Genomic DNA, 106,901 nt, shown 5'->3' on the forward strand with positions numbered 1-106,901 from the left:
ATGTGCAGGTGGTTGAGAGCCAACCTGGACTACATGAGACCCTGTTTCAAAAGATCAAAGGGGAGGAAAGATGAACAAGAGCAAAGATAGACAAGTGACAGGAAAGACTTTGGGGCCACTGTGCTTTCACAGAAGTTTGCACTGAAGGCAAATGACGAGGCTCAGATTAGGACTTCTGACTCCATTAATGTCACTATGGCTGCACCTCTCCTCCTGTGTTCCGTAGTTGCCTCCATCTGGCTCAGGTCCTGATTCACACAGCGCTAGCCTATATAGATGACACACAGCTCTGATCGAGAGCCCTTTCCCACAGTATTTGCTCATATAGGAATTCACCAGGACAGAGGGGCACTCAAAAAAGCATTCTGGCCAGGAGGTTGGTGAACAGGGGCCAAGTGTATGACTTAGGCCTTCTGAACCTGGGGCAGAAATCATTACACCTGCCTAAGTGGGAAACAATGCTCAGGGCAAGGCTGCACACTTAGTCAAAATCACACTTTATTTAGTAATTTGAAAATCTTTCAGCCTTAAATCTTTGCCAAGTGAGTGGATAGTTGGACATATGTCCTCTGAGAGTATGTGGACATGCCTTGTGTTAGCATTATTACAGCCCTGCCTTTATTAATGCTCAAACCTTGTGTAACATGTTGCAGTGTGACACCCTTCCCCTTAAAGCTGCTTCGTAGATTCCAACAAGGACAGGTCTCCGAGACTAAGTATTCACACTGCCTGGGAATGTGGAGTGGGTGTGACTTGTATCTTTGATCCTCTTAGAGAAGCTTCTCTGGGGTTAGGTATGGTGGCAGTTTCTCTTCAGAGTTCTTCATTTTCGCTTGTAAATACCTGGGAGGTAGACATGGCTACATTACATGCTGACCTACTCAGGAGGGGTAAAAACTCTATTTCTCTCTCTTGAATTACATTTCATGTAGTGCCAATGGCCTCTGCAGAGGGTGGCACTATAGTGCTGGCTGCTGGGATTCCCCCAGAGAGAGCTGCGGGCTCAGTGCACAGCATCACTGCCTCTGTGGGATGCACAGAGGAACCTGCCCACCACATTGGCAGCAGCTATTCTCCTAAGGAGTGGACACCATCTACTTGGAGAGCTGCTTGGGTGCTTCTTGGGAGTTAAACAACTTATGGCTCCATTTCATGCCACCATCCTGACTCACTTTCTGAGTTACTGTGCTACGCTGTATCTGTGAGCAAGTGTAAGTATGTTTTTGTATACCACTTTTAAAGCAATAAAGTATAAGCAGGCTGGGCAGAAACGCAGGTATCGTGGGCTGCTTGTAATCCCAGCACTCAAACTAGCTATAGAGTTGGCCAAGGGTAACCTTCAACTTCTGCTCCTTCTGCCTCCCTCTCCCAAGGACTGAGATTACATGTGTGTGCCACCATGCCCAGTGCATGTGGCATCGAGAGTGAAGCCAGGGCTTCATGTGTGCTGGGCAAGCACTCCACTGACTGAGCTACATCCCCGGATCTCTGTACCTCTTCTGGAGGCTCGGACGCCGTGGTGGTGTTTCCTCCTGGATCCGAACAGAGGTGAAGCTCAGGGCCTTGGTCCTACAAAGGTAACAGTTCTGTCAGTAAGAGATGGTTCAGCTTCCCCAGTCTCTCATGGAAGGTCTTCTGTGCCTTATACTTTCCAAGAGTCATACACAATACAAAGGGCAAACATCTGATACCATTTCCCTGAGCCTGAAGCATGAGGTTGGGTTTTCTTCTGTGTTCTTTTACAGATTAAACAAAATAAATAAAGATTTGAAGGGTGTCACAATTTGCTGTCCAGAAAGTCAGATCTTTGGATCTAGATTTTGTTTCCATGATAGACACACTCTGTGACTGATCTGTGTGGCTGCTCCTGCATGAGGGAGCCTTCCCGCTACCACTGGTCACTTTGAGACTGTCCTCAGTTCTACACTGTGGCTCTCACTTGTAAGTGATCCTAAACTACAAGTGGTCAGAGATCAGGAGAGGCAGGAGGCTTAACGGTTTCCTTTGTGTGTCTGTGTAGCACAATGTGTGTGTGTATGTGTGTGTGTGTATGTGTAAGCACCCACATGTGCATGCACATACATGTGGAGGCCAGAGGCTGATGCTGGGTGTCTCCCTTCATCACTCTCTAACTTTTTTTTTCTTATTTTTCAAAATTACACTTTAGTGTATTTCTTGTTCATGTGTGTACTTGCCATGGCATGTGGAGATCAGAGGACAACATTTGGGACTGGGTTCTCTCCATCCTCCATGTGATCCTAGATATCTAGGTCATTAGCCTCAGTGGCAGGCTATCTTGCTGACCCCTGTCATATTCCTTGAGGCAGGGTCTCTGAACTTGGAGCTCACTAATTTGGCTAGATTGGGTGGCCATCAAGCACCAGGGCTTTTCCTGTCCCCATTTTCCATATGTCACCAGCTCCAGCTTCATGCGGGTGCTCGGTTCCCAACTCCTTGAGCTTGTATGGCAAGCACCAACCACTGAGCAATCTTTCCAGATCCCATAATGGTTTCTTTTGGGGAAGTTAGGAAGCCACACCATAGACAGCACTGTCAAAGAACCATGTCAGGAAGACCATAGCATTTTAATATTAAAGCTGCTTTTTCCTCTGAATGGGGACATGTACTTACCTAACATGAGTAATTTCTGAGTTTGATTCCATCCACTGAGTAATACACATACTATAAAACCCTTGTTTGAGGCCTGGAGAGATGACTCAGTGGTTAAGAGCCAGGTTACTCTTCCAGAGCTCCTGAGTTCAATCCCCAGCAATCACATGGTGGCTCACAACCATCTATAATGAGATCTGGTGCCCTCTTCTGGCATGCAGGCATACATGCAGGCAGAACAAAATGCATAAAAGAGCCCCCAAAAACCCTCTTTTGGAAAACAGACGAAGTCACCAGCCACACGGTAGGTAGCTCACAATCTTCTGTAACTAGTTCCAGAAGACCTGATAGCCTCTGGCCTCCATGGACACCAGGCCTATATGTAGTGCACAGATACACATGTAGGCAAAACACCCATTCACATAAAATAACATTAAAAATTGTTTAAAAGGCTAGCCTGGACTACATGAGACACTATCTCAACAATAACACCAATTATAACAGTTTTGGATCTTCTTTTCATGTGGGGGATCAAGCCCAGAACCACCATATGCTTAGGTAGTTTTCTACTACTGAGCTGTATACACTCTCATCTGAGTGCTATTTTTCAATGTAGGAAAGTGAGACATGGCCATATTTCATCTGCTCTGATCCTTGTTCTAACCCTGCTATTTAAAGCTGCTGCTGTCGTGCACCTTCATTACCCGGCATACTGCCATGGGACAGCTTTCTATCTTGCCCTGTTGGGGCCTTCAGTGCTTCCTATGGTTCAGGCTGGAGGCACGATCATGCTAAGGCTTTATGTTCTCTTCCTTGTCCTCACTTCACCAAGTTCTAAAAAACCTGCAGGTCAAAGTAAATGATGCAGGAAATAGTCCCACAACTGCCCCTCCCCCATGGCAGAGCCCCGCAACTGCCTACCCTGAATGACAGCCCCATCTTTCTCTCTCTGGGTGTGTTCTCCTGTGTAGAGCCAGAAGATTTCAGGTTCCCTTCTCTATCAACTCACTGTCTCAGAAAGCCTCTCCTGTTGTGGAACAATCATTTTTTACACTGTGAAGAATTGTTGCTCTTGTTGGTTTAGTAAAGAGCTAAATGGTCAATAGCAGGAAGAAGTTAGGTGGGGCTTGCAGATGGGAGAGCTCTCTGGGATGAAGAGGACAGTCATTAGGAGATGCAAGATGAACATGCCATGTTGAAAAAAGGTAACAGGTAGAGAATAAATAAAAATATATATATATATATGGGTCAATTTAAGTTTTAAGAACTAGTTAGTAACAAGCCTAAGCTATCGACTGAGTATTTATAATTAAGAATAAGTTTCTGCGTGGTTATTGGAGCTGGCAGGTGGGACAGAATATTCTGCCTACACTCTTTCTAGACCCAAGACTCACTGTTTTTAGGTTTGGCTAGAAGTTCTAGGGATCGTCCCATCATGCCTCATCTCTCCCTGCCCTGGAGCTGGGTCACAGGCCACATCTGATGAGAGAGTTGAACTCCAGTCCTCATGATTACACAGCAAGTGCTTTTAATTACTGAGTTGTTTCTCCAGCCCCTGATTTGTTGAGACAGGGTCTCACGTAGTCCAGAGAAGCTCCAAACCCACCTTATAGCTGAGGATGACTTTGAACTTCTCATCCTGATGCCTTTGTCTCTGTAGTGCTGGGATTATAGGCCTGTGTCACCATGCCTGGTTAATGGAGTGCTGGGTATCAAATCTTGGGTCTATGTATGCCAGGCAAGCATTTAATTAGCTAGACACCAAACAAACCACTGTTCACTGTCTTAACCTATCCTCCAGAAAGTACCTGGAACATAGTATAGGCTTGCTTGGTGAGAGAATTCTAGTGTTGTTTGGTCAGTCATGTCACATGACCCTCTCTACAATGCACAGACCATCTACACTGCTCAACATCAAGGAAGAAAAATTAATTTTTCAAGGCAACCCATCCTATGCTGTTTTCCTGACATGCATAAAGCATACACCTCCCTTTCTCCAACATTTTTCTTAATTCTTTTTCTCATCCTCATTGCTTCCTTGCTTAGACTTTTTGAACTCTGAATCAATTTGCCTCAGTCTTTCAGGAACTGTCACTGGGATCCAGGCATGTGCCAGCAGGTCCAGTTCCGTGTCATGTCAGGATGACTTTAGGAAGTCAATTTTCTCCTTCCACAGGAATTAAACTCAAGCTTTCACAGCAAGCACTTCTACCTGACAGTTCATCTTATTATCATAACTTTCCCATATGATTTGAATATGGGCTTGGAGAGATGGCTCAGTAGTTAAGAGCACTGGTTTTTCTTCCAGGAGACCTAGGTTTGACTCTCAGCAAATACATGACAGCTCACAACCGTCTGTTACTCCAGTTCCGGGGGATCCAATGCATCTCTGGTACCAGGCACACACACAAGCAGACAGACTTATATGCAAGCAAAAAACACACACAAACACAAAGACAAACTCTCTCTTTATATATAAACATAAAATATTGTATATATAGTATGTAAAATAAAAATTTTAAATAAGTAGAAAAAAACCCTAATAACTTTACTATAACTTGATTTCCATAAGCCTAACAGGACTCTTTGTTTTTCTGTGATCAGCATCTCACCTTTTCTTACCTGTCCCCTCACTTTTCACTATACCCTATAGGTATAGTAGCACACGCCTGTAGTGACAGGACTTGCTTGGAAGGCAGAGGCAGGGAGAGTGCTGAAAATTCAGGGGTAGCCAGGTCTCTACAGTGAGTTTCAGGACAATCAGAACTACATAGTGACACTCTGTTTCCACAGCTGTTCTTTAGGAGTTCTATACATTCCTGCTTTTAGGTCCTTGTCATCAAAGAAGATACTTCCTGAAATTCTTCTGCCCTTTGCTTATTTACCATAGGCAAGGATTATTATAAACTGCAGCCTGTCTCCTGCCCCTATTGAAAAATAGTGGGATGGTAGCACATCTTTTAATCCCAATACTGGCAAGATCAGGCAGGAGGATGAAGCTCAAGGTCACCCTGAGCCACATAGCAAGTTTGAGGCTAGGTTATGTGAGACCCAATGTCAAAGCAGGGGGGGAGGCTACAAGATAACTGACTGAGTAGAGGCATTTGCTGGCAACCCTGATGGTCTAGGTTCAATCCCCAGAAGCCACAGAAAAGAAGGATTCTACAGATTCCTGAGAGTGATCCCTCTGGTCTCCACATCCAAGCCATGATGCCTGTGTGCCAACACATATTCACGTGCACACACGTCCAAGCCATGACGAATTTTCATGCACAATGAAGAAATAAATGAATCTTTTTTTTTTTTTTTTTTTTTTTTTTAAGGAGAGGAGGCCAGGCAGGTGGTGTGGTACACGCCTTTAGTCCTAGCACTTTGGAAGCAGAGGCAGGAGGATCTCTGTGAGTTCGAGGCCAGCTTGATCTACAGAGCTAGTTCTAGGACAGACAGAGCTATACAAAGACAAAAAACAAAACAAAGTTTGTTTTGTCTTGAAAAACAAAAACAAACAAACAAAAAAATCAAAAATAACAATAAAAATTTAAAAAGTGAGGAGAGAGAACTGGGCATGGTGGTTTGCACTTTAACCCCAGGACTCAGGAGGAGATGCCCATAAATTTCCTATGAGTTTGAAGTTAGTCTGGTCTACATAGTGAGTTCTAGACCAAGCAAGACCCTGCCTCAAACAAAACAAAACAGACAGAAAAAATTTTTAAAAATTTCAGATTTTAAGAAAAAGTGCCCAAGGGTGTTGTTGGGTGGTTTCTGTTGTGTGTATGGACTGAGCATCCATCCAACACCTGTGCACACCAGACAAGCACTTGGATGCTCTACAGACTGACCTGTATCCCCAGCCTGTCTAGGAGAAACATGGAGACCCCGAAATCCCGACTTTTCTTGGCTGTGGAGCATTCTGACTAGAGCAAAGGGACAAAGTCCCAACAGAAACCAGGTGTGGTGGTGGACACGGTGGTGGACACTATACAGTAGTGCTCGGGAAGCAGAGGCAGGGACCTTGGCCATTTGCAGCCTGCCTGTTCTACATAGTGAGCTCCAGTGTTCTAGCTCCAGAGTGCCAGGGCTATGTAGTGAGTCTCTGTCTTAAGAAAACAAAACACATAGGGCTGGAATCAGCAGTCAAGAGCACTGGTTGCTCTTCCAGAGGACCAGGTTCTATTCCTAGCAACCATATGGCAGCTTACAAGAGCCTGTGATTCCAAGATCTGACACCTTCACACAGACATATATGCAGACAAAACACATATATGCACATAAAATAAAAGTAAATAAAAAATTATAAAAAAACAAAACATAAAACAAACAAAAGCAGCCTCTGTGTTTTGGGGCATTCTTAACTGTCTGCTGAGTGTCTCTCTTTCTTTACTCCCATAATTAGTCAATACTAAAATATTTTTATTAAAGCTGGGCTCAGTGGTGCAAGTGTTCAATCCCAGTACTCTGGAGGGGAGGCAGGCAGATCTCTGAGTTCAAGGCCATCCTGGTCTAAAGAGCAAGTTCCAGGACATCAGAACTACAGAGAGATCCTGTTTCCAAAAAATAAAATAAAAATTAAGAAACCAAACCAAATAAAACAGAAAAAGGCCCAACCAGAGGCTCACTTGCCTGGATGGTACTCACAGTGGAGGAGATGCATGGCTCTTCTGGGCCTGGGCTGCCAGCGCTTTCCTTTTCTGAGGCCTCAGGGGCTCTCAGTGGCTTCTTGGGTGCTTCTAGGTTGGAAGAGGCTTCTAAGGAGGCCCTGGGGCTGCGGGGTGAACCCTCTCCAGAGGTTGGAGGGCCAGAGGGCCCACTGCCTGAGGCAAGCCTGGGGCTTGGAGGGGCTTTGGGTGGTGGAGGCCGACTAGGGGGTGCGGATGCCCTCTGGATAGAGGCTTCCTTTTTGGTCTGCTTGCTTCCTTCACTCGAGGTGCGCGTGCGGAGGACTACTTCCGATGGGGAAGGATGCTCTGTTGGCGACTGACCTCTGCCCAGGAATGGAGCTGGGGAGCACAGGGCAGCTTCCTCCTGGGATGCAGGAGAGGGTGGGGCCTGGATGGGGCCATTGCAGGCTAGTAGAGGCTCTTCTTCCTCTGAAGAACTTGCTTCAGAGTGGTCTTCCTCAACTTCCTCATCTCTTAAGGACTCCTTGCTGTCACTGCTATCCTCTCCATCTGCGGTGTCAGAGGTCAGCTTTTCTCTGGTCGCTGAGACAGACTCACTCTCACTGGTCACAGAGAGAGCTGTGGGGCTGGTAGGTGAGGTCACAGGGCTGGAGGCTGTTGAGGTTCGAACTGGGGGAGAGATGACTATGGAGCGCCTGTTGCTGCTGTGGAAGGAAGGACATTCAGACTCAGAAGGGTCACAGGACAGCTGCCACCTAAATGACCACAGTATTTATCACCCACACAGAAGGATGCCGTTTAAGGCAGTGTTAGAAAGTTGGCACAAGTGTCAGTGAAGCTCATGAAAAATGAAGTAAAAGGTACCACAGAATTTCATCTGTACCACCATCTCAGTTTTATACAAGTATGAAAAGAAAAAGTGACTTGATCAAGACACCCCAAAAACATGTAGTTTGGCCTGCTCCACCTTTCTGTATCCAGGGCTTGAGGGTGGGAGGAGGAGAGACACTTGGTTCCTGTCCTGTCCTGATGGGAGATGCTCTGAGTGACCTAAGACTTTTTTTTCTCATGTCAGTAAGTTTAGAAGGCTCAAAACAAGAGCTGTTATCTCTTCAGCATCCTGGGATGTTGAATTGACAACAAAGTTGGGGAGAATGGACAGAAAACTCTGGCTTTCAGTGCTAGAGAAAAGAAAAATGGAGATTTTGTAACAAAGGGAAAGATGTCTACAAAGGAGTCTACATTGACCCATTATTAATTGTTTTTTAAGTCTATACTCCTCACTAAATATAAGCCCCACTCTTCCTCTGGTCACAAGGCCATCCTTACTACCACCTTGAAGCCTTTTGCCAAGATCTGCATGCAGGCCATTACTTTGCTGAATTCCTAGTGGCTCATTACCCAGTCAGCAGTACCTACAGAGACCGGCTTCTGTACAACCACCATCCTGTAAAACACACCAGGGAAGGCCAGGACTCCTAAGCCATTGGATCCCAAACACCCAACAGTAAACATACCAGGGAAGGCCAGTATTAAACCTTGTCACAGAAGGAGCTGAATGCAACTTAAAGCCTTCAGTGGGAGCGATCATGTGCTGAGGGACACTTACCAGTATGAAGAACCCATGAAGAGAAAAGACATAGCATACAACAGTGGCAGAGGGAGTCAAAACAGGCAGAAAGATATTTACAATGTGTGTAATTACAGGGTTGGAATCCAGAGTATACCAACACAAAACTGAGGAAAGTCACTTTTTCAGAGAGGCTTAAATAGCTGAAAAGCAGGAAAGGATCAGCAAGGGTGTCACAGAGCAGGAACCCTGAGCTCTCCTGCAGCACTAAAAACCATTCAGGAGAGCTAGCAATCTGGAACCACAAAGAATATGTCAAAGAACACCAGGGACACAAAAGAAGTTGCACTGCAGTAGTAACTAAAAGGCCCAGTGAAGAGGAAAGACTACCCTGAGCAACTAGTGAGACTCCCATTTCAAAAATCTGCAGACAATATAGACAGAGTAAGTCAACTAATATAAAGTTTTAAAATGAGGGCTAGCAAGATGACTCTGAGGATAAAGGTTCCTACTGTCAAGCCTGATGACCTGAGCTTAATCCCTAGTCTCACAGGGTAGAAAGAGAACCAACTTCTAAAAGTTGTCCTCTGACTTCTACATGTACCTCTGTGGTATTTATTTGTTCTCTCTCTCTCTCTCTCTCTCTCTCTCTCTCTCTCTCTCTCTCTCTCTCTCTCTCACACACACACACACACACATACACCATATAAATGAATGCAATGAAAATTGAAAATATGCAAATATCTCATATGTGAATATATATATGAAGACCTGCACACCGAAACAGCATTTAAGACAGTGGTCACCTTGGGTGGAGGTGGGAAGCGAGTGAGTGAGGAAAGGGCACTGGATGACTCAGTTATGTTTACAGTAGTCCTCCTCTTTCTACCCCCTATTCCCTATAACAAGGTCTCACTTTGTAGCACAGACTAGCCTGAAACTATCACTAGGTGGCCTGGATGGTCTCAAATTTATGACAATCTTGTCTTTGGCTCCCAAGAGCCAGGAGTGTGCCACTGTGCCTGGTTACAACAGCTGGTTGCCTAAGTTTGGTGGTAGGTATATGATTAATTTTTTTTTCATTTTTAGTTATACCTGAAATATCTGATGAAAAGAAAAACCATTTCCATGGAGGCACAGAGTAAACAGCAATGACCAGGAGCAAAAAAGGCAGGGCCTGTCGTGTGGTAGGGATGAAGCTGTGAAGGCTGCCCCACAGGGCACAAGGCAAGCAGTGTCTCATCAGCTCACCTTGATAGTCCCTTCACCACAAAGACTTTGTTGGAATGCTGCTTCTCCAGTTTGCTCATCACTTCGTAGAGATTGTGGTTCAGCTAGAGCCAGGAAGAAAGCAGAGATGCTGACAAATGGGAGTCCATGGCCATTCCCTCCCCAGTCAATTTTCCCAATCAAAACCTCCTGGTCCTTGTACCTCCACCCTCGTCTCTCCAGCTCTGCCAGGATCTGGCCTCACCCTACTCCCTTCCTTCTTGGTCCATTGTGCCCCAAGGGCAGCAAAGGCAGCTTTCTCAAGGCAGGGTCTTTCTCAAGGTGGGGGTGGGGGGATGGGGCCTGAGGGGGTGGAGGGGGTAGGGGATGTTTTGACTTGAGGTTGTCATTTATCTCAGGTGATGTAAGGAATAAAACAAGTCCTAAGTTAGCAGTGAACTGTGGGAAGGATCCTGTGGCTATCTGTGAATATAATGTGAAACAGTAGAGAATCCTGTAATTTCACAGCAGAAAAGATCTCACAAGGTCATGTTCATGGCTGCCTGTCATGGACACTGGTCCTCCTCTAGAGCATCCACCTGAAAGAATGGCCTGTGCTTGAACACCACTCCTCCCCCTCTTAGCAGCACCTCAGGCTTCACTGCTCTGCTCTCGGGTCAATTCTCTTACATGGGTCTAACCTTTCCTTACTCATGCTGGAGCTCAGGTTCAGCCAGTTAAGGGAGATGGAGCAGACACTCTGATAGTGTGCACAGATGTGCATTTTCATAGCATTCAGCAAATCACTTTATGGGGTGATAAAAGCCAACTCTGTGCTCCCAGCATGACTGTCTAAAGACAGTGTGTAAACAAGACCCAACATGGATCCCACTGAGAATCCCACTGAGGTGTCTCTCACCTTGCTCATCTCTCTGTAGAACACATCTCTCAAGTTAGAAATGTTTTGGAAGACAGTCACATAACAGCCGATACGACTACAGGGAAACAAATAAGCATGGGTCAGAGTGGCAAGGGGCCCAGCTAGCCAACAACAAGGCTCTCCAGAGACAGGCATCTGTCATCCTGGATACAGATGATCTGGAATGTGACTCATGGCAGATGGGCCAGGAGTATGGAAAAGTGAGGGGAGACAATATTAGCACAGGCTGGCATAGAAATTACCTGGCTGGATGTGGTGGGACATGCCAGCGCTTGGGAGGCAGCAGCAGGTGGATATTTCTGAGTTCAAGATCAGCCTGATCTACAGAGTGAGTTCCATGACAGCCAGGGCTACAGAGTGAGACCCTGTTTTGCTTTTTGTTTTTTGTTTTTTTTTTAAATGCTACCTGTTTTGGGCCTCTGAATTGTTAATATATTGCAGAATTTTTAAGAGCTGAAAAAATATAAGGCTGTATAATTATAATAAGGAACCATTATTTTTCTTTCAGCAAAACATGAATTCTATGTGTGTATATCGCAACAGAATTCCCCTATAAATGAACCTGTTTTTTGGCTGAGGCCATTTCAGGTTTAACTAGAATCCTATCACCTTGATGGAGAATCCCATGGAAAATTACCCAACTCTAGTCTGGGACCCAAGGTCACGATGTCCTAGCTAACTTACTTTAGCCTGTTTGTGTGGAAACTCCTCCAGCTAACTGTTTCTATTAAACTATAGCTTCTGTGAACCTCCAGCCCTGGCACCTGCTGAGCAAGACGCCAGAACACAGTTTCTACCTTTATATTCTGGACACTCAGGGCCACACTTTGGTCCCCAAATACCTGGTGTGGCCCCAGCTGGCTGGAAAAAAGGCTTTCAACTGGCTAAACTGAGTGGTCCTCTCTGGTGGGCTCCCCATAACACTAATAAGGGAACTATTTGTTTCTGCTCTGTTTAGATTCGGAGTCATGTGAGGTATGATGGCACATACCTTTACTCCCAGCACTTGGGAGGCAGAGACAAGAGGATCTCTGTGAGTTTGAGGCCAGCCTGCTCTAAAAAGTGAGTTCTAGGACAGCCAGGGCTGTTATATAGAGAAACCCTGTCTTGAAGTCACATAAATGCAGTAAATAAAAAAAAACTGTATGCTAACATCTTAGCATAGTGGCCACGCCTATAATCCTGGCCCTTGGAAAGTCCAGAAGGGAGGATTAAAAGTCTAAGGCCAGCCTGGGCTACATATCTAGACCTTGACTTAAGAAAGGCTATAGACAAACTAAGCAATACAATAGTCCTGCTGCAATCTTACGAACATGTACTTAGTGTAATGACAATAAGATACAAGTGAAGCTTCAGCCCATTTCTTTCCCACAATGGAAGTTTTAAATCTAAAATACCTGTGTACCATGAAGCATTGGCACTTTTATTAGTGCGGATCACCTTCCCAGGGTCTATATGAATCTGAATGCCTGTGAACCATGGTGGTTTAAAACAACACACAATTGTGCAATGAAATTTGGATGACAAAGCACTTTACTAGACAAGATCTCTCCTACCCAACAAATTACCTTGTTCTCAAACCCAGAAAAGCTGGTGCAGCAAGGATGGTTATCTGTGTCACAGGTCTAGAGAGATAAGGATGCTTGCCTAATCACACAGCCAATTAGTGGCAGGGCTGAAGCTACATCCATGTCCCACCCTCGCACAGGGCTCTTCCCATGAGGTGCCAAACTTGGATTGCAGGTGGCTTTGTGCTCCACTGGCCTAAGCAGCAGCCCGTCCTGAAACCAGTCATTACCTGTTAAAGAGAACAGGCAGCTCCTCCAGCAGTTCCTGGTTCAGATCTTCAAACACACCCTGGGCTTTGCTGAACTCTTCTTCTGCCTGATTGACAGAACAAGGGGGAGAGGCTGCCTTTGTCACCCTCACCACCTCTCCTCTCCCAGCCCAGACCCGAGTCTTCCTCAGCCTTAGCACTCTGACTGCCCTCATGGTAACACGGCAAACGGAAACAAATGTTTCAGGACACAGGGATCTGTCACCACTGCACCCATCCTACATCCCCCAGGGTGGCAGGAGTTTTGTCTGTTTTTACCTTGGCAGTCTTAGCTTCATCTTTCTTCTTAGCATTCTGCACGGCCTCCAGGTGGTGTCGGGCACTATCATAGTCTACCAGTTTCCGGCCCCGCTTCGCAATTCTCTCCTAGCCCAGGGTGATGAGAAAGGGTATGGATGCAACTCACTTTCCAGTGGCCAGGATGTGTAATAGAGTACCAAGCAAATAACCTAGATTCTTGGACTTTACCACTGAACTGTGTAACCGGGGTCCCTCGTGATGTCAGGAAAACGGGGATTCTCAGGTAGAGAAATATGTATTAAGATTTTCTTGTTTTGTTTTGTTTTTAATTTTAAATGAATTTTGTTTTGTTTGTTTTTTGAAACAGGATTTCTCTGTGTAGCTTTGGAGCCTGTCCTGGAAGTCACTCTGTAGACCAGGCTGGCCTCAAACTCACAGAGATCCAACTGTCTCTGCCTTCTGAGTGCTGGGACTAAAGGCATGTGCCACCACTGCCTGGCTAAGAAATCTGTATTAAGATGTAAAATTTTCTACAAGCCTGTTATAAACTGGTCTAGCTTTCAGAAGAAACAATCGTGAGAATCCCACTAACTAAAAGTCAGGATTCTGGGTTTTAGTTCTCTATGTACCACTTACTAGCCTTGTGGCCTAGGGTAGGGGACATCTCTTTTTGAACCTTGGTAGCCTCATCAACCCTACACAAACATTTCTTTAAAGACTAGATGTTGAACATAAAGCACTCTAAGAGGTCTAAGCACACAGAAATCATAAATTGTTATAAATAGTGTTATAAATAATTTATGCAATCTCATTGAAACGGAAAGCTGTGTTGGGGGAGCAGCCCAGCTCATTTGTCAGAATTTGAAGAGATCTGTGATGTTCTATAGCTTCCTCGCCTGTTTCAATATGGGGTTGCATGATGTGCCTCTGCGATGTCCAAGGTGAGAAGTAACTCAAGGGTCTAGAGAGATGGCTCAGCTGCTAAGAGCACTCCCTGGCTGCACTTGCAGAGGACCTGTGTTCAGTTCCTAGCCCCCACATCAGATGGCTTATAACCACCTCTAGCTCCAGTTCTAGGACATTTGACAACTTTTTCTAGTGTTTAGGCACCTGCACTCATGTCACAAAATAAAATAAGTAAATGAATCTTTAGAAAAGAAGGAGGAAGCTAGGTGTGGTATTGCGTAACTTTAATTCCAGCACGTGGGAAGCAGAAGCAAGTAGATCTCTGTGAGTTCAATGCTAGTCTGGGCTACTCTGCTGGCTACTTTTAGGTCAACTTGACCCTAGCTAGCATCATCTGAAATGAGGAGCCTTAACTGAGAAAATGCCTCCATAAGATCTGGCTGTAGGGCATTTTCTCAATTAATGATTCATGGAGTGGAGAAGGACCCAGTCTATTGTGGGTCCTAAATTCTACAAGAAAGCAGGCTGAGCAAGCCATGAGGAGCAATTCAGTAAGCAGCTCCCTCTATAGCCTGTGCATCAACTCCTGCCCTTCTTGAGTTCCTGTCCTGAATTCTTTGGATGATGAACTGTGATGTGAAAGTGTAATCCTTTCCTTCCCAAGTTGCTTTTAGTCATGATGCTCATCATAGTTAGAGTAATCCTAAGACAGCTACACAGTAAGACTCTGTCTCAAACAAACAAACAAACAAACAAACAAACAAACAAGAAAACCACTGATATAATTCAACTTCTTGTACACAGAACTGAAAACTATCTCAGAGTGTATTTCATCTTTTTTAAAAAGCTTAAGCTTAAAAGTTAAGCTTAATCATTAACATCAATTTGGAAGCTTATGCCAGCTTCCTCTTAATCTACAAGCAGCACAGTGCCAGCAGAGTGGATGATTAATAAGCTTAGTGCAATAAATAAAAAAATACTACTTCTGAAGCCAGGGAGATATGTCACTACCTACAGGTGCTGGCCTCCAACCCTGACAGCCTGAGTCACATCTCTAAGACAATGTGGTAGATGAGAGAGCTGACTCTCAAAGCTGTCCTCTGACCTACCCTGTTGTGCTGTTGTACACACACACACACACACACACACACACACACACACACACACAGAGCAAATAAATGAATGTAGTAAATTTTTTAGAGCAGCTGAAGAGATGGCTCAGAAGTTAAGAGCAAAAACTGGTCCCCAGAACTGGCCTGGAACTCACAGAGATCTGCCTGCCTCTGCCTCCCAAGTACTAGGATTAAAGGCATGCACAACCATTGCCCAGCATATATTTTTAAGTAATTAATTTTTTAATTTTAATTCTGCTTTATAGAACACTTTGGAATGGACTGAGTTCTTTGCACCTGACAGATTTTCAAGTATTTGAAGATAATATTAAGATGCCTCTAATTTTCTTCTATACTACAGACATCTTTAGCTTCATTAGCTGTTTCTTACACCTAAAAGGTATGCCTAGCTGGCATAGTGACACACACCTATAATCTGAGACCTCAGAAGGCTGAGGCAGGAGGATGGCAAGGTATAGGCTATCCTGGACTACATAGCAATACACCATTTAAAGAAAATAAAAGAAATAGATGATTTGGGGCTAGAGAGATGGTTCAGCAGTTAGAAGGGAATTCTCTTCCAGAGGACCAAGTTCAGTTCCCAGCACCCACATCAGGTACTCACAACCACCCACCTGTACCTCTGGCTCCAGAGATCCAGTATCTTTGACCTCCAGGGCACTGTACCCATGTGCACACGCCCCACTCAGACACTCACACACATAACTGAATGTAATAACAATAAATCTCAAGGTTAAAAAAAGAGATGGATGCCTTGACCTAGTTGGATCTGGTTCACTTTTCAGTTGAGTCCTAAGTGTAATTCACTGACATCCAAGTGTAAACACAACCTTACAGCATCTCTGTCATCCTAACCCTCTCCCAGCCCATGTCTCACCACAGGCTCAAGTGCTTCTTATAATGTAAACCCGATGTGTTTTCTAACTAGTGAGGACTGTCTCTAACCTGCCCCACTCAACAGACTGAGTTACCTTCACCTCGCTGAACTGGGCCACATAGTTTTCCATGGTCCTCAAAGCCTGGTCAGCCAGTTTCTCTTCATAGTCTTCCCAAAGGAGATCATTGTTCTGTGGGATTCAGGCAGAGGGTGGTGAGTGTCCTATTTCTACAACTGTCCACCAGAGAAGCACCCAGACTCTCCCTGCACAGAACTCTTATGTAGCACCATCATTAGAATATCACAGCAGATTCTCAAGAAGAGAGATGCGCTCCACCTAAGCAACTGCATTTGGGAGTGGCGGGGGGGGGGTAAAGAACAGGAACACAGGGCCCCTGGCACCAAGCTTAGTGTGCATGGGGGCGAGTGAACAGTTAACTTCATGCAGTTGTTTTTCATAAACAACCTGTCTTCAAGGAGGGGACATTTCTGTGACCTTCACAGAGGGGATATTTCTGTGACCTGTGGGAGGGAACAAGCTGTCATCCTGTTGCTTAGAGATGGAGGCTCTGTAACAGAGTGAACCAGCCCGTTTCCCTGTTTTCCAGGATACAGAAGCTTAGCTGAGGGGAGATGGGAATGCATCCCAAGGCAGTGTCATGCTTGAGCTGCCTTACCCCCACGATGGCCTTCAGCTCCTCATGTCCATCCCAGTCACTGCTGTAGACCTCCTGCAGGGTCTCTGACACTCTCTTTGAACTTTCATGCATCACTGAAAGGAGAGAACTCAGTCCTACCACAAAGTGTCTCAAAAAGCAGATGATGTCATCACACAGTGACAAGTCAGAAAGATGGATTCACAGTACGAGAAGCTCTGTGGGGCTGGGACAGGAAGTCACTCGCGGACCTAAGGAGTCTAAGTGGTCCAGGCCAGCTGAGCACTGAGGACCCTGGGTCAGGCTGTTCTGCCTACCTCAGCGTGCCCAGCCCCTGCATCCTCCCAAGCTGGGTACTCACCTTTGACTGCACTAAGAAAGTTCTTCAGGTCCTTGTATAGCTTGTGGCCTTCTGCCTGGAAGCAAAGAGCAACTTTGGTGACTAACAAGATCTTTTTGGAAGGCGCTCCAGAGGTCGGCCTTGGAAAGTACAGTAAAGACAGAACTCATGTCTGGAATTCTGCAGGAATTTCCAGTCACCAGAGCTGCTGTCACTCTGCCAACAAGCTGCAGTTGTCTCTTTGGGGTCAATGTGTGAGTTGGGATAGTGGAAGCCCCCACTGCGTATCTCTGCCATCTGCTTTTTCTCTCTTCCAGTGCACCAGAGCCCATACCCAAGTCCTGGAATGAGGGCCCCTTATGGAGCTGTCTGTGCGATCCTCCCTGCCATCGGCACAACAGGCCCTTTTCCTCTCTGAACTTTCACACAGAAATTTCCTGCCTCCCAGGTAGTCTTCCTTCACTTGCTTCACTCCGCCCTCCCCCTAGTCACCTGCTCCTACTCCAAGGAGCACATCTGCTACTTCTATTACGTTCATCCTGGCTTCTACCTTTGCTCTTATGTCTGAATTCTCTCTCTCTCTCTCTCTCTCTCTCTCTCTCTCTCTCTCTCTCTCTCTCTCTCTCTCTCATCTCTGTCTCTTTCTTAAAAAGAAAGAAAGGGAGCCAGAATTAGATCTCAGCCTGACAAATAGCCTGCAGTTCTGACATCTGTTTCTAGCCTTTGCCTTGTCACTGTTTAATGACAAAATTGTTCCTTAGTCCAGGCTGCCTTGAACTTATGACTATGTTCCTGCCTCAGCTTCCTAAATGGTAGATATTCTCCTCTTCCTCTTCTTCTCCTCCTCCTCGAATCATTTTTAGTCTTTTTTAGCAGTCTGTCTGTCACTCTATGCAGACTTGATTGCAAGGTCAGAGAGAGGAGAGGTGTCAGGTCTGCCTGGGGCTAGAGCTACAGGAAATTGTGAGCCACCAGGTGTGGATGCTGAGAACTGAATTCAGGTCTTCTAAAAGAGCGGTAGATGTTCTTAACCACTGAGCCATCTCTCTAGGCTTAGTCTCTGCTTCTTAAGTACCTCCAGAAAACAGAAACTCAAGCCCCTGACCTAGATAGTGCTTCTTCATACTAAATACTCTTGAATAGATGCCGCCTTTCTGTATCTGTACAGGAAACCTTTAAAATGTTTCATATTCATATTAGTGTCCTGATTGCCGATGTGTAGGTATACTGCCTATGTCCAGAAGATGGAGTTGGAGTCCTTGGTACTGGTGTTTTAAACAGTTATGAGTGGCCATGTGGGTGTTGAGATTCAAACCTAGTCCTCTGCAAGAATAGCAAGTGTTCCTAACTGCTGAGCCATTTCTCCAGGCTCAGGAAAAATTTAAAATTTATTTATTGTTATGTATGTGTCTATGTGAAGTGTATGTGAGTGTGGGCACACATGCCACATGTATGGAGATCAGAGAATAACTTTGGGGATTAGTTCTCACCTTCCATTTTGTTGAGGCGAGGCCTCTTTTACTGTTTCTGCTCCACTACACTCAGGCTAGCATTTGGCTGATTCTCCCATCTCCACCTCTCACTTCACCTTAAGAGTGTTGGGATTAGATGGGCGGTGGTGGCACAGGTCTTTAACCCCAGCACTTGGGAGGCAGAGGCAGGAGGGGCCTCTGAGTTTGAGGTCAACCTGGTCTACAGAGGGAGTTCTAGGATAGCCAGGGCTACACAGAGAAACCAAACCAAAACAAAAAAAGTGCTGAGATTATAGATGTGTGGTACTACGTCCAGAGTTTTTTAAAAATGTGGTTCTGGATATTGCCCTCCCCTCACTCTCTTCTCTCCTGTATGGGTAAACTCCAGTTTCTAGGGTTGGGGTGGAGGGGAGGTGAAAGGCAGAATGGTTGACATTTGAAGCCTGACTTCAGGAGTGTGGGAGAGAACTGAGGTGTGGCCCACTTCAAAGGTGTGCTGCAGGCCAACTTGTGGATCAGAACGAATCAGCTCAGGGAACAGAGCATTTGAAATCTAAAAGATTTTATGCAGAACACAGGAAGTACTTGCTGTGAACTTGTTCATTACTAGAAAGGCTAGTGAACTTTTAATTAAAAAATAAAGGGAAAAAAAAAAGAAAATTCTACCTAATAACTTATAGAGGTCAGAGGACAATGGCAGAGGTTGGTTCTCTCTGCCATGTGGGTTTTGGTGACTGAATTTACATAATCAAAATTGTCAGCAAGTGCCTTTTCCCCTCAGAGCTATCCTGCCAGCTTAATAACCAAGATTTTAAGGGCTTGGGATGAGTTTTTGAAGTTACAAAAATTAATAAAAGGGCTTGAGATAGCTCAACATTTAAGATCAGTTGCTGCTTTTGCAGAGGGCCAGAGTTCAATTCCCAGTACCCATCTGTAACTCCGCCTCCAGGGATCCAACACCTTCCCCTGGACACCTGAACATGCATATGCATGCTCACAGACACACATTCATACACATAAATAAAATAAAAATCTCAGCTGGGCATTGGTGGCACACACCTTTAGTCCCAGCTCTAGGGAGGCAGAGGCAGGCAGGTCTCTGTGAGTTCAAGGCCAGCCTGGTCTACAGAGCAAGTTCCAGGACAGGCTCCAAAGCAATACAGAGAAACCCTGTCTCGAAAAACAATGAGAGAGAGACAGAAACAGAGACAGAGACAGAGAGCAAGCACCAGGACAAAAGTGAGCTGGACAGGCACTGGGTGACTCTGTGCCTCGAGGACAAAAATCAACTAAACATGGGCAAAAAGAAATCCTAAGAAGCCGAGAGGCAAAATGTCCTCATATGCATTCTTTGTGCAGACTTGCTGGGAGGAACACAAGAAGAAGCACCCAGATGCTTCTGTCAACTTCTCAGAGTTCTTCGAAAAATGCTCAGAAAGGTGGAAGACCATGTCTGCTAAAGAAAAGGGGAAATTTGAAGACATGGCAAAGGCGGACAAGGCTCGTTATGAAAGAGAAATGAAAACCTACATCTCCCACAAAGGGGAGACAAAAATGAAGTTCAAGGACCCCAATGCACCCAAGAGGCCTCCTTCAGACTTCTTCTTGTTCTGTTCTGAGTATCACCCAAACATCAAAGGAGCACACCCAGGCTTGTCCATTGGTGATGTTGCAAAGACACTGGGAGAGCTGTGGAACACACTGCCGCAGATGACAAGCAGCCCTACGAAAAGAAGGCTGCCAAGCTGAAGAAGTACGGAAAGGATATTGCTGCTTACAGAGCTAAAGGGAAACCCGATGCAGAGAAAAAGAAGGAAGAGGAAGATGAGGAGGAGGATGAAGAGGATGAGGAAGAGGGGGAGATGAAGATGGAAAAGATGGTGATGATGAGTAAGTTGGTTCTAGTGCAGTTTTTGTTTTGTTTGTTTAAAAGCACTTAACCCCCTGTATACAACTCACTTCTTTTAAAGAAAAAAAAATTGAAATGTAAGGCTGTGTAAGATTTGTTTTTAAACTGTACAGTGTCTTTTTTTGTATAGTAAAGACACACTACCGAATGTGTCTTTAGATAGCCCTGTCCTGGTGGTATTTTCAATAGCCACTAACTTTGCCTGGTACAGTCTGGGGGTTGTAAATGGCATGGAAATTTAAAGCAGGTTCTTGTTGGTGCACAGCACAAATTAGTTATATATGGGGATGGTAGTTATTTCATTTTGTTTTTTTTTTGTTTGTTTGTTTTGTTTTTTATCATCTTCAGTTGTCTTTGATGCAGCTTATATGAAGATAATTGTTGTTAACTGAATATCATTCTAATTGAAAAAAACTGCAGCTGTTTTGTTGACATTCTGAATACTTCTAAGTAAATACAATTTTTTATGAAAAAAACAAAAATAATAATAATAAAATTAAAATCTGCCAGGCAGTGGTGGTACATGCCTTTAACTCTAGCACTTGGGAGGCAGGGATAGGTGCTCTCTGTGAGTTTGAGATAGCCTGATCTACAGAGTGAGTTCCAGGATAGCCATGGCTACAGAGAAACCTTGCCTCAAAAAACAAACAAACAAAAAACTTTTAATGAAGAGTTAACATTCTGTTTGAAAGAAAACAATACGGACTTCTTTTCACTTCATCATGAAAACTTAATTTCAGAACAATGGCAATGATAAGAAATGTCCATCTGGGCTGACCAGATGGCTCAGTGGTTAGGTAAACAGCCTGCATTGTTCTTCCAGAGGACCCGCATTCTGTTCACAGCTCCCAGTGCAGGCAGCTCAGTTTCCTTTTACCCCAGCTCCAGGGCTCCAGCACCCTTTCTGTCCTCCCCAGGAACTCACCAGCCGGTCTTGTCAGGGCTGTTGTGAGCTGCCTGGCATGAGTTTTGGGAATGGAAGCTGGGTGCTCTACAAGGGCAGCACATACTCTTAACCACTGAGCCATCTCTCCAGCCCTACCTACCATTCTTTCTTTACCCCTTCGTTCTTTCTTTTGGAGAGCTAACGTATGGGAGCAGACAGGCAGTGGTAATGGTGGTGGATGAGGGCTTGTCCATCCTCCCCTGAAATGTCCAGGCTGGTTAACCCAGCACCTGTTTTCCTGAAGCCTGGCTCTTGCTTGGCAGGTTGTCTGGTGTGCTGGCTCTGTTCTCAACTAACAGGTTACTCCGCTCCCCCGGCTCCACTTCCCTGTCTGTAAGTGCAGGGTTAAGCCACTTCTATCTCCAGATCTGCTGATCTCATCACTTTTGCCCTCTGAAACTTTGCCAATTTCTTGGCATTGCTGTATCGATCCTGAGTTAGGCCTTTCCACCCCATATACAAACAGCCCCCACTCTCAGAAAACAAACTGCTCACTGTCTGTGGAAGCTTGGCCAAAGCAGTCAGCTATGCAGAAATGGGTCCCAACAGATGGGGGACTGAGGAAGAAAGGAAGGTCCTGGTTGGGGGCTCCCAGCCACTCAGCAGAACACCAAAAGAAACGGTACAACCAAATCTTGAGCAAGTGCTGAGGGTACCACAAGCAAAAGACTGCTGTGGTGCTTCCTGAGGAAAACACCTCTTCCTGTGTTGTGAAGAGAGGTCAGGAGGAGGCAAGGAGAGCCTCACAGAAACAATACTTATACAGGGCATGTGATGGAGTGTGCATGCCTCGTGAGCACACAGCCCAGGGTTTCACCCCAGCAGCAGGTTAACAGACTGTGGTGGTTCACACATATAATCCCAGAAGCTGGGAGGTGGAAGCATGAGGATCACAAGTTCAAGACTATCCTCAGCTGTACCCTGAGTTCAAGGCCAGCATGGGCTTCTCGAGGTACTGTCTCAAAACAAAACAATGGATATCACTCCATAACCCAGGCAAGTGTTGAGATGTTAGAGGAGCTGGGTGGATGGAAGTGACAGCTGACATGGAGTGCAGTTGGATGGGGGAATGAGATAATCAAAATACAGTATATGCATGAGTGTGACTGTCAGAGAATAAGTTCAAGTGTTGAAAATAAAGAGCTGATTCCTTTGCCAGCTATGATTCATAGCTATTCATATCCCATGTAGAAGGATACAAGAAGGCATGATGTGACTCCTGATGGTAGAATCTAATGATGCCTATGAATATTACTGCCACCAAACAAAAATTAAAACCTAAGTCTAATCAAGCTTCTACATGTATCTATACATCTACAGAAAACACAGACCACAGAACACATTCAACATGTGGCCATGCCTTTAATCCCAGCACTCAGGAGGCAGAGGAGGCCAGCCTGATCTACAAAGTGAGTTCTAGGACAGCCTAGGCTATGGGAGAGAGACCCTGTCTCAAAAAACAAAATGAAACAAAACACCAACAAAACAGCTGACTGTGGACAAGCTGTGCTCTCAACAAACAAGCTTCAGAAGTCGGGGCTGGAGGGATGCTCAGGGGGAAGAGCACTGGATGCTCTTCCAGAGGAATGGGTTCCATTTCCAGCATCCAGCCTGGGATACACAATCATTTCCAGGCCAACCAGAGTCAAATAATTGAGAAAATTTTGTTATAATCCAACCCCAGGAAGAAACAACTCTGAAATAATCATTTTAGAAACTTCACACTTAATTATAATAGATATATTTAAGTTGTATATACTAGATATCACAACAATTGTAGTATATGAAACAAGAATGGATATAACCTACAGAATTGTAATTGTTTTAAAAAACATTTTCTGTTTTTCTTTTTATTTTATGTGTGTGCGCGTGTGCGCGTGTGCGCGTGCGTGCGCGTGTGCGTGTGTGCGCGTGTGTGCGCGTGTGCGTGTGCGCGTGTGTGCGCGTGTGCGTGTGCGCGTGTGTGCGCGTGTGCGTGTGCGCGTGTGCGTGCGTGCGTGTGTGTGTGCGTGTGCGTGTGTGTGTGTGTGTGTGTGTGTGTGTGTGTGTACATGTGGGCAGGCTAGAGCCAAGGAATACATGGAGATCAAAGGACAGTTTGTAGGAATCAGTTCCCTGCCTCCACCTTGTGGGATCCAGGGATTAATCTCTCCAACTTTACTTTTGTTTTTTGTTTTGGGCTTTTTTGTTTGTTGTTTGTTTTGTTTTGTATCTGAGGTTGGTCTTGAACTGTGACCTTCCTGCTTCAGTCTTCCCAGTGCTGAGATTATAAGCATAAGTGACCATTCCTGTTCCCTTTTCTTTTTTCTGAATATACTTTCTGATCTGTAGTCATGAATATATGTTTTACAGGGAAATAAATGGGACAGGGGGCTGCAAATGGTTGCTGGTGTCTGGTGTGGGCCCAGCAGTCTCCTGCCTATGACATTTGACTTGATACTCAATAGTGTCAGAACTGCACTGCCATGAGATGTTCGCGCCAACAACCCTTGTGAACTAAGCAGGGCAACAGCAACAGGAAGGGCAAGTTCCATGGCTTCTCAGAGAAAAGGATAAGCAGCAGTTGATAAGATGCCTGCCTGGTGGAATCTTTAGGCCCATAAGTCCCTTCTCCACCCTCCAGGTTACCTGTTGTTGGTAGAAGTTGCTGGCATTTTGTTCAAATCGTTCATCTTTGGTTTCTACCGTTTTCCCCAATTTCTGAAGAACCTGGGATAAAAGACAGAAAGGCCCGTATGGTTATAGTCAAGTCTCTTATCTATTGGCCTTGGGTATAATTGAAGGTCCAGTCCCTTCTCAGCTCAATAGAATCAGGAATGTCATACACTGCTAAGAAAAACAAGGCTTTGTGGCTCTTCTCAAACTGAAACACCCTGGGGCATGTCGTGTGGGGGAGGATCTACCTATTCATTCTCATTTATAATCTCCTCTTACTCTCTCCATATATAAAATGAATTGTTTGCTTGTTTGTTTTTTGACACAGGGTTTCTCTGTATAGTCCTGACTGGCCTGAAACTCTGTATACCAAGCTGGCCTCAAACTCAGAGATCCACTTGTCTGTCTCCCGAGTGCTGGGATCAAGGCCTGTGCTGCCACACCCAGCTCTTAAACCGATTTTAAAAAGGGGAATAGAAGAGGACATTGCACCAAAACAAGATCACTCAGAAAATACACCTGGCTTTTAAAGATAAAGCATGAGCCATGTAGAATTTTTTTTTTAAATAAGAGTCCCTCTTTTAGCCATTGTCATTGATTGCTCTTTGTGGATGACGCTAGAGAGATGAGCACGGGCCTCTTCTCATGAAGGCCCTGTGGAAAACCTTAAGAAACTCTGACACAATATATTTCAAGCCCAGCTGGAAATGAATGGTACCCATGTCTATCTTTCTTCAACTAAGAAATGAAAGCAACAGCCATCGCTCCAGTCTCAGAGCTCATGGGAAACAGGACCTTGGTTTCAGAGGGCCACTCACCTATAGAGAAGTAAGAAAGGACTGAGGGGTTGGCCGGTGCAGCAGTGCTCAGTGGGTAAAGAACCTGCCATCAAGCTTGAGGGTGACATGACACACCCCCTCCCCAAATAGATATGAAAGCCCGTCTTGGCAGGAGAACCATCAATCCCCTAGACCCAAGGTAGGATCTTAAGTGTTGCTTTCAACTTCCTCCTCACCAACCCCCACCATGCCACCTCCAGAAAACATCCTAATCTTTCTGGTTTCATTAGCACAGCCTGAGGCTGGGCATTAACCATTTGTTTGGTTTTATTTTCCTAGCTTGCTGCAAGAAGTCTTGATGATGTTGCTTCAATTCATCTGATAGAGTTCTTCATTCATCGGCTCCCCTTTTATTTGACACTCATCATGCGTCTACTGGGCACCACTGGTAGCTCTAGTGTGGAGATAGTCCCTACTACTCTGACCCTTCTGCAAGCTTCAGCTCCGTGTCCTCTCAGCAGTTTTCCTACGCAACCATTTTATTGTTTTTTGTTTGTTCGTCTTAAGGTTCCTGAACAAGCCTCACTATTAATTGTTATAGACTTCATTCCCTTTCTGGAATATACTAATGACTTCTCTATTTTGTCTGCTGTGCAAGCATAAAACAAACAAACATAGATAAATAAATACCTTTCTCATACTAATCTTTACCTGCTTTATCCTGTTAATCAAGTTCATCACTAGCTCTAAATCCTTAACACTTTGGTACTCCATCATTTTCCATTATTATTATTTTGCATCCATCATCTCCATTTCCTTCTAAATTGCCATCCCTTGGATACTTATTCTGCCTTTTTCTATAGCTCAGAATCCAGCAAGAGGCCGTGTAGTCACTTTAGTAGGAAGGAGGTGAACCTGATGCAGTGATAGGGCACAGCTGGGTCTGGATGTGGGTTTTGCTGGACTGATAAAGTATAAACACAGAGTGGAAAGGGTTCCTGACCAACAACTGAATGAGCAAATCTGTGTGTGCAACTTCATGCAGCCTTCTGGGAGGGTGTGGCTCATTTGGGTGTGGCAGGGAATGAAATTAGATAGGTTGATTGGGATCTCATTTTGAAGGAATTTGAATCACTAAGCCATGTGCCTAGTGCAGAAGGCTCTGTATAGACACTGACCCAAGTCTGCAGTCTTGTGGAAAGAAGAGTCGGCCAATGCCTCCCACATCACATGCTCTCTCTGAGATGACTAAGATCAAGACTTCTGCAGCCACATGGTAACTCATACCTTGACCTTTCTATTGACTGGCTTTTTTTTTTTTTTTTTAATTTTTTGAGACAAGGTGTCACTATGTAGCCCTGGCTGGCCTAGAACTTTCTATGTAGATTAAGCTGGCCCCAGACTCAGAGAGCTGAACTCACAGAGATCTGCCTGCTTCCTTCCAGCATGTGCCACCATGTCTAGTTTAGCTGGGTCTAGTTTTGTTTCCTTGCCTATAAATGGCAGGTGTTTCCTTTTCCTACAGCCACATCTGTCTTTGTTGGTCTCTTAACTCCACCTTACTCATGACCCCTCCCTAGATGTGCAGTCCCCGTCCTCCCTAGCTCCACCCTTTCCCCTCCCCAACAACAAACACCATGGTTCTTCCCCAGAAAGTTGCAAAACCACCTTGTTGATGGTAAGCACAGTTCTTACTTCCTTTTTGCTACTCCTCCCTTCCTTCACCCACTTTCTTAGGTGGGGGTGGAAAACAAGAAAACTCAATTTATAGTCAATGCAGAAGACAACTAAAGGCTCAAGGCTATATCTTTTTTTTTTTTTTTTAAACTACAACACACACTTTTAATCCCAGCATTTAGGAGAAAGTCAGGTGGGGCTCTCTGAATTTGAAGCCAGTCTGGTTTATACAGAGTTCCAGGACAGCCAGAGTTACACAGAGAAACTCTGTCTCAAAAACCAAACCAAACCAAACCAAAAAAGGTTACAGCACCTGGCATTCAGGTGGTCTCCCATCCAAGTATTAACCAAGACTGACTCTGCTTAGCTTACTAGTTCAGATGGGATTGGGCATGTTCAGGGTGTTGTGGCCATAGACCCACCATTAACTCTTAAATGGAAAGGTGAAAGAGGTAACCTGGAAATATTTATCATCTCTCTGGGCCTGAAGTCACTTGTTTTCATAGCAACAGGTGTCTGTGTTGGGTCACATACCGCACTGGAGATGTTCTTAGACACTTGAAGGAACAAGATATATATGCGACATATGCCTGCTGAAAGAATACATTTATTTGTATGTGTGTCTGTTTGTGTGTTTGAGACAGTCTTACTTTGTAGCCCAGGCTAGCCTCAAACAAACAGTGACCCTCCAGTCTCATCTTGTTGAGAACTGGGAGTACAGGTATATGCCACTACAGCTGGCTAAATTCTACTTTATGATCAATTCCTAATGAAAGCTCTCTAAAGTCCTGCCCTGAGAATTCTGCCATAGTTAGCCTAGCCAGGCAGCTGACGAGTTAGAATTCAGATACTCAGAGAGAAGTAAGGGCTAGCAAGTGAATGTGACAAGAGGAAGACGCTTCGTGACTGTGGGTAGAATATGTTCCGGGTTACTTGACCTATTCTTCTAACTTTTCTATAGAGTAGAATGGCAGGGAGGGATACACCTCTAGGAATCCACAGCCTACTTGATGACATGGTCCCTTCACCAGGAACCCTGGTCCCCTTAGTTAGTGCTGTCAGTTGGGGTAATATGAGACACTAAATGATAATGTGTAGTGCTATCAGATCCGTGTCTTGGGTGTCATGCTTCTAATGTAGATATGAGGAAAGTTTGCAGACACACACTCTAAGAGCCCTTGTGCATTCTTCTAGGCCTTTCTCCCACCACCCTCTGCTCCAGCTGCTTTTCTCACTACTCTGCCTAAAGTGATTAGCAGGCTCGGATCAGGCCCATGCTAGTCTTCCCCAGATGGAAGGCACTCTGACACTTATCATCGGAGGAACTACTGATCACCCACAGTTCCCATTTTAAACTCAACCACAACAAGAAAACCTTCCACCCAATCTTTTTGCCTTCCAAGTTCCCACAGTTGTGCATATCTTAGGCAAACAAGTAGACTCTAAGCTTCCGGCAGACAAGAGCTCCTCTAACTTTCCTCTTAATTCCCTCTAGATGGAGCTCAGCCCCCTGAACAAAAGAATCTATTGCAAATATTTGACAAAGTAAACTATTGGGGATATAAGTTGAATAAATGTTAACAGAGAAAAGAACAACACAGGAGTGTTTTTTTTTTGTTTGTTTTTTTGTTTTTTTTTTTTTTAAATGTCCTTGCTCAGGGGAGAATGGAGCAGTCTGCTAGAGAGAAATCACAGACAGAGAAGCAGCTGATTCAATGTGAGGATGTATCATAATGTAAAAATACGGCTAATGCTGCGCTCAGTGGGAAACGGAAAATAGAACCAGAAGGATGTCTGATTCTATCGTGTGTAACATTCAGCAGGTCTTCCCACCCCCTCTTCCCAGGAGCATGAGCCCATGTAAAAGTGTGTCCCCTTCAACCAGTCCCCTCAGAGAAAAGCTCTGCAGTGCCTGGGGCTGCACAGGTGGCAAGGAGCCATCAGGCTTGGCAGCAAGAGCCCTTAGTGGCTGAGCCACCTGGCCGGCCACTGGAGCATTCTCTCTCTGTCTTGCTTTCAAGGACTTCCCAGGACTCGAGGGCTCCAGCTCTCCCATCCAGGCCATCTCTCCCTTGAGTGCAGTGTCTGCCTGGGCCAGCCCCGAACTCAGGTGCAGTCTATCTTGCGAGTTCCTCAGGGCACACTTTGTACCTCTGTCCCTATCTTCTCAGGGTCCTGGACAGGAAGAACAGTGTGCTACCTGAACAACTGGCTCTACTTAGGAAATTCCTGATTCTCAAGTTTAGAATCACCTCCCATTTTCAACTTGGTCTTAGTATATAGCGTTTCATGGAGAACACCAATCTTCTCATTTTATAGATGAGAGACTTGAAGCCAAGAACAGAACATTATTTATGGGAGGTTTTGGGGTCTAGGCTTAAAGGGGCCCAAAGGTATCATGTTGACAACAAGCCAGAGGAAGCCAGGCAAACGCAAATGATGCATCTGGTGGACATTAATTTAAAATTCTTTCTCTTTTATGGTACCCAGGATTCTGCTCAGTAGGTAAGAGCTTCTAACACTGAGCCATATTTCCCAACTATTAATACATCAGGTTGTTTTGGTTTTGTTTTTTGCTTTGCATAATGTAGCTTTCCCCAGGTAAGCTCCCTGTCCCCCTATTTATAACTAGACCCTCCCACAAGCGCTGTACTCAGATCTATGAGATGTCTAGTTAGACAGCCTCCAGAGAGGCAAAGTTATGGCAAATGAAGTAATGAAGACTGGCCACACAAAAACTTTATTTTCCTCTTGTCTTTCACACGGCCTCGAAAGATGGACAAATACAGAGCCCTCCTTTGCCTTGTAGCCGTTTAACACCAAGAACTATATCTACAACTACAAATCTTTCCATTGTTAAGTGAACTCTTTTCTTTCAGCTTATACCTCTCTGCCACACCGCCTTTTCTACTATGGTGTTGGTAGGTGGTGGCTAAGTAAAGGCACTCTGGATGGTACAATCAAAATACCTTTAAAATGTGTAGGGAAAGGCCTGGGATGGAGCCGTAGAGTGTTTGGTCTGCTCACAAGGATCTCTGGTTCAACCCCAGCATTCAGAAGCTAAAGGGAGGCAGGAATGCTGGAAGCTCAAAGTCACTGTGAGTTTGGGGGTACAAGAAACTATCTCAAAAAAGAAGAAAAAATACTGGACTGCTGAGAATGGTGGCTCACACCTATGACCCCCAACTTTTTTTGCTTTTGGGGGTTTATTCATTTATTTTGCTTTGAACTCACTCTGGAGACCAGGCTAACCCTGAACTCACACAGAGACCCGCCTGCCTCTGCCTCTGGAGTGCTGGGTTTAAAGGTCTGTGCCATCACGCCCAGCTATCCCCATAATCTGAAATGGATAAGCGAGTTATAGGTGGCAGTTTATTATCAGGTGGCAGTGTAAGGAGGGACACACATGCTCTTCAATCACATCAAGGCAGAAGCGGGCGTAAGGAGCGGGACTGGCCACCGTGCACAGCTCCTCTTCACCTCAACATACATTCCTTTATAGCTCAGGCTGGTCTTGAACTCGGTATATAGCCTAGGATGCCATGCATTTTCTACCCCCTGCCTACTGGCTCCATTTATACCAGTCTAAATGACACTCAGGTATGAAGACAACTGTGTAGATTATCTCAGTGAATTCTCAAATCAAAAGAAGCGGGGGACTCCCTGGCACCCACGGCCGCTGTCACTAGCTTCGGGGTCAAGAAGCTCTCAGTTAGTTCATCTGTGAAACACCCTCCTTGCGTTATTGCTAGGACGAAACCTGTGAGATAGGTGGCCATCGCCATCTGTTCCTTCCTGTCGGCTTTTCTGGGTCAGGCAGTGGGCCACATAAGGCTCCTGAGGAACAGCTGCCTCCTCCTCAGCTGCTCGCCTGTCTCGCACATCGGCCACTTTTCATGGACACCCACTCCCCGCCCAGTTTCTGGGCAACAGGACCCTTCCTCCTCAGCCCAAGCCCGGGACCCCCAGTGACCGGGCTGCCTACCTTCTCCTGGGCCCTGCTGAACTTCTTCTGTACCTGCTTGGCGAAGAGGCCAGCAGCTCCGCCTGCCTTGCCCTCAGCCATCCTGCCGGCTGCAGGGGCGCTGCCTGGTCCTGTGGTTTCTACAGGGCCCTGAGAGGAAGTGCGGCCTCCCAGCATGCCTCTCGGCAGGCCAGAGGGCGGGCCTTCACACCCTGCCTGGGGCCTGCTGGCCCTGGACCATCCCAAGGCCAGCCTGTGAGGACCACTGGGGCAGCCACTGTCCAGTTCCCTGGGAGGACCACTGGGCCCCCTCCATCCACTTCCCCGGGAAGACCACTGTCCAGCTCAAGTGCTTCCCCAGGTCCAGGTAACAGGCTGGCGTCCACCTGAGCATTTGGAGCTGAGAGGGAAGCTGGGCTGTTCTGAGGAAGTTGACCAAGAAGGGATTGTTCACGGTGGACTTTGGTGGGTACACAAGACCCGCTTGGAAATGCTAGCCCTGCAGTGAGGGAAAGAATGGCCCCATTGAATGAATGTGGACCATTGGTTCCCAAAAGCTGAACAGCACTTGAGAAGAACTCAAAGGAGGTACAAAAAAAAAAAAAAAAAAAAAAAAAAAGATTAAGTTCTACTCAGTGAGGACGTCTAGCGGACCAGAAACCACCTATGGGCTGTGCGGGTATTGTTGCTGGGAGGCTATGACTCAGCCTGGGTTGCAGTTTAGCTGGCTCTAAGCCTGAACATTATAGGGACAGAGTGCAGAAGCCAGGTGTGCAGAAGCCAGATCTGGATTTGAAAGGAAGACAGGAAAGAGAGACTGAGTCATCAGGAAAGCGGAAGCCATTAATGACTGAGGAGGAGCCAGGCAGTGGTGGCACACACCTTTAGTCCCAGTGCTTCAGAGGGAGAGGCAGGTCGATCTCTGTGAGTTTGAGGCCAGCCTGATCTACAAAGCAAGTTCCAGGACAGCCAGGGCTACACAGAGGGACCCTGCCTCAATAGATGGATAGATAGATGAATAAATATGTGCTGAGCAGGACAGTATGGGAGAAGCCTAAACTGGGCAGTGGTGATCAAGCCTTTATAGTCAAAGCACAGCACACTAGGCAGACACAGAATGAGAATTAAAAACAGATTATGCAAATTGGGGCAGCATTATAGAGGTTACAACTATGGGTTCTCTAGGGAATAGGTCTTCTAGTGAAGCTCCATCTGATAACTCAGAAGGGATAGCTGGAAGGTATGGATGGATACAAGGTTTGGGGGAACCATTTATCCCAGAATCTCAGAGAGCTAGTAAAATTACCTCAAGGAAAGGAAGACGTCATAATCGACTTCCTGTAGAATGCAGGGGGAAGCAGGGGGAAGCTGGAGGCCTGCCAAAAGTTGCCTGCCAGTGTTTCCCATTTCTTTCAGCCAAACACTGCACTCAAGGTCACCAGTGTACCTGGCATTGAAGGACATTGGGAAGCCAGGCATGAAAAGCCATCCGGTCTCAAGGTGCAGAAGTAGTTGGCAATCATGATTATCCAGTAATGTGCTTGACTCATTTATAGAGATGGATACAGTTTTCAAGCAATAGGTGGTTAGGCAATGGATGTTAGTTTTGGTGATGGCCTGAAAAAGGCAGATTAAGAAAATGGAAGAACTTCATATAGAAGAGGAAAGAGCAGAGAAATACAGATTATTGGTACTGCTGAGATGCTGGGAGAAGATGGAAATGGCAGCCAGGGTGTCCTTCCCAGGATGTCACAGAACTTCAGCAGAGTGTCCTGACTGTTATCTTCTAGTAAACTCTTTTCTTTCTTAGTGTTTGTTTGAGACAGAGCCTGTAGTTCCTGCTGCCTAGAACTCAGACAATCCTGCTTCGACCTTCCAAGTGCTGGGATTACAGGTGTGCACTACTTTGCCTGACTGAGAAGCTCTCTGATGCCATTGACTAAGTTGGTGCTAAAGGGTAGAATAAGATCAAGCTTGGGATTGCCTAAGGGTTCAAGCATGTCACAAAATGGCATGGGATGATTTAAGGGATATGGACTCTTGTTGGGTTAACTACCTTTGACAGAAAACGACAACAACAAAAAATTGTTTCTAATAACAGGAAAGACTGATAATTTTCCTAGATTACACCATCTCTCTGTGGTGGAATTAGGACGGGAACTCAGACATCCTGACTCCAGTCCAGCCTCTTATAGTATACATAGTGCTGTAGAGGTTATAGTATGTACAGTGCTGTAGAGGTTATAGTGTACACAGTGCTGTAGAGGTTATAGTATGTACAGTGCTGTAGAGGTTATAGTGTACACAGTGCTGTAGAGGTTATAGTGTACACAGTGCTGTAGAGGTTATAGTGTACACAGTGCTGTAGAGGTTATAGTGTACACAGTGATGTAGAGGTTATAGTGTACACAGTGATGTAGGGGTTATAGTGTACACAGTGCTGTAGAGGTTATAGTGTACACAGTGATGTAGGGGTTATAGTGTACACAGTGATGTAGGGGTTATAGTGTACACAGTGATGTAGAGGTTATAGTGTACACAGTGCTGTAGAGGTTATAGTGTACACAGTGATGTAGAGGTTATAGTGTACACAGTGATGTAGGGGTTATAGTGTACACAGTGATGTAGGGGTTATAGTGTACACAGTGCTGTAGAGGTTATAGTGTACACAGTGATGTAGGGGTTATAGTGTACACAGTGATGTAGAGGTTATAGTGTACACAGTGATGTAGAGGTTATAGTGTACACAGTGATGTAGAGGTTATAGTGTACACAGTGATGTAGAGGTTATAGTGTACACAGTGCTGTAGAGGTTATAGTGTACACAGTGATGTAGGGGTTATAGTGTACACAGTGATGTAGGGGTTATAGTGTACACAGTGCTGTAGAGGTTATAGTATACACAGTGATGTAGAGGTTATAGTATGTACAGTGCTGTAGAGGTTATAGTGTACACAGTGATGTAGAGGTTATAGTGTACACAGTGATGTAGAGGTTATAGTGTACACAGTGCTGTAGAGGTTATAGTGTACACAGTGATGTAGGGGTTATAGTGTACACAGTGATGTAGGGGTTATAGTGTACACAGTGCTGTAGAGGTTATAGTGTACACAGTGATGTAGATGTTATAGTGTACACAGTGCTGTAGAGGTTATAGTGTACACAGTGATGTAGAGGTTATAGTGTACACAGTGATGTAGGGGTTATAGTGTACACAGTGCTGTAGAGGTTATAGTGTACACAGTGATGTAGAGGTTATAGTGTACACAGTGATGTAGAGGTTATAGTGTACACAGTGATGTAGAGGTTATAGTATGTACAGTGCTGTAGAGGTTATAGTGTACACAGTGATGTAGAGGTTATAGTGTACACAGTGATGTAGAGGTTATAGTGTACACAGTGATGTAGGGGTTATAGTGTACACAGTGCTGTAGAGGTTATAGTGTACACAGTGATGTAGAGGTTATAGTGTACACAGTGATGTAGAGGTTATAGTATGTACAGTGCTGTAGAGGTTATAGTGTACACAGTGATGTAGAGGTTATAGTGTACACAGTGATGTAGAGGTTATAGTGTACACAGTGATGTAGGGGTTATAGTGTACACAGTGCTGTAGGGGTTATAGTGTACACAGTGCTGTAGAGGTTATAGTGTACACAGTGCTGTAGAGGTTATAGTGTACACAGTGATGTAGAGGTTATAGTGTACACAGTGATGTAGAGGTTATAGTATACACAGAGATGTAGAGGTTATAGTGTACACAGTGATGTAGGGGTTATAGTGTACACAGTGCTGTAGAGGTTATAGTGTACACAGTGATGTAGGGGTTATAGTGTACACAGTGATGTAGACACTCTGCTAATACAGTAGTGAAGTGGAAAAGAAAAAGAAAGTGAAGGAGACACAGAGGGAAAGAAGCCCCTCACTTCAGAATCTGATTGGAAGTCATAAACTTTAACATGGCTTACAAAATCAGAATGGTCAGGACTGGAGAGGCGGCTCATTGGTTAAAAGCATACTGCTCTTGCAGAGGACCAGAGTTCAGTTCCCAGTACCCAGGTAGGCTCAGAGCTCACTGAACCCCCAGTCCAGAGTGGTTTGATGCCTCTGACCTCCAAGAGCACCTCCACTTATGTGCATAGACACCCCCCTAACATTCACAGATTTAAAGACAAATAAATCTAAACAATGGTGGCAGCAAAGTATGGGCCAGGCATTATAACAGCACTGAGTAGGCAGAGGCAGGTAGATTTCTGTGAGTTTGAGTCTAGCTTGGTCCTCCTAATGAGTTTTAGGCTAAGACCCTATGTTGAGACAGACAGACAGAGAGAGAGAGAGAGAGAGAGAGAGAGAGAGAGAGAGCGCACACAACTAACAACAAGCTATGCTTATTTAGGACCAGATTGTGGCCCTGAGTTTAACTGGTTCTCATCCCTCAACCTTAGAAATGCACTCTTGAAACTACCTTACAACTTCATTTACAAAATGAAATTCTTTCACATAAGAAAAACAAGTAAATCCATTCCTATATTTTTAGCTTACATTTTAATTTTTAAGCGCTGTGTTTACTTCTTTAATGATTTGTTTTATTTTTATACGAATGTCTGTTTCAGTGCAGTGCCCAAGAGGCCAGAAGAGAGTGTTGGATCCTGTGGTACTGGAGTTACAGGGGGTTGTGAGCTGCTGTGTGGGTGCTGGGAACTGAATCTGGGTCCTCTGGGAGAGCAGCAGGTGCTCTTAACTGCTGAGCCATCTCTCCAACCTGACTTTGTTTAATCTTTGAGCTTTGTTGTAAATTATATCTTTTAAACAATGTATCTTAGGAAGTCATAAAGCATCGGTGGCTCAGGCCTTTAATCCCAGTACTGGGGAGGCAGAGGCAGGTGGGATCTCTGTGAGTTTGAGGCCATCCTGGTCTACAGAGTGAGTTCCAGGACAACATCCAAAGCAATACAGAGAATCCGTCTCAAAAGAACAAAAAAAAAAGCAAAACAAGAAAGCCATACAATTGCTATATATTATATAAATATGTGGTTGGCCATTATAAGGACACATAGGTGTGTCTTGATAGGCCCACCACACTTGGATGGGTATTGTCTTCTTCCTACATGTGTGTCTTGTCTCTAAATCTAAGGTCTAAAACATGTGACCCCTCATCTCTATTTAATAAACAGTCTGTTTCCCTGTAATGCATCCTGAAACTTTCCTTGCATAGGAAGGATCCTGCTGTAGGATGGGGACTGTGGTCTGCCAGTGACAGTGCTGGCTGGCAGGAGGATGTGCCTCGGTCGGTCGGGTCCCTGTCGTTCCCCGTTCCCCACAGTGCTGTCTACACCCACAGTCCTCCTGTCTGCTCTTTAGTGATTGCTGTGAAGAGAGCTGCTTCTCATCCGCCAAACTTCTCCTTTCAGTTCTGCCTTTGTTTCTCCTAGACTGCTCTTCACACCCTGTGCCCTGACCAGGGCAAAGCAGAGCTATCAGCTCCCTGGCTGTGTGTGGTTTACAGAGCCCAGGATCCGGTTGCCTATTTTAGTCCCAGCCTTAAAGTGCTGATTCATGCTTAACTCCAGCCCTGAATGGTTGCCTCTTCCTTTCTGGTTTCACCCTTCCTCTCGCCCTTTCCTTTCTTTACTTAGTATCTTTTCTCCTCCTTCCCCTTCCCACTTTGCTGCTGCTCCTTGGTCCACTGGCATCCGACATCCTAATCTCACATCTCTAGGGCATCCTGAAGCCCCTGTCATGCAGGAGTTTGGATTAGCACTAGTTCCAAATACAGGGCAAAGGCAAGACCCAGGCCACAGATGTGGTGCAGTTCAATTCATCTTAGGTCCTACAACTGGATTTCCTGTAGGGTGCTTAATTATAAATGCAAACACACAATATGATAATACATTCAGTTTTATTTGCCTCTCTTTATCTGGTTCAATAGTCTCAGAATTGTTTCTCATTACCCCCCCCCCCCTTTGCCGCAGTGCTAGAGACCCAGACCAGGGCTTCTTGAATGCTAGACAAGCTCTGTAAGGCTGAGCTAGACCACCAGCATTCCGTTGCAGTATTGTGGATGAACCCAGGGCCTGGCACATGTTAAACAAGTGCTCTACCACTGAGTAATGACCCCAACCCTATCTCCTTCTTGTTGACTTCAAGCCTTATTGCAGAGCTAAGAACCATCTTGGGAAGGCCAATGGACTCAGGGAAATGTTCAATTGGAGGCTATGACCTGAAGGGAAAGATAGTTATGCTCTCAGTCAGTAACCTCTGCATACTTTTTTATTTCCTCGGGGCGACTACTTGACTTTGGCAGTGCATTGGGGTTATGGGGTGATCCCAGAGAGTAGGTTCCATATGTGATGAGACACCTCAGTGTAGCCATATACCCAAGACAGGGCAAGGACAGATCGTAAAATGGCTGAGAGCCAAGATTCATGGAGCAAGGCTCCAGAATGTGTTTGATGGCTGGAAGGCAGAGTGACAGGCTCTAGAGATGACTAGAACAGTTAGGCAGTGTCATCTGGTAAGAATTCTTCCACAAGGGAAACTTAGGAAGAGCATAAGGGAGAGGTGGGCACCTGAAGCCCCTCCCTCGGCTTTTATTCAGATTAACAATATATGTGCTTGATTCAGATTATAATAAACTATAATCAGCATGGTGAGGTGTGTGAAGGGGCGTGTGAGGGGGACTCTGCCTGGCTGAGGATCCCCTGTGGAGGGGGGAAGGGAGTTAGGGAGACAACAGCTTCCCCAGCCTGGGTTTTCCTGCCTAATCCAGAGTGCCTGGATGGCCAGGCAATTTCAACCCATCATTTTCAGGAACTCACGTTATTCATCCAGGAGATGTAAGCAGAGACTCGTGTGAAAACTGTGGGTTTCTTGGAGACATTACAGCCCAGACTGGATACAAAGCTGGTCACTCCATGGACAGCATACTGGCCATTCACCAAGCAATGGAGAGGACCTCCAGAATCACCCTGTCAGAGGAGCAACAGAATTCTAAAACCACAGCTCTCCTCCTTGTCTCTTGTGCACACACGCATGCACGCACACACACACACACACTTAAAAACAATAATTAGAATTTAAAGTTCTGTCTATGCACCATAGTGGAGAGAAAAGATAGCAATAAGACATGGACCCCAAAAGTGAGAGGTTGAAAAGAACTCTGAAACAGAACCGAGGCAGACATGAAGGAGTGCTGCAGGGGTGGGGTGACGGCTGAGGGGGCGAAGGATGAGTGTTTGGAAAGGAAGCAGAGACTTCAATAGTGGATGCAAAGGAAGTGGAGCTTGGATTCGGAGGTGGGAATAAGGGCGGGCTGCAGTCTTAGATCTCTGCCGCTCTTGCAGCAGAGGACTTGGTTCTCTCCTTCCACGGGAGTTCTGAGGACTGAACTCAGGTTTCACTTGCTGAGTTAGCTTGCAGGCAGGCTAGACATGGACCCTATGGCTCCACACAGGCTAAGCCCACCCTTTCATCACCTCCCCCTTTCTTCAGAGAGGGCTTTGAAGGGGAGGGAGAGATGACTCAGTTAAGGACATTTGCTGCTCTTGAAGGGAGTCCCAGTTCTGTTCCCCATTCCCAGCAACCACATGGTGGCTTTCAACTGTCTATAACTCTGGTTCCAGGGAATCTGCCCTTCTCTGGCCTCTTTAGTGCCAAACACTCCCACAGTGTCCACCCATACATTTATTTTAAATTCATGTTTTGGGGCATGAACCACCATGCCTGGCTGAATTTACTTTTCATTTTTGAGTGTGGACATGTACATGCTGGTGCCTGTGGAGGACTAGAGTCTGACCCCTGGATTTGGAGCGATAAGTGAGTGCAGCTTGTGAGCGCCTCGTAGAAGTGCTGGGAATTGAACTCTGAGTCTGTGGAGGAGCAGGAAATACTCTTGTAGGCTGGGCCATTTCTCTAGCCCCAAAGTGTGGTGTGTGTGTGTGTGTGTGTGTGTGTGTGTGTGTGTGTGTATAAATGTATACTAATATATTTAAGCTATGGAGGCAGACTTTGAAAGATTAGCTGAGCTGGACCCAGTGGCACACACCATAATCCTAGAATTTAGGAATCTGTGAGTTCCAGACAAGTTTGAGCTACATAGAGAAAAATAAAATAAAATGATTAGCTAAAAATGGTGCCCTCTGGGGGAAGGGAATGATATTAATACAATGAGTGTCTGTTCTATTATTTTCTACTATTCATTATTAAACCTCATAGTCTCATTGGCCAATACAAGCAATACATTTAGTATCAACAAAAATTAAACTTAAAAAGAAAAGGAGGTGGGTAAATAGCTGTGTGTGAGGTGGTTAAAGCCTGAATTTGATCCTCAGAATCCAGAATTTAAAAAATATCTCCTTGTAGTCTCCATGCTGGGGAGGTGGAGGCAGGCAGATCCTGGACCCTAGCTCACTTTGTGAGTTACAGGGTAGTGCAAGACCTTGCATCAAAAATAAAGGTAGACGGTGCCTGAAGAATGACACTACAGGTAGGTTGTCCTCTGCCCCAACCCCTGACACACACTTGCACATGCAGATAAATACACACAAAGAGGAACTAGGGAAAGTGACCAAAAAGTTCAAATTGGATCTAATTCTTCAAAGAGCTCAGTGTAAGTCCAACTTCTTAGGAAAATATGTTTTCAGATGATTTTACACACACACACACACACAAACAAGTCCCTCCTACAAGTCCCTAACAAATTAAGGGGAGGAAAGTAAGAATTGTGTCTGTGCACCAGGTGCATGCCTGGTGTCCACAGAGGTCAGAAGAGGGAGTCAGATCCTTTGGAGCCGAAGTTAGGGGAGGTTGAGCTGCCATGAGAGTCATCTCTCCACCCCACCCCCAACAACGTTTTAAGAATATTTCAGAACTAATGGAATGGCAGAGAATTGAGTGTGTATAATACTGCTGCTTTATGCTAACCGAGTGAGCTGGTCAAGATGGAGGGTGTGGCTGGAGACTAAGAAGTTCTGAGATGCTTTGAAGGGACATGGTGTGCATGTATGGACTGCAGCCAGAGACAGCCATGAATCCTCGGAGGAGAAAGGGACTTGCTTAAGACTCTGAAAACCTCCTTGCTGGGATCCCCAGTAAGAAAGGACCCAGAGACACATTTGTTAGGAAAACTTATCAGTCTAGGAAAATAAAATACTCTGCTTCTTCAGGACTCAAGCCCTTTTGAGAGACCAGAGGTTTATGACTTAGTTCAGGAAGGCTGGGCTTGGGGAGTGAGAAGAGATCTAGAAGAGGTTGTACTGTGCTTTATTAGTCTGTCTGTCTACCTCTTTTCATGTATTACTACTACTACTATTGTTGTTATATTATTTGTTTTTATTTTGAGACAGGGTCTTACTATGTACCCCTGGCTGACCTTGAACCCCGATGTCCATCTGCCTCTGCCTCCCTAGTGCTGGGATTAAAGGCGTGCACCACTGTGCCCGACATGGCAGTGTTTAAGTGTTAACCGTGAAAATTGGGAAAACAACGGCTACTTCCCTTCCTGTAGTTCTTTGGGTCCACAAAACCCTTTGACCCTTCTGTCTTGTTGTAACTAGCATGCCAGCCTCCTGCGAACTTCTCTCCTCCTTCCATGAAGCTGGGACAGTGCAATCAAACCGCATTCCTGTACTGTTGCCAAGGGCAGCTAGAAAACCCAGCCTGGAATGAATCCACCCCCTCTAACTAGGTCTGAGAAAGAGTAAGGGAAGCCGACACCAACCTCACCTCCTTGAAAGACAATCCTTCCCCCTTTCACTGTAACTCTCCTAGGCATGTGCAACCTTTGCACCCTCCTTTTCTATAGTCAAGTTGACTCCTAGTTCATGAGTAACCAGAAGCAGTAAAACAGAGCACCTGCCTGCAAACCTGTTCACGTTCAGGGACACCCGCCACCTCTGCTCCCCCATGTCCCCCCCTCCACTATCCCCAACCCCAGTTAAAGCCAGCTCCACCTGGGCTCTGGCTTCCATCCCTCCCTTCTTTACTGGGATCATGGGCTGTCCACTATCCTTCTCTCTCTCCAGGACACTTCCCCCCTCTGCCCATTTCACCTTCAACGTCTCCCCCATTGGAAGAGCCATCTTTCTGTGACTCTGTCTCTAATGCTACCAGACTGTGTCTGTCCCTCCCGTATCCAAGTTTCCTGAGGAGTGACCAACATTCCCTGAAGAATGTCTTGTTATCCTTTTTATCCTTACCTGTAAGTGCCCTCACCACCTACAGATACTCTTGTGACAAATAGTTGCCAAATGAGCCACTTACAGCTCTCAGCCATGGCAGCTCCAGATATGGGGCGACTTCTCAGTCTTCTCCCAGTTTTATAGAACCTTATTGCATGTTCTTCTCTTATTTCTGGGTGTGTAAATGGAGTTCTCAACTGGTCTACATAATAAAAACCCGGAGTCAAATACAGAGGAAAATGCTGAGAGATCAAAGAAGGAGCAAGCCGCCACCACACCTTACCTCAGTGTCTCAGCAGACAGGAGTTACTGTTTCTCCCTGCTTATACCCTGTTTCCACCCAGCCAGTGCACTTCCTGTCTGTCTGGACAGACCTCCGGGCCTCTGTGGTTAGCCAGTGGCAAACTCCATTCTCTGACCTTCAGACAGGCTTTATTTGTACAAGCAAGTTATCACCACATGGGTGTGTCCTCTATCTTCTACCCACCCTTGAAACATTTGAGCCTTTCTGTTCTTATAGGTTTTCCCCAACCCACTAATCTCTTTATGATTCTGCAACTTTTCTTTGGGGTGAGGGATCACACATTTGTTTCCAAGGACATCTCACTTGACTTTCTCTTCCAAGCTCCATTTTTTTCCTTTTTTCTTTTTGATTTATTTATTTATGCATTTTATGTATATGAATGCTCTACTTGCATTTATGCCTGCGCGGCAGAAGAGGGCATTGGATCCCACTATTCATGGTTGTGAGCCACCATGTGGTTGCTGAGAATTGAACTCAGGTGCTCTGGAAGAGCAGACCTTGCTCTTAACCTCTGGGCCATCTCTTCAGCCCCCAAGCTCCACTTTTTAATTTTTTTTTTCTGTTTTCGAGCTAGCATCTCATGTATCCCAGGCTGACCTTGAACTAGCTTTGTAGTCCAAAATGATCTTGGTGTTCTTAGCCTGTGTCCTCTGCCTCCCCTGAGCTAGGGTTGTAGATGCGCCCATTTATGTGACACTGATGGAACCCAGAGCTTTATGTTCCTGCCACTGTGCTTGAAGCTGAAAGATTAGCCTTTGGATGTTTTTTAACCATTTCCAAAGTTTATAACCATAGCCAATGGCTGACCAGCAGGCTGTATATTGATTGGGAGCCCCTGATCCTAGCTATTCTACCCAAAGGAAAGACCAATAGTTCTGGCACTATAAGCCTGATGCCTTCATCCATGTCACCCCTCCCTCTGAGTGACTTCCCCTCTTTTTCACCTCAATTACTTATACTTAACCTTCAAGACTCCTTGCAGGTTCTCCTGTCTCAGGGCAGGTAGGTCTTGCCTGACTCTAGTAGACAGGTAGTGATATCTGGAGGCCTCCACGTTACTCTGCTTGTCTTTACCAAAACATCTTAGCCACAGTGTTACAACACCACACTTGGTTCCCCAGTTACCATCACCTGCTCTTAGTTCCTTCACTTGTCCTTGTTCAATCCTCTCTGTATTCCTAGCATCAGCACAGCTCCTGGCATGTGAGAGACATGAGAATGTCCACAGGTTGCACTGCATCGGGCAACTGTCGTATGGTTTGTTGTGGTTGATCTTATCAAAGTAGAGAGACTATAACAGTGCAGGCTCCTCTACTGGGCCCACCTGCACCAACTCCTGCGAACACCAGTGGGGAGGTACAAGAAAAGGGATTGGAAGCAGCCTTTCACACAGTTAATACCACCATCCCTGCAGACCCAGCCCCTCAGCTACCATTGAGAATTTAGGTCACAAACAACTGCTAAAGACTACACACATACGTAAGGGTGTTAGCCCACAGAGCCCCTTTGGAGGTAGGGTATTGAGCAAAACGTTTTCATACTCCTTCCCACTTTGAGATTCCATGATAGAGTGGAAGCTGAGTCTATCCATGGGTGCAAGAGCGGGCAAGGGGCTGAGGGTGAGCAAAAGGCAGAGTCGAAATGGGCTCACACCTCGTATACTCACCTGGCATCCTGAGCGAATCCCGTCTCCACCAGCACACACCATGGTCCTCTTCACTGTGGAGCCCCAGTAAGAGGAGCTGGAGCAGATGGAGTAGTCCACGCTGGGCAGGTAGGCCTGCTGCAGGGTCTGAGACACCTGCCCGTTGGCTGCATGGGATGTTAAATTGAAAGTCAGCACAGGGAAGAACCTGTCCAAATCTCAGCAAGCCTTCCCAAAGTCAGCTGACCTAAACTTGGGACTGGCTTCTCTCTGCTTGTAGTAGGTCATGAGTCCTCTCTCTCCTCTGTAGATGGTAGCCACAGGTTCACCGTTCCCAGGCACTAACCCCCAGGCCTGCTTTTGCTTGTTTCTGCCCATGAATCACTTTGTTAAGCAAAAGATTAGCCTCCATACGTTCTGCCTGCTCTGCTACTCACACCAGAAGCTCCACAAAACAGCAAAGCAGAAGAGGCATCTTGGGCACCCAGCCCTCCCTACCACCTCCCCTCCTTTCATTTTCTGGGATGTGGCCTCATCATGATGCCCAGGCTGGCCTCAAACTCCCGGTTCCCCTGCTGCAGCCTCTCATGTAACCAGTATCTTATTGCCTGTTCTCTCTTCTTTCTCCCCCTCCCTCCTCCTCTCTCCTCCTCTTCTTCCTTCTACAGGGTCTCTCTATGTAGCCATAGCTGTCCTGGAACTCACTATGTAAGACAGACTGGCCTTGAACTCACAGAGATCCACCTGCTTCTATGCCCTGAGTGCTGGGACCCACGGCCTGTGCTACAGCTGGTTTATTTCCAATTCATAAGAGCTGAGTTCAGGGGTTGGAGAGATGACTCTGTGGTTAAGAGCCATTACTGCTCTTGCAGAGTACCTGAATTCAGTTCCCAGCACCCATCTGGGTAAACACCCTCTTCTGAACTCTGCAGGCCCTGCGCTTCATAGTGCACACACACACACACACACGTACACACAGTTAAAAACAATAAAAGTGAATCATTTTAAAAAAGAGCTTGGTCCAGCCTTGCTTTATCTGGCTCTTGTGAGTCTTAAAAGCCTTTGCATCTGATGCCATTTCTGTAGGTCCTTGGCATCTTTTCCTGTTGCAGAACCACAGGGCTATTACAGGGATCCAGAGCTGTATTAGATACCTGTCTGTGTCTGCCCTTGGCTTTCCCAGTAGACTCAAGTAAGGCCCAACTCTTCTCCAGGAGCCTGAATCTTGCCTTGTGGCTGCCAGGTTCTGGGTTGTCCTCAATGTTTCCCTGTCCCTAACCATCTCTGTTCACAGCCCTCCCATCTTTCCACATCATTTGGGTGACATTCCCGCCTGAGACCATCCCATGGTGAGGAGAGGTGAGCAGAGACCTCTGCTCTGTGATTGGATCTGCAGCCACCCAGGTCTATTTGCTTCAGTTCAGCCGAGTACCTGTCTGTGCAGAGACTGTGACCTCCAAAGTGAGGGCCAGGGTGCCTGGAACCAGTCACATGATCAAGTTCTTTATTCCTTTTGTGCCCAGTTTCCTAATGTATAAAATGAGGGCCACACAAAATAATTCCTCTGGTAAGTTTTTTCTTTTTTCACTTATAGGAGTCCATGAACCTCTGATTCAGCTGTATCAGTGATTTGATCTGTGGTTCCCTAGGTCATTGGTCTCTGGCTATCAATGTCTAGAACCACAGTATTTACAGCCCTTTTATCAAAATCTCAGTAGCGTGTGGTGGGGGTGTGCATGACTTACTCTTGGTTCTCCCCCAGCCTGTGATGTAACAGGGAGTGTTGTTAGCCAGGATGGTTCCCTCCTGGGGCAGAACACCCAGCTGGATGTAGTTATTGAGTGTAACGCTCTGGGCCAAGCGCAGCAGGGCGATGTCATAGCTGCAGGAGGAAAGGGGGTGACTTACCATCAGGTGTGCCGTTCAGAGGACCCAAGTCCAGTTCCAAGCACCATGTCAGATGCCTGTAACTCCAGCTCTAGGCAGTCTGATGGCTTCTGGCCCTGCACACGTGTGAACACACACACACACACACACACACACACACACACACACACGGATGCAGTTGAGTTGCAGGACATTAGATGTGTAACAGCGGCACCTGCTGGTACAATGGTGGAATTGCAGCCTGGCTCTGCTTTGCAACCTGGGGTGATGGACAGCTAGAACCATAAAAAAGCAGGTGGTGTGATGTTCACATTACAGAGTTCTCAAACAGGTACAGTTCTGTCAGAATTATACCAGTTACATGAAACCACCCCTACACTTTACAGAACAGAATACCTTTTTAATGTTTTGTGGTGGGGGGGATTAAGCTCAGGGTTGCACATACATAGACCAGAGTTGGACTAGGATTACAAACTTGCACCACCAACCCCTTCCGTGACCACCATTTTTTTCTAGTACTGGGGATTGAACAGAGCCTTAAGCACGTCAGACAGGCACTTCACCACTGAATTATGTCCTCAGCTCTTCTTTTACCTTGTATTTACTTATTTATTGGCAGGGACTTAGGCGTTTCAGAAGCTGCATCTATTTGTTCCCAGGCTGTCTTTGTTCTAGCAGATAATGACTTTGAACTCCTGATCATTCTGCCTAAGCTGCTCAAGTGCTGGGCTTATAAGAAGACTGCCCCATTGAAGGCAGCTCTCCCCTAACTACCATGTTAATGATTGCCTTTCCAAAACTTTACAACCCACCTTAAGGAATTTCTCCTGGGGATGGGTTGTAGCTCAGGGGTAGAGTACTTGCCTGGTATGTTCAAGCCTCTGGGTTCCTTCTCCCACACCAAAGTCAAGCCAAAACCAAACAAAATTTCCTTGTACAGATGAAGTATGTGACATAAAGAGAATAAATAACAAAGAACAAAGGCAAACTGAGTGTTGCCGTGCTCCTAGAATCCCAGCACTTAGGCAGGGTGGCAACCTCTGCTACACATTGAGTTCAAGGCCAGCTTGTATTACACGAGAGACTGCCTCAAAAGACCAAAACCAAACCAAAATACCGCCCCCCCAAAAAAACAGAGACATTAAAAAGAGAAAAGTCCTCACACGAGCCAACTGTGCAGACCCACCCACAAGAGAAAAACCCCAAACTCCTGGCACTCAGGTCCAAGTACTCCTGATGGACAAGCCAGTACCTGGCTGGCGTGCAACAGGACATGGGTCTCTCTCCCAGGCTCTACCCATTACTCAACAAGGCCAGGCTGCAAAAGCCACACACAGTTTCAGTCCACCACTCCACACCCTGGAGAGCAAGTGAAGGAAACAGAGACCCTGTGGCCAGGCAGCCCCTGCCCCAGCCCAAGCCGGCATAGCCTCCTGCGTACCCTGCAGCCACGTTGTTCTTGTTCCAGTTGGGGTGTACCACAATCCTCTGCACACTCACGTATTGCTCGGTGCCGTCGTTCTGGCTCAGGTTGTGATCTCCAACGACCACACGGAAAGTCCTCTGGCTGGAGAGAGAGAAGGACGCCTGAAGGATCTCCTTCCCCTCTTAGAGAGAAGGAGGAAAGTGGGGGACAGTTTGCTGTGGGATGGGCCTGGACAGTTCATCTGGCCTGGATAGAGGAGGGCAAGAGGTCTTCGAAGGTGACACATCAAGCCCCTCATTCCCTGAGGCTACCAACTTGTGGCAGCAGAAAAGAAAAACTCAGTTGCACATTTTCAGCTTATTAAACTAACAGTCTATGTCGGTTGTGATAAGATTCGATGGTACCTAGCTGTGGGGGAAATGAACCTATAGGACACACACGCGCACGCACGCATGCATGTATGTATGTGCTGTTGGTGATGGTAGTTTAGATACGGTCCCATCCCAGGCTGGCTTCAAACCCTCAATCCCCCGGGAAAGAGGTTCACTGTGCAAACATGGGTTGATGCCTCTGACCCCAGCACCGAGGCAGAGATGTGTCCTGAGGCCTCACTACCCAGCCTAGCCAAAACATCAAATTCCAGGTTCAGTGAGTGACTCCTTCAAAAAATAAGGTGGAGAAGTGGTTGGGGAAGATTTCCTAATGTTGACCTCTGACCTACACACGTGCCCATATGGGCAACCACACGCCTGTGTACATTTGTACACACATGAATGCTGACCCCACTCAAAATACAGTCATCAGGCCTCCGCTGGGACTCGCCATATCAGAACTCTGCTGAGTCGGCCCACCAATTGGTGTTTCCCATGTGATTCTAATATGTGTTCAAATCTGGAAACTGGGCAGGCAAGATAGTTCAGTGAATGAAGATGCTCGCTGTGCAGACATGACAACCTGGGTTCTATGCCTGGGATGGGATGGGAAAATCAATTCCACAAAGTTGTCCTCTGACCTCTATATGTACATCAGCCATGTGCTCCCTATATGATGCACACACACACATTCACACACACATACAATAACAATACCAAATACCAATAATAATAGTAATAATAATACATTCTAACTTTTTTTTTGAGACAGGGTTTCTCTGTGTAGCCTGGCTGTCCTGGAACTCAGTCTGTAGACCAGGCTGGCCTTGAACTCACAGAAATCTGACTGCCTCTGCCTTCTGAGTGCTGGAATTAAAGCCATGCATCACCACTGCCTGGTGTATTCTTTTAAAAAATGAAACTATTGTGTGATACAAACATGGACAAATGACCAGTTCTCAGATGCTGAAGTCAGCATTTGTCACCTCAGTTGTCAGTATTAATGTCCCACTTCAGAGACGAGAGACTGGGAGAGCAAAGAAGGTCACACTGCCAGAAGATGCTGGAATGAGAATTGAACCTGAACCTGCTGGACTCCAAAACTTGTACTTTCTCTATACTGTCCCTTCAGTGACCCCCAAACACAATCGGGCCCCTCTGCCAGCCCTGCCCAGAGAGAGAAGTCAGAGTTACAAGTTCTTCCAGAAGGGTCCTTGGCTTCCTCCAAGGGGCTTGGAAACCCCCTCCGTTTCCTCACCTGTCCACACAGTGAGCAGCTGTCATCACCCAGTTGCGCCGGATGAGGGTCCCTCCACAGGTGTGGTACCATGACATTCCAGAAAGGTACTGGAGGGAAATCTAGTCAGGAAGGAAGAAGGCAGCAAGGGCTTGAGTCGCCTCCTGACATCATTCAAAACATTCTCTAGTTTTCTGGACCAGGGATAGCAAACCAACCTCACCCCTGCTCCCCTCCCCTTACCCACCCTTCCCAACTCCCCAGTGGATTTTGCTCCAGACTGGCTGAAAGTGGCTATGCAGAATGCCTTGCCAAGAAGAGGCATATAGTTCCTTCTGGAAAGAGTCTCTGCTGTTTGGTGACATTTGCTGGGCGTACATGGGAAAGTAAAGGTGCACCAAGTGCCTCAGGCACATCTCTACACTAGGATGTTGCTGTGGGTTTAGAACTCATGCTCTTTTATTGTGTTTGTTCCAAAAGGGAGCCAAGCATTGCTCCTTCACCCAAGCCCTACAGGTTTAGGTCTCCCGGGTCCCCTTCAATGTCTTCAAGAAGTACCCTGGCCTCCCATGTCAGGGAGTACTTAGAAATGCCAATTCATATTTTTTAAAAATCAGTTTGCATTTTTTCATATTTGTTACACAATAGACATCTGGAAATGGTGTTCAGACTGCTGTAAATTAAATTTAATGGTAATTGCAGAGATTCCTCAGGAACTCTGGCTATTGAGCATTAGTGTGTCACCTTTATGCATTGATATCTGTGATGAGTCAGCCCCAAGCATCCTGTTAAGGACATGGGAACATTAGCCAAAGAAACAACATACCCCTGTGTTTTTGGCATATGGGCCACATACTATGGAGAGGTGGATGTCACACACTATGGAGTGGTGGATGCACATATGTGTTAGGGTGTGTAGAGCCTCTTGGGTCCACTTGGCACATAGTCTGTGACTGTATCACATAGGCCATCACAGGGATAATGAAAACAGCTTGTGGGGCAAGATGTAACTCAGAGGAAGAGCATCTGCCACGCATGATCGAGGTGCTGGGTTCAAGCCCTCACACTACAGAAGGAAGGAACAAAGGTAGGGTCACAAGTAAAGTCACTTGCTATGACCTGGGTATGAACCCTCAGAACCCACGTAAGAAACTGGTGTGTCCATCCCAGCACGTGGGAGGCAGGGGCAGGCAGATTCTATGTGTTTGACATCAGCCTGGTTCATACTTACAGTTCATGCCGGCCAGGGCTACATGTCGAGACCCTGTCTCACACAACCAATCAAACCCCGGATGTGAGGAGTTGCACTAGCTTGGAGTATTCAGTGCAGTGGTGGAAGCATGAGAGGCCCTGCCACAAACATGTCGGAAGGTTCTAGCTGTGCAGTGGCACTCTGGCACTTCTTTGGTCTCTGTCTGTCTGTCTGTCTTTGTCTCTCTCTCACACACACAAAACATTTGAGTACATGCCCAGGAGACCCTGTATATAAGTTCCCTCTCCCCAGTCTTTTGCATTTAGAGTTCCACCTCAGTCTGGTCCCACACATCTTTAAAATCCAGAATTAGACACCAAATGAGCTGCCTGCGGGTAAACACACATATACATGTAAAATAATTTGGGGGGAGGATATACATAGCACCTCTTGTTTGGGTAAAAGCCTGGGCAGGGGGAAACACCCACCTGAGAAGGCCAAGAGTTCCTCTGGGCCTCAGCCCCTCCGACCACCCGCGCATTAGTTTCTGGAAAGTCCTGGGTACTGTGTCCTTTGTGGGACAGAAGAAAAGTGAGTGATGACTAAGCATGGGGTCAGCCAGGGCGGGGGTGGGGAGTGGCAGCTATGCTTTGAAGATTGTTAGCTTTGTCTGCAAATTCACAACTCTCCTGAAACAGGCCCAGGGGCCCAGCCCTGAGTTGTCTGCACCCCTTTTGCCTCTTTTGAAAACAGCCTCAGAGCACCTTCTGCTTCTTTGGGGGTGCATGAGAACTCGGGTTTGCAGTGAAAGACCTTTCCCAAACCACCAGGCTAGGGGCCCCGGGTCCATGCTCTTCCTTGGCTCTAGGTTGCCCCTGGGCTAGAGGAAACCCCTCCCCATGCTTTGGCAGGGTTCTCCAGGAGGCATGGACAGCAGTCAAGCTGGGGGTGTCCTACAGTCAAGACGGTTGGTAGGGAACCCCCAAAGGGTCTTCTTTATACTTCTTGCCTCAGGTACCTGCCACTTAGCAGATACCTGCATGGCCAGTCAGTCCGTGCTCCTCAGTCCTGCAAGGTCATTCTGTGTTCCTCAGTATTGCATGACCAGTCAGTGCTCCTCAGTCCTGCATGGTCAGACAATGCTCCCCAGTCCTGCATGACCAGTTAGTGCTCCCCAGTCCTGCATGACCAGTCAGTCAGTGCTCCTCAATCTTGCATGGTCAGACAGTGCTCCCCAGTCCTGCATGACCAGTCGATGCTCCTCAGTCCTGCATGACCAGTCAGTCTGTGCTCCTTAATCATCCATGGTCAGACAGTGCTCCCCAGTCCTGCATGACTAGTCAGTCAGTGCTCCTCAATCCTGCAGGTCAGTGCTCCTCAGTCCTGCCTGTTTTTTGTTCCAGGATAGCAAGGTTTCTGCTAGACTGACTGACACAGCTTTCCACCTTCCTCTGAGCTAGAGAGCTAGCCTGGGCTTAGGGACTTTCTGACCCTCCTGCTCAAATCCCCATCTCTCAGAACTCAGGCCAAAGATCCACTTACCATACAGGACCAGGGAGGCAAACACCAGGAAGTGCAACATGTTGCCGTGAGAGTAGACCACTGTCCTTGCCATGAGCTGAACCCTCTTTATACTCCTCTTATCAGCAGCTTTGCTGACCTTCCTCCTGCCAGCTGGGCAGGGCTGTGGGTAGAAGGCAGGAAAAGCACAGGTGGCATGGAGTACAAATGAAACTCATTTATCTCTTCAAGTCAACTCATTTATCTGCTGTTCTAGGACAGAACAAGGCCGGCACTCAGTTAACCTGTTTTAGTTGCAAAGCATCCAGAAACTCCTATTTTATTTTATTTTATTTTATTTTATTTTCTTCCTTCCCTCCCCTCCCCTTTCCTTTCCTTGTCTTTTCTTCTTCTTCTTCTTCTTCTCCTCCTCCTCCTCCTCCTCCTTCTTCTTCTTTTTCTTCTTCTTCCCATTGCACGCACACGCACACACACGCACACACGCGCGCACACACACACACACACGAGTATGTAGATAGGTAAATGTGATAATAAAAAGTTAAGATGAAGAATGAGATGGCTTTTCTTTCAGATGTACCCCACACTGACCCCATCTCTCTCAGCATGCACACTGCCCCCACTGCACACTGTGGAACTATGATGCGGAGACCTGTCCTGCGCATGTAGGGATTGGGGAGATGGGGAGACACAGCAGCTTCTCTATGTCCAAAGAGGGGGATGGGTCTTGTCCCCAGGACATGGATGTAGACTTGAGCCCAAGAGCAAAGCAAAAAAAAAAGATGCTATGAAGAGAAACCATTTTGGTAAGGCTCAAAAGGAAAGCTACAGTGCTCTCAGGGTAAGGGAACGTAGGCAGGATAGAAGAGGGGACCTCAGGAGAAGGAGGGCCATGAGGATGGAGGGCAGAGAATGCACAAGGGGAAGGGCTAGAAGAGGAAGGAGGTCTGAGGCCAGTGTGCCCCAGAGAGGACAGAGGACCACCAGCTGGGCACAAAATGATCAGGGTCATTGTCATTGCAGGTCTCAGAGCAGAGGACCTAGGAGCAGCAGTACAGTAGAGCCCTGAGGCTGCCGTGGCTTCCCTAGGGTCCTTTTTACCTATGAACCTCAGAGTCCAGGCTTTGGGGCTGGGAGAGGCTGGGGAGGGCACTTGCAGGACTCAGCAGTCTGTCCCAAGTCTTCAGGACAGTGGCTGCCCAGGTAGCTTGAAAGGCTCCTTCTGTAGTCTGCCTCCAGCATCCAAAAACAGGTGATCTCATGGAGAAGACTGAGCTGGCTGGAGAATCCAGGGTATCTTGTGACTCCTCTCCCACCTTCTTGCTTCTCTGGAGACTGAAAGGAAGTTGCTAGTCCAGGATGAGAGGTATAAGAAAAAGCTTGAGAGCCCCCTCTTGTGTAGAGCCCGACATCACAGACTCTAATGTCTTTACGGGCAGGACCAATTCTGTTCTTGGCCTGATCCAGAGAAACCCCATCCCATCTGTCATCATTGTCATCGTCATCTGCATTTGAAAGCCAGCCTCCTGCTATGAGTGGTCACTTCCAGTGCTTAGAAGGTGGAGAAGGCTGGAGGCAAGGGAGGAGGTCAGAGCCAGTGTGGACTAAATGAGACCCTTTCCTGAACAAACAGAAATGGGGAACAAGCTCTAGGAGTCAGCTTAAGCCCCCTTATAACTGGTTCCTCAACCTTTAACTGGCCAGCCTTCCTCTTTTTCTTTGAGGTAGGGTCTGGTCTTGAACTCAGATTCTTCTACCTCAGCCTCCAGTTGCCAAGGTTACACGTGCCTACCACTGCACTGTGGCTGTGACTCCCATTCTCACTTGTAGGTTTAGGCACAGATTGGTTGGCTTCAATGTCAAGACACTGCTTTTTCTTTTCCAAATAAACCATTCCAATCCTAGGAACACATCATTTTCTCTTTTAAAATATCTTATTTATTTATTTAGAGACAGTGTTTCTCTGCATAACAGACCTGGCTGTCCTGGAACTCATTTTATAGATCAGGCTGGCTTCAAACTCACAGAGATCCTCCTGCCTCTGTCTCCCGAGTGCTGGGATAAAAGGTGTGCACCACCATTGCCCCAACTGGAACACATTCTTTTCAATTAAACAAAAACTGAAGACTATGGTCTATAGCATAGTTTTCCACCAAACTTCATGGCTAGTCATACATTTTCCACAAAGTTTGGGAAAGTCCAAGCTGACGCAGAGGAAGCTTGAATGGATGGAATATAATGGTGGAAAAACTATTATTAGGTACTGAGTTGTTGATTTCTTTAATGATTTACTTTTAAAGCAAGCTTCTACTGCCTATTTGCCAAGCATGGCTTCGCTTGCTACCTGAAGCAGAATGACCTAGAGAAATAGCTGAAACAACGGGTCATCGTCCCAACAACCTGCCGACTTCTGTGAAGTCTTGTGGCTTGCCAGCTCCACTTTGTGGTTTTAGAATATAAAAATGAGAGCGCAAACCGACTCCAGGACCCACGAGGCCTTTCAGGAGATGACCCGGCTTTGGTCCACCGGTGACAGCTCCTCTTTCCCATCCCCGCCGTGTCAGAGCGATATTTCCAGAAGGTTTCCTGAAGCGATGGTACAATGACACACAAGAAATAGAACAAACTCGTGACCCCAGCATGGGGTAAGGGAGGCAGGGTAGAGAGTTGGGGGCCAGCCTGGCCTACATCACACACTTCTGTATGAGAAAAGGGAAGGAAGAAGAGAAGCTGAGGGGTGAAGGGAGTGGAGACAAGAAAGTTGAGTCTTTGTCTTTTGTTTAGTTTTTTGAGACAGAGTTTTGCTATATCGCCCAGGTTAGCCTCTATCTTGTAATTTCCCCTGCCTCAGTCTCCTAAGTGCTAGGCTTACAGGCAGCAATATTACACAGCTTTAAAAAGAAATGCGTTAGATTTAAATAAGCTGATGCAAGAAGACACTGTTGGCATGTTAAGTGAAGAAAGCAAGTTATAAATGTGATATGTGCATGCTTTCGCATGTTCAAAGGAAAGGGCATGGGGGGGCTCTATGTTCCATGCTGTAGACAGTTATCACTTCTAAAGACATATATGACCACTCATGGTAGTCCATGCCCTAAAACCTGAGCACTCAGGAGTCAGAGGCAGGTGGATCTCTTTGAGTTTGTGGCCAGCTTGGTCTAGAATATCAAATTCCAGGTAACTAGAAATATGTAAATGAGTCTATCAAAACAACCACACAGGTACCTGGGGCCACATTAAGTGAGATCCTGTCAAAACAACAAAAGAAGAGAGAGAGAGTGTGTGTGGAGGGCGTCTAGCTAGGCCCTTCTCAAATTTAAATTATCAGTAGTGGCATGGGAGCCCAGCAGGTTTGATGAGGTAGGACCCTTGGCAGGTAGGGAATAGCCTTGGGGTGGGCTTTAAGTAAGGTGTTGAGTTGGGGCAAGGCCAGCCAAGCAACCAACTTCTGAGTCTTTTCGACACCCTTGTCATACTGTCCCCATCCCTAACCTGGGCCAACTCTGGGGTGGAGGGTATGTGGTCCCTTTCCCTTCCGGTGGCAGCTCTTGTTTGTGTGAGTTCTCCCTCTTGTAGGGGCAGATTTGTGTGAACTCAACCCCCTCTTGTAGGGGCAGATTTAGCCAGTAGGCTGAATACTTAAGGCCCAGAATACATTTAGGGCCCCATGAAAGTGCTTCAGCTTAAGATCTGAAGAAATGAATTCAGACAGACACCTTCATGCCAATGTGATCCATACAGTGTTATCATTGTAGCCGAGGTCGGTCTCCAACCCGCTATGTGACTGATGTGAAGATCTCATCTTCTTGCTCCTCCTCCTGAGTACTAGAATTACTAGCTTGTGCTGTCTATCACATCCACTTACCTGGCTTAGGGGATCAGACCTTGGGCTTGTGCATGCCTGGCCCATGCTACTAACCAAGCTCTCCCAGCTCTTAAATTCCTTTTCTTTTAGTTAGGTTTTGTTGTTGTTGTTGAGTTCCTTTGTGGCTGCTGGGAATTGAAACCAGGTCCCCTGGATGCGCAGGCAGAGCCCCTAACCACTGAGCAATCTCATCAGTACCCCCCCTCTCTCTTGAGATGGGGTTTCTCTATGTAGCCCTGACTGGAAGGCGTTCTGTAGACCAGGGTGGCCTCAAACTCACAGATCTGCCTGCTTCTGCCTTTTGAGTGCTGGAATGTAAAGGTATGCACCACCACCACCCGGTTTCCCCTCCTTTTTTGGAGACAGGGTCTCACTATGTGGTGCTGGCTGGCCTGAAACTTGCTATGTAGACCAGGCTGGCCTCAAACTGACATCTGCCGGCCTCTGCCTGGGGACCCACCAAAGTCATCCTCTAGCTTCTGTTATCATCACCTCATCCCACCACTCCCCAGGCCCCCTCTACCTTTACCGGTGGTTTGGCTCCTGCTGAGGAGCTGCTTGTGTGAATCTGTCCTCCAGTCCCTTCCTTTGATGGGGTCAACTGTCACCCTATGGGACCTTTCCTGGCTCCTGTTAACTCTGTTACTAGCACATTCTGGGTCTCGCTTACATTTGGAGAGGAGGTCCACGGGAAAGGGCCCCAACTTACATCTCACACCTGCACACACTTCACTCCCAACACACTGGCTAGAGGATGTTTGCAGATAAGTAAAGGTGCTTGTAATAGAACAATGTGGTCCTTCCCAGCCTGTTTCAGCCAAGCAGAGAGTGAGTGAGGCCCAATACAAACATCATCTACCATTACCATAAAACCTTTATTTCTACCGGGTCCCCATGTCGGTCTCTCTTCCCTTCCCCCATCCTGGGTCACAGCTTGGCCAGTTTCCTCCCCTTTGGCTAAACCACCCCTGACCGTCTCCCTGGGGACATGGGAGACTTCCTGCAATGTGCAGTTAGTTGCATGGAGCAGGAGGAAGCTGTGATCCCATGGCGCCCTCATGTGGTAACAGCGTGCCACTGCAGTTTTCTTCCAGGCAGAACAACAGTGGATGGCAGAAGGGTTGGATCCTCAGGTCGGCCCCATACAAGGAACTTGTGCAAGGACAGTTGATGGTGTTAGTTCTTTAGTCATCTGCACACTGTTCCTGAACCTTCAGACTTTCTAGGACTGATTAGCCTTATCTGAGGTTTAGCCTCAGAGCTGCCAAACATCTTGCCAGGCGACCTTGGACAAAACACCTATTTAGCTTTTGCTGAAAAATAAATTAAAAAATTGGTCTACCCTAATTTAGGGGCTGCGAGGCATTGCCCGCATATTCCCCATGCTATTTTTTTATTGCTTTCAAGACAGGGTTGAACTCTAAAGTCCAGACTGGCCTTAAACATGTTTTAGTCTCTAAATACCGAGCCTGTAAGCCTGCACCTTCATGCCTAGTTCCTGCTTTGCTTTATATCTCCTTATATATGGGTTATAACAAAGGGGCCAAGGCCTTATGTGTTGAGACTCATTTGCATCTCAGCCAGTGAACTTCCTTCAACAGTAACAACCCAGGATTCTCAATGTGGTCTCCTTTCTTGCTAGCTAGCTATATGGAAGCCAGCCAGCCAATATGGTCAGAGAGGGGTCAAGAAACAGCAAGGCTGGCAGCACATGGTCTAGTGTTCTTGTGTGCTGGAAGGAGCCCTGGATCAGCTGCAGCTTGAGCCACCTGCCTGCTGTATGTACTCTCTGCGTCTGATTTCCTCCCCTGGCCTCTCCCTTTTCTGTCTTTTGCAGTGTTAGGGAGTCAAACCCAAGCCTTTTCTCCAAACTGTATCCCAGCTCAGCCACAACTTTCTTATTGGTACAATGGGGTTTCCTTTCCTGTCTCTTCCATAGATAATTGCACAACGCTATAGGGTAAAGGCACTCTGTATAAGTCAGAATGGTTTGGCGCTAGGGTGTGCTAACCAGGAAGGGTCTCTGTGCTTCCAGCCCCTCTGTAGGACATATTTTCAGTCGGCTTTGGAGGCCACTGTCTCTAGGAGATGAGGAAAGTCTTGGGCCAAGTAGTATGTGACCTCCTGGTCTCTTCCACTGGCATGGAGGAAGAAAATGGAACCAGTGTTGTTGCAAGAATTAAGAAGATCCCACCTTGATGGCCACTGGGTTTAGAAACCCAAGTCTCAGGCCTCCAGAGGAGCTGGGGGAGAAGACTGCCAGATGCTCGGCGACCCCACTTCCTGAGGGGCTTGTTAGACTTGCAGTGGGGATGATCCCAGGACTAGACAAACAGCCAGAGCTGGTGGGGGTCACTGGGGTTACAGGGGGCCATGGCTGGCTTTTTGTCCTGGGATATCAGGCAGGTGCCTGACCCTGAGTTCCTGATGAGTTGATCCTAAAAGGCAACACAGCAGAGGGTCAACCTGAGGATGATGAGACAAGGGCAGTGACAAAAGGCAAAGGGAACTGGATGAGATACAAGGAGGACATTTCCAATTCCTTCCCAAAGATGCACACAGCATGGAGATGCTGGGCTCTAGGCCCAGCTTGAGCCTTATGGCTGTCATAGAAGATTGCAAGACCATGGCTGTTAGAAAACCAACAAACAAAAACCCCAACCAACCCTTTCAGGGCCTCCCTTTCCCCAGGGTGGCCAGGCTCAAAAACTTGGGGCCACAGCTGCTTGCCCCCCTTTTCTGCTTCTGGCTAAACTTTGGCTCTGTCCTTCCTGGTAGCTTCATGGTTAGAGCCATTCATCTTTGCTGAGTAGGTGACAAAGTGAGCAGAGCTGGGCTTAGTGGTGTGAGTTACCACCACCCATCCCTCAGCCGTGTGGTGCCAGGGAATGGACACTGAACTCCCGGTCAGACTTAGGGAGACCCAAACCCCAGCCTGCCATTAGCCAGCGATGAGACTTGGACCAGACAAACTTGTTGACTGGCGTCCGGCTACTTTGTAGAAAGGGGGATGTTGTCTTTTGGGACAGAGCTCCTAAACAGTTAAGAGAGACACTGTCTGTGCCCTGCTTTGCACCTGGCACAGGGAGGCAGATGAGCACCTTGAGGCACTCTTCGCCCTCATCTCTTTAGACTCAGCCTTACAATGCGCCATGGCGGAAGTGCCTGGATCACCATCTCTGTTCCTTTTACAGCCAGGACCAGGCATTAGTGGACATTGATAGAGTGCACACCCACTATGCATCTGACCCTGCTCTAATCCTCCCATGACGCCCAGGCCGAAGACGAAGACGATAAAGAAGAGGGCAGATGCAGTGCTCTGGGCCCACGGTCTGAGCTTCCTGGGCCACTGGCTCACCTGAGTCACCTCCCATTCCTCGTCCTTGGGCACTTTGCTATTTTTGCCGGTGAACTGACAGCTCCTAAGGCCCAGTGTGCCAGCGCTGGCGTGTAGACACAGCTGCTTCCCAATGTTGTGACGAAGGTCCCGCTGAGATGTGTACTCAAAGTACTGCAAGTCAAGACAAAGGTGTCCCGTGGAGCAGGTGGGCAGCTTCCCCACTACCTCCCAAAGTTACTTGCCCTACTACAGTGCCAGCTAGATGGCTTCCTGGGGGAGGAAGTGAGGCTGTATTGAGACTTTAGGGATTTGTGTCACTGCCATGATTGTTATACTGGATTAATAGTGCATATAACCCGACCAATAAATTAAGATTGTCTTAGACTTATCTTAAGCACCACCTATGAAGTCATACAGCAGAACACTAGCCCTACTTTTGTGTGTGTGACATGGAGTTTGTTTTGTGGCCCAGGATGGTCTTGATCTCTGTCATGTAGACCAGGCTGGCCCTTTTGCCTCAGTCTTCTAACTCCTGGGACATTGTGGCATGCAGCCCATGCATGGCATGTGTCATCACAGTCACCTGCTGGTTCTGGGTTTGCTAATAAATCACCCTTGAAATGAAAGACACTTGCCAACGAACCCCCTAAAATCATCTTAAAGCTGGTTGTCTCTGCATCTGCCTTCACGTGGCTTTGCTTTCATTTGTACTTTTTGGCAATTGGTTCCAGCTATCCGTTATCTTGCGTCGATTCTGTTTTTAAATACCTTTTATTTACCAGATCTGGGTACTAGATGTCTGCGGGAACAGTGGGTAAGATCATGCTGTTTGGTTTTTGTTACCTTGAAACAAATTAGGGTCATCTGGAAGAAGACTCTTAACTGAGAAAATGTCCCCATCAGATTGGCCAGTAGGCAAGGCTGCAGGGCATCCTTTGATTAACGAGAGGGCCCAGCCCACTGTGGGAGGTGGCACTCCTGGACAGGCCATCCTGGTGGGTAGGAAGCCAACTGCACAAGAGCTTGGAGGGAGAGCGAGCCGGTAAGCACGGTCCTCCGTGGCCTCTGCTTCAGCTCCTGCCCTGACTTCCTTCAGTGACTGTGATGTAGAAGTGTGGCCTGAAACAAACCTCCAGGAATGTTTGTGCAGAGATTTAATCCCAGCACTCGGGGGGGGGGGGGCAGAGGCACGTGGATCTCTGTGAGTTTGAGGTCAGCCTGGCCTACAGAGGGAGTTCCGGTACTGCCAGGGCTTCATGGTGAGACCCTGTGGAAAAGCCCTTTCCTCTTTTGGTCATGATATTTTATCACAGCCATAGAACACAAACTAAGATGGCGAGGGCGAGTTATCCCTCAGGGATGTACTGGGGCACTGTGGGGCATGGGGAAGTTTCTAGGGCATCAGTGGGTCACTACTGGAGGTGGAGTCAGAGCGTAGTTTCTGGCCAGGGGGGCATTAAGGATAAAAGCATAGGTGTAGGTGAGAGAGAGTGCTCAACAATTCTGCACAGCCCCCAGCAGCTAGTCTCTCCCACAGTCCTCTCTGCTGGCAGGGTCCCTTCATCCTCTAGTGCCCAGCATGGTGCCAGCTCTGTATCCCTGCTCTAGTCCCCTGTGTGTGTCATGACGCAGACCTCATCTGTGAGCATCCTCTGTAGACCTCGTCTGTGTGCATCGTGTTTTACCATCCAGCCAGCCTAGCTGCTTCCTGGGCAGGGGTGACTCCTCCTTCTGCATCTTCTCTATTGGAGGCCTCAAGAAAGGGTAATTTAGAATAGAGAAAGGGGGCCCCGTGGGAAGAAGAGGTGCCTTAGAGACAGGCTTCTGTTGGGCCTGTCCAGGGTGAGCATGTTTTCTCTACCTGATTGCCGCCAAGGTTGTGGCAGACATACATGATGAGGGGCTTCCCTCCGCGGTTGTTCTCGCCCACATCCAAACACTGATTGGTACCGAGATTCTTAATCTGCAGAGAGGCGAGCAGAGGGGAAGCAGATTGCTCAGCTTGGTGTGGGCGCAACTGGAATGGCTTTTCCCCTCTGGCTATGAACCCAGATGCCTGTAACTAACAACAAAGTGTGGCTGAAGAGCCCTGAGGATGGGCAGGGCAGGGCTGGGTGCCCTCTGTGGGGTAATATGGTCAGGCCCTTAGAATGCCGGGTCAGAGAGGCCTTCAGCACATGGGAGCTGACCCTCAGCACCACCTAAGACTTGTTCAAGATTTGGATGGGAACAGCAAGCATGGGGTCCAGAGATGTGTATTAACACACCTTCCTGGGTATTCTCAGGGACTTAATACTTAAGAATCAATATTCATGCATTTCCTCCTTTGGCAGTTTTTGAACTATAGAGGAAGCCTCAGATTGTCTCCCCATCTTTCTGGCTTGGCTGCTCTGGGAATGCACTGTCTTGACTTCTTTATGGTACCATGGGAATGGGCAGGTTGACTTACGGCTCCATAGAAGGTGGGGTTCAGGTCAGGGACAAACATCTCTGGGTAGACATTGTGCAGATACCAGGAAAAATTGTGGCAGTGTAGCTGTTCCCTCAGTTGCAGTCGCTCCGAAATGTCACCGAAACTATTCTGTCAACCAAGTCAGTCCCCTAAAAGGTCAGTGCCACAGCCCAGGTCTTCATGCCTGGATCGAACAACCCAGACAACATGGAGCACTGAGGCCACTCTCTCCTGCTGGTCATGGCTACTGGCTCAGCCTCACAGCATACCTGACCCCTGGCCTTACTTTGGGGACCTCACTACTTACAACACTTCCTCATTCTCCAGGGACTCCCCAGTCAGCCCTCCTGGTCTTCAACTCTGAGCCTGTCAGAGCCACTCCTCCAGTGATGGATTCCCCTTCCTATCCCTTTCCTTCTCCTCTGAACAATGCTGGGACACCCCCACACCCACCTTACTCCTCTGGGAGGTACAACAGCTCACCCTCTTCTCCTGTAGCCCTAGAGCCCTGTGTTCATTGGGCTAGCTTACAGAGTTCTGAGGAATGAAGGGAGACTGGAAGATAGAGATGGGATGGCCCTGCCACTGGATTTGGCAGTTGACCAGGGGCCTGGGATTCCATGAGCCTCTCAACAGATGCTACCCAGGCATTGGTGTCTCACCTCCTGGACCATCTTCGCTGCCTGCAGGTTTCTCCTATAGAAGATCTTCTTGTAGCTATCCATCCAGACCTCAGCCAGGCGCACCTGATTGCGTGCAATGACACTGGTGCCCTTGGGGAAGGTGTGGGGACTCTTGGTTCGGAACACATGGCCTACCACGGAGCAGGGGATGATCTCCATCTGGCCTCCACACTGCCATACCTGACAGGAAAGAAGGGGTCATTCAGGAGGCTGGATGACAACTCCCTCCAAGCAGTTTAGTTCCGTTTCCAGAACGCCAGACCCCAGGTGCTAGGACGGACAGGAGTAAATGTTGCCCTTTCACTCCCTCAGGAGAGAAACATTGGCGGGCTTCTTCCTGCTGCAGCTACCCATGTCCAGGCTGTCTGCTGCTCATCTGTATGTGGATGTGGGTGTGCAGAGTCCCCAGTCATCAGGACACACGTCAGAGAAGAGACAGTTGGTTACACCTGTGCCATGCACTTACTAGCTCTGGGCTCTTGGCTTTCTGTTTTGAAGACATGGATGCTTACCCAGGAGTTACAGAAAAGCTGACTTCCCCCATGTCAGAGCACCAGTCAGGGGCCTGTGGCCACTGGGCCTTGAACATGCCAATTCTCCTGGAGAGATCCTGGATCTGGGTCAGACACTGAATGTGTGACCCACATACTGGCTGGTGGCCCTCTCTGTGCCAGCAGGCTGGCTGAAGACATCTCTCCCACAGGGCTCTTTGGGGGCTTGTTTTGGAAGGTACCTGTTATTTACTTTGATATGGCAGCAACAGAAGCCCACAGTCACAGCTACAGTAACGGCAGAAGGCAATTATGTGCTTAATATATGCCAGGCACTGGGTGACTCCATTAACAAGCTCATTTCCTGTTAATTAGCTAGCTGGGGATTCATGCAGCATTCAGGGCCAATCCTTCCTGACCTATCTTGATTCACCTCATTCCCAGAATTCCTCAGAGTTCTGCCTCCATCAGAACTGGGTTCCACCTCTTGTGAAGAGCTTGTTGAAAGCATGTGGGGAAAACCCAAAGGCCATGGGGCGGGGAGGGGGGGGGGTCAGGCGTCCTTTGACTTGGGAAGAGGAGCCCAATTTCTCCAAAATGGAGGCTGGTTCACTGGCTCCTGTCCCTTTCATTTTTACCCGAACCAGTTCCCACATTCTCCATAAAACAGTCCGTTACCCGAATTTGATCCTTACTGCTCCCACGATCCCCTCCCTCTTAGAAGTTTTGTCCTGGAATTTGGTTCAAGCCCCTGGACTCATCTCCAGAGCCTACCACCCTCGCAGGGACAGCGGAGCCATGGCAGGGAGCAGACACCCTTTCAAGTCCAGCTCCAGGGATGTTAAGGTTTCCCCCTCGAAGCCCCCTTCATTCTCACCCGGAAGGACATTTCCACATTCTCCCCTCCCCAGATCTCCATCTGATCATCATAGGTACCAATGTGCTCAAAGTAGGCCTTGGAGATGGAGAAGAGGCCACCGGCAAACGTGGGGGATCTGGAGAGACAGGGAGAGGGCACTGTCAGTGGGGAACAGGTGCCTGGCACGGAAGGCTGGTGACTGCCCCCCCTCTTGGCCTCCTACTTCATTCCTGTCCTCCTTGCTGGGCCGTGCAGCCCCCTGCTAACTTTCACTGTGCCTGCTTCCCCTTCTGGAACTGGGCCCAGGAGAGAGGCAGTCCACAATACTCTGTTCTAAATGAACTCCTTCATCTGCTCAACATCACCCGGCAGGGCCTGAGTGCCACGGCTGCAGCTGGAGCTGACAGAGGTGACCCGGCTCCCGGGGCCACAGTTGAGAGAGAGGAGAAAGCGCCAGCTCGCTCTCATTTTGTGTGGCAATGTGACTAAGGCAGAGAGGGTAACCACCTCTAGAAGCCCTGTGAAACAGGTTCTGCAAACAGGCGAGATTCAGACCATGACAGGATGAGCACATGTTACAGGCTGGGCTGGCCCATTCTATGTCAGGGTCCTTGTCCATGAAACCGGGCCTAGTCTGCTAATGTGTTTTAGACTGCCTGAGAAGCCTAAGCTTGGAGGGAAGCTGCTAGTGACCTTGAACAGGGGACACTGGTGAGAGATGCTCCTGGCAGCAGGGTGGTCAGATGGGGTTCGGGGGGCAAACTCAGTCTGAACTGCGTTCTGGCTTTCAGATGAAGGAAGGGAGGCATAGACCCAAGTCAAGACAGGGCTAATGCAGCAAGGTGATGTCACAGGAGTCCAGGGAAGTGGAGGATTCTCTGGACCTGCTCTTGTCTTCCTGATGTCACTTCTACAGCCACATTCTAGAAGGAATCACAGTTGGGAACCTCTCATGTTTGGGCTGGCTTCCTGTCACCATATCTGTCTTCTCCCAGGAAGAAGCCCCAGGAAGCTCAGGGGGCCCTAGAACTCAAGATGAGTGCTCTGAGGCTAACTTGCTCTTGAGAGAGTCTGAGAGGTTCCCAGATTGAGGGGGTCACTGTCAAATTAGCCACGTGGGTAAATGCCATGCAGGAACATCACTGTAGACTCATCCCAGCAGGTAGCCTCTAGAAATGCCTGTATATGCTGGCCTGTGTCTCTTAGCTCTCTTCTCAGCCATCCACCACTCTGAGAATGAGGACATGAGCTACCACCAACGGTACTGTTGAAGGCCCACCATACGGAGAGTTCCTGAAGCCATGTGTGCTGCCAGGACACCTGAACCAAATAGCGCATTCATTCCTCAAACACTGGAGCTTTGTTCTCCCATTGAACTGTCGCACAGAGGCCAGGGCGCATTAGTGATAGATAGGTGAGGGCCAGATGCCCTGTGCCTGGCGCTGGCCTGGGTGGGGTAAGGGTTTGTTGCTATACATGCCAAACAAAGGCGCCTATGAGGCAAACAGCAGGGAGTACAGATTCCTTCCTCTCCTGTCTTGTCTTTGCTCTCTTCTTTTTTTTGTTTGTTAGTTTGCTTGTTTTGCAGGATGGGGGTGGGGGTCTTACTCTATAGTTCAGGCTTTCCTGGAACTTTGTAGCTCAGGCTAGCCTAAAATCCATACCGACCCAGACAGAACAATGGCTCATGGATGGGTCAGCAGCTAAAGTGTTTGCTGTGCAAGTGGGAGGGTCCGAGTTCGGATCTTAAAACCTCAGGTAAATTCCTGGTGGGCATGGCAACCTTCTTGTCACTCAAGCTTCAGAGACAGCATCCCTAGAGCAAGCTAGTTAGCAACCACAATTATGTTGGTAAGTTCTGGGCTTAAGTGGGAGACAAAGCCTCAATTAAGGAGGTGGAAGGCCAATTAAGGATGACTCCCAACATCAACCTTGGGCACATGCACACACAAGCAGAAGTACTCTGTAGTGAGATAGTCACTTTATCCTCACCTGTGGCATTGACCACGCCCATTGGGGGGTGGGGACGGGGGGTGGACATGACCTGGGAGAACTAGGTCTGGGGAAGGGGCTCCCAGAGCACCCTCTGGCTTGAAGCATGGGGACAGAGAGCATCCAGAGGCATCCTTGGGACTAGGAACCCGCTGCTGTTCATCTGTCTACGTTGTAAGTTATTTCTCCCTGAATAAACATCTATTCAGCCTATCTGTTTTACCTTATTACCTTATTAAACTACGATAGTACTCACCTACATGTGTGCCCACAACACATGCAAAAGCATGTGCACACATGCACCTGCACACACATCAGCACTCAAACACACACATAGATTTGAATATACACACACAGCAGAAAGAGAAAAACTGAAATCTGTAGAGTTTTGGGCAGGCAGAGAACAAAAGGCTCCATGAGCTTTAAGCATGCTGGCTTTCATTTATGTGGCCTGACTGCTTGTTTTTAGAAGACACTATGGCTGTGGTTCTCAACCTGTGGGTCAACATCCCTTTGGGAGTCGCATATCAACTATTTACGTTTAAATTCATAACAGTAGCAAAATTATAGTTATGAAGTAGCAATGAAATAATCTTATGGTTGGGGTCACCATAGCATGAAGAACTATTTTAAAGCATTAGGAAGGTTGAGAACCACTGCTCCATGGTAAACAATGGTTGTTTTTTTTTTTTGTTTGTTTTTTTGTTTTTGTTTTTTTCTTGGTAAGGTCTCTTCAGGGCTGGCCTGGAGCTGGCTAGCAAGAGTAACTTGGGCTTCTGATATTGTTTTTCCCTCCAAAGGTGGGGTTTCGGATATGCACTATCAGGCCAGTTTGGTTTTCACATTTTGAAACAATTGTAAAAACCCCAAAACCTAACCCCCAAAATAAAAGAACACCAATAGACTATATGTAGGTGGGTAGCAAAGTCAGACTATTACAATACATCCCTTTAATGGAAAGTACAGGGCAACTGTAGCAAGCTTCAACCTGACCTGAATAACCTGTGTTTGCTCATTTTCCCTCACCCCACCCTGCCCTGCCCCGCCCCAGACTGACCCTAGGGCTTCGAAGATGTTAGGGAAGTGTTCTACCCTTGAGCATTTTACTTTTAAGACAAGGTCTCACTGAATTTCCCAGGCTGGCCTTGCATTTGTGTCCTCTTGTCTCAGCTTCTTGAGAGGCTAGGATTATGTGCTGGATAGATTTAGCTTGACACAGCTAATGTCATCTGAGAGGAGGCAGCCACAGTTGAGAAAGTACCTCCATAACATCAAACTGTAGGTAAGTCTGTAGGACTTTTAAAATTAGTGATTGATGGGGGAGGGCGCAGCCCATTGTGGTGCCAGCCCTGGGCTGGTAGTCTTGGGTTCTATAAGAAAGCAGGCTGAGCAAGCCACAAGGAGCAAGCTGGTAAGCAGCTCCCCTCCATGGCCTCTGCATCAGCTCCTGCCTCCAGGTTCCTGCCCTGTTTGCCTTTGATGATGGACTATGATGTAGAAGTATAAGCCACATACACCTTCCCCTCCCCACCTTGCTTTTAGATGTGGTGTTTCATCTAGCAATAGCAACCCTGACTAAGACAGAGTGCAAGCACGAATCACCAGGCCCAGCACCTATTTTCCTTTCCAGAGGCTTTTCAAAGACAGTGACCTAGGAGCCCACACCACAACTACCTATCACAACGGTTATTCAGCAATGACCTCCACACAGCATCTCTCACCTACTCTGCAAGCAGAGGTCCTGGCCTTCTAGGTATGGGGCATAGGAAGTGAGGTGACAATGTACAGGAACAGGCTATAGCGGCATGAGGCGGTATGGTCCATGTTGGGTCACACAGGTCCTCGCCTACCCTGTGCTAGCTGCAGGATCTGAGCTTACTACCTTGGGCTTCTGAGGTAATGTTACCTGCTCACTGCCTTAAGTAAAACAGGCTAACTGCAGGACCTACCTTACAGGGGTGTATGGCTTGATAAGGCACCTAGCAGATGTTGGTGTGAGATGGTACCAGTCCCCAGAGCTGAGTGTGTGGAGACCAGGTGGGAGCTCACCAGGGTGCAGTCCTTACTTGATGGGGTAGGTCTCATCCTTGCGTCTCTGCTTCTCATGTGCAGGGAGCAACTCCCAGCCAAAGGTCAGGCTCCAGTCGAAGTTGCCTCGGCTGTGGGCTTTGCCTTTCTGTACAGGTTTGGAGAACTGGAAAGTGTTAAGGTCGATGGTGACAATGTCTGGGCTCACCACCACTGTCTTATCCTCAGCAATTCGAGCCAGGAGGGGCTCCAGCCAGCCATGGAAGCACTCACCTGCAGAACCAGACCAGAAGGTGGAGGTCAGGACCCTAGTTGCAGCTGAACCCTCTACCCTCAGAGGAGACTTGGGGAGGGTGGGGTGCATATCCAGCAAGCTCCACAGGAGGGAACACAGCATCTCTGAAGCTTTGGAAGGGGTAGGCTTTGGGGGAGCAACCTGGTCAGCATAGACCAGATGCAAACCACCACTGACCTGGAGGGGTGCCTTCAGGGTTTCTAGCCCCCCACTTGAGTGTGGGCTTCAGCTCCCTATCTCTAACCATAGAACTACCCTCCTCCCAGGCTTCCAGCTCTTCCCTGCTTGCTTTGTTATGCAGCCTCCACTGGCTGGAACTTGCTTTATGCTATACTAAGTAGGGGGTGGCCTCAAACTTGCTGTGGCCACCAAAACGCTGAGATACCAGGCATTATTACCACACTTAGACAATTTTGGGGCTTTCTTTCTTTGTGTCTTTCTTTCCTTTCTCCTTCTCTCCCTCCCTTCTTTCGTTTCTTTCTTTCTTGATTGATTTTTCAAGACATGATTTCTCTGTGTAGCTTTGTAGACCAGGTTGGCCTTGAACTCAGAGATCCACCTGTCTCCTGAGTGCTGGGATTAAAGGCATGGGCCACCACTGCCTGGGTAGTTTTGGGACTTTGAATGAACATAAGTTCTACATTTCTTTATAGTTTTAGATTTATTTATTTTGCCTTATGTACATGAGTGTTTTGTCTGCTTGTATGTCTGTGTACCTTGTACCTGCAGAGGTCAGCAAAAGGGATTGGATCCCCTAGAACTGGAGTTACAGATGGTTGTGAGCAGCTATGTAGGTGCTGGGGACCAAACCCTGCTCCTCTGCAAGAACAAATGATTTTAACCTCTGAGCCATCTTTTGAGTCACAATTTTACTTTATATTAACGATATTTTGTTAGGTGAGTAAATAAACCGAGGCTCAGTTAGTGGCAGTCAGATGGGAACCAGGGCTCCCGATGCCAGTCTAGAGTTTTCCCGATTCTATTGTGGGGACAGGGGCTGCTCTTCAGGGTAAACGCCATCCGAGTGCACTGCCAGCTGTTCTGCATCACCAGGCTTGATGGCTATGCTCTCAGGAACCATGCCCGGAATCAGTGTGAGAGAGGGGGAAAGCACCAGGCGGCTTTACTTCAGGACAGGACGGCCTCCACCAGGGGCATCGCCTACTCACAGTGGGCGTCCAGGAACGTGAGCACCTCGGCCTGCGCCACACTCGCCCCCAGCAGCCGGGCTGTAATGAGCCCCTTCCGCTCCTGCTGCCGCACCACCTTCACGATCTGCAACTGTTGTACGTATTGCTCCAGCCGCTCCTTCAGGTATTCTGGAAGGGACAAGGCCACTGTTACCAGCTCCTCACTGATTCCCTGTGGGTATCAAGCCCAGGTACTCCCAGGTCTCCAGCAGGTCTGAATGCCAACCTTCCCACACACCTGTGCACAGCCATTCCATAGGCAAAGGCAGAGAAGGAGGGAAGACACGCAGGGAGGAAGCCCTGTCTGTGGCTGGACCCCTTGGAGGACAGGTCTGTCTAGGGTCCTGTGTCTGTGGCCATCTTCCCTCTGTGAGGTGCTGGGGATTGAACTCATGGTCTTGTATGAGGCAAGTGCTTTACTGCTAAGCTATACTGTCCTGCACAAGCCTAATCTTTGACTTTCTCCTCTGTAAATGGAACTCCTTAAGGAGAATAAAACAAGATAAGTAGACAAAATAATATTAAAAGAGGCTGTGGGTATGGGTCAGTGGTAGGGCACCTGCCTAGCATTGATTCCTCTCCAGCGCTGTAGACCAGGCTGGCCTCGAACTCACAGAGATCTGCCTGCCTCTGCCTCCCGAGTGCTGGGAGGAAATGTGTGCACCACTACATCTGGCTTACTGTTCTATTTTCAAAACAAAAGAAAAAAGATTCTATTTTTAAATTATGCATATGTGCCTGCATGTGTGAGTACAGCATTGCAGGGCCCAGAGGATGTCAGGTCCGCTGGAGCTGGGTTAGAGGCAGGTTGAGCTGCCCAGCATACCAAACACAGGAAGGACATGCTCTTAACTCCCAAGCCTCCTAATCCTAACTGTAAAATGGATGCTTGTAGCTTTAGCAGTGGAGGACAGCTGTGACAACTGTATGTGTCCTTCCCCTTCCAATTGTGAGCTCATACTGGGCCTTGCTCTGGCTACTATGCTTTAAAAGCTACAAGTCCTGAAAACAATTCATTGGACTATCATATCAAACACACACACACACACACACACACCCAAATACTTGAACACCTACTATGTGCCAGTCATTAAAGCAGGTGACTTCATGTCTGTCAACCTCAGATTAACAGATGGAAAGTCAAGACTTGGAGCCCAGGTCACCCTAGCAAACATGATAGGCTCCTAAGCAGCTTCTATGTGAAGACTTGTCTCCTCCAAGAGCTGTGAAGCCACCTACCAGGACTTAACGGGTGTGAGTTTCTTGGGGGTGGCAGTGTTTCTTGGTTCCCTTAGTTACCTGTGGTCTTGCTGGTTTCCCCTGTGCGAGACTCCAAGGAGGAGAGGGAATAAAGGGACTTGGTCAAGCTGCCAGGGACAGCAGAGCCCTCTTTGCAACTTGAACTCTTATTTTTTTCTTTTTCAGCCTTTCTGGTAGGCCAGTGTTCCTGACTCCACTGCCCTGTGAATGAAACCCTCCAGGAAGTCCTGAGACCGAGGTTTGTCTTGCTCCCGTAATGGAGCCTCTTGTCTCTGGTGCCAGGACCTGGCTGTTCCATTTTAGCCTCATGTGGTAGCTTCAGTCCAGCAGTGACTTAGGGTCTGCAATGTACTGTCCAGGAGCGGCCTGTGCAGGAAGGGTCTGCTGCCGCCACCACTGGATGTGTGAGCCTCAGCCTGGCCCCAGCCAGGTGTTGCTGACAGGAAGGAGGAGTCCAGCTGGAGTGCTATCTTCTCAGCAGCTTGGCTGAAGTCTCCCAGAGACCCTGCTCAGCTCTGCTCACCGGAAGCTTATGGTGGAGATAACAGCAGGCAAGCATCACAGGAAGTAGGTTGTGTGGTAAGACAGTGAGAAGCACTGAGCTGTGACTCCAGGGCCCTGTACTCTGAAGCTCTCCCACGCCTTCCTCCCAGTCTCAGGGGGTCAGGCTGGGGGCTCTTGGTTCTGGGCCTGAGGCCCTTGCAGGAAAGCCAAACAACTCCCCCATGCCATCCACTCTCTGTCCCAGGGCAGAGTATTGTACAGCTGAACCTAGAGACAGGCGGGCCAGCATATGCTCTCATGTCCCTCACATGACAGTTTATGATTTAGGTTCCATAGTCTGCCACCCACTCCTCGGGATGAGAGTCCACAAGACTGAGGCAAACCCTTTCCTCCACCCCATGCAGCTCATGGCCCACAATGCTTCTGTGAGTGACAACCCCAAGTCTTTCCTCCAGCCCTGCAGAACTCTACTCCTCATGGCAAGTCGCCTGGTGACCTGGGCATCAGCATCCCTTTAGCTGCTCCACCCTGGAGCCAAGCTGGGTTCTCCCTGCCCCTTCCTTTCCTTAAAGATCCACTGTCAACTCAATAGCAAGCTGATCACTTCTTACCCCATTCCTACTGTCACCTCAGCTGTCACGGTCAACCACTCTCCCAGCCACCACTCCATATGCTCCCAGAATGTTTTAGATAAGGAGGCCACCTCAAACTGCAGTTTCCTTGCTGGGTGGTGGTGGCATTCACCTTTAATCCCAGAACTCAGGAGACAGAGGCAGACAGGATCTCTGAGCTTGAGGCTAGCCTGGTCTACAGAGTGAGTGTTAGAACAGCCAGAGATACACAGAGAAACCCTGTCTCTAAAAGCAAAACAAACAACAACAAAACTCCCCTGCAGTTTCCTTTCTCTTTCTCGTTATTGTTTGATGGTGATGGAATTCAGAGCCTCAAGCATGCTAGGCAAGTGCTCTACCACTGAGCATTGTGCCTAGCCACGATCTCCTCGCCTAACCCAGGCTAGTCTCAAACTCTTACTTTTTTGTTCTTTTATCTTTTGAGTTTCTAATTTAAAAAATTATTTTATGTGTATGATGTTTTCACCTGCATGTGTGTCTGCATCACGTGTGTGCAGTGCCCATTGAGGCCAGAAGAGGGTGTTGGATCCCTAGGATTGGAGTGAGAGTCGTGACTTGCCAGGTGGGTGCTGGGAACTGAACCTAGGTCCTCTGAAAGAGCAGCCAGTGTTGTGTCATCTTTCCAGCCCTTGGCATCCTTCCCGCCCCTGGTCTCACACTCTGTGTACCCAAGGATGACCTTGAATTTCTGATCCTCCTGTATCCACCTTCCACACTCTGGGATTATAGGCATGTGCCATCATGCTTGGTTAACACCGTGGTGTGGGTTATACCCAGGACCCTGCACATACTAAGCAAATACTCAACTAATTGAATTATATTCTTGGCCTCCCTCTGACCCTTATCTCTTAGAACTATAAATCACATAATTTTTGTGAGCTCCCCCACTGCCGCCTCACGCCCCCCCCCAGACAGGGTTTCTCTGTGTAGCTTTGTAGACCAGGCTGGCCCCAAACTCACAGAGACCCACCTGCCTCTGTCTCACACGTGCTGGGATTAAAGGTGTGTGCTACCACTGCCCAACTGGTTTGTTTTTTAAGGTGTGATGTCACTATGTAGTTCAGGCTGGACTCAAGCTCACAAATTTCCTGCCTTAGCCTACTACAATTAGATACTTTTACTATGATGTTTCAAAGGTGCATTAGAAACAAACCTAGGACTAGTGAGATGACTTAGTGAGTGAAGGTGCTTGCTATGAAGGCCTGACAGCCTAAGCTGAATTACTGGAACACAGAGCGGAAGGAGAAAACCAACTCTCCCACAAGTGCAAAGCCCTGGGTTCAGTTCCCAGCACTTGAAAAAAAAAATCCAACCAAACAACAATAAAAAAAAAAAAAATCATCCACTCCAGATAATACAATCTGACAATTTCACTTCTGGGTACAGATAAAAAAAGAATTCAAAACAGGGATGAAACAGATATTTTCATACCTGCTTATAGCAGGATTAGTCATAAAGCCGCTGGTAAACCCATCTAAATGTCCACCAACATATGAATGCATATGCAAAATGAGGTGTAGCTGCACCAGCGAATATTATCCAGCCTGAAAAAGAAAGGGAATTCTGACGTATGTTCCACAGACAGAACTTGATGATACTATGGAATGCGAAAGACGCCAGTCCCCAAAAGACAAATGCTATATGGTTTCTTTCACCTATATGAGCTACCTAGGGTGGTCAAACTCAACAGACAGAAGGTTGAACCGTGGCTTCCAGGCACTGGGGCAGATGGCACTGTGGTTTTAATGGGCACAGAGTTGCAAAGGAGAAGATGAAATAGGTCTGCAGATGGAAATGGTGATGCTTGCACAACAATTTGGGTAGATTTAGTGCCAACGGGCTGTACACTTAAAAATGGCAAAGATGGAGCCAGTAGGATGGCTCAGAGGGTAAAGGCATGGTGCCGATGACATGAATTCCATCTCCATAACCCATGTTAAAAAACAGTCAGGTGTGGAAGCCCCTATCTGTAATCCCAGACCTCCTGCAGTGAGATGGAAAGCAGAGGCAGGATAGTCAGAGGAGAGAAGCACCTCCACACATGAACCATGACATGTGTGCCTGTACTCAAACACACACACAGGCACATGCACACACAAATAATAATAAAAGTTTTTGAGACAGAGCTTCTCTACTTAGCCCTGGCTGTCCTAGAAGTCAATAATAGCTATGTAGACTTGGCTTGCCTGAAATTTGTTATGCAGACCAGGCTGACCTCAAATTCATAGAGACTAAATCCAAAGTGCTGGATTTAAGGCAAATGCCATCATGCCTGGCTAAAAGAAATATTCTTTTAAGAAGAGAAAGACAAACAAACAAACAAACAAAAAATCATGGTTAAGATGGAGAGGCAGGAACCTTGCCTATTTATTATACACAGGGTCCTAGGTTTGAGTCTCAGCATCATACATACACACAAAAGAACAGTTCATATGTTAAAAAGAAAATATTGAATTTACGGATTAAAATGAAAAGTCAAGCAAACAACGGTGGTGCCAGCACCTCTTACACTCCCTGACTCACGAGAAGGGCACACTCCCTAGCTACTGCTTGCACAGGCCTCGTGATACCCTCGCTCACTTCTTTTGTATCCCTGCTGTGGCTGCCTTGCTCACTTCCTTTCAGCCATGCCAGCCTGCTTTCTCACCAGCACACCACGCCTTTGGAGAGCTGGCTGTTGTTTTTGTGGGGGACAGCCTGAGCAGCCTTCCCTGGCATCTCTGGGAAGGAGTTCCCCGACTTAGTATAGCACTATTCCTTTTCTGCTCTTAGAGGAACTGCTTCACAGAACTCACTGTTACCTAAAATTATTTCCCGGGGGTTGGAGAGATAGCGCCCTTGCTGCTCTGTAGCAGACCTGAATTTGGTTCTCAGCACCCACTTCAGGTGGCTCACAACCACCTGTAACTCGACATCTTCTTGCTTCTGTGGGTGCTACATTTATACACAGACATATTCACATGTACATACGTACAAATAAGATCTTATCTTAAAGAAAAAGCACAAGGGCTAGAAAGATGGTTCAGAGGTTAAGAGTGCTAGCTGCTCTTCCAGAGGACCCAGGTTCAATTCCCAGCACCCACATGGCAGCTCACAACCATCTTGTAATTCCAGTTCCAGGGAATATAACACCCTCACACACATGCAGGCAAAACACTAAATGCCCATAAAAAATAAAGTAAAAAGGAATCATTTAAAAAAATAAGGAAAAAACCCACAAAAGTATTGGAGAGAGAGGTCGGCAGTTAAGAGCATTAGCTGGGTTTGGCTCACAGTCTTCCTTCACGCCAGTTCCAGGGGATCCAATGCCCTTTTCTGGCCTCCCCAAGAACCAGGCATGCACATGGTGTACTTAATACATGCAGGCAAGCACTCATATACATAGAAAAATCTAGAATAATTTTCTTCTTTTCAACTAAATAAGTTAAGCAGCCAGGCACTGGTGGTACACACCTGTAATCCCAGCACTCAGGAGGCAGAGGGAGGAGGAACTCTGTGAGTTGGAGGTCAGCCTGGTCTACAGAGTTCCAGGACAGGCAGAGCCACACAGAGAAAGCCTGTCTCAAAAAACCAATAAATAAAATAAAGTAAGTTATAAGAAGAAAAGGCAGTAAAGGGTGAAGTATAGACTCTGGTTCTGATTCATGGCAAGGAATTAAAATTCCCCCATCCTAGCACAGGGTCTCTTCCCCCAAGTATCAAATGCCCATATAATCATGATCACAGTACTGCTGTGGGGCACCTGGGTAGGAGGACAGAGAGCAGGTACACTGTCCTTTAGAGACACAGCCTTTTTGTGTGTGTAACAAGAGCCAATTAATCTGATCAAACAGTCAAAGGTGGGAAATTTTATCCTGTATGGACAGACGTGCAGAGATTGCTGACCTCATGGTTCTGCTGTTCAGCACCTGGAGTCCTCCCAGAGTCTGAGAGGCCTTGGGGAGGGGTGTTTCTTAGAGCATGCACGTTCCCTAGGAGTACATGTAGAGATGTGGCTGTGAATGTCATTGTGGGCAATGGCATCTCCCCAGTCAGGGAGGATAGCACACATTCTCAAAGCGGGACCCAGAAAATGAAGGGGACCAGCCAGAGTTCTCATTGAGAACTTAAAGATGATAGATGTGGCCTTAAGAGTGAGTGGGGGGGGGTGCTGGAGAGATGGCCCAGTGGTTAAGAATGCTGGATGCTGTTACAGAGGACCTGGGTTCAATTCCCAGCATCCACATGGAGACTCACAATCCTCTGTAACTCCTGTTCCAGGGGATCCTCTGGCCTCCAAGGGCATCAGGTACACATATGGTATACAGACATACATGCAGGCAAGACACTTACACACAGAAGGAAAAACAGAACAAACCAAAAGAATGAACCCAGGGCAAACAGGAGGTGACCAGAGAGAACACAGGAATGGGGTCTGGAGAGATGGCTCAAAGTGTTTACAAGCACATGCTGCTCTTTTACTGGACCTCAGTTCTGATCCCAGCATCCACATCAGGTTGCTCAGAGACACTTGTAACTCCATCTCCAGGGAGTCCCCTGGCTTCCTAGGGCACCTGCATGTACACACCTACACACAGACACATATAATAAATATAATTTAAATGTAAATATATTTAGGAATACAGGCCTAATGACTGCTATGAAAAGGCACTGCCCTGGTTGGTCTTTATTTTCTTCCTTCCTTCCTTCCTTACTTCCTTCCTTCTTCCCTTCCTTCCTTCCTTTCTCTTTCTTTTTTCTTACCCCTTCCTTCTTTTATTTATTTATTTATTTATTTATTTTTGTCAACTTGACACAAACTAGAGGGGTTGACAATTGAGGAAAGGCCTCCACAGGATCCAGGATCAGCCTGTAGTCCAAAGCCGATGGGACACTTTCTTAATTATATGTGAGGGCCCAGGTCACTGTGGGTAATGCCACCGCTGATCAGGGGGTCCTGGGTTATATAAGCAGGCTGAGTAAGTTGTGCAAAGCAAACAAGTATGTAATGTTCCTTCCTTTAGGTCCCTGCCTTGAGTTTTTGTTCTGACTTCCCTTCTTGCTGAATGACAACTATAATCTGAAATAAACCCTTCCCTTTCCAAGATGCTTTTGGTCATGGGCTTTTATCACAGCAACAGAAAACCTAACTAAGACAGAAACTGGTATCAGGAGTACAGTATGGCTGTGACAGACCTGACCATGCTTTTATGGGATGATTGTAGAAGGACTTTGGAAAGGACAGAGGGTCCCCACCTGCCTTATTCCTGCTCCCCATCTTTGTGACAAGGTGAAGTAGCAGGCCTGATTCTTAGAGAGGACCTGCCTTCCTCTCAGTGCCCCTGGGCCTCACCCCTCCCCAGACCCGCCAGCCTCACCCTCTGTGCTGGCATCATCCACTAGGATGATCTCCTTGAGCAAGATGGCAGGGCTGGTGTGCAGGACACTGTATACTGTGCGCAGCAGAGTGGACCAGGCTTCATTGTGGAACACAATGATCACGCTAGTGGTGGGCAGTGGGGGACAACGCCGGAACCTCTGGTCAACACACCTGCAGCAATGGAAAGATGGAAACAGCTGTCTAAGCCCTGGGGGGCGGAGGGGAGGAGTTCCAGGAGGGGAAAGGGATCTGTCTAGAGCTCTCTAACCCTCTCCAGCACCCCCCCCCCACACACACAGCAGTCTCCCTTCCCTCTTGTACTTGGGAATAGCTGCTCTCATTCTGTGATTCCTGTTTTCTACCCTCGATGCACTATTAGTCAGGCCCCTCCAAAGCCACCCCTGTCTGGCTCAGTGCCCTAAGGTGATGCTTGGGTGTCTCCCCCCTCTCCCCCCCACCCCCGCCAGTGGCATTCTGCTCTCAGGCCAGGTGCTCCCACAGCTGACTCACTCTGCACCTTGGACGCCGTATGAGGTGTGACTGTCCAGAGGTCCCACAGGGCTGAGTCATTAAAGGCAAATGTTCAGTTGAGGACTATTGCTATTTGCTATTCAACGTGAGGAAAATGTCCTTCCCTAAGAGTTCCAATACACACTTCCTCTCAAAGTTGGAATGATTTTTTGGGCCTGCGGCCTTCACTAGAGGGAACCCAGTGGTGTGGGGAACCTTCTGGCCACCTCAGCAGCAGTCAGACAATATCTCCTCTCTCAGATTAGCATCAGAGGCCCAGACAGCAGGGGCAGGTTCAATATCCTGAGGGCTGCAGCTTTGTCCCAGTTCCTCCCAGGAAAACCATGCCAGATCCTGGTCTATAGCCTGGGGTTCCTTCTTCTATATCCTGTTCCCTCCACAACTCTGTTTTAGTCTCACATGTCTCTATGGACCACTGCCAGACCATAGTACTCCTGAACTCTAGCCCCTGGGATCAGGGCAATTGGCCAGAAAAAGAGAAGAGGAAATCCCTGCCTAGTCTCAAATCCCCTTCGGCTTCCTTCCTGTCAACTGGCCAGTGACCACAGCCCTCCTAGCCACACTTCTGGGAAAGCTCTGGTCTCCTCTGAGAGTTCTGGATGCTACTTACTCAGGGGGTCTGGTGTCTGGCCCCAGGGACCTCTGCAAAGAGATGCGGTCACTGGCAAAGGCATTGAAGCAGTGTTTCTTATAGCCCTCATCCTTTTCCTGGGTCTCTAGAGGGGTCCATTCTTTCTTTTGAAATGCTTTTCCATCTGCTCCTGGGCTGCTGGGGTCCTGAGGTGGTCGTTCCCAGAAGGGCTTCAACTCAGCAGGGGTATAGAACCCCGGAAGGCAGGAACGGTTTGTGGAGACCAGAGTCTGCTGGGGTTCCGGAGCCCTGATTTGCAGTTTGGGCATGACATCTCTAATGTTGTTTACGGCACCTAGCATGAGGCCCAGGACATGGTCCTTCTGACCCACCAGGGACTTCAGCCACTGTTTCTCCATGGTCTGCTCCCTTTTGTTTACGTCCTTTTGCCGGATGAAGAGGAAGAGCATGAAGGCACTGCCCAGCATGGCTAGACGCAGGGGCATGTGACGTCTGCGAAGGAGCCTCATCTTCCTGACTGGGTCAGCACCAAGTCTTGGACCTCGCTTTGGAAATAGCTTGATATGCCAGGGTGGCCACGCCTGGGATCTATCTCAGCCTGAGAAAAGAGGGATATGAGAGAAATGAGCCACTGTAGAGATGGGGAGGGAGCTAGGGTCTCGGGACTCGGGCCCCAAGTGTGACTCATCAGAGAAGGGGTCACAGCATCCTGATACCTAAATTTCCTTTTGCTGTAAATGAAAAAAAAAAAAAAATGGGTCTGGGTCATTTCGACTGGGAGGAAACTACATTGGGAAACATCCTTGCCACTAAAATAAAATTTAGTTGGAATACACTTGTCAATGGCATGCCTCAAAGGACAGCCACTCCAAGAACCATCTGCAGTTTCATTCCTAAACTGATTTGAGTTTTGAGACAGGTTTGCTAATTAGCCCAGTCTGGCCTTCAACTACTGATCCACACAGCCTCCTGTGTATTGGGATTACAGGCATGGACCACCATGCTGGGCTTACTTTGTATGTCAGATAAGCTGGTTTGTGTGACCCTGGAGGCCTGGACAAGGATGTCTGTAGCAGCATTGATCAAAATGGCAGCAACGTATAATCAGTTTTAGAATGGTCAAGTGGGAGAGGGCCACAGTGGGAAGCTCTCTGTAGCCGCAAAGGGAACGAACCACCTCTCCGTGAAACACTGCCAGGGCAGTGGGGTAAAAAGTCAAACTGCAGAGAGACAGTGCTGCCATTTATCAAAGGTTATAAAATATGCCCACGACAAGATGGTGCTGTGCATATAAATATGTGGTAAAGCTATGAAGAGGCTGAGAACAGGAAAGCCAACGCTTCTGAAGGAAGACAAAAATGTATGAATTATCCCAGCACTTGGGAGGCAGAGGCAGGTGGATCTCTGTGAGTTGGAGGCCACCTGGTCTACAGAGTGAGTTCCAGGACAGCTAGGACTATTACAGGGGGTGGGTGGAGGACAGAAAAGAAAAAGAGGTACAAAGAGACACAGATTAGAGATAAGCAAAGGAGGACTAGAAAGTTAGAAACACAGTCTTCTTTCTAGAGGTGGATGGTGACACTGGCCGCCTCACCCCTTTCTCTTTCTTTCCAGACAGGGTGTCTCCATAGAGACAAGGCTGGCCTGGAACTCACTATCTAGGCCAGGATGGCCTCAAACACTGGAGATCTGCCTCTCCAGTGCAGGATTAAAGGCGTGTGGTACCACACCTTGCCTACCCTTAGTCTTTATGTCTGACACATATTTCCTAAATACAGTTGACCCTGAAACAATGCAGGGGTTACAGGTGTCAACTTCCTATTCAGTTGAAAATGTAACTTTTGGCTCCCCTAAAACTGCTATCAGTGGCTGTTGACTGGAAGCCTCTCTGACAACGAAAGTAATCAATTAATACATGTGTGTATTCTGTGTGGTAGCCAATACACACCAACTATGAAAGATCACATGTGTGTACTCTGTGTGGTAGCCAATACACACCAACTACGAAAGATCATTGTGTAACATGACGTTAGATTTTTCTGGAAGGATGACCAGCTCAGATGGAGACAATCAGTGTGTCAAGTGACATTTTAAGCAGCTACTCAGGACACTTGAGGTTAACACAGGAACACAGGAGAGGAATCTCTGAGATGATCACCGTGGTATGGTTATATAGATTTCAGTACTGTGCATATTACAGCTCCTTCTGTCAATCGTGACTCCTTCAGTTTTGAGGACTCACATGTCTAAACACACTCTTCACAGAACTAGCTCCCCCTCAGCTGGGACTGACCGTGCATCTTTAGATCGGTTGCCTTGATCTCAGCTTCAAACAGCGCTATATGCATCCACACGTGCCTGTGTTGCTAAGTTCTGACAATCTGAACTGTTCACAATAGATTTGTGTGGCTTAGTTGGCAGAGTCTGGTGGACACACTTAACACTCAGAGGGCAGAGGCAGGAGGATCAGAAGTTCAAGGTTATCCTCAGCTACCTAGTAAGTTCAAGGTCAGCTTGGACCATATGAGACTATTAGAAACATATACACACAATAGCTTTGTGTATCATTTGTGTCAGATACATTATTAGCTACATATACTCTATGCATTCATGATATAGTTAAGATACATCTGTTAGCTTTTCAGATTGTCAGAAATTCCCTGCTCCTCAAAATACACATGTGTGGGCCCATGGAGGACTTCAAAATGTTGTCTATGGGTCAAGCAGATTCTTCTGTATTTACTCACTTAGAATGTGTGTGTGTGTGGGGGGGGTATGTATGTATTTGTATGTATGTGTTTTTGAAGTAGGGTTTCTTTGTGTAGCCTTGGCTGTCCTGGAACTCACTCTGTAGACCAGGCTGGCCTCAAACTCACAGAGATCCACCTGCCTCAGCCTCCTGAGTGCTGGGATTAAAGGCGTGTTCCACTGTTTGGCAGTTTTATTTTTTGACAGGGTCTCACTATGGAGCTCTTTGGCCTAAAACCCGTGATCTCCTGCCTCGGCTCCCACAAGCTGAGATTATGAGCACATACCACTAATTCCAGAGGAAATTTGTGTTGTCTTCACTCTAAAATTCTATTCTATGATAACACCTTCCAGGCAGGACTAGGCATGGGGGTGGGGGAGAGGAGAGTGTGCCAGGCAGCACCCCTGTCAGAGGATGAGTATGAAGAACTTCCCGAGGGAGTGAAGCTGATAGAAAGATCACTACCTGATAGATGCTGGTGGCAAGAGACACAGCCTCAGGCTCAGTCCTGCCCTTTACAGGCTCTGACCTCTATAGTGGGTACAGGATTAAGGGAGAAAAGAAACATTTCTCAGAAGTTTGGCAGTCTTATCAGTGTGCCCAGTCAGTTTTCAAAAAATAGTTTCCACCATTAGCCACGTGTGACCCTCGGGAGATTTACTTTATCCTGCTAAGCCTTGATTTCCTCATCTGTGAACCAAGTGTCACTAACACCCAGTTCGGGCTGTGTGGAGGATTAAGTTAGGTGATGTATGCAAAACCTACAGCAGAGTTCACATCGTTTTCTTAGCCCTCAAGTACTTCTATTGTTGTAATGAATAAGGCCCTGTGCAGTTTCCCAGCAATTACCCCAGGCATCTGTTCCTCGGCCAAAGCCACATCGTCACACCTTGCATGCTTTGCCTAAAAGTGACTCTGGGCTGGTGACATGACAGTTACCCTCCTCCCTACACCCCACTCCTCCCCCTTCCTCGTAGTAGTCTACTCTGAGGAAAAAACAAGTACTGATTGAGATGTTTAGTTCTGTTAGTTAATTCCACAGTGTGTCCTGCCAGTGTGAAGCCTGGTGTTGGGAGAATAAGTGTGTGGACAGCATGAACTCAATGGCCAGCAAGCTGGACCTGTGCTGGGGACACAGGTGGTTTCTTTCACAGCATTATCAAAAATCAAATGAAAGAAATCTTTATTCTGAGGCTGAAGAGATGGCTCAGCTGCTCTTGCATAGGGCATGGGTTCAGTTCCCAATACAAACAAGGCAGCTGACAACTACCTGCAACTCATTCCAGGGGATACAGCACCCTCTTCTGGCCTCCAAGGGCATTGCATGCATATGGTACACATCCAGGCATGTAACCAAAACACCATGCATGCAACCAAAACACCCATACCCACAAAATAAAAACAGATAAATCATTTTTATTTCCTGCTTTGTATTAAGGATTATGTAGGATATGAGAGGCCTTTATTGATTCTGTTGATGAATGGAAAACTTGCTATGTTCCAGGGACTGGGAAGGGCTGGGAAGAGCCTCTCTCTGCACGGGCACAGTTAATCAGATTCCAAGGGAGCATAAGAGGGATGTCCTTGGATGGAAGGAGGAGTGTATAGGAAATGGCAAATACAGCAAGGCCAAATCATACAGAGGACGAGCTGCGCATATTTCAAGCGGACAGCATCATCAAAGGCCAAGACAGAATGACCAGTCAGAGAACAGCTGCCCAGGATGGTGGGAACAGAAGGTCGAATAGGAGTAGCAGAAGATGGCTGGGGGAGGGGCTGAAGCCTAGCAGCAGCCTTTATGCTGTTTGCCCTTGAGAAATGGGGAAGGATTTTCTAGGAAGAGGAATGTGGCAGCTAGTGGCCAATGAGGTGCGCAGGGGACTGTTCCGCAGCTGAATGATCAGGTAAGAGGGACCTGGATATCCAACCCAGGGAGCAGCCATATCGACGGCAGAGGTGGCACCAGCAAGACCTTTGTGGGTCTTAGGGTGGGACGCAAAGGTATACAATGGGGTGTGAGACTCAACTCCTTTCCACAAGGGATGTGAAGGTCTTTGTACCGAGCAGGGAGTGGGGGAAACAACTCAGTGGTTAACAGTACTATGTGCTCTGAGGACCGGTGTTCAATTCCCGGCACCCACATAACACCTCCCAACTGCTGTAACTCCAGTTCCGGGAGATCTGATGCCCTCTTCCGGCTGCACAGGCAGGCACCAGAGACCCAAGTGGTACACAGATATACATGCAGGCAGAACACTCATACGCATAAAATAAAGACAAATTTTAAAAAAGAAAACTAAGTGGAGGAGGTGGTTCCACAGGGGAGACCAGGGAGGAGCGAGTGCTCAGTGCCGTCTGGTACTGTGAGCCCACACCGCGCTGCCCGTTCAAGTTAAAGGTAGCAGACAGCACAGACGGCTGAGAAAGGCGGCGCTCCCCCTAGGTCTCCCAAAGGCTTCAAGTAGAAGAGCAAGGTTGTGTGTGGAAGCTCTTTCCCAGGGACTGAGACATGCTGAGGGCCAGGCTCAGGGGCTCTGCTCGAACCGCAGACCTCAGTCTGGATATCGTCAAGAGGTAGCTAAACTCTGAGCCTGGGACAGGTCTGTTGAGCCACCCTGTGGCCTGCACTCTTTGGCAGATTTCTGTTTGCTTCTCACTCCAGCAGGAGAGTGGGCACAGCTGGAGATGTAGGCACAGCAAAGCTGCAGTGACTACCCAGAGCCAGGCCAGCACTCACCTCCTCCAGGAAGGCCTCCTGGGGTCAGCTGGAGATGTAGGCACAGCAAAGCTGCAGTAACTACCCAGAGCCAGGCCAGCACTCACCTCCTCCAGGAAGGCCTCCTGGGGTCACCCGTCACTCCAGCACCCTCATCCAGCCACTTCCTGTGGTCCCTTGAAGAGGCAGACACCTTTGTTCCCTTTATTTTCTCTGGAGAAAGAGACTCTGGGTTAAACGGAAGCTCTCTGGAGCATCTGCTCTGCTCTCTGGATCCAGTCTGGCTGTCTCAAGCGTTCTCTCTCTCTCTCTCTCTCTCTCTCTCTCTCTCTCTCTCTCTCTCTCTCTCTCTCTCTCTCTGGAACCTGCAGTTCCTCAAGGTTCTAACCACATCCTGAAACGAAATGAGATACCTGTGATTAGACTTGGCAGGAAGGGACTTGTTCTCTGCCGTATTGGCTCAGCATGCTGGCAACAGGAAGACAGCCCTTGGGAAACACCAGTTTCATGGGTGCCTCAGGTCTCTGGGGTTGAGGGTTGCTGCTCCATTCAGCATAGTTAGCAAGGGCCAGGAGGCTGCATCCCACAAGCCTTGCGAGAGGAATAACCCTGAATGTAGTAGTTGGTTATGTTCAGGGCTCTACAGGACCCGCATCAGCAGCCTGGCCTTCAGGCCACCAGCAGGTGTGCTCACAGCCCTCCCTACTGCCAGTGAGCATCCATCCAGGGTCTTTTCCCTCGCTTGGCCCTGTTGCTCATCAGACTGTCAGAGCCAAGATGCCCCAAGTCCTAGCTGAGGAAGCATTCCCAGACTGAAGAAATGGGATGGGCTCCACTAGACACAGCACAGACTCACTCTCTCACTGCCCCAGAGGTCAGGCCCAGGGTCTACCCAATACTGATTCTACCTGTCACAGCACATGGGGTGGGGCATTAGAGGGGGCTGGAGAGGTGGCTCAGCAGTTAAGAGCACTGGCTCCTCTTCCAGAGGACACTCCCTCTGCCTCAGCACCCACATGAGGGCTCACAACTGCTCAGAACTACTGTTCCAGAGGATCCAGCACTCTCTTCTGGTCTTCAAGGACACCAGATATGCATGCAGTACACATACACACAGGTTGTGTGTGTGTGTGTGTGTGTGTGTGTGTGTGTGTGTGTGTGTATATATATATATATATATATATATATATATATATATATATATATGCCAGAATAGGAAATGACAGTTATAATGGCTCACGTCTTTAGTCCCAGCACTGGAGACAAAGGCAGGTGGCTCTCTAAGAGTTTGAGACCATCCGGTCTACATAATGAGTTCCAGGGATATAGAGTGAGGGACTGCCTAAGAAAAGAAGAGAAGAAACAAAGTGCACCACAGGTTGGACTGGGGACATAGCTCAGTGGTGGAACACTTGCCCAGCATGTGCCATCTCTAGCACCACAGAAACAAACAACAACCCCTCCAACACTACATTGCATTATTTTATTATATTTTCTTCTTGGTTACTATTTATGGCTACAGCATATACCAAAGTCTCAGAACCACTCTTAGCTTCAGAGTTATAAATGCTACTGATTTAACAAGGATCTTTGGAAACTTTATTTTTGCTTTTAGTTTATAAATTTTGAATAATCAAAATTTAATATTACTTCATCCTACCAAAGGTGACAAACATTACTCAATAGGAAATAGGACTTGGGCTGGGGAATGTAGCTCAGTGGGTCAGGTGCTTGTCTAGGCCCTCAGCTCCCACCCCAGCACTGTAAATTGGGTATGGTGACACCTGTAATCTCAGTGCTGGGAAGTTGGCAACAGGAGGCTCAGAAGTTCCGGGTCATAGGGCTATACAGAGTTTGTAGCCAGCCTGGACTACTCAAGGACCTGTCTCAAAATGAAATATAATGGGATAAAATAAAAACTAAAAAATGTGTTCTTCAAAATTTCTACTTCTAAATTGAAGCTAAACATGCTTAAATGAGCAGGTCATTTTCAGGTAAGTTTTGTTCATACACTTTATATTTCTGCTGTTATCACAAAGGGGGGGGCTTTTGAGACATCCTGCCACACTTACATGAGTTCCAGGTCTAGGAAAATGACCTTCTTTGTAGTCACATATTTAAAACTCAGTGACACAACCGGATCCTACTTCTGACCTCTTCTGGGAAGTCTTCTCTGACCTTATGTCATCTTCAGTAAAGTAATATGAAAAACTGGTCATACGAAATTCATAAGCTAAAGCAGAATTAATCTGTTCCACTTATTTACTTCCTTTCTCCTTGCCTCCCTCCCTGCCTCCCTCCTACCACCCCACCAGTGCTGAGGATCGAACCCAGGACTTCACACACTCTAGACAAGCACTTTGTACCACGGAGCCATACCTCCGACTCTGGCCTCCTGCCTTTCCTTGTTTCTGATTCTCATCATGACACAAGCCTGCCTTGTGTCAATGTGTCTGCCCTGCCAGGGACCAGGACTCCTGGACTCCAAGGGCCGTGCCATCTCTGCCGTTTTGTCACTTGCAAAGTCTAAAGTACCAATTGTGTGTGGGAGGTGACCCAGCCTCTTATAAATGGGGTGAACTAGAGGGGTTAAGTTTTGGACACTGGTTTTCTAATGATGCCAAGCAGACTTCCCAAAAGTGTTTGAGTTAGGTGGCATTCTGCTGTCATACTTAGCTTGCTGTCTGAATGCCTATCTGGGTATCCAGTAGCCTTGTTTTATAAGTGAGCCTAGCTTGGTTGGATGAGTTCAGACACACAGCTAGTAGCTTTCTAGGCATGCCCTGGTTTTCAATTCTCAGACCATCTCTTACCTCCCCTATGGGGGCACTGCAGGGACTGGGCTCTTCTGGGCCCCCTTCTACTCCCAAACCCTTTTATTGCCATTCCCTTCTCTCCAACTCCCACCAAGGGATCAAATGCTTAAAGATGCCAAACTAGGAAGTACCAAGTGAGGCTTTGGTCCCTGTGAAAGATGGGTCAGCCACCCAGAACACACACTAGCTGGTCACCTGGCCTCTTTGTAGTGAAGTTTCTTCCTGTGTATTAAAATGAACTGCACTCTTTGGGGAGGGAGGTAGAGTAGAGACGTGGCCTCCAGGAACAGGGCTGTCAAGCCATCCCCACAGGATATTTGCTTAAGTTAATTGGCTCTATTACAAATCTTTTCAAAAGCATTGGGTGGAACCACTCTGACCAAGTACATAGGTGTATGCTGGTGGACATTATAGTGGAGAAGGAACAGGCTGTTTTCAAGATCCTGGAGGGGGAAGGGCACTATAAGGCTGTCCCTTTCTCTTTATCCTTGATGACATGTTCCCTTCGTCAAGCCCAGTGGCCTCACCTCCCCTGTACTCATACTATGAGAAGATGACTGAATGAGCTCCAGAGCTTTCCTCCCCCCTCTGGTCCCAGGATGGTGGGAGGTTTCCACTTCCTGTTCCTGAGTTACACCTTCATGGGTGAGTTGACCCTTCCTGAAGACCAATACTACAGCAATGTGGCTCCCAGAATGCTGTGATAAGGTATTTCTGTAGCCGGTCCATCAAAAGACTTCTCCTCCCTCTGCAAATCTAGGTTCATTTAGGTTTATACAAAATGGTGAACTGAAGTTATCCAAACAGAGTTTCTACTGAAGAAAACCAACCAATTTTTTCTCACCACTGTAATAGGATCAGTGTTTGGCATAAAAAGGGGTTTGTCACACCTTTATTGCCTTACCTCACTCAAATAAAACTCACTGAAAATCAGAGCAGGCAGTTAAATAGGAAGTTCAGTAGCACACAGGCTTTTCCCCAGGACTCTGGCAATGGAGGGACTCCCTTGACAGAAACTGGGCCTCTCTAACCTCCCAGGGCTTGAGTTGACTTTTGCCATCTGGTGGCTGGTGGCCGGTGGTAGGTAGGGAAGAGACAAGCTGGGGGTCATGGAACAGAGGGTCTGCTCATGAATAGCAGTCTGCTCTTGGTTGCAGGAGTCCTACCCAGGAAGTATCCATGACTGGATACTTCCACCTGCCACAGCACTCAGGTCTGCAAGCAGCCAGCTAAGCCCACTGAGGTGAGCAGTTTCCCTTCTGCTTCCAGCAGCACCAGGGTCCACCAAGCACCCCTAATTCTGGGTCCACTCCAATCACTTCACAGTGCCAAGGTTACCAAGCTTTTGCTGATTATGCCCTGCCTCCTGGGTCCCCTATCCTTGCCCCTTCATGACCTTCCTCTCCACTCAAAACTGTTGCCAAAAACTGTTCTCACCCTGGAGGGCCAGATGTAATGCCTGCCAGATTCCTTTGCTTTGGGCTTCTCCAATTCGTGATCAGCAAAGCCCTGGTCACGTTTCTTTAGACTAAGACTATTCAACTGTGACAGAATTGTCCAGCAGTCAGCTTGCTGTCTGCATTTACCTTCCAGCCTAACCAGACACTTGGCATGGCTGCCATCCTCTTCCTAAGGTCTCTTCCTAAGCAAAACAAAGTAGACAGCCTGAATTCTTACTTGTCACCCCCCCCCAGGCAGGAAAGATAACTCAACTGCTAAGAGTGCTTATGGCTCCCCCAAGAGGACCTGAGTTCAGTTCCCAGCATCCACATCTGACACTTCACAATGGCCTGTAAGTCCAGCTCCAGGGGATCCAACTCCTCTCTGGCACATACATATATACATACACATAACTAAAATGATATTAAAAACAAATAAAAAGAAGTCTTCTTAGTAGGACATGGTGGCCCAACCTGTATCTCAACCCTCAGAAAGCATAGAAAAGAGGACGGAGAGTTCAAGTCAGGGGATGGCAAGATGGCTCTGCTTAAGAACATTCGCTGCTCTTGCAGAGGACGTAGTGGTTCATAACCACTCGTGTGTGACTCCAGTCCATGGGATCCAATGTCGTCTTCTGACCTCCACGGGCACCAGGCATGCACATGGTACACATACATAAATGCAGACAAGAAAGACATTCACACACTTAAAATTCTTTTTAAAAGTTCAAGGTCACTTTCATTTATATAGAGAATATGAGGCAACCCTAGGCTACATGGAAAATCCTGTGTCTAAAAGAACAAAAGAAAACAAGGTTTCCTAGTTGTATCACTGCCCCAGGAGCTGGGTGTGCATCTCTGTCCCTAACATCACCCACTTGCCTTGCTTTCTCCTGGTGGGACTTTCCCACTAGATTCATGGAGGAGAGTGAAGCAACAAGTCCAGACACCTGTATCCTGCTTGCCCTTTGCTTCTCCACCCTTAAGTTCTGTTTCCCAAGCTTCTGTATCCAGAATGTTTATTCTGCCTTGTTGGCCAGCATCTCACCCTCAAGGTGTCCATCCCTCTGCACTGAGGTAGGTGTATGTGTATGTGTGTGTGTGTTCAGGAGTATCTGTATACGTTTGTACAAGTGTGTATGTGTGTGAATGTGTACACACACACACACACACACACACACACACACACACACACACGTCTTTTGTTTGCCGTTTCTGCACATCTCTCCCTAGGACTCAGGATGGGGCTGGGCCGGGTACTGAAGAACAACCGGACTCCACAGGGCTCTCAGGTGCCAGTGGAATAATTCTCAAAGCCCTGTTCTCCCTGGGGCTGAACCCATCCTTGTTTACCACACAGGCCTTTTACCCAGCACAATTACAGCATTGAGATCAGCACAGAGACAGGCACTGCCCTGTACTTGACCTCTTGCTTATTGAAACCATCACTCTCATCCCATCGGCAAGGAATGGACATTTTGGGCTTTTCCAGAAGAAAGGTTGAGAATATATGAAGAGCCAAGTTCACCCGTGCTCTGGTACAGCCGAACACCCAGCTTCACCAAATACTCAGCTTAACTTCCAGAACTGGAGACATTGGAATATGTCCATTAGACCCAGGGATGTTTAGGACAATGCTATCATCTTTTGGTTGCTTTTTTAAGGAAAAAGGATATTGGTTACAAGGACTCAGCCTATGATCCCTTTACTGTCTCCCAGGCTTGCCTTAGACTCCTGGGCTCAAGAGATCCTTCTGTCCCAACTAGCTGGAATCATAGCAGTGGAGCACACCTTTAATCTCAGCACTTTCAGGGGTAAGGCAGAAGAGGTGGATCTCTATGAGTTTGAGGCCAGCCTGGTCATAATGAGTTCCAGACCAGCCAGGGTTATATAGAGACCTCGTCTGAAAACAAAAAACAAAACAAAACAAAAAAACAAAAACAAAAAAAAAACCAAACAAAAATAAAATAAAATAAGAAACAAAGCCTCACAGAAGTTATGTTTTCTGTTTTCTTTGGTTTGGGTTTTTGCTTTTGCTTTGAGACAGTCTCATGTAGCCCAGGCTAGCCTCAAATTCATTATGTGGCCAAGGATGATCTTGAATTTTGAATTCTCATGCTTCCACTTCCCAAGGGTTACAGGTGTATGCCATCATGCCCAGTTGATGCAATGCTGAGACTGGACCCAGAGTCTTAGACACACTAGGTAAGCACCCTGTCAACTGAGCCATATGCCCAACTCCTACCTTCTGTTTTACCAGAAGGAAACTGCAGCTCAGGGAAACTAGCCTGACTAAGGGCACACAGCTAGGGAAATGGCCTGTCCAGGGCCATGACACATCTCACATCTGGTTGGTCCCTGGGGCTCCAGCAAATCACTTCCACAGCTCCTCCTCATCTACTCTCTGCCCAGGGAGTGTTTACATGATGTGGTCACAGTTATATAGCTACATTAGTGAGAGGACTGAGTCAGCCACCTGCAGCCTTCATTATACACCACCACCTCCCTCATGAACAGCTCTCAGTTGAGGATGGGGCTGCCTCTCTGAAGGTTGACTTCTGTTCCAGGCAATGGCTACAAGAACTCAGCCTATGGTTGCCTCCTGTGTCCAGGCTTCTCCCAGTTGAACTTGAACTATGACAGTTCTGATCTCAGAGGGCACCTGACACCCACTGGACCTCCCCTTTCCTGGACTCTGCTGTGTGCAGGAGGCAGTACCAGTTGTGGGCAGCGATTACCCAGCAGCCAATTTCCTTCAGTTTCACTGTCTCTACACTTCCTTTTGGCAGCCCTGTCTTGCTCTTGGGTCCTGATATCCCCCATAATAGTTTTCTCCTGTCACCTCTGGGTGCCTGAAGCACGTGGCATCGCTGAGGAAATGGAGCGAGGGTTAACACAGGCTACTCTTGGATAATTTGAATGAAGGAGATTCAAAAACCTCGATCCAGTCATCACATGAATTTGCCTATCTCATCCTTCTTAGCTTCTCCCTGATGACAGGGGAACAGCTCTCCTGTCGGGAAGGGATGAGCACCTATGTAATACACACATCTGCGGTTAAATGAACATAACCCTGCAGGCTCTTTGGTGTGTCTAGAGTCATTAACCTCAGCCAGTGCCTGTCTTTGGGATGAGCTCAGAGTGCAGCCCTTAAAAGCTCTCCCCGCCCGGGACCACTGTGGTGAATTTCTGCTTAAGGCAGGGGTTCCCTTTCGAGCTTTCTGGGCAAGCTGTCATCAGCAGTGCCCACACAAGCAGTGGTCTGGAGTATGGGACGACTGGCCCTTTGGCAAGTAACAAGAGGGTTCTCCTTGTCACCAGGAGTCATGGAACAAGTGAGGGAGAGAATCAGGAAGTCATGACAGTCATACACTCCCTACACCATACCACAGAACTTTGTCCTTTACCCCTCAGAAGCGCCAAGCATGGGGGGGGGGATCAATCAGGCAAGGGCTCTGAGGGGCCCCCACCAACGAGGCTACTCCCGGTTTGTCCTTTCTGCGCAGGAGTGACATGGCAGGAAGGACCCTCTCCGAAGGACTTCCCGCGCTTGAAGACAAGAGGTGGTCCCAATCTGGGAGATGTCCGGGAGTGCATGAGAGGAAGAGGTAGTCTGGGTTTCCCTCTCGTCCCCCCCCCCCCGCGTTTTTGGACCGCAAAAGTGGAGACGCTACCATGCGCAGGGCGCTGAGCGAATTCGGGAGAACGTGTCTGGCTCAGCCCCTTCATTTTACTGCGGGTCGAGGGGGTGGGGTACGGAGAGGCGGGACGCAGGGCGAGCGCGAGTGGAGGGAGTCCCCAAGGAGCTCAGGGATGTGAGGTCCTAGAACACCGAGGGGTCCATACCACGCTACTGCTTACCTATGGTGCCGAGGCCGAGCCGCTGTCGCCAAGCCGCTTGCCGGGTCCGAAGGGGCGGCCGAGAGGGCGGGGCGGGGCGGGTCCTGTCCCGGGTGGCGCCCCGCCCCGCCCTGCTCTGGCAGGTGCAGTGACTCTGCTCCGGACCCAGGAAGCTCCGCTGCTCTCTCAGGACCCTGGCCCAACCGGTGCAGGGTCTGCGGCCACCACAGGCCACCGGCACTGCATGCTCCGGGCGGCGAGGGCAGCGAGCCACAGCGTGCCTTCTGGGAGCTTGGTGGCTGCTGTGTCCAGAGCCCGAGGCTAGCAGCGGGGCGTGCTGGGCGGGGGCGAGCCCAGAGGCTAGTCCAGGTATCTGATATAAATAAATTGTGAACATAAAAATTCCTCTCCCTGTTGTAGAATATTATTTAACTAGGCAATGATGTGTTATGTTTGTTTATGCTGCAGAATTACTTTGACTGTGTAAATGTGTGTTGCCGTTGTTGATGCTGCGTTTGTTTAAATATGAAAATATGTGTTTTCTCTGTTTCACCCTTCCTGCCTAAGGCACCTGATTGGAGGGAGAGATGACCGGATTGGAGAAAGAATAGGTCAAGTTGGCGGGCAGAGAGAGTAAATAGGAGAAATCTAGGCTCAAAAAAGAAAGGAAGAAGAGGAGAGAAGAATAAGAGAGAATGAGGGACACACTTAGGGCAAGAAGTCAGGCAGACATAGAGAAGCTGTGAAAGTAAGATATACAGAAGAAAGGTAATAAGCCCGAGGCAAAATAGATAACAAGAAACCGGCTAATTTAAGTTAAAAGAGCTGGCCAAAAATGTGCCTAAACCAGGCTGAGCATACAAAACTAGTAAGTCTGTGTGTGTCGTGATTCGGGAGCTAGTTGGTACCCAGTTGGTACCCCCCCCCAAAAAAAAAAACCCTGGTACAACTCTCATCTAATTGCCTAGGTCATTTTATGTGTAAGTGCTTTGTAAATTAGAAGAGATTGTTTGGCTTGTTTACAGGGGTGCTGGGATTAAAACCTCATCATTGAGCCACAAGTGTTCTTCATTGGTGCGTGCGTGCGTGCGTGTGTGTGTGTGTGTGTGTGTGTGTGTGTGTGTGTGTTTTGAGACAGGCTCAAGTGAACTAACCTAGTCTTGAACTCCCTAGATAGTATGTTTGAGGATGACCTTGAACTCCTGATCCTCTTTGGCCTCCACCACCTTGAGTTCTGTGATTACAGAAGTGTAGCACCATACCCAACCCAGCAGATGCTTTTTTTCTGGCAAACACTGGTGCTTGTGGTCCCAGCACTGGGGAAGCTAATGCAGGAGGATCTGGGGTTGGAGGTAGCACCACTGTCAAGTCAGCTTGGGCTGAAAAGCCATACTCTGCCACAAAAGAAGTCAAAACAGGAAACAAAGATGGGATGGCAGTTCTCTTTCTCTTTTGCTTAACAGTAAAAAATAAGTTTGCATTTTTGAGTCTTTAAGACCTGGGAACAGGGATTTGACTAAAACCTGTGGTTGGGTTGAAGTGCTCAGAGGTGTTCTGGAAAAGCCAGCAGAACCCAGCAAAATCTCGTATAACTCACTTAGGTGCAGGGCTATATTTTCACAGAAGTAGAAAGGCAGGCGTCCCGTGATCTTGGCATAGTCACCCCCACCACCTCTAAGCTGCTCAGGAGCCATCTCCACACACTCTACTGCCCGCCCCTCCACACTGGAGATCAGGACTGGGCTTTCAACCTTCATCCCCTGTGGCTCCTCACAGGTCAGGGCTCTTACCCTCCCCCACAGCTCTCCTGCCTGAGATCCCAGCTAACCCTAGATGCAGATGAGGGGACACGGTCCCCAGACTCCTTGCCTAGGTTTGATCTGTCACTTTACCCTCACTCTGCCTCTCACTTAGCTTTGACTAAATGATCTTAGTAATGTCCCAACATGACTTGAGGTGAGGGACTCACACTTCCCCTGCGCATGCTCTCCACTGACTCCACTGTGGAGCTTGAAAGAGACTGTGTTTGGCTTCCCAAGAAGCTGCACCAACCGGAGTTGTGTGCCTCACATTCTGAAGTGGTTTTCAATGAGCTAATTTTTTAAAATAGGATGATTAGCTATCTTTTAATACTAGCACTCAGGAGGCACAGACAGATCTCTGTGAGTCCCAGGACAGCCTGGCTACAGAGTGAGTTCCAGGACTGCCAGGGCCACACAGAGAAACCCTGTCTCAAAAAAACAATAATAATAAACACAAAACTGTGTAAAACAATGGGTTTTCTATATCACTATGTTACTTCATATACTTATCCTCTTCATTTGTTTTTTACAGTGTGTGTGTGTGTGTGTGTGTGTGTGTGTGTGTGTGTGTGTGTGTGTAGGTCAGGGGGCAACTTTTCTCTCCTCCCTCCATGAGTCCTGGGAATTAAACTCAGGTCATTAGGTTATTCACTTTATCTTTCTGACCCCCCCCCCTTTTTTTTTGAGACAGAGATTCTCTGTGTATCCTTGGCTGTATTGGAATTCACTATATAGATCAGGCTGGTTTCAAACTCACAGAGATCTGCCTATGTCTACCTCTTTAGTGCTAGGCATAAGCCCCTCCCCATCATTTTGTTTTTGAGAAAGGGTCAGTCTCCTGTAGCCTAGCTAGTCTCAAATCTGGGATACTCCTCCAGCCTCAGCCTCCCAAGTGCTGGGGAGGTGTGAACCACCAAGCCTGACTATGAGTTTAAATATGACTTAAGTCCTCATAATGACCAGCCACCCGACTAGGAGGTATATTAGATCCATCCCTAACACATGGTGCCCTCCTAGCAGGGGGGCTTCAGTGGTCCTCCCCACTAGGTTTGGAGCCTCCACAGTACAGAAGCTGCCAACCTGACTTCCATTGGTGGCAGTCCACACACCTCTAATCCAAGAAGTTTTAAGGGGAAGGTAGAATGATCAGGGGTTCAAGGCTACCCTTGGCTAGAAAGCAAGTTTGAGACCATCATGGACTACATGAGACCCACCCTAACAACAAAAAAAAAAAGTTTGTGGTGGGGGTATCGACATGACTCAGCAGGTAAAAGTGCTTGAAACCTCACTCTGATTCTTGAGTTTCATCCCCAGAGCCCACATGACAAGAGAATATTTACTCCCAAAAGTTGTCCTCTAATCACCACACAAGCACCCACACTCACACACAAAATTAAAACAAAATAAAGGATTTCCCTTAAACGACAACTTTATGTATATATGTGTGCTATGGGAAAAACTGGCCCCAGGACAAGAGTTACACTTCTTGCCTTCCCGATCCACAGTATGGCTCCTGAAAGCATCCATCATCCACACATGCTCACAACCATCCCTTCCAGCAGGAGACGGCTTGGATCCCCCAACTGCAAAGACTTGAGAAGGTTCCTAGGAGCCTTCTGAATTTCATTGTTTTCCCTCACAAGCTGGTTTTTGTTGCTCAACCATTTTAGGGTGTTCTGCATTTCCCTTTTCATGTCAGTGTTTTTCAAGGGGTTTCCCCACCAGAGCGCAGGAAGCTCAGGGAGGAGTAGGTCTGTTGAAGCATGCAGACACAAGGGCAGCTTTGTGAGCTGATGACATCAGTTCTGCCCCTTATCGGCTCTCTTCCTCCTACTCAGGCCCTGGAGAGAGACAGCTACTTCTGGGTGTGACGGACATGGGGGAGGGGGAGGAGAGGGGAGTCCTGCCCTTCACCAAGAGGGGCTGGCCCAGCTTATCTGGGAACACTTTGTCCTGGGGGCACCATGAGCCAAGGGGTAATAGGGGGAGGCCTGGATCACTACCCCTGATCTCACCAGCAGATGGCTCCTGCAAGTGACAAGTGTGGTTAGTGATGCCCAGGTCAGCCTGGGCTACCGAGTAAGTAAAGGACCAGTGAGTGGGTAAACAGTGTGTGTGAGAGAGAGCTACAGTCCTAAGTGCCACCTGCCTCTTTAGCTCTTTCATTCCTGTGCCCAGGGGAGAAGTAGCCAAAGCAAGAGATGTGTTAGGAATCTAGGCTGTTCCAAGTTCTGCCATTGTCACTCAGGACTTCCAACCCACTTGCCTCAATGTGCCTCGGTTTGTTTATTTTATATCAGTAAAGTGATCCCTGGAAATGGTGGCATGTGTTTGTAATCCCAGGGTTTGGGAGGTGGAAGAGGGAAGACTTTGAGGCTTGCTTAGGCTACTGAGAGAGACCATGTCTCATGAGGCCAACCCGGGGCAGTGAGTGAAACCCTGTCTCAAAGAGACAGATGATGGGGGCTGGTGAGATGTCTCAGGAGGTGAGAACACAAACCTGATGAGCTGAATTTGACCTCTGCATGGCATACGGCATAGGCCTGAAATCCCAGCATCAGGACGGAAGAAGGAAGAGGATTAGACAGTCTGGAGGTTAAAGGTCATTCTTGGCTACAAAGCAAGTTCAAGACCAGCCTTGGATACAAGGGCTTGTCTCAAAACACCACGAACAAACCCTAAAATCTGAAAGCCATGGTGTGTACCTGTAATCCTAGGATTGGGGTTGGGGGTGGGGTGGGGGAGCAGGAGTTCTCCAATACCCTCAGCTACATACATAACAAGTTCTAGGCCCGACTGGGATACATGAGACCCTATCTCAAAAGCCAAACCAAACCAAACTAAAACAAAATCAACAACAAAACCAAAGCAAAAGTAAGTTTTAAAAACTTGACAAAGCCTTTCCCATAGGCCCTGGTAAACAAAAACATAAACAATAACATTCTCAGATCTTACAGTTTTGTCAGTAGCTTTTTTCTTCCTTCAATCAAAGATTGTTTTGCTATGATTGTTGCCTTGAAATAGGCGTTTGATATGTAGCTCAAGCTGCCCTTGAGCTCTTGTGCGGTATTCACCTGTTAGGACATGGGTTTAAGCCAACAGAAAGTCTATTAGCTGGAAAGTGACTACCCTGGATGTTCAGGATCCAGTGTAGCATGGACTGTTTCTCAGTATAAGCTTTTAAGCAGGAAAACCAGTCCCGGGCTGACATACTGCAGTTGACAAGAACAGTTAGCCAGAAGCGGAACTACAGAAGCCAAAAGGCAAGGTCAGTGCATTTAGAGACTTTCCCTGAGCTATGGACTTTAATGAATTAGGTCTTTGTTTTGGTTTTGGCAGGTGTGGCTGACTAAGTGCTGACTTTAATGGCCTGAATGGCACTTCCATCATGGAGTCAGTTGTGCTAAGGTCTGGGGGGTCTATTACAGAGCTTCCTCTTGCCTCTCAAACAGTGGGATTATAGGGGGGAACCACCATGTCTGGCCTCTAAACACTGTTGAAGTCTGCTTGTGCTGGCTTATGGATGCATGGAATCAAGATTCACTAGTCTCAGTACAGGTTAGGTGAGGTTTATTTGGGGAGAATGTACTTACACGAGAAACTGATGACTGGGAAGTTCCCACTCCAAGGATCTACACCCAGGCTGCTCTCAGTGAACTGAGAGAGAGAGAGAGAGAGAGAGAGAGAGAGAGAGAGAGAGAGAGAGAGAGAGAGCTGGGGTCAGGGAACCCAGACCCAAGCCTTTCCCACCCTCCCTATCTAGTCCTCACCAAATGGGTGTGGTCAGTGCTACAGGTGCAGGCTGGTTGGATATCTCACTACACTGACTTCTGTGTTACACATGGTACGAAGACAGGCAAGCCTTGACTATCTTTTCTAGACTGAGCTGTCATTCTGGGGAACTTGATAGATGTAAAAAGAATCACGACTCAGATGATGACAAATGAGATATTTTAAGTGTAAAATTCAACAAACAAAATATTCAGTATGAGAGAAATGTGTGTTAGAGACTAGACCTTATACAGTTCATGCTGACTTAGAACACATTATATACCCAAATATGGCTTTGAGCTTCTGATTCTTCTGCCTTCACCTCCCAAGTGTTAGGGTTATAGGCACCAACTACCATGTCTTGTGGAGGAATTAATTCTGTTTTAACTCAATATGTTAAAAACAGGAAAACTGAGCTTGGTGTTACATACCTTAAATCCAAGCACTAGGGAGGCCAAGGCAGGTATATCTCTACCAATTCCAGACTAGTCAGGACTACATAGTGAGACCCTGTCTCAAAACAAACAAACTGACCCATCAATATTAAGGCAAAAATCTGGGAAGTGATGACCCAAGCCTTTAATCCCAGCACCCAGGAGGCAGAGACAGGTGGATCTCTGTGAGTTCGAGGCCAGCCTGGTCTACAGAGTGAGTTTCAGGATAGCCAGGCTACACAGAGAAACCCTATCTTGAAAAACCAAAAACCAGACCAAAACAAAACAAAAACAGGACAAAAATTTTAGATTTTTATTTTTAAAAATTTTGTTTATTGGGTGGTGAAGGTAGCCATCAGTAGGGGTAATGGCAAGATGCCTGCCTGGATGTCCCTTGGTTTTGTATCCCATCTGTAGCACTGTACCACACCTCATAGTGATAAGAGTTCCTCATTACCCTGGCTTTGCTACTAGGTCTAAAGTCCAGGCCTGGCGCTTGTTAGCCAACAGAGTCTTCCGGTGCAGACTGAACAACACCACTTCCTCTGGCAGACGCAGACTTACAATCCACACAGCTGGTACAAGCTAAGCTTGTGACAGTCTTAGCTGGAGGGCCTTTGGGTTCTCATTTCTGGAGGCCACAGTGATCTCTGCATGACAGGAGGCAAGAGACATGGGCTCGGGGGAATGGAGTCAGATGACATGCCCTTATTGTTTAGTAATGGCTTCAGTTTTCTGTAACAGGAAGACAAATGTATGAGGAGCTACACAAGGGGGATGGACGGGCCTTGGGGCTTCCTGCTGGACAAAGAATTTCTGGTCTGCGGAAGTTAACGGCTGACTAAGAGCCTGTGGAGCTTGGCTATGTGAGATCAGGGCTGGCCTGATCAAAAGAGCTTGCTTTTCTTCTTCAATTACCTTTGCTTTTTAGTTCATGTGAAGCTCAGATTGGCAACGGAGGATCTATGATATTTTGGTCATGGCAACTGGCTTAGGGTTTGCACATTGCTGGAGTCAGGTCACTCAGCCTTCCTTGGCATGTGTTCTAAGGTAAGAAGAAAGAAACTTGCACTTCTTCTCTTCCCATCACCACTGGTGGAATACTAGCTGGGAGGCTGGAGGTGGAAAGTTCAGAGTGGTTGTCTGAGGTAACATGAGGAAGGATAGGCAACCTGAATGCAGCTCCAACCCAGAAAGCAAGACAGTGAAGAGTGGGAGGACTCAATGGCATCTCTTGGACTCCTAGAGGATGGGGATGTCCTTCTGTATGCTGTGAATGTGTTTCTCTTATTGGTTGATAAATAAATGTTGACTGGCCAGTAGCCAGGCAGAAAGTACAGGCGGGGCCACTAGACTAGGAGAATTCTGGGAGAGGAAAGGCAGGGGGTAGCTGCCAGAGAGACGCCATGCAGCCACTGAAGGAGTAACATGCTGGAGCATTATGGGTAATCCACAGCCTTGTGGAAATATATAATTTAATACAAATGGATTAATAACTAATAAGAAGCCTGAGCTATCAGCCAAACAGTTTATAATTAACATAAGCCTATGTGTGTGTGTATTTGGGACTGAAGGGCCATCTACAAATGGCATTCAGTGTGGGGCAGGAACCCACAACCCTGAGATTAAGAGTCTCATGCTCTACTGACTGAGTTAGCCAGGCATTGGACAAACAGGACACAAATAAGAATAACTGCAAACCTTGCCAAGACAAGGCGGTTCAGGCCTTCAAAATATCCTGCTTCACAGAAATGTCTGTCAGATATTCTAGGCCTCTATGGCAAGCTCCATTCTCTGACCTTCAGACAGTCTTTATTTATACAAGCAAGATATCACCACACCTGGATCCTACTGTACCTGAAGTCCATTTTTTTATTTTTTGAGACAGTGTTTCTCTGTGTAGCTTTGGAGCCTATCCTGAAACTTGCTCTGTAGACCAGGCTGACCTTGAACTTACAAGAGATTCACCTGCCTCTACCTGCCAAGTACTGGGATTAAAGGCATGTATTCTTATTGTGTGTGTGTGTGTTTGTGTGTGTGTGTTATTTTGTTATACTGTATATGTTTCTATTCCTGTTTAAGGTATTGTACCTATGCAGCTCATTTTAAAATGTAATTTAAAGTTCTAGTCCTTAGGATAATTAATAAAGATAGGTTAGGGGCTGGAGAGATGGCTCAACTGTTAAAGGCCAGGCTCACAACCAAAAATATAAGAAAGATAGGTTAGTAGTTAGTCATGTTAGGTATGTTTTCAAGGTCAAGAGAGATATATTTTAAATAGATGGTCTTCAAATACTTCATAGACCTATAGAATGGCATTTAAAATGTTTTAATAAAGTAAGACTTTTCATGACAATGAGACATATCTGCTTCTGACAGCATCAATTTACTTCAAAAAGGATGATAAGCATCACAGAAATTGCATATGGAAAGTGCTTTCATTGTGATAAAGTTAGTCACTGGCTGAAAACTTGCCCTTGCCTCAACTGCTGATAGTATGATGTCCAAATTAGACAGGCAGGACACAAAGGAAGACACCTGTCAAACCTTGCCAGTCCTTCAAATTTTCCTGCTTTGCAAAATTCTAGGCCTGTAGGCTAAAGATAGAGGCCCCAACATTGCAGAGGAACCTTGGGTAACTGTCCAGGGAGCCTGCTGTTTCTGTCATTTCTTAGTTTTGCTCTGCACTTACTGTTTACTCAGTCAATATTATATCCTTCTTGGATCTCTGATGTGTGAAGACTAGATAGTTATGGTTACAGTTTTCTTTAGTTACGATAGAAAGTAAATTAGGTACAAAACTTTGGATTCACCAAGAGGCACAGATAATGGAGTATTTTCTCTGACTTTGCCAAATACAAATGGATCGGACATTGTGAATTTAATTCTTACCTGATAATTGTTCTTATTGATGGAGTTTTACTATGTTAGAGTTTAAACCTTTCCTTTCTATTTAGACAAAGGGGAAAAATGTTGCAAGAGATTTGTTTGTATTGTCACTCTGAGACCACCTTGATTTAAAGGTAGGCGTTCACATTCAGCTGGCTGGAATAAACCATAGAGTTTTCTGGTGGACCCAGAGAAAGATAGAGACACACAGAGGAATATGGAGGGGCTGGGGAGGACTCATGGGCCTTTTCCCTCTGGGAAGGTGGGGAGGAAGTCAGCTGAACTTTTTCTCTATTGCTCTGTGGATCTATCAGGTTTATACCCTAATATCTGACTCCTGAGCTTTATTTATCAAAGAAGCTGCTATACCTATCTTTGCAAGGCAAACACTTTACAAACTGAGGTATCTCCAGCCAGTCTGCTAACATTGCAAGAGTCTGTTCAGAGTCTGGCCAACCCCTTCCCATTAGCCCCTCTCAGTCCCTGCTTGTGCTGACCTCTGTCTCTGTCTCTGTCTCTTTCATAATTTCAGTTCTTACTCTGAGGTCTTTGATTCATTTGAACTATTTGTGCACACAGTGAGAGATCTCTGCTTTCAGTTTTCTCTAATTGGATATCCAGTTTTCCCAGTGCCATTTGTTTTGGAGCTGACTTGTTTCCCAGTCAGAACTGTTGAGGGAGCACAGCAGCACGATTTTACCCCTGGGCACTCTGACCAGTGTCACACTGTTTCTGTTACTTTGGCTTTGCAGTAGAACTTGAAGCAAGATGTGACCACACTTCCAGTGTTAATCTTTTCACTTGGTATTTCTTTATCTATTTATGGTCTTTGCTGCTTCCATGTACATTTTTTTTCTATTTATGAGAAGGGTAGCATTGGTATTTTGATGAGAATGCTATTGAATGGTTGAAATTTGTTTACGTTTTTGGCACTTTCTACTAAAAGAACATTGCTATAGGAAAGTAGGTTAAAAGAAAAAACAAAAGTAAAAAACAAGAGAGTTATGCATGCTCATTCAAACTCAGGTCCAGTAAAGAAGAAACAGGCAGTAGCTTCCATTAAACACTTAGAAAGTGATGTTTCTGGGTCACTCACTGGAGCAGTGTAGAAACATTGTTGGAATGATCTGCTGTCCTTTGAGTGTGAACCAAGCAAGTCCCTAGGTAGGTCTTAGTGATGGATAGAAGACTGGGAACCAGTCTTTTCTGTTGTGAGTGGAGATAATCTTCAATTGGAGAGGCAAGAGGCTGGTCCAGGGCATCTGGAGTCTGCCTACCTAAGCTCCTTAGTGTGGAGATCCCTGAAATGCTATGGCCAGCTGTGGAATGCTCCGAGATTATCAAGAAGGAAATCCCATTCAGCAAGACTTCTAGTCTGACCCCTAGCAGCTTATTTTTGATATATTTAGACATAGTACAATTTTGGAAAAAAGTTTCCTTGTGACAATTATCACAACAAAGCTTAAGGCATGGCCACATCAAAACTCCTTTGCACAATGCATGTCTTTCGCAAAGTACCTGTAACCTCTTCCATGAGAACAGGCTTTGGGGCTGGAGAGATGGCTCGGAGATTAAGAGCACTGCCTGCTCTTCCAGAGGACCTGGGGTCAATTTCCAACATCCACATGGTGGCTTACAACTGTCTGTAATTCCTGTTCCAGGGATCTGACACCCTCACATAGACATACATGTGAGCAAAACAACAATGAACATAAAAAACACAAATAAATAAATAAATAATATCTATTGACTGACAATGCTCAGGATAAGGGTCAAGGAGAAAGGGTCTGGAATAAGTATAACAATAGACTCTTTTGAAAAGCACTGGGACCTCTTTCATTGGAATGTTTTCTATTGACTAAGGAACAATGCCCCGGAGTTTTGGGGGGGGGGTTGTTTTCAGGGGAGGTCTGGCTCTATAGGTAGCAAATGATCACCAAGCTATAAACAGTGTCCATACCCGCCTTCTGGGTGGAAAACAGGTGAAATCCCTTCTGTTGAAGAGGAAAGCTGCATGTATAACATTCCTGCCTTCTCTGGTGCTTACAGGTGGACTTGGTGTCCTCTGTCTCCAGAGCAACCTCTTGCTGGAAATCACAATTTCCATTTCCTTAGGGTGTGCAGTCAGTGTCATGGATGTTCTATGAAACTCATCATTTCCGAGCCCTTGTGGGGTCTCCTCTATTGTACATAGACAATCTCTTTAACCTACTGTATGTGTATCTTTATGTGTATCTATGGTCATACCTATATACCTATAACTGCCCCCACCCCACCCCTGGTTTTTGTTTTTTGTTTTTGGATGCTGGCTAGAGGCTAAGTGTGTTTCTCTGGTAGTTTGGGCATTTACACTTAAACTCAGTCTTACCCTCTTTTCATTTTCTGCTATGTGGCCACATGCACACATCATGCCCCCTTCTTTCCTCTCCTCCCCACAGCTGCTGGGATTTATAGTTTGCTTGCTTTGGTGCTTTTCTTTAAATTCTAATTGTCCTCAAGATGAAAAAAAAAAAAAAAAAACCAAAAACCCAAAAGCCACTCTTAATGTTTTTTTGTTCACACTCAATGTCTAAACATTATCCATTTCCAGGAAAAAAGAGTGAAAAGTTCCAGTTGTTATCAATTAGAGAACTAATTGCCAGATAACGAATGTAAGAGAGGACCTGCTCGGAAAAACAGACCCATGTCACAATATCTATAATACATTACGATGACAAAGTGTGGCATGAGTGTAGGAGATCATATGGCATTAAACGAATTGGGCTTCTTGTCTCCCTGGAGACACACAGGACAGGAAACGGCAGGGGTGATGTAAGTGGGTTATGAGCATCCTTCCTTCCTATCTCAAAAGCAGGAATCGGGGAGATGTGGGATATTAGTCTGTTTTGTGATGCTGTGATAAACACCAAAAGAAACTTGGAGAGGAAAGGGTTTATTTTACCTTACAGATTACAGTCCACCATGAAGGAAACTCAGGGAGGCAGCAACACTGACTTACTCTCTTAGTGAATTGTTCTCTATGGCTCGCTCAGCTAGAATTTTTATGCAACCCATGACCACCTATCCAGCAGCGGCACTTGCTTGCAGTGAGCTGAGCCCTGGCATATCAATCTTAATAAAATAATAATAATAATATACCATATAAACATGCCTCCAGGCAAATTTAATGATGGAGGCATTTTCTTAATTGAGGTTCTTCATATATGTCTTTAGTTTGCATCAAGTGGACAGCAATACAACAAAAACCCAACCAGGACATGATGAGGACAGCAGCAGTCATGTTTGTTTCTGTATACATGGGCCAAAAGAAGCAGAGAATTTGCATTCCTATCTAGTAGGTATTCTGTCTCCTGATAATAAGTTTCTCTGCTGACACAGTAGGATAGATAGAGCCGAATTAAAAAAGTGTAACAACAGGTATATTTGAACAAAGTCCCAAGTGAATTCTCTGGTCCCAGAGTTTGAGGCCAGAGAAGCCACACACCCCCATGTTAAAGCAGGGAGACTTTATAGGTTGTAGGTGAGGGGTGATGATGTGTCTGCCACAAATGGGGCTTGTGCCCAAGTGTAGTCAAAGCTGTCCATTTAGGCAGGGACTTGTGCTTTTGGTAGCAACAGGGAAGGAAATTGCAGTAGTTGCCAAGAATGTAGAACTGAGCTTTTTGGTGCCTTTTCTTTGTTAGAGACTCTCTGAGTGGGGTGCAGGGTTTGGGGAGGTGGTGATGGTGGTGAAATTTTCCAGATCATGAAGGATCGAGCTGGAGGTTCCAACCAAACACCATCTCTGTGAATCTGCTCAATGAGAAGGCTGCCAGGAGGCACTGAGGAAATGGCTGTGGGTAAAACGCTGTGCGTGACAACCGGAGAACTGGAGTTCCATGGAAAAGCTAGGCATGTTGTTGCAGCACTAGGAAGGCTGAGAACCACTGGACAGACAAGCAGAAGTTTCAGTGAGGCCAGCTGATCCTGGGAAGGGGCTGCCACTACGGTCAGTGTGATTGTCAGGGCAGGTACGTTGGGATGGCTGGGTCGATGTGGGACCACAAAAAGTAGTATTAGAAAACTGGTTTGTCGGCAGCCCACTGACTGGGAAAAGATTTTCACTAATCCTATATCCGACAAAGGGCTGATCTCCAAAATATACAAAGAACTCAAGAAACTAGTCAACAAAACACCAAATAACCCTATTAAAAAATGGGGTACAGAACTGAAGAAAGAATTCTCAATGGAGGAAATCAAAAAGGCTGAAAGACACTTAAGAAAATGCTCCACATCCTTAGCTATCAGAGAAATGCAAATCAAAACAACTTTGAGATACCATCTTACCCCTGCCAGAATGGCTAAAATTAGAAACACCAGTGATGACTTATGTTGGAGAGGATGTGGAGAAAGTGGAGCACTCCTCCACTGCTGGTGGGAGTGCAAACTCATACAGCCACTTTGGAGATCAGTATGGCGGTTCCTCAGGAAAATGGGAATTAGTTTACCACAGGACCCGGCAATCCCCCTCTTAGGCATATACCCAAAGGATTCACATCAATGCAACAAAGACATCTGTTCAACTATGTTCATAGCAGCACTATTTGTAATAGCAAGAACCTGGAAGCAACCTAGATGCCCTTCAATTGAAGAATGGTTAATGAAGATGTGGCACATCTACACAATGGAATACTACTCTGCAGAAAAAAATAATGGTATCTTGAAATTCGCAGGCAAGTGGATGGCACTTGAAGAAACCATTCTGAATGAGGTAACCCAGTCACAAAAAGAGGAACACAGTATGTACTCACTCATATATGGATTTTAGACCTAGATCAAATGATCACCAGCCTATAATTCACATCACCAGAGGAACTAGGATACAAGTTGTATTCTAAGAGATTCATATAAAGTCCCTCACAGAACTGGGAAGGGACAAGTCCCCCAGACCTCAGGTAAAGTGGGGGAGGACAGCTAATGGAGAGAGAAGTAGGAGAAAATGAGAGGGAGGAGAGGAAGGCATGTGCGACCAGGAGGATTGAGCCTGGTTAGGAATGGAAAATAGGAAAGAGAGAGAGAGACAGAGAGAGAGAACATAAAAGAGGGAGGCAATATTGGTTTGAAGATAAAGTTGAACACAAAGAAAGGTCGAGGGAAGTACAAGACTGCTCCCAACTAACAATCTCAGCTTCCGTGGAAAGGCTATCATAAATGCCCTTCCCGGAGAGTGAGATCAACAACTAACTTCTCCATGGAGTTCTCAACTAATGCCTGTTGAAAACAGGAGCAAACACCCATACATAAACACTGAGTCAAACTAGAACCCAGAAGCAGATGGAGAGGACAAGACCATGCGGTAGAAGTACATAGAGACAGCTTACCTGAACAAGGAGGAGCTAAGGGCCACTAGACTGATAGCTGGGAAGCCAACAGGGGTCTGACTTGGACCCCCCCTGAATATGGGTCTCAGCCAGAAGGTCTGAGCAGCCTAAGAGACCTCAGACAGTGGAGCCAGGATGTATCCCTGGTGCACAAAAGGACTTTGCAAACATATCCCCCATGGAGGGATAACTGCCTTATTCTAGAGATAGGAGAGAAGCCCTAGTCCCTACTTCACAGGACCTGTCAGATCTACATGACCCCAACTGGATGGCATTCCCCTACATATTGTATTGTGGTGGGGGGTTGGGAGGGGAGGGTGTTTAGAGTGCATGGGAGAGGGTAGAGAGGGCAAAAGGGAGGGAAAGAGGGAGGGAGGGCTTGGGGGGAGGGAGGGAGGGAGGGAGAGGGAACTGGGATCGACATGTAAAATAATAAAAAAAAAAAAAAAAAAAAAAAAACGCTTTGACTCCAAAATTTAAGTTGAAGAACAAGTTACTGGGGAAAAGTATTTCTATTTTTGTTTCCACAGAAAATGAAAAGATGTGGATTCCTTCCAGACTAATGTGGTTTGATCACACCAGACCGCCTGAAACAGAGTACAAGCTGATCCTACATTCCAAACAGCTGGACAAAACAGCCCTACAGACTACAGCTAGGATATCTGAATCTTCTTCGAATCCCCCAAGACAGCGCCCCTTACCAGCAGGAAGTAGTTTGGAAAGAACGACGCCCAAATTCCCAAATATTGTGTATAAATGTTTGTTTTCATTTAATTGGACTTTGTTATATAAAATTAAATAAAAAATACTCTATATGCATAAAAAAAAAAGAAAAGAAAACTGGTTTGTGAGACTTTTAACTCTCTCTTCCAACTACTCTCTTCTAGGGCTAAGGTCAAGAAGTTCTGGAGAGACAGAGTGACACACAGGTTATACTGTAACTGTAAGGTGTTTACTTTAGCTCTAACCACCTCCCCTAGGCACAGCTGAGGGTTTTGGGTGTTATAATAGAGCCTCACTATGTAACCTGCCCTGGAACTCCCCATCTCCCTGCCTCAGCCTCTCAGTGACTGAGGCTCCCACCCCATGTACTAAAAGTCAAATCCAAGCCTTGCCCATGCTAGGAAGTGTTCCACCTCTAAGTTATTCCCTCCCCCACCTCTAAGTTGTTTTGTTTTCCTTTGTGGTATCCCATGAATCTGGCAAATATTGTTCCTGCTTTTGTGTTGAGCTGCAGAAGAGACCAAAAAAAATCTGCCTCCCTATAAAAGGAGTCTTGCCTTTTCTGTTTGGCAAGAGGTCATAGAAGATACACAAGGGAAATAGAGTCACATTCCCTTTGCTCCAGCCCAGATGTCTGACAGTCTCTTTTCCTTCTTATTAACTGCAAAATAAAAAGCCTCAGGGGCTGTAGCACTGGAAGGAAGAGCGGCCTGGATTGGATTCCTGTCTATGCCAGACATCATGCTTCTTGAGGCAAGTAGTTGTCATAGTTATTGCCATAATGTTGTGAGAATTTGTTCAGTCAACTTACGTATCACAGACTGACTTTCAAACTGGAAATTTTGGGGCTGGGGGTATAGCTCAATGGTAGAATGCTTGCCTAGCAAGTCCAAGGTCTTGGTAACAGGTTTTCTGGCTCACCCCTATACTATGTTTCTCCACCGATGCAGTAAGCCAGATCAAGCTGAATTGAAAAAGTATTAACGGGTTCATCTAAACAGTGCAACTCCTGGGTGGGTCCTTGGGTCCCAGAGATCGGGGCCAGAGGAGTCTTGCCCCTAACAAAAGGAGGAAGATTTTATAGGTTGTAGGCAAAGGGTAATGACATGACAACCACAAGCTGGGTCTGTGCCCAAGTATGGTCAAAAGCTGACCATTTAGGCTAGGACTTGGGTAGTTGGCAAGACCCAGGGGAGGAAGCTGCAGTAGCCACCAAGAATGTGGAACCAAGCTTTTTGGTGCCTATCCTTTGTTGGAGACTTTGAGCAGGCAGGATTTGGAGAGGGAGAGAGACAGGAATGGGGCTTTCTGGATGGGGGGGCGGCGAACTAGAGGTTCCAACCAAACACTTGGTTCAGTTCTCAGCACTGGAAAAAGAAAAGCACTGAAAAAGACATGAAATTCTCATGTTTGCTGTGTGATGCTCAAAACTGTCAAATAGGTACAAGAAAACAGTATCAACTCTACTTGCACTTTTTACCTAAAAGTCAAAAAAGTCAAAAGGCAAATATTTCCTTCCTTCGTTCCTTCATCCAAGGAGGACCAACACACACACACACACACACCACACACACCACACACACACCACACACACACCACACACACACACATACCACACACACACACCACACACACATACACACACACATACACACACCACACACACATACCACACACACACACACACACACACACACACCACACACACACACACACACACACACACACACATACACACCCCAAAAGAAATTTGACTATCACAGTGCTCTTAGCCACTGAGCCATCACTTTATTCCCAGGCATCTTTCGTTCTTAAACATCTCACTTATTATCAAGTCAAGGCAAGGCAAGTCTGTAAAAGGGCTCAGGTGCATTGAAGACAAGTGAGAAAATGGTGGGTTTAAAAAGTTGAGTGTGTGGAATTATAGAAGTGAAGGTGGGATGTGTGTGTGTGTGTGTGTGTGTGTGTGTGTGTGTGTGTGTGTGTGTGTGTATGTATGTGCTGGAATCAAATCTAGGGCCTGACCAGCTAGCTAAGTGATCCACCACTGAGCTGTCACAATTCTCTCTCTCTCTTTCTCTTTCTCTGTCTGTCTGAGCTCTTCAGTGGTTGGGTTTGCTGACACCTTAAGGCGAGGCCAGGCCTGAGGGCTAGAAGTAAGTGAGAACTTCCTGCCTGAGTATAACAGATCT

The 106,901-nt window shown here is 47.1% G+C and overlaps 3 protein-coding genes across 3 annotated transcripts; all 3 read right to left on the reverse strand.

The window, feature by feature from the left end:
* Positions 1-480: 480 nt before the first annotated feature.
* Bin2 (bridging integrator 2) lies at positions 481-30,523 on the reverse strand. The gene is made up of 12 exons (XM_051189925.1): positions 30,361-30,523; positions 23,893-23,973; positions 16,959-17,013; positions 16,619-16,713; positions 16,036-16,131; positions 13,044-13,151; positions 12,747-12,832; positions 10,928-11,003; positions 10,051-10,133; positions 7,246-7,933; positions 1,495-1,569; positions 481-843 (listed from the first exon to the last, which is right to left on the reverse strand). Exons 1-12 carry the CDS (start codon positions 30,514-30,516, stop codon positions 814-816), a joined length of 1,629 nt encoding a protein of 542 aa, XP_051045882.1. The 5' UTR covers positions 30,517-30,523; the 3' UTR covers positions 481-813.
* A 5,842-nt stretch (positions 30,524-36,365) lies between these two features.
* Cela1 (chymotrypsin like elastase 1) lies at positions 36,366-50,161 on the reverse strand. Its single transcript, XM_051190160.1, has 8 exons — positions 50,122-50,161; positions 49,068-49,150; positions 47,409-47,509; positions 45,795-45,920; positions 44,212-44,348; positions 42,488-42,633; positions 37,158-37,307; positions 36,366-36,559 (listed from the first exon to the last, which is right to left on the reverse strand). Exons 1-8 carry the CDS (start codon positions 50,159-50,161, stop codon positions 36,542-36,544), a joined length of 801 nt encoding a protein of 266 aa, XP_051046117.1. The 3' UTR covers positions 36,366-36,541.
* Positions 50,162-54,839: 4,678 nt separating this feature from the next.
* Galnt6 (polypeptide N-acetylgalactosaminyltransferase 6) lies at positions 54,840-81,893 on the reverse strand. Its single transcript, XM_051189926.1, has 11 exons — positions 81,743-81,893; positions 76,189-76,768; positions 75,046-75,218; positions 67,272-67,421; positions 65,846-66,080; positions 61,806-61,923; positions 60,417-60,617; positions 59,752-59,883; positions 59,164-59,265; positions 57,321-57,473; positions 54,840-56,400 (listed from the first exon to the last, which is right to left on the reverse strand). Exons 2-11 carry the CDS (start codon positions 76,677-76,679, stop codon positions 56,287-56,289), a joined length of 1,869 nt encoding a protein of 622 aa, XP_051045883.1. The 5' UTR covers positions 76,680-76,768; positions 81,743-81,893; the 3' UTR covers positions 54,840-56,286.
* Positions 81,894-106,901: the final 25,008 nt, after the last annotated feature.

Source organism: Phodopus roborovskii, unplaced genomic scaffold (assembly GCF_943737965.1).
Source record: "Phodopus roborovskii unplaced genomic scaffold, PHOROB, whole genome shotgun sequence".
Taxonomy (NCBI): Eukaryota; Metazoa; Chordata; class Mammalia; order Rodentia; family Cricetidae; genus Phodopus; species Phodopus roborovskii.

Excerpts from the sequence above, each read along its gene's own strand:
- Cela1 (XM_051190160.1), bottom strand. The coding sequence starts at position 50,161 with ATGTTGCACTTCCTGGTGTTTGCCTCCCTGGTCCTGTATG. Across the intron at positions 49,151-50,121 it reads TGCCTCCCTGGTCCTGTATG|GACACAGTACCCAGGACTTT; the intron begins GTAAGTGGATCT and ends TGTCCCACAAAG. Across the intron at positions 44,349-45,794 it reads AAGAACAACGTGGCTGCAGG|CTATGACATCGCCCTGCTGC; the intron begins GTACGCAGGAGG and ends TTCCTCCTGCAG.
- Galnt6 (XM_051189926.1), bottom strand. The coding sequence starts at position 76,679 with ATGAGGCTCCTTCGCAGACGTCACATGCCCCTGCGTCTAGCCATGCTG. Across the intron at positions 75,219-76,188 it reads CCAGACACCAGACCCCCTGA|GTGTGTTGACCAGAGGTTCC; the intron begins GTAAGTAGCATC and ends CCATTGCTGCAG. Across the intron at positions 56,401-57,320 it reads AGGAATGGGAGGTGACTCAG|GATCAACTCATCAGGAACTC; the intron begins GTGAGCCAGTGG and ends GTTGCCTTTTAG.
- Bin2 (XM_051189925.1), bottom strand. The coding sequence starts at position 30,516 with ATGCTGGGAGGCCGCACTTCCTCTCAGGGCCCTGTAGAAACCACAGGA. Across the intron at positions 16,132-16,618 it reads AGCTGAAGGCCATCGTGGGG|AACAATGATCTCCTTTGGGA; the intron begins GTAAGGCAGCTC and ends TGAATCCCACAG. Across the intron at positions 1,570-7,245 it reads AGCCATGCATCTCCTCCACT|GACCAAGGCCCTGAGCTTCA; the intron begins GTGAGTACCATC and ends TTACCTTTGTAG.